The 144179-nt window shown below is 38.1% G+C and overlaps 7 protein-coding genes and 1 long non-coding RNA gene across 10 annotated transcripts; 4 read left to right on the top strand and 4 right to left on the bottom strand.

The window, feature by feature from the left end:
• The first annotated feature begins 6546 nt into the window (after positions 1–6546).
• On the top strand, positions 6547–7928 carry crygmxl2 (crystallin, gamma MX, like 2). Its single transcript, XM_067368925.1, has 3 exons — positions 6547–6555; positions 6939–7181; positions 7650–7928. Exons 1-3 carry the CDS (start codon positions 6547–6549, stop codon positions 7926–7928), a joined length of 531 nt encoding a protein of 176 aa, XP_067225026.1.
• Positions 7929–8605: 677 nt separating this feature from the next.
• On the top strand, positions 8606–10136 carry crygmx (crystallin, gamma MX). 2 transcript variants are annotated; one of them, XM_067368924.1, is made up of 3 exons: positions 8606–8614; positions 9114–9356; positions 9861–10136. In XM_067368924.1, exons 1-3 carry the CDS (start codon positions 8606–8608, stop codon positions 10134–10136), a joined length of 528 nt encoding a protein of 175 aa, XP_067225025.1. The 2 variants fall into 2 exon arrangements, with proteins under 2 accessions (XP_067225025.1, XP_067225024.1); XM_067368923.1 differs by having other exon boundaries at positions 8606–8629.
• Positions 10137–12351: 2215 nt separating this feature from the next.
• Positions 12352–24997, bottom strand: aldh18a1 (aldehyde dehydrogenase 18 family, member A1). Of its 2 annotated transcripts, none has more exons than XM_067368955.1 (18): positions 24862–24997; positions 24169–24270; positions 22217–22368; positions 21967–22116; positions 21423–21527; positions 21174–21326; positions 20592–20682; positions 18851–18975; positions 18610–18754; positions 18434–18507; positions 18170–18269; positions 17641–17861; positions 17233–17370; positions 16491–16686; positions 16249–16370; positions 14526–14712; positions 14164–14259; positions 12352–14074 (listed from the first exon to the last, which is right to left on the bottom strand). In XM_067368955.1, exons 2-18 carry the CDS (start codon positions 24257–24259, stop codon positions 13878–13880), a joined length of 2343 nt encoding a protein of 780 aa, XP_067225056.1. In that variant the 5' UTR covers positions 24260–24270; positions 24862–24997; the 3' UTR covers positions 12352–13877. The 2 variants fall into 2 exon arrangements, with proteins under 2 accessions (XP_067225056.1, XP_067225055.1); XM_067368954.1 differs by having other exon boundaries at positions 12353–14074; positions 21168–21326.
• An 11524-nt stretch (positions 24998–36521) lies between these two features.
• On the top strand, positions 36522–60301 carry entpd1 (ectonucleoside triphosphate diphosphohydrolase 1). Its single transcript, XM_067369849.1, has 10 exons — positions 36522–36965; positions 53555–53682; positions 53779–53896; positions 54441–54591; positions 57241–57400; positions 57605–57823; positions 58316–58567; positions 58658–58765; positions 58853–58990; positions 59229–60301. Exons 1-10 carry the CDS (start codon positions 36950–36952, stop codon positions 59436–59438), a joined length of 1500 nt encoding a protein of 499 aa, XP_067225950.1. The 5' UTR covers positions 36522–36949; the 3' UTR covers positions 59439–60301.
• A 687-nt stretch (positions 60302–60988) lies between these two features.
• Positions 60989–80558, bottom strand: slc35f3a (solute carrier family 35 member F3a). The gene is made up of 8 exons (XM_067369768.1): positions 80500–80558; positions 77976–78190; positions 65606–65951; positions 63350–63569; positions 63106–63231; positions 62751–62943; positions 62566–62655; positions 60989–61239 (listed from the first exon to the last, which is right to left on the bottom strand). Exons 1-8 carry the CDS (start codon positions 80556–80558, stop codon positions 60989–60991), a joined length of 1500 nt encoding a protein of 499 aa, XP_067225869.1.
• Positions 80559–85029: 4471 nt separating this feature from the next.
• Positions 85030–89889, bottom strand: kcnk1a (potassium channel, subfamily K, member 1a). Its single transcript, XM_067369492.1, has 3 exons — positions 89368–89889; positions 87666–88061; positions 85030–86665 (listed from the first exon to the last, which is right to left on the bottom strand). The coding sequence occupies exons 1-3, from the start codon at positions 89720–89722 to the stop codon at positions 86400–86402; spliced, it is 1017 nt and encodes a 338-aa protein (XP_067225593.1). The 5' UTR covers positions 89723–89889; the 3' UTR covers positions 85030–86399.
• Positions 89890–92352: 2463 nt separating this feature from the next.
• Positions 92353–106461, top strand: LOC137007583 (uncharacterized). Its single transcript, XR_010892636.1, has 4 exons — positions 92353–92492; positions 92707–92802; positions 98169–98314; positions 106368–106461. It is a non-coding gene; the product is annotated as an uncharacterized lncRNA (long non-coding RNA).
• thbs2b (thrombospondin 2b) lies at positions 99400–119565 on the bottom strand. Its single transcript, XM_067369132.1, has 21 exons — positions 119259–119565; positions 118797–118963; positions 117732–118288; positions 117348–117432; positions 114156–114367; positions 112665–112899; positions 110842–111012; positions 110579–110755; positions 109435–109608; positions 109162–109289; positions 107267–107419; positions 106895–107113; positions 105878–105985; positions 105630–105789; positions 105427–105545; positions 105112–105346; positions 103124–103351; positions 102754–103025; positions 102504–102601; positions 102119–102258; positions 99400–102022 (listed from the first exon to the last, which is right to left on the bottom strand). Exons 2-21 carry the CDS (start codon positions 118861–118863, stop codon positions 102015–102017), a joined length of 3546 nt encoding a protein of 1181 aa, XP_067225233.1. The 5' UTR covers positions 118864–118963; positions 119259–119565; the 3' UTR covers positions 99400–102014.
• Between the last annotated feature and the right edge of the window lie 24614 nt (positions 119566–144179).

Here is a 144179-nt window from a genome sequence, read left to right as displayed (position 1 = left end):
ACAACCCAATCACTGGGTTTGTCCATATTTAACCCAACTTGGGTTATTTTTAACCCAGCATTTTTAGAGTGAATAACACATTATTATATAAAAATACATATAAATGTTGAAGTAAGCTTGTTGAAAATCATAAACAAAATAATATAAATTTCAATCCTTTAGATGTTGCAAGAAATTGCCTCATGGATCAGGACAGATTTGCACTTAATATTGACAAACAGGTGTTTGGAAAAGTTCTGTGATTGTTTTTAAGTTATTTAGTGTTTTGAGTATTCTTTCTTTTTTTTTAAAGGCTTAAAAAATGTTGCCCTGCTGTTCAAAATTTGGGGATTTTTATTTTCTTTTATTTTTAATTAATACTTTTATTTAGCAAAGATGGATTAAATTGATTAAACACATTTATAATGTTACAAACCACTTCAATGATTTTTTTCCCCCACAAAATGTGTTGATCCATCAGTGTTTGATAAAAACATATATATTTTTTCTTCAATCATACACTATAGTGACAAGTAAATTTTCCTTTGGCACACCTTAAAATCTCTTTTATTGTATTTTCGATCAAATAAATGCAGCTTGGATTATTATAAGAGATTTTTTTCAAAAACACTGTAGTGTACATTATAAAAAATAACATGTTGGGTCTAAACTGGGGCTAAAGTCATTATTAAAAGAGAAAAGTTTTATGAAACACCCAAGAGAGTGTAGCGAAGGAGAGAGAGAGAGAGAAACAAAACTGCATGTAAACAAAGTATAAGCTAAATAATAACCACATCTGAATGGCTTCAGAAGCGCCCCCAATCCCTCCATTATTCAGTGTATATTCCACCACTATTTCCTCTTTTAATTATCCTCCAAAAGAAAAGATGGAGCACATCAGACACATCTCCACAAAGCCATCCCTGGCACGCTCTCAGAGTGGCCGGCAAGCGTAGGCAGCGTCTGGCGAAGCCGATAGCGAGGCTTGTGCACTGGCAGGGACAGACAGGGCCCGTCTGCAGTTCTGCACAACAACAGGAGGATGATCTCTCAGCAAAAGGGCCCTCGTCTTCCTCCCCCTCACACAGGAGGCTTTGGCTCGCCCAGCCACATCACACCGTCTCCGACAGCAGATTAAGGCCGGTTCGTAGAAACCCGCACGACTAATGAAGAGAAGCAGCAGCTGCCATTCACTAGGGCAGAGCTTTTGTCCTAGAACCATAAAGTACTTGAAATTACACATTTTCTTTATAAGAACACACACTGATGGCTTCTTTAAATACTCTGCAAAGTCCACTGCATATTGTCTTCAACTCCTGAAATAATAAAAATGAATTATGTTTACTTGGGTGCTGTGTGCTGCCTAATTCTAGATTATACAATTCCAATTTAATGCCATAATCAAGAAGCTAACAGTGTATTTGTTTGCTATTTTGTCTTATTTTTATTTGCAATAAAAGAGTCTTGGCCTTAACTGTAATGTCACTAAATTAAACTTATTTTTGTCTATAACCAAGTTTTCAGATGAACAAAAAGATTAGTCTGGTTCATAGTTACCTGGTTAGGTCCAAAAGCCCACACTCTGAATAATATATATATATATATATATATATATATATATATATATATATATATATTATTAGAAAATATTTAAGATTCTGATTTCTAAGTAAATTTGTCACACTAATTATGCAAACTTTGTACTACACAACATGCTCTTTGGATCATTTTCATGCTGGAGAACATGGTCATCAGGTTTTGCAAACTTGTGGAGTTCAGTACTGCTTCTGTTAAAGAATTAGTTCACTTCAGAATTAAAATTTCTTGATAATTTACTCACCCCCATGTCATCCAGGATGTTTATGTCTTTCTTTCTTCATTTGAAAAGAAATTAAGGTTTTTGAGGAAAACATTCCAGGATTTTTCTCCATATAGTGGACTTCACTGGGGTTCAATGGGTTGAAGGTCCAAACTGCAATTTTAATTGTAACTAGTAAATAACAAGGGATAAGAGTTTTATCTAGCAAAACAATTGGTCATTTTCTATATAAAAAAAATAAATAAATAAATATATATATATATACTTTTTAACCACAAATGCTCATCTTGCACTAGCTATGTGATACTCCACGCATTACGTAATCACGTCATCTCATTTTCTCCTCCAACTTCAAAATCTTTGTGGTATCTTTTTTTGTAAAGGGCGTTTGACTTAGTCTTTGCATGTTTGCTTTGTAGACACTGGATAGGTGCTTCCGCCTATGTCACACGTGACCTTTGCAATTCCTTAGACAAGACCCTTATTTCTCGGCTGGGATCGTGTAGAGCCCTTTGAAACTATATGAAACTATACTATTTTTCTCCACTCTATGGAGAAAAATCCTGGAATGTTTTCCTCAAAAACCTCAATTTCTTTTCGACTGAAGAAATTCTAAGAAATTTTTAAATTCATGTTCATTCAACTTTTTACCAAATTTTCATGCTGATAATAAAATTATTAACAAGAAAAAAAAACATAAAATTGAAAAATGTAAAATACAACTATTTTCTCAAGCTGGACCAAATTAATTTACTGTATTTTGCACATTTTATCACCTAGAATCTTATGTGAAAACACTGTAATGTTGATCTCTGCCTGTGTCCAGAGCAATTCTCTCCACTTCTCTCTCTCTCCCCGTCTCTCTCAACCGGAGAGGCAGCAAAAGATCTTAAGTGTTGGCTTTTTGTTCTCCAGGGGGAACCAAGAGAGAAAGCATGGGCTTATTTGAAGTATTCTGCCCCGTGTGGGGAGGAAATGTCTTGTAGTGCTTTCAAGATTACTATTTGCAAGCCTGTGATGTGAGAGAACCATTCCTGTAGTGCAGAGTACATGTGGTACAGTAATCGCTAACTAAGCCAAAAAAAAAAGGTGAAAAGAGAAGGAGACAGAGAAAAAAAAAGTTAGATTAAAAGACCATTCCTCACAAAAGATATAACACTAATGAATCATTTACACAACAGGGTCCAAAAGTCAGATTTTTTTTTATTTTTTTTATTTTACAAAATATATTTTTAGACAGTTTTATACACATTACAGTAGGCTATACTAGTATAAAAATAAGTGAAAAAATTACTTAGTATTTTGTCCACCTTTTTCTTTAATGACTACCTCTACAAGTTTGTGTAAAATAAATAAATAAACTAATTAATTAATGAGGTAAAATGATCAATGTCACAATTTTCTTATAAGTCGACTGATCTAGAAATAGCACAGAATCTTATTCATTTACTACTTTCTTTTAATCATCCACTTTGTCATAATGTGTCTTTGCTTTAATTTTTCAAAATCCTTTTTGTTTATCTCCTGGTTTAAAATAGATTTTCAATGTGGTCTCAAACTTGAATCAGTCTTTTTAAAGAGATCTGACACATTAATAATGTTTGTGACTGTCAGCTCAAGCCATTGACAGATAAAGAAACAAAGCTCTAACTACAACTTCTCTCACTCTCTGAGCTGTGTTTTAAAACAATGCCAGAGTGGCTATCAAAGAACAGTGTGGCTATTGTTTTACAAAAGCTGTCTTTCTCTGGAGTAAAACCAGCAAAAAACAATACACAAAACAGAGCGTTGCTCCTCATCTTGATGAAAGGAGAGATGAGGGGAGCTTTGAAAAGAATAGAAACACAAGGCCAACTCTCTTTGGCCTTTGCCTGTCAGCTGAGGGGTTTGCTTACATGCCAGAGTCTACTGTCCTAGAGTTGAAACAACCATCACAAAATAATACAAACACGTACACATGAAATGAATGACCCACCTCAACACAGCCTTATGAAGGCCTTGCATCAGAGTGGCTCTTCGGGCTATGGAAGCAAAAGAAGGCAACATATTGTTGGAGGTTATGTCAACACATTCCAGAACAATCAATAGTGTCAGAATCACTTAGATGAGTACGCCTGAAAATGCACACGGCAGGAAAAATAGACACCAGATGTACTATAATGTGTGCTGTGATGAAATCACTCTCAAATGCTCTGTGATGCCAGTATTTGAAAATAAATAATTCAATAAAAGTCTCCAGACCAAATGGTTGACAAAATGTCTGTCAAGCTGGTTTGCCTCAATCTAAACAGAATGTGACAGTTGTGTTTCCCTGTAATTGCATATTTGATGATGACATAAAAAACAAAGCTATAGAGAACAACTGCTACCATATAGGGATTTCAAAAACCTGTGATGAACGTTTGCTTTATCTCGACACATTTTAAAATAGGTGTGCAGATATGTACAAAAGGAAGGGAAATGCGAAGCAGGGGAAATTCAAATGTTTTCAAACTTACTGATGTCAAGAACCATTAAATATGCTAAATGTTTTAAATTATATTCTTTGCAAAACAAATAATTGGCTTTCATATTATAATAATACTAGGGCTGCAACTAATGATTATTCTATTATTTCTTTGATTAATTGGATAAAAAGACCATTTTATTTTTTTATTTTATTTTATTGACAAAACACACTATTCCACATCCTACCCAATGCTGTCCTTCAAACAAACTGAATACTATGGAAACATATATTATATATATATATATATATATATATATATATATATATATATATATATATATATATATATATATAGGCCTATGCTATATGCAAAAATAGCTATACAGAAAAAGGACTGTTTAAATCCCAACATTAAAAATGAAGATATTTATAAAAATCACAAATTAGAGGAATGATCTACAGGAACACACACATTCACTCTGGACACAGTAATCGATTAGGCTACTGTCATTTCGTTATCCTCTAGGCTAAAAGTAAGAAACATCTTACATTTATATTCAATTACACGCATTTTTCCCTTTACATTTACCACTCTTATAAAATACTTGAAAAAATTTTGATTTTTAAACCTAAATTTAACGTCCAACAACAGATATTTCAGCAAAATGATTATTTTTGCTCTGAATTTTAATTGTCTCCCTCTCGAATGCATCCCGTCTGTTCGACGCGCATGCGCGCACCAGCGCTCAATCAGAGCAAAATTTGAAGTTCAACGCAGATTGTCAGGATAAACCTTTATGCAAAATGGAAATACTCGCGTTAGTTTGTAACACTTACAGATAAGCATATAACCGTAAAATTACAGTTTTGCGCTGAGGAAACATATCACACATCTGTCAGAGTTATGTCAAACATTACGCTAATGCATTAGTTAAGCTATTCTGATGTTTTGGGCAGCTTGGATCACGTAACGTTACCTTTGCCGCAGCAGCCTATATTTAGATGCATTTTGTCCATAGAAATGCGTTATTCAGTGCTGTAATTTGACAACAATGGCGGAAGATTTCCGTGTAACTTAGCTACAGTGGGCAGACGCGATTAATCAAATGACATTCGTTGTCAACGATTTTCATCGATTATTCAATCTATTATTAACGATTTTATCAATTGTTGCAGTCCTAAATAATACAAATCGTATAAATATTAAACATATTTAATTAATATCTTAGTTGGCCTTGTTCCCAGGTGAAAAAAGTGCATTTTAATAATGTAGCCTACTTAAAGTGCTCTATTTTCGAGCATTAAGAATTTTTAGTATATTAAGTACAAAATTAAAGGGTTTTGAAATCAGCCATCACTAAATAAGTCGTTATTTTGTTTGTTTTTTTGGCGCACCAAAAATAGTCACTTTATAATATTAATATTGAACCACTGTACTCACATGAACTGATTTAAATATGTTTTTAGTACATTAATGGATCTTGAGAGAGGAAATGTCATTGCTGGCTATGGAGGCCTCACTGAGTCATTGGATTACAACCAAAATATCTTAATTTGTGTTACGAAGATCAACAAAGGTCTTACGGGTGTAAAACGGCATGAGGGTGAATAATTAATGACAGAATTTTCATTTCTGGGTGAACTAACCCTTTAAGATAATCTTAAGAACATCTAACTGTGCTATTTTGAGAAACTATGAATTATGAACTAAAATGTACTTAAGTACAAAATTAGTGTGCGAAAACAAAGCACTTTAAGTACATACATAGAAACTTTTTTTTTCACCTGGGTTCATCTTCTCAAACCCCCTTGTGGCCGCCATGTACCCTCCCTTTGAAAACGTTCCATTGAAGGGGTTACCTAAAAGTAGACTAACTTTGATTTAAATCAAATGAAACCTGTACACTCAGTTAAAATTGTTTACATGCCATTTTTACTACACATTGTGCCATATACAGAAAGGCCTGTTATGGTACCTCCTGATCCTTTTGTGGCCTGTTGTGAAAAGAGCACATCACCAGGTCATGGGTGAACAAGGCTTGGTGTGCGGGTAAGGTTCATGAGGTGAGGGGAATTTGTATAGGTAAACTCTAGCATTCGGGAATAATGGGAGTGTGGCTTTAGTTGTTTTTAGAGAAATGAATAATGGGAAAGGTCTGTGACGTTTTCAAAGGTAAACTCTAGTCTCTATGACGTGCCTCTGGCAGCAGCATCTATACATTCGTAGAAGAGTATAAAAGGTCCACCAGGAACTCTATGACAGTACGGCAGAACGGCGCGGACATCCTGATCTGCAAGCATGGGAAAGGTAGGCGCTGATAGTGGTACCTTCTAATTAGAGTGACACTGGCTGTTTAAAATTGCTATTCATATAATATAGTATTTGGTTATATATGATATAACCAAATAAAGGGACATTATTATTGACTAGAAAAGTATCTCTATCCAAAATACAATTTTAATTTATGAATGTATATATTACAAATTGGTTTTTCATGACTTGACTATAAACACAGCTTTATATGTTATTGTCACCCACAGCTAAAAATAAGATGACATATATACAATATTTAAGACTGGACAAAATGAAGCAGGATATTCACTCAAACACATAACTGCCCTATTTCTCTGATCCTTGAACACCCCCTCTACTTCCTGTGCCTGTTGAAATCACTGTCTTTCTGTCATCAGATCATCTTTTACGAAGGCCGCAACTTCCAGGGGCGCTCCTATGAGTGCTCCTCTGACTGCTATGATACCTACAGTCACTTCAACTGCTGCAACTCCATCCGGGTCATGGGGGGTCACTGGGTGGGGTACGAGAAGCCCAACTATATGGGGTATCAGTACGTCCTGGGCCGTGGGGAGTATCCTGACTTTCACCACTGGATGGGCTTCAACAATTGTATCAGATCTTGTCAGATGTTCCCCCCAGTAAGTCAATCAAACTGATGGGTTTTATTTCACACGGTTAGACACCATTTTTTTAAAAAAAGAAAGCAACGTCAATCAACGAGCCCTTTGAAGTAATTCATATATGCAGGGAAAAAAACAGGTTCACAGGTCCACCAGGAGATTTAGGTATTTGAAATGGAGCAAGACACACTCCAATGACTGCGCAGCTCATCATAATTCCATTCATCTCTGTTTTTGGCAGTGGAAGAATCATGACACTGTCACTAGAGTTTGTTCGACAAAAATGACTAAACGTCTACTTGAAAATCTTTGAAACAGCAGTACAGCAGGAAGTCATGTTCAAAGGCTCAGTCTCAACAGTGACATGAAGAATTCAGAGTTTTGCCTCCCTAAAGTTCTGACAACTGGTCTTTCAAATGTGTCTGCATTGCCCTGATTATTGATTCCTCTAAAGCCTAACTGCTGGTTTTTCTCCCTACACAACAGTACAGAGGAGCCTACCGCATGAGAATCTACAACAGACCTGATATGTACGGACACATGATGGAATTCACAGACGACTGCCCCAATGTCTACGACCGTTTCGGCCACCACGGCATCTACTCCTGTAACTGTATGGAGGGCTTCTGGATCTTTTACGAGCACCCCAACTACAGAGGCCGTCAGTACTTCCTGAGGCCCGGAGAGTACAGAGCTTGCATGGAATGGGGTTGCATGAATCCCATGATTGGCTCCTTTAGAAGAATGAGGAGCAGTTTAATGTAAAAGCGGTCCTTTTTTATTCCCATTAAAGACATTAAAACTATTTAAAACAGTTCTTGCATGCTGTCTTTTCTTCATTACATTTTGAATTATTAGCGAAGGAAACAAAGTTTGTTCAGCTTGCCATTTCTCTTTCGAATAAGGATCCACTGATCCGCTGCCCAATACACATCAAAATAAAGATGGCAATTTCAAGCCAAACTCATCTTTATAAATCTGACATGGTTGAAGAATTTATTTTAATCTCATTCCAAACCAAAAAAAACAAGCTGATAAAAAAATAAAATAAAAATCAGGAACTGAGAAGTCAACTTCAATTAAATCTGGTTAAAATCAATTCATATCCCAATTTCATATAACCATTTTATCCTCATTTATGTGTCCTGCCAGTTCATGGCATTTACATATAAAGCCCTGGAGCAACTAAAAGCAGAGTTTGCAACTTTTTTGTCAAGCACTGAAAAGTGCAGTGGTGCTGTCTTTGGAGAGGGAGAGAGAGAAAAAAAGCAAAGACACAAAGGGTGCGCATGCTGGCAGATCTACAGTCGCATTTACTCTATAGAACACATTGTGCTGACCAGACAGAGTTTTGTGAGTCACACACAAAGCCCTGATCCATGCTGGGTCTATAAAGAGGTCCTGACCTCAGAAATGGTTTGGTCCGCTCGAGAACAGTCACAATGGGCAAGGTAAGTGACAAAATTGCGTCTGTAAATTATACAGATCTAAACTAAAAGCAGGCTTTTAACTCTTCAAAATGTATACTTACAAAAATATAGAACAGCTAATATTTTTTTGTAATCAAGGTGAAGGAAATATAAGTTTATGATGAAACAACTGAAGCACTGGATCAAAAAAAGACATTTTGTTTTATAAATATTCACTTTGAGTTATATTCATACATGCTTGCACTAAGGGTATTTTATGGACAAAATAAATATGGTGATGATTTTTACTGTACCCATCATATGCAAAATAACTTGGTGCCAAGCATTCCATGATTCCTACAATGAAGTGCAAAGGAAACAAAAATCCAGACTGCTTTTAGTCCTGTTTAAGATTAAATCTGTACATTGTAGACTTTTGTCTAACATTTCTATAGCTATATCAAAATCTGATAATAATGAAACTGCAAATTTAAAGTGCACCTGTAATCCTGTATTTGTCTTTCATTATAACATCCAACAGATTACTTTCTTTGAAGACAAAAGCTTCCAGGGCCGTCACTATGAGTGCAGTGGAGACTGCGCTGACATGCAGTCCCACTTTTCTCGCTGCAACTCCATCCGAGTAGACAGTGGATGCTGGGTGGCCTACGAGAAGCCCAACTATGGTGGATATCAGTACATGCTTTCCAAGGGTGAATACCCTGATTTCCAGCACTGGGCTGGATTCAACGACTGCATTCGTTCCTGCCGCATGGTTCCTCCTGTGAGTCTTTACTGAATAATCAATATTAGTAGAAAACAGTATTAAAAAGTATCTATCATGAGAGGTTATACTTTTCTTATTGCATTAAAATGTTAGAGGTTAAGCTATGTTGAGTGAAACTAGCTCACCAAAAATAATTATTGAGTATTTTTTAATTACAATCTTTTTTTGAGATTGTTCTATAACAAACAGGTTTTCCACTAATCACCTGGTTTGCCATTGGTCTGCCAAACAGAATAGATCCAACCCTAAACTCAAGCTAATGGCTGATTAAACGTTGCCATGTCAGGCTGATCAATAAGAGCAATGCTTTTCATTTTTGGAGGGAATTAAGTTACAAATGCATAAACGGTAGAAAATGATTTCACCTTTAAACAACTGTTTTATATAACACTGGTCATTTTGTTGCATTATTTTCCTATCATCAATGTAAAGCTGCTTTGAAACAATCTGTATTGTAAAACGCTCTATATAAATAAAGGTGACTGGTTGTTCCTTCCTCAGTACACTGGAAACTACAGGATGAAGATCTTTGAGCGTTCCGACTTCGGTGGTCAGGCAATGGAGCTGAATGAAGATTGCCCTGACCTGCGTCAGCGATTCCACAATGGAGACATCTCTTCAGCCAATGTCATGGAGGGCTACTGGATCCTCCATGAGCACCCCAACTACACTGGCCGCCAGTTCTTCCTGCGTCCTGGCGAATACAGGAGGCACATCGAGTGGGGCAGTCCAAGTCCTACCATGGGCTCCCTGCGACGTGTGACTGACCTCAACTGAAGATCCAAATCACGCAACCACCTCTCCCAGTGTGTCAACAGCACTGCCTGTCCATGCAGCGACTATGTCTAACCTTCAGTCACCTCGAGGTGGTCCTGCTGAATGTATTTGTGATGCTTGCTGTAATCCGGCTCAAGTGCCGTTTAGCCTCGCTTAAGTAGGGCTATCTGTCTTCTTTAGCACTGTTGACCGAGCAAACTGTGTATTTTATCAGCACCCTTCCCTTCCCAATTACAACTGGAAATAAAGGAAAAATGTATTAAAATCAAACAAATGACATTTGTACAGTCTGAATGCAACGCAATGAATGAAAACATGTCAAAACGTTGACGTATGAGTATACGTCTATTGTCTTGATCGCGCATGACGCCATCTTGTGCCCAAGAGACAAAAGAAAATTATTAAGGAAACGGGCTTGTTCTTTGAACTTAAGTTATTAAGGAACAAAAAAAAAGGGGTATCTGAGGATGGGAGAGCAGAAGACTTTTATAGGATCACATGATGTCTAGCAGACGCTTTGGGCCCTTGAAAGATTCCCCATATTAGCAGCACATCATAGGGCAACGCAGACTCAAAAAGGAAAAGTCAAAGTGGCCTGGTCTTAGCCCCAAGCATGCAGCTCTCTCAGAACACAAAACAAATCTAAGTCCATATCTAAGCTCATGCATTTTTCATAAGGTATGGGTACCGAGGCCTTTCAGAGATAAATATCAATTATTGAAATTTTTAATTAGAAGCCCATAATTGGCAAAGATACAAATGAATAAATAACTTTGACGATTAATTATAGATTTGAAAAAATTAGGCTCTGCAGGGAGCACGTTTGAATCTCTAAAGATCAAGGAAACACAAGAAATATGAGTTTTCGCCTCAAGTAATGTTCAATTAAAGCTGTACTGACTGTGAAGGTCCGATGGCTTGCCATGAGACCAGTTCTTTTAAATTTCACTTCCATATGCCCTAAACTCTCAAGTTAGACCTTGACATGTGATATATTGTGTGCAGGTTGATGTAATACACTCTAAAAAATGTTTGGTTAAAAACAACCCAAGTTGGGTTGAAAATGGACAAACCCAGCAATTGGGTTGTTTTAACCCAGTGGTTGGATTAAATGTTTGCCCAACATGCTGGGTAGTTTTATTTAACCCAACTACTGATTAAAAATGACTATATGGCTGGCTTAAAATGAACCCAGGTGAGAAATTAAAAATCAGACACATAATTACTAGAGGCAACAATAATAATCAAAATTATTTAATTTTATTAAACATATTAATAAATGTTAATTTCCAGCATATTTTGGGTTCATTTTAAGCAAGCAATAGTTATTTTTATACAACAGTTGAGTTAAATAAAACTACCCAGCACGTTGGGCAAACATTTAACCCAACCACTGGGTTAAAACAACCCAGTCGCTGGGTTTGTCCATTTTCAACCCAACTTGGGTTGTTTTTAACCCAGCATTTTTTAGTGTACCAAATCAAGAATTATTTATCAGTCATAATTTCAACATAATAAAACTGCACTGATTAAATTCATCTGAAAGTACAATTTTAGGGTCAATGCTCATGTTACTTTACAAAAAAGTGATCTTATTTGATAATCGGCATAACAACCTTTGTTTCGCATGTTTGTAGTAATTATGCTTTCTTACGACTGCACCTGTATTTTTGTCTCCTGTTTTGGCAGTAACACTCTCCTCATTTGAGCATTTTTTAACCTCTTTCATCCAAAACAGTCATTGATCATAGATCTTACGCAGTAAAGTTGGAACACAATAACACATGAATAAGACTCTGTTTCTCTTCATCTCTGGATCTTTTTAGTTCCTGATGAAGGCTTATTGAGGCGTAAACCACATATTTTGGAGAATAAAAAGAATTCATAAGTCAAAAGGCACTGGCACTTTCATGGCAAGCCTCAGTCTTCTCGCAGTCTCTTCTTTCCTAATAGCAACATAATTAATCCTCTGTAGTATTGTTTTCACTCTTCCATGTCCCACTTAGCGCTTGGCAAGTCTCTCTCTCCCAACAGAACAGCCTCTTGATGTTTCCCACACTGAACTGCACTTAAGAAAGATTATTAATCAAGTTCAAAATGGCCCCGATACTCGTCAGCTTCCTCCCTAAATCTATTCCCAAACATCTTTCAGGTACAAATTAAACTTTCAGGTCTTTATCAGAAGCATCAAATGAACCCAGAAGCATTTTTTAAAGTACAAAAAAAAAATTTATTCTACATACAAAAATTTTTTAACATCTTCAGAACACGCTTCTCACCATAAGCATCACTATTTTGTGGAGCGTTACAGCACTTTTAAATACACGTAACAAGGCCTTCTGTAGCAATTCAGGACAAAGGCTGTCTGTCTCAGGTGATTTTTACAGCAGTAACAGATGTCTACAGATCTGCACATTATTCATTAAAAAGCAATTAACATACAAAAAAGAAAATGAGAGAAGAACAGGAAAATTATGTTTTTCCTTTGTTTTCTTTTCAATAAAAGCAACTGACACAGACAAAGCAGTGGGGAAATATATTGTTTCAATAATAATACAGTTTTTTATGTTGTATCTGAGCAGCACTATGCCATATGAAAAAGATTCTTTCCCTATTAAATGTGAAGTTATGTGTACACAATATGAATATAAATAAGCACCATTATTTTTAATGCTCTTCATGAAATTTCATTTTATGGATTTCACATATTAAATATTACATAAATATAACATTGGCAGTTCGGGAGGTCTCTTTTCATTAACTTAGTAATGGGGTGGAATTGTACGGAAGCTCGTTTCCGCCACTAAATAAAAGGTAACTGACTTTTTATCTCACAATTCTGACTTTTTTTTCCCCTCACAACTGCGAGTTTATATCTCACAATTCTGACTTCTTTTCTCATATTTGTGCGATAAAGTCACAATTGCAATTGCGGGATATAAACTAGCAAATGCTAGATATCAAGTTGCAATTGCATGTTTATACAATATCTCACAATTCTGACTTATTTTCTCAGAATTGTGAGATATAAACTCGCAAATCCGAGTTAAAAAATCCAATTCTGAGGAATTGATTGACTCAGTATTGCAAGTTTATATCTCACAGTTCTGACTTTGTAACTAGCAACTATCATATTATAAATTCAGAATTACAATATGTAAATTCATAATTCTGAGAAAAAAGTCAGAATTGCGAGTTTACATTTTGCAATTCTGACTTTATAACACACAATTGCATGTTATGAAGTCAGAATTGCGAGATAAACTCACAATTGCATGAAAAAAGTCAGAATAGAAAAAAGTCGCAATTACCTTTTTTATTTTTATTCAGTAGTGGAAACAAGCTTCCACAGAATTGCCATATTTGCCATGATTGAGTAATATGTTTCACTACTCAAAGAAACAATACAATGGTCAAATCATAACATAAATTACAACATATACAAGATGGATCAATGCAAAATCTGTCGGCATGGTATAACCTTTCATGTGTTTTCCTAGCTTTAAGTTCAACTGGTTCATTCTGAGAACAGGAAACAAGTGAAGACTCTTTGGCCCTTGAGACAGTCCAAATTAAGGGACAAACAACAAAAAAATAGCTATAAAGACTCTTAAATATATGGGATTTCTGAACAGCTCTCCATCCACAAATTATTTTCCATACATTCACACTTACTCCAAATATACTGCTTGATGGGAGTCTTTAAATGGGTTTTAAGTGGGCGAGATTTACTTAAAGACTCTAGCTGGTGGTTCTGCGTCCAGGAAGAATCTGCGCCACCGGAAGATTCTCGTGCAGATACGTCATGCTGCCCTGTTCAGAGAAGTCTGCAGCTGTGTGGCCTTCGCCCCGTAAGACCCACTTGGTAGTGAGAAGTCCTTCCAACCCCACAGGCCCACGTGCATGAATACGGGCCGTGCTGATGCCAACCTCTGCACCTACAATGCACCACAGGGTCATTATGGGATTATAAGGGAAATATTTAAATAATTAAGTGTTTGGGGGAGAAAAGGAAAGAGACACCTACCGAGACCAAAACGATATCCATCAGCAAACCGTGAACTGGCGTTCCAGAAGACACAGGCACTATCTAATTGCTGAAGGAACTGCTCTGCTGTGTCCTCTACACAGAGTATATGAAAGATAAAGAAATAATTCATTAAATACATTTTTAAAATTATATGTCAATGCATGTTTGGAAGCATCAACAACCTTTCCACCAGATGGCACTACAGCACTGCTTTTCTGTTCACAACACATCATTTAAAGCTGAAGCATGTATTTTTAACATTAACACAGCTTGTAACTTTAATATTAACTCACTAAAGTGTCTAGATTTATGATACATGATTATCCACCAATATAAGGCAGGTGTGTGTTCAGCCTTACCATTTTCCGTGACAATAACATCAGTGTGGGAACTGCCGTATTTATGGATGTGATCAACAGCCTCCTGCATACTATCCACCACCTCGATACAACACTCCAGATCCCCGTATTCGGTACGCAGAGACTTCACTTCTGACGGACTGAAGGTCAAGTAGGATGCAAACTTGGGGCCAGCGTGGATCTTCACCTACAGGGGTCAAATCAAGAGTCATTTTAAGAATTTGTAGTTATAAACGTAGACTCATCATTAAGATCTTTTTCGTAGATCATTTTTTTAATATACAAAAATATATGAAAGCCTGCTGTTTCCACAAAAAAAAAAGGTAATAGGGAGATATAATACTAAGATTTTTGAAAGAAATTAATAATTTTAAGCAAGGACATATTAAATTGATCAAAAGCGACAGTAAACGCATTTCAAATAAATGCTGTTGAAATTTCTATTAGGATGTGATTGGATAACTGGACCAACCAACGGATCCGTTTCATTGCACAGCATCTCAAATGGTGTTTCAGTTATTCTGAAATTCCTGAGCCAGTCTGTCATCAAAATGATTTTGTTTAATTTCCTCCCAGAACTCACGACTGCGTTCACAAACATCTGAATGCAAGATAGCATGACAGCGTTTATGCGCGTTCTGAATGAAAGAGCTACAGTGGCTTCCCCAATTGCAGCAACTTCCATTTTTATTACAAATGTTTTGTGCCATTTTCCCAGGAAGTGACGATTTTCTCTTGAACACATGGAATGGAAACTGGGCTTTATACGCAAATGTTTTATGCGATATTCCAATTTTGTGCATAAGTCAAGTCAAGTCAAAGTTTATTTATAAAGCACTTTTTTAAAACAACAAGTGTTTATCAAAGTGCTGTACATACAAAAAGAAAACATATTCAATAATACAAAAAAAAACAAAAACACTTAAGACACAATAAAACAGTAAAAGAAAGCAGCTCTCACATGGCATTGAAAGCCAGACTATAAAAATAAGTTTTTAGGCCAGATTTGAAGACCTCAAGTGTTTGAGCCTGTCTGATATAGAGAGGCAAGCTGTTCCAGAGCTTCGGGGCCGCCCCTGCAAAGGCTCTGTCCCCCCTGCTCTTCAGTTTTGCCCTAGGAACAGCTAAAAGCAAATGGTCAGCAGACCTTAGTGCTCGTGACGGAGAATACAGATTAATCAAATCTGATAAATAACTTGGCACCGAACCATTAAGAGATTTAAAAACGAGCACCAAAATTTTAAAATGAATCCTATAATGGACAGGTAGCCAGTGAAGAGACGCAAGAATGGGAGTGATATGCTCCCGCTTTCATGTGCCCGTCAATAGGCGAGCTGCCGCATTCTGGACCACTTGCAGTCTGGAGAGAGAGGCCTGACTAATGCCTAAATAAAGGCTGTTACAATAATCAAGGCGGCTTGAAATGAAAATATGCACAACTCTTTGAAAGTCATAAGATGACAAGAAAGGTTTCACCTTGGTGAGTTGTCTCAATTGGAAAAAACATGATTTAACTACTAAATTAATCTGTTTATCCAATTTAAAATCACAATCCATAACAACACCTAAATTTTTTCATGGGGCTTCACATATGGATTCAGCTCTCCGAGGTTTAGTCAGGTTCCCCCTGGCGTAAACAACACCACTTCAGTTTAAGTTAATAAGTTAACTTAAGTTAAATTAGCAAGTAGCAACTTTGGATGGAAACATTTGACTGTCTTACATGTTCTGTTCTAAGCATGTCGATGATTTGATCAAACACTGGGGTTCTGAGGAGATCTCGATGCACCAACAGGGTTTCCATAGCGTTACAGGCTGCGGGGTAGTCACATTTGGAGTCTCGGACTAGATAAAAGATAAAAACAACTGGTGTAATTTATACCGTTACAAACAATAAAACAAGTTTTCCCACATTGTTGGACTTTATAAACGATAAAACTAGAAAATCGTCATTGGCAGTCTTACTGATCTTGATGGCTTTGTCAACACTGGCCTCATGGTCCACATAAACATGGCAGATCCCCTCACTATGGCCAAGAACAGGGATGCCCTTTGCTGAACGCTGAATATCTCGGACTAGCTGAGAGGAGCCACGGGGAATGATCAAATCAATCATCTTCTCCAGACGGCACAGATCCTCCACCTCTTCACGCGTGCTCACCTGCCACACAATATATAATTCATGAATATACATATACATGCATAAACAAACACACTACCAATCAGAAGGTCAATAATTTTTTTTTTTTTTTTTTTAAATATGCAGCAAGTATGCATTAAATTGTACAAAAGTGACACTTTATATTGTTACAAATGATTTCTATTTAAAATAAATGCTGTTCTTTTGAACCCTCTATTTATCAACGAAACCTGAAAATAATGCATCATGGTTTCTACAAAACTATAAAGCAGCACAACTGTTTTCAGCATTAATAATAAGAAATGTGACACTGAAAACTCAGCTTTGCCATGATAGGAATCAATTATACTTTAAAATGTATTATAATAGAACAGTATTTTTAAATTGCAATAATATTTCACAAATTTGTACTTTATTTACTTTTAAATACTTTTTTTTTGATCACATAAATGCAGTCGTGTTGAGCTTTTTTTGGGGGGGTGGGTGGTCTTCTTTCAAAAACAAAAATATTTGTACTAATCCCAAACTTTTGAACAGTAGTGTGTGTGTGCAAAGTGTTTCAATTACCAGCTGGATGGCGTCTTTGACTCCATGTATGGACAGGGCCTCCTGGGCGAGCTCATGCAGGATGCGATTTGTGTTGGCTGCCTCTTTGCCACCTTTCAGCAAAAGAGCATTTCCACTTGCAATGGCTAAAGCAGAAACCTGTTGAGATAAGGAATATCTAGTAATTTAGCAGATGTTTATAAAAGTTGACTTACAGTACACATACTGGTTTGTCAATCTCAATGGAGCAACCAGGAGCAATCCAGTGAAGGATTGTCTACTGTAGGGTTTGATCCCACAACCTTTCAGTTTACAGCCCAGATCTTTAAGCACCACCCACTGAGCTAAACATAAACATGCTCACAAACACTTAAACTAAAACAATAACCAACACTATGTTTTTATAGGCATGCATTTTGTGCAGCTTACCTGAGGCAGGCAGTCTGGCCTTGACTCAAAGATGACCAGCAGTACTCCTATAGGGACGGTGATCTGCTCCAGCTCCAGGTTGTTTGCCACACGGGTCCTTCGCAGAACCCTGCCAACGCTGTCCTGAGAGGACACTGCGATCTGGCGCAGACCGATGGACAGACTGTTCAGCTTAGATGATGACAAACTGAGTCGCTTCAACAAGGCTGGAGACAGACGACCTGTAACATCACAGATTAAAATTGAGTGAACCAAAATAAAAACCTTTGTGATATGCCACTCCAATGGGGGAAATTGCATTGCACATGGTCATTGCCAAACCCTGTTCCTGGAGATCTACCTTCCTGCAGAGCTCAGTTCCAACCCTGCTCAACACACCGGTCTATAATTATCAAGTGCTCCTGAAGATCTTAATTAGCTGGTTCAGGTGTGTTTTATCGAGGTTGGAGCTAAACTTTGCAGGTAGGTAGATCTCCAGGAACAGGTTTGGGCACCCCTGATCTAGAGAGAAGCAATCACTTCCTGTTACCTATGCTGGCAGCATGCTCCATGTCCTTTTTGTTGGCAGATAAGATCTCGTCTTTCCTCTCTGTGAGAAGATCAGCCAATGCACAGATGATGTCACTTCTCTGTGGACAAACAGAATGATGTGACACAGGTGCTGTCTATAGATGTTAAGATGAAAATAATCGAGGATATTTCATTATGATGCAATGATTCAATGACTTCTGGGAAAATAGGCACATATGATCCAGACAGTCATTTAAAATAGTGGTTTAAAAGTTTAGCTAACCTGCTCTGGTTCAAGGGAAGCAAGAGTCCTGCCAGCAGAGCGAGCCATTTCTGTCTGCTGCTCAACTGTGGGGCCTGTGGATGAAGAAAAGTGGCATCTGAGGACTTTTAACAGACAATGATAAATAAATCATGTCAGATGAAAAAACTGATTCAGTAGAATGTGTGATAACATACCAGCTGGCTTGACCTCTGAGAAGAAGGTTCCCACTTTCTTGCCCTCTACAATGTCAGTGATCACATGACCTGTGACTTTGGGGTGTGTACCATTAGCAATAACAACAGAAGTCCCACCTTGGAGAGCCCAGAGGGCAGCTTTCACCTAAAGTTTAGTTAATACAGACTGTCATTTTCAGGCATTCATCCTAACAGAAGTTATATTGTGTGCCTATTTCAGATACCCTTTCTGTAATAATACCTTAGCTTCCATTCCTCCAATGCCGACTCTGGACTTTGTGCCATAGGTTATGGAATGCTGGTCCCCAGGGTAAAATGTATCCAGGAGCTTGGCATCATCTGACCCCGGTGGGCTGTCATAAAGGCCTAGAGAAGTGGCAAAAGAGGATGGAGCCAGCCATTATTTACTCAGTCTGGAAAGCTGCAGACCGCATCAATTGCAAATGCATGACAAAGAGTTTTCCTTTAATGTTAATTTTTGGCTTCATTTCTATGTTCAAAATATTATCTTAGTTGTGTTATAAAATAATATCATAAGAAATATTAATATAAAAGTAATAATTGTTATTATTATAGTTTTTGAAATATCTGTGATACATTTTTTTCAGCATTTATTTGAAACTGTGTCTTTACTGTCACTTTTGATGAATTTAATGCATCCTTGCTGAATAAAGTTTAATATAAGTGTTAGATCACCCAAAAATGAAAATTCTGTCATCATTTACTCACCCTCAAGTTGTTCCAAACCTGTATGAATTTAATTTTTTTGCTGAACACAAAAGAAGATATTTTGAAGTATGTTGGTAACCAAACAGTTGATGGACCCCACTGACTTCTATTGTATGGAAAAAATAAAAAATAAATAAAAAATACTATGGAAGTCAATGGGGCCCATCAACTTCCGCAGTAACTCAATTTGCGTAGGCCATCTGCCAGAAGCTAGTTATTTTAGTTTATAAAGTTCTAAATATGAATATGTTTCTTATAAAAAAAACATCGCTTTGCTTCAGAAGGCCTCTATTAGCCCCCAGGAGTCATATGGATTACTTTTATCATGGATGGAAGCACTTTTTTAGACTTCAAAAGCTTGGAAGAGTAAGGATATCTTTTAATATAACTCAGCTTGTGTTTGTCCGATAGTCATTTACACCTAAGATGGCTTGAGGGTGAATAATTCATGGGATAATTTTCATTTTTGGGTGAACTATCCCTTTAAGTGAGCATTTCTTGATGGCAAAGGTCATCTAAATGTAAAAAAAAAAAAAAAATAGCAGTGGACAAGTAAATATCAAATAAATACAGATAAATAAAAAAAAAATCTCTAAAATCAACCAATAACAAGTATGGTACACTGTAAACCCCAACAGTACTACTAACTTATAAAGACAACTAAAGCGAGCGATATAAAGTAACGTCATCCGTGTCACTTCATTGCCAATGTTACCGACGTAATCAAGAGTCCATTCAACATTAAACTGAAATGCAGCAGATTTGAAGTTCCCAGCATGCTTTGCATCACACTCTAAGGGAGAATAAATGTTGAAATTGAGTGTTATTTTGTGTGTTTTTGCACAAAATGAATACAGGGAAAGATGTGTTATTGTTTACTGTTCTGTTATTTTGGCATTTAAATGTGTTTCTGTGATGCTGAAGTTTTGTAGGGTTATCATTGTTGTGTTTTTTTTTGTTTAGTTAAATGTTTTGAGTAATCTATATTTATTGGGTTTTATAACCATGCATCAAATTAATTGAAAAATAAGAAACATTATATATGGTAAACAATAGTTTTAAGTACAGTGGACTTAAACATTAAATACGAAAAAATTCAGTTTGACAATTATTTATAATTATTCTTTACTTAAAAGATTTGGGTTGCTTTACTTAAATTTTTTGAGGTAATCGGTGTCTACAATCATTTTGAGTACTCTGAACTTATCGGGTATTACAGTGTACTGATCTAAAAATTAAATCTGAAACCTCACCCTCTACATCAGAGAGAGCGATGAGAAGATCTGCCCTCATCTCCACAGCAAGCCGCGCTGCAAGACTATCATTATCCTTGATACTGATAACCTGTTGAGTGAAAAAGAGAAATACAGAGTGTGAAAAGAAGAGTCCCAAATATGCAAATTAGAGAAAATTGCCTTTCTCTTTTAAAACATCACTGCTATATTTCAAGCTCTGATGAACTTTTATCACTATGACAAAAATGGGTGTGATGAACAATGACTCTGTCTAGTCTATAAAAAGGCAGAATTCCACATGAAACCACATTTGAACCCGCAGCCAGTGCATGATAGAGCAAGTGTAGATGAGCCTAGAGAGTAAGCGAAAGTACTGTGAATGAGGTAATGTTAGTTTCTTTCCAGTTTCTACAGGAATGGAAAAACCCTCAGGCTGCAACAGTGCAGAAGACAAAGATCAAGCCTCTGCATTGCTCTGACTCCCAGCATGCATCTGTAAAGGCCCCTCCCAGCATGCAGTTCCAAAAGGAAGAGGATGGGTGGCAAAGCTGCTGGGCAAACTCTCTCTCCCTATTCCTTTTGCTCTGTACCCACATTTACCCCCTGTAGGTCACTGTTGGGTTCTGGGGGAGGCACCACGGCGTCGTTGGTGTTGATAATGGGAACGATGTTCATACGCAGCAGCTCGTGTAGAGTGCTGTTCAAGTTCCGTCTTTTCTGGTCGTCGTGAAAGTCCAGGTTTGTTACCAGAATCTGAAGCAACAATATAAATACATTATAAAATATGAGGGTTTAAAATAAGAGTGTATTTTGTAGCTTCATCATGCATATGAGAGTGTGTGTATGTACCTGGGCTGTACAGGTGCTGTACTGAGTGAACATTGCCTCATACAGAGCCATAAGTCCACTTTGTCCCGCAGCGGCACACGCTCTCGCCTCTAGAACCGGCAGTGACTGATATAGGAAAAACATTCAACTTGAGCTTCTTAAATTCTTAAAGTTAAAAGGATAGCTCACCCATCTCAAACATGCCAATGAGGTTTGTTCTATTTATGTGCTTTGATCAATGTTTATATGTGAATAAATGCCTAAATTAAATCTGTTAATCATATGAAGTGACTGTGTCTCTTCAGAAGCCTCAGATTAAACCACTCATATGGATTTATTTTACGATCTTGAACGTTTTGAAGAGTCAAAGTTTTGGGTGAATGGAATTACAATTAGATTTTTCAATTTAGAAGATGAACGAAAATTCTTCTTCTTTGGAATGACATGAGAGTGAGTAATTGGAATAGAATTTAAATTTTTGGATGAACTATCCCTTTAACTTAACATTTTTGTTTAAAGCATTTTCATTTATCACCAAAAAAAATGTGTTAACAAATTTCCTTACCATATCTTTGAGCTGATTCTGGCCTGAATGCAGGGCTTGTCTGACACTCTGTGAGAGAAGAATTTCGTGCCTCAGCCGTTGTTTTCCAAATGCAACAGCGCCACTGGTCACGATCATCATCTCTCTACCCTGATTCTGAAGCACGGCCACCTTAAACAATCAAAAGTCATATTGTGTTAACACTGAAATATAGCATCACGCCTTGTTAGTAAAATGTGTTACATCACAGATTTATTTGCAAATCCTTTACCTGTTCTACTATTGAAGCGAGTCGGCCCAAAGCGAGGCCGCACTCGTCGCCGCGGGTTACGACGGCACTCCCCAACTTGACAACGATTCTTTTGGCCTGGCGCAGATCACTGCGGTGGGCAAAAGACTTACCGTGCGCCCGTGCCAGTGGCACTGTAAAAAAAGGCACATTACTCCACTGACGCACAGCACGGAGTGTGAGAAATAGGGAGGAAGAGGGATCTGCATGGGAAAGAGAGCGGGAAAAGCACCCAATGAGGAGCCATGGCATGCAGGAAAGCCGTGAATGCATAGATGGACTGTGTTATGTGTTAGTGTGCACTGATTGTATCACCAATGAATGTCAGATGGGGAAATGGTAGGAGACAAGCAACGAAAACAGAAAGTATGAAGTGCATGCCCATAATGTAACAAATGGAACTGTACACTATGAATACTGTTGGCTCTGTGACAAATTGTTCCTCTACTGTGTCTGCTAAATGCATAATTGTAAACAAATGAACACTATGCTGGTCCACATGGGATTCCAGAAAATTCAAACCAACTGATTTAAAGACTATAAAATCACTATTGACTATATTTACTTATCAAAAGGTTCCTTGTCTTCTAATACAAAATTCATCAATGCATAATTTCATAATCTATAACCTAAATTGTAATAACATTCTCTGTTTCTCTTTAGCTGGTGTAAACAAAGCCACATGAGCAGGGAAAAATAAAAATAACCAATAACATCACAGTCTAACTTTCATGATCCAGTCAACTGCCAGTGAAGTCCATTGTAATTATACATATATATTTGTAATTACATATAAATATTTAAAAGTTATGGCAATACAATTCTATATGATTTTGTCTAAATAAATTAACAATAAAATCTCTCAAAACTAAATTTAATTGTTTTAAATGCTACAAGTGTACACTAATATACAGTATGATAAATGGATTTCCATTTTGAGACTAAAAATATTAAATGTAAGTGTTATTAAATATTTTAAGTGAGTGTAACTACGACGCAAAAAGGGTCTAAATGTAATTTTTTTTTTTTTTTTTAAATGAGTTAACTTAATGTTTTGAGTCAAAACAGTGAATCTGAAATCTCACTCATCTCAGAGAGAGCAAAGCATAAATGTAATTGGATTCCTATTGGTCCCTATGGGATTCCAGAAAATTAAAGAAAATATTAAATCAATATTGACTATATTTATTTATTAAAAATCCCTGGCCTTCTAATACAAAATCCATGGAAAAATAATAACCAGTAACATCACAGCCTAACTTTCATGACCCAATCAGCTTTCAATTAATAAATTTAAGACCCGCCCAACATTAACTCCAGCTGAATATAATTTTTAACTTAAATTTCAAATTAAAGAGGTTAAATTAAATTAAAAAGGTTCTTAATAACTTCATAATCTACCCTTTACTTTATATTTTAATGATCCATACAAAGCATAACAAAAGCTGACATTAAGCTACATTAACAATAACAAGTCTCAGTGCAGTCACAAAAGTTATCTGGAATCAAAGTCAAAGCAATCAAATGAAGTGAAAAGAAATCTGGGACAAAGCCAAAAAGTACAGCACCCACCAAAGCCCCGCCACATTCCTTATGAAAGAAAATAACATAGTAAAATGTGCCACATCAGCAAAGCCAGACAGCAGAGCCAAACGCTGACAGGACAGAACTCAAAGAAGAGCACCGACCCAGTGAATGAGACAGACAGACATGCTGTAAATTAGGAGCAAGGGTCATGAATGGAAACTACGACTTGCATCTCCTTTAATTACTGACAGATTTTAATAAATAAGAAACAAGGAAGCATATACTGATATACTAAACAGTACAGTCAGTCAGTTTTGCAAAGCGTTTCTTTATATTACCCTACATATTTTTCTTTCTTTAAAGGAGGTATGGGATACAAAGTACATAAATAATACATAAGTGCTTACTTTTGCCTTGTGAAGCAGCTCTTCTGAAGGCTTGCAGATCATTTGGTCTCGCTAAAAGCCGAGAACAGGAGAACATCCTCTGGAGATACATGGTGACCTGATCTGTACAATTAAAATATAGCCTATCTCAGATATTTATAATTCAGATATCAAAACACAATTAATCTAATCAATTCACATAAATCCTAGGCAAGTTCTCCACATAAATCAATTATGTGAGATATTATGTGATCATAATTTCTTAAAGTGAATGTAAATGTAAACAAAAGCTTGATCTATAACACAAAACACCCACATGACCTACTTAGTACATTCAATTCAAAGGTAAGTGCATCAATGTGCTGACAGAAAGTACCAGGGTTTTATGTTTTCATTATATTAATACGACATTTAATACGTTTTGAGTGTAGGCCTATATATTTATTTTGTATAAGATATAATTATATGATGTCTACAACAATTTTTAACAATAATAAAAACAACGAGGTTCAGGAAAGCGTTATATCAATTATAAATATAACTAATAAACAAAACCAATACAGACATTAAAGAACAACACGTCTTATTTCTTCTGTAAACTTTCTTTAGAGACACGTTGGATGATGCAAGAAGGAAGATAAAATAGCCCAGCGTGATATTTCTAATGCAAAGTGAATGTGTGATGCCGAAATGTGTAAATATCATTTTACATACCTTAATCTGCAAAATAAATATTATTTATTCAGTTCAAGTTCACTGCCACTGCTGCTCTTCAGTGCCACATCAACTCTCAGCAGCTGCTCTCATGGATTCAGCCATGTTGACGTTCATCCACGTAGATAGTTACGCAACGAGCGTATGCGTACTAAGCTTAACGCTGAGTACAGTTACGATTCACAAACATATTTACGATAGCTTGGATACGCCGCTTACCTAACATACACAATCTTCGCAAAACTTTAGTGTTTACTAATAATATTGATATTAATATATTAATAATAATAATAATAATAAAATGTCGTTAAAAGTCAGAATATTTACCATGTAGTACTTTTTTTGTCGCTATCGCAACCACAATGGTAAACGATGTAGGTCATGAGTTTGAATCACACAGTCTCTAGCACTAGAGGGCGGCGTGTAAACATCAGGATGCACTTATCTCAGACGGGTCATCTACATTCCAAGGGCCTGACATGGACAATGGACCATTCTTAAGCTGATATTTTGTATAGTTTTCTTAGGTATTTAGTGGGTTGGTGACCCAGTTCTGCCTCCAGCACGTCTACAAGGCTATAACAGCCTCTTGCTTGAATCATTAAATGTGGCCTTTACTGTGATGTAGTCCAGACTCCAGAGGCGATATTAAAACGACAATTAATTCCATTTTACAGTGATTTATATAAAAAAGCTAACTATTCAGTCTAAATGGATGATTGGTTATGAATACCATTTCTCTAAAAGAAAGTTTTGTCTTGCTCATAAAAAATGATTAGGCCTATTTATATTTAATGTTAGACACTGTAATAAAGTAGGGGAGCGCGGGGCTAGTTGTAACACACATGGTTTACAACTATCCTCACATGCCAGCATGTGTATTTATATGGAGAAAATATTGCGCCAAGATTAAAAAATCTTTAAATCACTAAACATTTATTTAACCATAGCAATGTTTCCAAGTTTCTTACTTAAGTTAATTTTTCATTTCTATTTTTTGTGTTGACCTAAAATTAGACAAATTTGATATTATTTTAATCTTATATCTGTTATTTAACAGTTGAGATCAACAGTGAGGTCTAACCAGCAGAAGACACAAGCCAGGTTTAAATCCCAGTAGCGCAGGTGGGGCATGTTGTAACACTGCGTTACAATGTACCCCTATTAGAACTATGCTATTGTATTCTATACTTTTATGAATTCTATTGAATTTTATTGACTCTCTACTGAGATTCAATGTTCAGAAATGATTAATTATTATTATGTTTTGAACTATACTGTATAGCTGTGTTTTGCAGTGTTTGTTGTCAAACGCAAAAATTAGATTATTTTTAATTATTAAAAAATGTAATTATTTTATATGAAAAAGTGAATAATTGTATTTTATTGACAAAATATTTTAGTTTGTCTTTTATATTTTTTTTTTATTAGATCAGATAACATTTTAAGCTGTTGTATGGTCATGTTACAATATATCCCACCTATGGGGCATGTTGTCACATTTCACTTCCATCCTTTCGGAGTAAATCAAGAAAAGTATACACTGTATTAATGAAACAAAACCACATAATTGTACTGGACGTGTGAAATTAATGTGGGAAAAAATAAATACTCATAACCCCAAGTAAATTTAAACAAACTGAGTCAAGTATTTGCAGTATTTGACTGCAAGTCAAAAAGTTACTAAATTACTTTGTGCCCCGCTATCCCCTTACAACCACAATCATTCAATACATTTTCACAGAATTAATTTAATCCACTCCTAAAATTGATATTAGACTAGGATGCAAAGTGATATAGGCTATGCAACAAAGAAAAAAATGCATCAAAACAGAAAAAAAAAAAAATGCATCTAAAAATGTAACTATGAAATAATTAGCAATTAAAAAGTTTGTTTGAAACATTCCCATTAGAGAAAGAGAAACATGAAAAAATACTTTAAATATTTATAAATATTAATAGATTGGTGATCTCAAACTATTGTAATTAAATACACCTGATTTGATTTCCATATTGCATAATTGTGAGTCTGAAACATATATGATAGGGACATGAAAATGTGCATAACAGGAATGACCCATACTGTAATATGTGCTAAAAATAATCGCACGACAAAGAGTCATTCAAGAGAACAGTCTTTAATGCCAAAAACTCAGGAAACAGACAGGAGGAACTCAGGAAATGACCACTAACATCGACGAGACCGGACAAAGAACTGAAGAAAGCAGGGAGTATAAGGCTAAATGAGATAATTAATTGAAGGACAGGTGAACTGAATGATTAATCAAGGGAACAAACTGAAAATAGGTCAGCTGACTTGGAACACAGGTAAACAGGAACAGCCAAAATAGAACAGAATACAATTGTTACACATACGAGGTAAGATAAGCAGCTGAACATGACGAGACAATAATATACAGCAATATTTGCCTACTGTTTACAATTAAACGATGGATATTCATTTCCAGCGATGCACTTATGACCTTTTTGGATTTTTTATATTTTAATGCCATTTAAGTTATTCATCACACAATGCACAAGAAACATTAACGTAGCAGTTTTCAACATAAAAGTGAATGTTTGTGGTCTGTGGTCAGGATTTCTTCAGTAATTTCACAATCATTTGAAAATGATTAATAAAACTCAAAATACCATTCTCAAATTGCATTATTTTACACAACTGCCGATCAAAAGTATGAAATAAGACTTAATGTTTTAAAGAGGAAGGCAGAATTTATTTGATCGAGAATACAGTCAAATAGCTGTTTTCTATGTGGATTTATTGTAAAATGTCATTTATTCCTGTGCCAGAAGTCCAGGGCCAGTCTGCCCCAGTCCGCCCCTGCACATACGGCCTCATGTAATCTAATAATTATGTATATACTTATGACTCTGCAAACAATTTAAAAGGTTAGTTCACCCCAGAATAAAAATTATGTCATTAATTACTCATCCTCATTTCGTTCCAAACTCGTAAGACTTTCGTTCACCTTCGGAACACAAATGAAGATGTTTTTGATGGAATCTGAGAGATCTATGTCCGTCCATAGACTGCCTTTGCAAAAATCTTTGTTAATAAAGAGATCAGAAAACTAATCCATATGAATCGAGCCATTTACTTAAAATTTTTCTGTAGAGACTTGATCGTTTTTCATAATGAACAGATTTAATTTAGGCTTTTACTCGCATATAAACCTTGATCAGCGAACATAAACAGAAGCTCACCTGAACATGAATGACGCACAAGAACAAACCTCTTCTGGAAGCTCAAATGTGCTGCATCACACGAGAATGAACCTCATTGGTTACACAGCACGTCTGAGCTTCCAGAAGAGGTTTGTTCTCACAGACAGACAGACATCTCTCAGATTTCATAAAAGAGATCTTCATTTGTGTTCCAAAGATGAACAAAAGTTTTATGGGATTGGAACGACATGAGGGTGGGGAATTGAAATAGTGAAATAACCCTTTAAAGGAGCACGCCATCAACAAGGACACCTTAAAAAACACAATCCAGATGTTCAGACATGTTTTATTCATTTTCCACATTCCACAGTCTCTTAGTTAAATGCTTTGATTCCGTGACTAAATCTGAAACAAGTCCCAGAGAGAAACACCTGGCACAACTCATGTGTTTGTCTGTTTAGACAGAACCCTTCTGCTATCAAGACATCTGGGGCCAGTTAAATAAACTTAGCCACTATATGTTAAGACTGTGTCTGACTAACAAGCAGTTAACCAAGGGGTAATCCGTCTTTTCCAATTCAAATTATACAGTACCTTTTTATGTAACTGTGCTAAATCCATGCTAAATGGACTACATATGTACTAAGAAAATGTATTAATTCAGAAGAGTGTTAGGTGTTAAAGTAAAGAGAACACAAGAAAACAATAATAACAAAAGTGCTGTGATCTACAGTAACAAGTGAGACAGGAGCAACAGGAATATCTGCATTTTTTCTTCATTCTGACAGAAACGCAAATATAGTTTTGTTTGTTTTTTCTCTCAAGTTGTGTACCACAAATGTTCTTCTTAATGTGAAGCAGGAAATCTTTTTGAAGGGAAGAAAGTTTCTCCATGTGGGAAGCAGATGGCTGACATCATTGCCAGACAGCGACTGCTGGCTCTGAATCACCATTTGCAAAGTTTACAAAGTTTTAGTTTACTTTTTGAAGATTGGTTAGTGCCGTTAGTACCGTTGGGGTTCATTTAATAATACTTTGTCAATTACACTTCAAACCATGGCATGAATTGATATACAGAGATCTGTGCAGTAATGGTCGGTTACACTTTTCACCCCATGTTAAAACTCCTTATTATTCAGGCTCTTAGGGAGCCCATAACAATAGGCTGTGGAGGGAGACAATGACTGAAATGCAGAGTTTTTTTTATGGGAAGGTCACAGACAAAGTTTATTTTGTCCACCTCAGTAACACTGAATAGTTCAATCTTTAGACACCATATCCTGAGGATGCAAGGTGATTAATAGGCCCTCCCTTATTTGAACACATGTTATTTTTTCTCCAATCAGATATTTCAGCTCAATTACATTTTTCCAAATAAATCACATGGAAACAAAATGAGACTCTTGATTATGTTGTTACCATCCAAATAAAAGGCATATAAACACCCACCAGGAAACAGCTTTCTGAAGGTTTAATTGAAAGAATATGCTGTTTAGGTCTGTTTCGGGGCCCCAGGAAGTCATTCAGTAATGCAGTTTCTTTTTAGGAAAGTCATATAGAGACCGAACTTTCTAAAGTTATGTATTATGCATTTGGTATCACAGAGGTCCCTTCTGTGTTCTAAATTTAAAAGGGCAACTATTTTCCACTTAGAGTAACCACGTTCCAATGGATTTCCACTGTTGTGGAATTGCCTCAAAGACTTATTGTTCTAAACATTTAATGCTAATTTTTAACAAAAATGTAAAACTGTAGCCTATATTATGACTTTGATCTTGTGTTTAATCTCTTCATCCATCTGACGAAGATAAGCAATCCGAATATCTGCCCATTTAAAGGAACAGTTTACCCAAAATGAACATTCTCATTCATCATTTACTTGCCTTCATACTTCCAAACCTGTATAACTTTCTTTACTCCCAAAAGAAGATGACAATGATAGTCATCATTTGCTTTCATTGTTTGGGAAAAAGCAGAGAAAGTGAATGGTGACTGCAACATGGAAAAGACTAAATGTTTAGGTGAACTATCCTTTTACTTAGCAACATCTGATCTCAGGGAAGCTGTACACTGCTCTTCTGAGAATGCAGAGAGAACAGACTAGCATCTGTGTTTCTAAGCATTCAAAAGAAAAACTCTTTGGTAACACTTTACAATAAGGTCTCATTTGTTAACATTAGTTAATGTATTAACTAACAATGATGAGCAATACATTTGTTACAGTAATTATTAATCTTTGTCAATGGTAGTTGATAAAAATCCAGCTGGTCGTTGTTTGTTCATGTTACTTCACAGTGCATTATGAAAACAAATACAACATTTGATTCCTATAATGTATTAGTAAATGTTGAAATTAACATTAACTGTGACGAACTGCACAGACCCACGAAGGCAGTATTTACTACAGGGTAATCCACAATCGAAGTCCAAAAACAGGCAAAGGTCATACACAAGCAAACAATCCAAACAATAACAGAGTTCAGGGCTGAGGCAAACAGAGAAATCCAAACAAACAGGCAGAGAATTAAAATACCAAGGAAAACCAAGATACAAAGGCTCAGAAATGTAGTTAAAACACATACAAGACTTAGCAATGAGTGACCACATCCACACAAAGCCAGAGCTTTCCCCATCCAATCTTTTTTTCCCCGTCTCAATAAATATCTGCGTACACACAAAACCACTGAAACCAGTGATGTAGTATACATGCCAGATCAGTATGTGGCGCTGTAATTCTGCCACTGAGATACACTAAAAACGGAGAATAAGACTTGGAGCATGCGCATAATCCTTGCGCGCTGTATACAAACTTTAGGAAAGCTTAGAAATAAAGTTTTATTTTAGTAAAGCTAATAGGCTCGGTAGTTTCTGCCGTACAAACACAAGCATGTAGTCCGCTATTGTTGTTGTAGTCGCTGTTACGTGACGTAACGGTGCCTGACTAGGGTCGAGACGCTGGGGTGATGACATCATCGTTTCACTAAATATACGGATTAGCTGTACACACGAAAATGCAAGGGTGTCGTTTTCAGTAGTGATGGCCGATTTCGAAACACATGCTTCATGAAACTCCGAAGCTTCATGAATCATTTGTTTCGAATCAGTGATTCGGAGCGTGTATCAAACGCGTGTATCAAACGCCAAAGTCACGTGATTTTAGTAAACGAGGCTTCATTACGTCATCACTGTTTCGAAGCATTTCAAAACAGTTCGAAATTTCAGTGGTTCACCGGTAGAGGGCGATGATAAATCATGCAGATTCACTGAGAATCATTGAACAAGTGTCTATGGGTTTTACCTGATCTCTGATCAGTTTTATAAATTTGTAGATGTTTTAATTAGACATTAGAATAATTAAAATGAATAATGGTAGTTATTAATCTCTTATTTGCCTGTTTAGCTTGAGCCATGGAACAGAGAAACAAGCCTTGAAAATTTATAAAAGAACACATATACAGTCACTTTATATGTAATCTTATTAGAGAATTAGTTAATTGCATTTGATAGATTTTATTTTCAATAAAACATTTGCAATATATTTGTAAAAGGTGTTTTTACTGCATGATTAGCTTAAGTTTTGGGTGCATTTACACTGTTCTGACCACTAGGGGTCACGGTGGAGTCGGGTGTTAGATTGTTTCGAAGCCTCGAATCATCGCGACACATTTGATTCAACTGCTTCAGTGTTTCACAAAGCCTCGCTCTGCCCATCACTAGTTTTCAGATTTATCCACTCTGGGACCTGGTTTCAAAAAAATATCAGGCTCCCAAAACGCCGGATCAGTCTGGACGAATCGCCTATACAATACAACATTTTTGCATATACAGCTGAACGTGTCTCCGATAGGCTCTTATAGTTGACAAGGCTTTTATAGGGTGAGCTAATGAGGCTAATGAGACACAGCTGAAAACAATCATGAAAGATGAGTCTGGACAATGGAATATGGGAGAAGATAGTCTGGGGTGGAGTGCCCTCTAGTGGACCACCAGGGCAATCCAGCTGGTGATATTGACAATTAACTACGATTAATAAATGCTGTAGTAGTATTGTTAATTCTTCGTTCATGTTAAAGGTGCAGTGGGTGATCTGGGAAATGCTAACGTTAGCCTGCTAGCATTGAAAGCATATGATCCCACCCTCCCTGCAAATCGCCATCCAAAGCCACGCCTCCTCCAAAACACTGAACGCGCACACAGGGCTGATCTCAGCAAAGCGTCACAAGAGACACCGTTAAACTACCTCATGGCTCAAAGCACATAACATTACAATAATAATGAATGTAAACAACTTAGAGAGCTTTGAAGGGGTGGATTCTTACAATTGCAGGCGAGATGGCCCTTCTCACCACAATTAAAACACTCCTTGTCATCTTTATCCCATTGGGTAATCAAATTGAACCTTCCCTCAGTTACTTCTGGGATTTTTCCATCAGGGGTTAATGGCGCCCTGAGCATTTTAAAAATATGTGAATAAGCACAAATGGCTAAAAAGTGATTTTTTTCTGGTTCTTTCCTGTTTGTAGCCAGTCAGGTTGTTGTTTAATTTTCCAATCAGAATCAAAACCCTGACTAACCATTTTCTTAATAATCTCTGCAAATGTTTTTGAAGTGAGGGCTTCAGAGCAGAGCTGCATACAGCATTTACTCTCTTCTATCTCATTATCTGTATCAGAACTGATCAAGTTACTGATCAAGTTACTCAATTTGTCAGCCATATTTTAGTCAAAGTTAATACTCACCTGAAAGAGATGGAGGAGGCGATCTTTAAACAACACAGCTTTGGCTTCTGCTTGATGAAAATGCAAAGTATACTCCAAAATCACAGTTACATATACTGGTCTGATCCAATTAGGGTCACAAATTTTTATTTTTTTGACTTTTCTTGGAATCGTTCCAGATGCATCCCAGGCAAACAAGAAACCCTATCTCTATTTAATTTTTATTTTGTAATTAACTAATGGTTTTAGTCCCTAACTGTCTGAATCACTAAGTTCGGGGTACCCCTATCTGATGTGGAAGAGACAGAGTTAGGTTCACTGTGCCACTGGAGCTTCTCAATCCAGTGCCTTACACTCCCTGTAGGGGTACCTCTGTACACCGCGCAGTGTTTTAATCACTTTGTGTCCCTGTATTGGAGTGCGTCCGATGCGCTGCCTGCCGTCACATGGCTTCAGCGACTTCTTATACTATCAAATTCAATGATCATCAATATCATAAAGCTAGTATAATTAGTGTACCTCCCCGGCCTCCAAATCCGGTTCTACGGTACTCCTCACTCACGTCTGAGTGAAGCTGTGCCGTTCTCCTGCCCCAATCTCTTCCACTCAGACAGCCCTAACCAAATAATAAAACTACCTTGTTTGTTGTTTAGCCAGGGATATCACCGAAGAATGATTGCCCGCATTCTCCACCATAAACTGTTGGGGATAAACAGTTTAGGACCCTTGAGACCAGAATTGTTGAATAAAGACCCGGAGAGAAAGTTTAAAAAAATAATAAATTGAAGAAAAATTTAATGAAGAATAGTTTGCAGTTTCATCAGCAGAAGCCAGCTTCAAGTCTCACAAGGAGTTCGTAGGCCGCTCTGCGTACATTCACAATTCCACAACAATTATACTCTAACAGAGTCAACTAACTACGTCATTACTTCAGGTTGGATCATTCTGATTTGCTAGAAAAATAGACAAGATTAGAAATTTTCCACACGTGGTAAGATAGTAAGAAGCATATTTCCCTTCGTCACGGTGATGACGAGGGGGACCCTGGATTTAGGTACCGGATGTCCTTTTGGGGTCATGATGTGGTGTCTGCTGGTCTCAAGCAGAATGCCAGTTGTCCAGTACAAAGGGACCTGCACAGAACACTTAGCGCACATACACAGATACACATGATTCACAGCTTCTTCAAGGCTGAAGTTGATCTGAGCTCTGCTCTGAGCAGGAAACTTTCCCCAAAACATGCTGATAACATGTTCTTTTCTCTCAGTGAGAGGTACAGAGGAAAATAGATCCTTTAACATACATTGAAGAAGTCATTCAAATAATTTAACAGACATATAAATGTTGATTAATAACTTAAAAGATATATATTGAAGCGGCAGTGGATTCCAGAATCCACCCCTTCAGCTTGTACCTGACTGCTGCAGATTAATTTCAGTGTTGATATTGTTGACATTGATACGCATAATTCCGAGTCTGACTGAACTCTGGTTAGAACGTCACGGGTTGCCATCTCTTAATTACGGTAGCTATTGCGTGAAGGCAGCATACGCTCGTTGTTTTGATTCAGTAGGAACTGTAAAAGGTGGCTGCTGTTTGTTTGCGATGCTCCGTGACTGAGGTATAAACTCTGCATGGCATTAAATGCCATGAAATGCCATGATGACTTACGATGTCTACGCGAACAGGGTGCGCGAGGGCATGTAAAAACATACGTTGACAGGCAGGTAGGACATCATATTATTTAATTGGGACTGAATATTTAATGGTCCTATACCTTCCACAGACTATATATATATATATATATATATATATATATATATATATATATATATATATATATATATATATATATATATATACAGTACAGTCCAAAAGTTTGGAACCACTAAGATTTTTAATGTTTTTAAAAGAAGTTTCGTCTGCTCACCAAGGCTACATTTATTTAATTAAAAATACAGTAAAAACAGTAATATTGTGAAATATTATTACAATTTAAAATAACTGTTTTCTATTTGAATATATTTCACAAAGTAATTTATTCCTGTGATGCAAAGCTGAATTTTAAGCATCATTACTCCAGTCTTCAGTGTCACATGATCCTTCAGAAATCATTATAATATGCTGATCTGCTGCTCAAGAAACATTTAATGTGTACAATTGTACAAAATATTTGTGTACAATATTTTTTTCAGGATTATTTGATGAATAGAAAGTTCAAAAGAACAGTATTTATCGGAAATCTAATATTTTGTAACATTATAAATGTCTTTACTGTCACTTTTGATTGATTTAATGCATCCTTGCTGAATAAAAGTATTAATTTCTTTAATTTCTTTTCAAAAAAATAAAAATAAAAATTCTTACTGACCCCAAACTTTTGAACGGTAGTGTATAATGCTACAGAAGCTTTGTGTTTCAGATAAATGCTGTTCTTTTGAACTTTCTATTCATCAAGGAATCCTGAAAAAAAAAGTACACCACTGTTTTCAACATTGAAAATAATCATAAATGTTTCTTGAGCAGCAGATCAGCATATTAGAATGATTTCTGAAGGATCATGTGACAATGAAGACTGGAATAATGATGCTGAAAATTCAGCTTTGCATCACAGGAATAAATTACTTTGTCAAATATATTTAAATAGTACACAGTTATTTTAAATTGTAATAATATTTCACAATATTACTGTTTTTTTACTGTATTTTTAATTAAATAAATGTAGCCTTGGTGAGCAGACGAAACTTCTTTTAAAAACATTAATAATCTTAGTGGTTCCAAACTTTTGGACTGTACTGTGTGTGTGTGTGTGTGTGTATATATATATATATATATATGACTTTTTAACATTGTGATTGCTATCAGGATATGAGGAGACTTTCAACCAGTATAATAAAAAATGTTTTTGTAGAGAATTACCTATTGCACCTTTAACTAAAGTACTTAACTAATGAAACCTTATTGTAAAGTATCACTAATTATTTTCTCTTTACAAAATTGCAACATAATTGTTGTCTTGCTGGCATACCTTCTTGGAATTCATATGTCATTCAGTTTCACTAGTTGAGGAAGCGAAAATGCTGTACAAATGTCTCTTTCGTGTATTTTTTTTTTCTTCCAACATCCCATTTTCTTTATAACAGACTTTTTCAGGCAGCCTGAACCTGGTAAGAATACAATAGGCCTATACATTTTATATATATTATTATTGTATTACATTGTTTTTATAATAGATTTTATTCTATCATTTGTTATAGTACATTTATATTCTTATTTAGTTATTCAAAACAATACAAGCAATTTATATAAAAAAAATATTCCCTAGTTCTTTTGGGATTCAAGGCACCCTTTGCATGAGCAGATGTAAAATAAAAAACATCATTCCATATCCGCATGACTTTCTTTTTTCTGTGGAACGTATTTGTCAGCTGATCTTTTTCATACAATTAAAGTTTAATTTGACTGAACTATCCCTGCATATTACACAAGATAAACCTAAACGAGTCTCATATTTCTCACGTCCTACATTAAATATTTCATTATTCATGTCCACTAACACTTCTTCTTGTCCCCAGGGCATCACCTGTGTGAAAGACCCAGACATAAACAGAGAGAACACAAAAGGAGAGAACAAAACATGACTTTTGTTGTGTGTTGATGTTTTTTTTTTTTTTTTTTTTTTTTTATGACTTCCAAGGGTTGTGACAGAGCTAGTTGTAACCCAGAGAGAAACAAAAATGTCTTTGTTTCTGGTCAGAGCTCTTGCAAAAGTGGTACGGACATGGTTAGTGAGAGGAAAGTGTGAATAATGATACTGTAAGGTAATCTCTCTCTGTCTATCTCTCTCTCTCTCTCTCTCTCTCTCTCATGCACACACACACAGACAGACACACTCTTTGTCAGCGTCTTTGTCTCTCTCTTTCTCTCTCTCTCTCTTCACACACACAGTTGAGAAAGGAGAGGTAACAGGCAGATCGTTAACTTGGTTGGTGGCGGAGGGAGGGAGAAAGCTTGGCGGCTGGCCCGCCCACTCATGCCCCCTAGCCTTATAAAGAACCTCAAGAATGGGAAAGACCCTCTAAGAGAGCTGAGCCAAACACCCAAAACAGCACTCTGAGAGCTGGGACGAGTCAGAAAGAGAGTGAGAGAGGAAGAGAGAGAGAGGATTATAGGTCGCTGCATTCATGGATGAACAAGGAGGTGAGTCTATGACAACCACTCACATGAACGCACACTTCACCATATTGGGTTCATGCAGGGCAAGATGTAATTTGGTAAGTGGTGTACAAAGGAAGGAAAAGGAAAAAGCAGCACAGAACTTCAGGACAATGTTTGGTTTACATTATTTGGAACTGGAAATATACTCTGAATGATCTGATTTTGTTGTTTTTGCACTAAATCAAGCTTTCTAAAAAAAGTGGTTATGCATGAGTGATCATTTATTAATCTTTATTCATCTTTGTGTGTTAACTTTGGGCAGGTAGTCCAGGAATTCAGTGATTTTTAGCTTTCCATATGCTTTTTTAGTGGTTTTCTGATTAAAGATTTGTTGTTCGCTAAACTAACTAATAAACTAACCAGTAATTCAGATGACATAATTTGCATTTTGCTGCTTAAATCTGTCATGGTCTCAATAGAAATTCCCAAAGGGCATCATACGCCCCAAAACGTTCACAGTTAAGCCTAAAAGGCTTTAATGTTCTTTGAAGCATGCCGTTTTTTATTAACTGTTTGACTGCCTGTCAAATAGTTCAAAGGTTCATGCATCAAGTTTATTTAGAAGCCCCTATTGTAGATCAGGAGCTGGAAAAGTGGTTGGATAATCCACCTTTGTTCTGTGATCTTGCTCTACATTTGGCTTAGAAATGCAAACAGATTATAAGAATCAATGTAAATAAAGAAAAATGGGAATCCTCTGCCGGCTGCGTGGTCGTCTGATGCATCGGGTTTCAGCATCTGGTGTCCATCAAACAGCTTTAGTGGTAGAGCCTGTGAGAGTTTGTACAGGACTGAGAGCGTAGAGGAAGCATCAAAGAGAGAGAGATTGTTACATAACACCAGAGGATTTCTTCCTGAGAGTGGACAGGCCATCTGGTAACTGAGTAATCACAGAAACAAAACATCTCCCATTGTAACCAAGACTAAAAAGTGTTTGGTTAGTTAGTCGGAGCTGCATTATGTCTTAAGGAGTTTTGCATTCTTGCATGAGTGAATTACAGAAATGCTTTCGATAGTTCTGTTTTTTTTTCTCATGCTAAAATGAGAAAACTTGTACTCACTGTGCCATCTTCCACTTAATGCCTTGAGCAAACTAAACTTCCTGTAGCTGACACAACAAGGTCAGTGTAGATGTTCCTCATTATTCCAGTCATGTGCAATTGAGGAAGTCCCACCCCTCCCACACATGGGGCCTCTCTTGGAAGCCTAACTGAAGTAATTCCCTTTTATTTATAGGGCTAAAATCCAATGCATCTTTGGACAAGACAGGCTTTTAAAAAGTGGAAATTGTTTTATAAAGAGCAGAAATAACAACAGCAACAACAAAAGGACACATACACTTACATATTTAAATTTGAGGTGAAATATGACACATAGGAAAGTGTTGCATGCAAAATGTATTTTTCCTTTACCTCAGTGTGTGGTATATTGCGTGTCATTGTAAATGACTTGTGTGAGTATGGGCTTTATAATCACACGTTACTGAGATCTTGCATGACATATTTCAGACGAGGGATGCGTGGGTTGATTCTGACACCAATCTTTACCACCGTCCTGATCATGTGGTCTTCTTGTGACACTTTGCGTGAGAACATTTGTCATAGACAAACTGTGCACCTGGTCACATGATTGAAAATCTATTAAGAAAAAAACATTTATAAGCTTTAAATAAATGAATTAAAGCTATAAATGCATATTGAAATGACCTCTGCTTAGTGATGAATAAAAACTTTATGTTCGCAGTTAGTTGTGTTGAGATGTTGCAGTTAAGATGTTGTCCATCTGACAAGTGCACCTTTTCAAACATAAAAGTAGAAGAAGATGTGAATTATTCAGAGAATTTAAGTTTACTAATACAGTAATTTGTAATCTTTATTGAACATTAAAGTGATCACCAACCACAAACCACTCACTTAAAGCTGATTAACATCAATCATGTTTCGGTTCAAGAATCTAAGTGATGGCACATAATGAAACTTGCACTTGTATTTTAGTTTGCTGCAAAAATTTTTGAAATATGGAAAGTATCTCTGATATTAAAGTTCACCCAAAAATGAAATTTCTGTCATTAAATACTCACCCTCATGTCGTCCCAAACCTGTAAGACCTTCATCTTCGGAACACCAATTAAGATATTATTTTGATGAAATGTGAGGGTATCTGAAACACATCAGCAACATCACTGCACCTTTTGAGGTCCAGAAAGGTATTAAAGACATTGTTAAAATAAGACAATGGCCAATACTGAGCCGACGTAAACACAGAAGCCTGTACTGCGTTCACAACATCAACTGCGTATGACAACGGTTCAAATTTTTAAATTTCATTTTTTTGTGTAATTAACCCTTAAAAGGTGCCCTAGATTCAAAAATTGAATTTACCCTGGCATAGTTAAATAACAAGAGTTCAGTACATGGAAAAGACATACATTGAGTCTCAAACTCCATTGTTTCCTCCTTCTTATATAAATCTCATTTGTTTAAAAGACCTCCGAAAAACAGGCGAATCTCAACATAATACCGACTGTTGCGTAACAGTCAGGGTGTACGCCCCAATATTTGCATATGCCAGCCCATGTTCCCAACATTATGAAAGGCATTAGACAAGGGCAGGCAGCATAAACATCTGGAGCAGCACAGGTGAATCAACAGACTAGGTAAGCAAGCAAGGACAATAGTGAAAAATGGCAGATGGAGCAATAATAACTGACATGATCAATGATAACATGATATTTTTAGTGATATTTGTAAACTGTCTTTCTAAATGTTTCGTTAGCATGTTGCTAATGTACTGTTAAATGTGGTTAAAGTTACCATCGTTTCTTGCTGTATTCACGGAGAAAAGAGCCGTCGCTATTTTCATTTTTAAACACTTGCAGTCTGTATAATTCATAAACACAACTTCATTCTTTATAAATCTCTCCAACAGTGTAGCATTAGCCGTTAGCCACGGAGCATAGCCTCAAATTCATTCAGAATCAATGTTAACATCCAAAAAAAAATACTATACTTACACGATTAGACATGCTGCATGATGAACACTTTGTAAAGATCCTTTTTGAGGGTTATATTAGCTTTGTGAACTTTTTTTATGTTGTTTAAGGCAAGCGCGAGCTCTTGGGGCGTGGAGCACGAGGTTTAAAGGGCCACACACCCTGAATCGGCTCATTTCTAATGATGCCCCAAAATAGGCAGTTAAAAAAATTAATTAAAAAAAATCTATGGGGTATTTTGAGCTGAAACTTCACAGACACATTCAGGGGACACTTAGACTTACATCTTTTTAAAAAACGCTCTAGGGCACCTTTAATTCAATCTGATGTGTATTTTTAAAATGATAATGTAAATAAATTAATAGAAGTAAATGTGGCATTACAACACATCTGTAGCTGAAACACAAATGAATGACTCTGCAAAGAACAATCACAACTGACTCTTACGAAACTTTCTTGCTTAATTAAACTTTTGGCTCAAGGCCAATTTGACTGCCAGGAAAAAGTACATTTCATGCGTCCCTCAAGCGTCTCTGTAGAATGCATTGCTTTCTCATTTTGCTGAATGAATCAGTCACTGGTTCAACACAGAGGGGTTAACATGCTCAAACAGATTGCAAGTGTTACATATCTGCAATGAAGACATGCATTTGAGTGGGTGGTGCAGTGGAAATGACTGAGAAATGAAAACGTGATAATTTAAAAAAAAAAAAAATCCTGGACTATTTTCTAAAACAGGAAATGTACGCATATTTAAGCTCAGGCTTGACAGGTCAAGTCTGAACAGAGAAAGATGCCACGGTGATTGAAATATGTTTTTAGCTGTCAAAGATTAATGATAATTTTGAGGACATACAGTAATCTCTTTCACAATCAGGCTTCCTCCTGCTTGTTGGCTGAGATGTTTGCTACATAAATTATTTTGATTCATCCACCTTTGTGTGTCATTCAGACTGTAACTAATTTGTAAGCAAAAGTCTCTTTGTTTCACATTTAAAAAAAAAAAAAAAAAAAAAAAGAGGAAAAAGAAATGGCCCAATATATTGTGTTAATATGAAGGAAATTTTCACAGGCGCATTTACTGTATTTTGAATTACGCATTGCATGTTGTGTTTTAGGATTAAAGGAAATGGCCGTAAACTTAATCTATAATGTCCTGGAAGAAAATTACCAGTACTTTTTTCCCCATTTTTCTAAAATGGAAAAAACTTTTTTTTTCTTTCTTACAGTGCAGTGCCATTCTGTAGTTGAGGGGAAATATTACCAAATTCATATGCTAAATATATTTATGGAATAATGCAATATTTTTTTATAAATAAATTATCCATGCACATTATTATCATTTAAAAAAATGTTTTATTCAATTTTAAAAATTCATGTGCACTCATAAACTTTATTCAAAATAACTTCCCCTACCTTTTGCAACAACATCTTTTTTTATCTCTGATGATCTGAATATAAATATATATACATGGGCGACATTTAGATATATTTACACACACACCCCATATTTTTCCCGATGTGATCCGTCAGCTCCAGATACTCATTTGCCCCCTGAGCGCGAGGGCCTTTTAAAGATACACCTTTGCCCCCCTGAGCATGCAAGCCATTCAAAAATACTCCTTTGTCCATGAGCGCACAAGCCTTTCAAAGATGCTCCTTTGCCCATGAGCGCGCAAGCTTTTCAAAGATGCTCCTTTGCCCATGAGCGCACAAGCCTTTCAAAGATACTCCTGTGCTTTGCCTCCAGAGCACGTAAGCCTTTCGAAGATTCTCCTTAGCTTTGCCCCCAGAGCGTACGAGCCTTTCAAAGATACTCCTAGGCCCATGAGCGTGGAAAGATGTGTTCGATGGTCCATGCATGTGGATTTGGATAAAACAGTTAATCGATTTGATGCCGTGCCCAAACGCCATTTATCCCTTCACAGTGGCATACAGCGGACGGGCATGCAGGGCTATTAAATTACTGGCATGAGAGGGTGTATGTACAGACAGGTAAGGAGGTCTCCAGGGCAGGTCCAGGGACTCTAAGTGCCAAGGCGGGTCGGGAGCTTCGGGCAGCCATTGCAGTTCGGAAGCCCCACCCACAAGTTCCCCATCCACAAGTTCCCCACCCACAAGCATATGTGCCCCCCCCAAAAAAAATGTCTTGGGGGATTCAATGGTGTCTGTAGCGGGCTCGTGGGCAAAGAGTTTGGGTGGTGCCGGCAAGGCAGGGAGCTTGGATAGCACCGGCAGGGCAAGGAGCACGGGTGGCGCCGGCAGGGCAAGAAGCTCTGGTGCGGAGTCTGGAGCTGATTTGGGCTCTGGTGCGAAGTCTGGAGCTGACTCTGGCACTGGCGGACTTGAGTGTGTTGAGTGTGGCCGGCGGGCTTGTGTGCATCTCCCGTGATAATAATAAGTGAATTAAATAAATGAGTAAATAAAAAACAAGCAAACATAAACTTGTACCTGCAAAAAGAAAAAGAAAAATAATAATTCTTGCCCCCCCACCTCGAGAGTCAATTGGGTCAAGAGTCAAATGTTGCTCTTTATATATATATATATATATATATATATATATATATATATATATATATATATATATATATATATATATATATATATATATATATATATATATATATATATATATATATATATATATAAGAAAATGTAAAAAATATTAATGCCAATATTCTTTTAAAAAATATTAGTAATGCTAATATTCATTATGAAAGATTTTTAAATTTTCATTAATCATTGCACAACTTCACAACATGGAACACAGACATGCTCACTTCCTCTAACCCCAAAACAACTCAAAGCAGTTGAAATAAACATCCTTTTCTGTTAGAGCAAACCCTTGGGGGAAGCCTGTCCTGAAATATTTCTAAAGTGCTGAAATGTACACATCACACTTTACATGGTCACTTCATTTAACACACTGAGGAAATAAGAGGATGTGTGCAGTTGTGTATTACTTCACATAGCGTCTCCTAAAAACAACAAATAATGGTTGTCATAACTATGCCTTTCCTGTTTTGATGAAAGATTCTTATCTTTGTTTATTATGGAGATCAAAGATCTTAACCACTTTCCCCAAACCATAATGCTAAAGAAGATTTTGTATTAGCTTATCTCTCTTCTCAAGAAGGTTAGTGGAAGACATCTGCTGTGAATATGTCTTCCTCAGACTTGTGTTTGTGCTGACAAGCCCACGTTAACCACAAGATCACACTGGCACACGCTTCAAACATGGGTGTGACAAAAGCAATTCTCTCTTATGGAAAATCTGAGTACAAGTTCTATAAACCTCTAAACTAGACACCAATGAACCTCATAATGCGTAACCAAAGATCTAAAGAGGCTTCTTGGCTCTCACAAAAAACAAAACAAAACAAAAAAAACAGTCTGATTGCTTTCAAATGGACTTTAATCTATTAGATAGCATAGCAAAGTGGCAAGAATGGCACAGTTTATTTTATTACCTCTCTAAGAAAAGCATCATAGATGGATGAATGGGAAATGTTCACTCAATGGAAAAGCATTTGTTACCGTAAATCTTAAATGACTGCTAGCTAAAAGGCGATGAGGTCAAGAATACTTGTCATAATGAGATATTATAAGATCTCATCACCAGTGTGCTCTGGATCAGGCCATGTTATTCACACCCCTCACTTTTGGCAGGAGGTGCGGTATGAGGGATTTACGCCTGTCAGCATGAGAGTTTGTTTCCAGATAGTGTTTACTATCTGGTCTGCTTCATGAATCCTACAACTTAGCATAGTTCCCTGCTGGCAGATGCAATTTTGAGAAAGGAAAAAAACAAACAAACAAAAACCCCATCTTTCCTTTACTGACAACTATTCAAAAATAGACATGTATTTATAATTCATTTTTATAAAATAAAAAGAATTTCATATTTCATGTTGAAATCATTTAAAATAATATATTAAAATATAGCTGCGAGCAGCAATTATCGAGGGTTCAAACACTTTAAGCACATGCGCAAAAAGGTATTATGTTTTAATTAGCAAGCCTGTAACCATCTCGATCATAGATGGAAAAGACCATTTACAGTAAATACAGGCAATTTACTATAGTAAATATATATAACTTTTTAACAGTTATTGGCCAATTTCTTTTGAATTTCTCACAGGGAAAGGGCTGTGAGTCAAACAGGCCCAGCGAGTTTCATTCCGATCAGCCTCCGTTAACATTGTCTGATAGCTGCTCAAAATTCATTGGCCAATGGCAGCGATGTTTTTTGAGATACATCACTGTCCTCATAGACAGTCATGGCACATTGGAGAAAGACACTGCATGCCAATTTTCAAGTCAATTGGGTAAACGGTGAAGTAGTTATAGCCATTTTCATGTTTTTTTTGTTGTTGTTTTTTATAGCGGCACCAAGTTATAGTCATTTTAGTAAAAGAGGCTCCACCCCATCGAATGTTTTGGTGGCCCTTAGGGACCGTGAATTGAAATTTCTACTTTTTTTGATAATTATTGACAATGAGACTCCGGAGAATCTCGCTGCACTGGTTTGGTTCCGATTGGGCCAAAAACCTTAGGACTAGCTCGCAAAAGCAGTTTTTTCAAAAAAATCCAAAATACCCGAAAATTTGGCTCGAATGACGAATGAATTCAAGCCAAGGATTCCATTGATATGACACTTGAGCCTACGCCTGATGGATTCGAAGTTATGAGCCATTTCGTACTTTTCACCACACTAGCAAGCCTAGCGATCAAGGCGATCCTTGTAGTAGACGGTGTGAGTTTCAAGTCTCAACAACTTACAGTTTGGTCTGCCTGATCACTTTTATGGGAGAATGCTGATCCTTGGAAATTTTAACAATTACAATAGTTCAGTGCTACGCACTTGAAGCCCTAAATATGGCATTTAGCTATATTTACACAGACTGTTTAATGAAGCTCAGAGGTTACATCTGCAAATGAATGAAAAATGAAATTATACTCTTGATATGAAACTAAAACCACCAGTAGGTGGCGGCAAATTACTGTCTTAATGAGTGAGTCATTCAGTCATTCATTTAACCGATTCATTCAAACAGCTGATTCATTCAGGAACATATCCTCTCCCGAAGCTTCATGGGATAGTAAAGTGTCCATCATATGCACACTTCAGAATCTCGCTGGAAGAAATAAGGCATTTTTCTACTTTTTTCTTTTTTCTACTCTTTTATGAATATTGTGAACAAATACTTCTTTTACTGTTTTTCGTCTGCTATATGTAGGGAAGTATCCAATTTCGGATGCAGCCACTGACTTTGAGATGGGAAGTGAAGCACTGGATTCAGACGTGTCTAGATGCATTCACATTTTTAAGTTTTTGGGTCACTGAATCATTAGCTCATATGATTCATTAAAAACCATGGATTCATTCAGTAATGAAACACCATTGTTGCTCAGAGATGGACAACAAACCATTAAAAGCATTAATAATTTTAATGTAATTTTTCCATAATTCAATTGCACCAATTTAATTTGTTAAAGTGACAGCCCTAATATGGTCTAGTAAATGTTGTTGTGAATGCTCATGAGAAAAACTGAATATTTAGAGGCCTAATTACTACCATTTTAAGTTATCAGATAGCTTTTTCCAGAGAATCCAGATACTTTGTTTTCTGTAATCTAAACCACATTTCAATGAGAAATGGAATTTCATTCTTTTATTGTTTAAAAGAAAAGCTACTGTCCATTTGATACACGACAACACAAAACAACCCAAAGACATCACAACTTGGCACCTTTGATATCACGCTTTCCCACAAATGTTTTGCAAGAATCACTGTCAGAGTTTCCTATGTAGGGTGTGAAGTGACATGTATCATTATTAACCATGTCTCAAGAGTGTCACATTGACTTAGATTACCTTATACAAGCTTACTCAGGTACTGAATGCGTGTTAGTGCAGGTGAACCTTACAGAGAAGATAGTAACCTGATGTAACACGTTTAGTCATGGATTTGGACTACAGTGATTCTTCAGTCTGATGAGACATAATGAAAACTGTCCGTGCTGTACTATGCTTTCAAAGGATTTAGTTGATGACGACAGTGTGTCTCAATAATGGCTGGTCTACGGAGGAATTTAGAGAAACACCCGAGGTAGAAAGAAAATCTGTTTACATGAGAGCATGAGTGTGCATTGACGTCTCTCTTGTAATCGAGTCAATATAAGATTCACAGCTGAGACATGTTGCTATACAAACATCCTTTGAATTGACTGTCATGTCTCAAAGAAACCTTTTTTTGTGTGTGTGTTCCCTTTGCTCAAGAGGAAATGCAACTCTTAGTTTCATAATGAAGTTCAGTAAAATAAAGAATGCAACACACCACTGTCACTATACGGGTATATCGGTATCAGCTTACATTTGGCAGACACTCAAAGACATTTACAGTAAAAGCTCAGAGGTGATGCATTTTACCTGTCTGGAAGAATGCAATGAACACAGTGTAGAGTGTTTAAAAGACCATTGATGGAGTTGGTTAGCATAACAGCAGTCCTGTTGTTGTTCTTCGCAATAAGCTGACGTTTGGTACCGTCAAGCAATGTATTTCCAAGAGGCCTCAAAGGAAAATAGAGGATGTATTGATCAGAAGTGAAAATGTAAAGGTTTTCACTATAAAGGATTAAGTTTAAAATTTGGTTAGGAATTACTGCATAAAATAATACAAATACTGTAAAATCATGAAAAACAACAAGGCTAGCTAATGTTAATTTTAGTTTACAGAGCAATAAAATAGTTCTGTTCAGTCCTAAGGACAATTTGTACACTGAAAAAAAAAAGTTTTTTGCTGCTTGTTCAAATTTGTTAATTAAAATGAGCTAAAGCAACACAATTGCTATACATTTTGTCCTAACCTAATTTGTTTGTGTTCAATCCGCTTAAATATATGTAAAATTGAAGTTTACTTAGTCAGTTTGTGTTGGTATTACATGAATGATTTGTGATGCATTAACCCTTAAATGCATAACTGTTTCACCAATCATTCTTACATATTCGGGTCTTTATCGACCCGGATCTATATCTAACACGGAAGGATCTCTACCTGTCGCGATAATAATATAAAAGTCCTCTGATATTAGTCACAATTACAGAAGAATAAAATAAATTGAATTTTGTTACCTTTTGGAGCTTGAAAAGGGCTCAGTTTGAGCAGATGTTTTATGCCATCATCACTGTCCTCCTCAGAGCTCCTTTCCCAGTAAATTCAGCAAATAATGGGCTAGTTTTATGTCTGAGATCACGAATATGAGCCCATTCGCAATCTCAAATGTATTCTCAAAACTATTTCATTTTCAACATCTTCAAATCAATATTTCGATCGCTAACAGCTTCAACAGATCCATCCAGTAACAGTTACAGTCATATTTCATTGCGTTCAGTACTTGTTCTGCAGTAAATCGCTGAGCCATTTCATGTTTCTCTTATTATTTCATTTTCTGACTAAATGAGTCGTCACTTCAGCATTGTTTATCAGACATTGCCACCTTGAGGAATAAAAGTGAATTGCACTTATTCTGTCATCTAAGATTCAATTATTGTTGTGCAAAAAAAAAATATACGTAAACTCATACACACCTCGGGTCGTTTGTGACCCTATACAATTTTTACAAAAAATGAATACAAAAATAGGCATTCTTTTATAATTTTATGATTTTTTTCTTGTTATATTCTTTATAATGAATTGACTGAGGAATACCAAGAAGGTTGATGACTAACTTTAAAAATTTAATGAGGAGGGTAGTGAATGACGTCCCGGGTCACTAAAGACCCGAGGTATAACTGAAACTGTTAGTTCTCAGCTTGCTTTGCATATTTCTAAATCAAGAGAGAGTAAATGTTGAAATTAAGTGATATTTTATGTATTTTTGAGCAAGATGAGAAAAGGGAGAGACTTGATAGTGTGTAAAAGTGTTTAATGTTCAACTTTAAATTACAGTGGGTTACCACTGTGGAGAAGAGTGAAGCATTTGCTTAAGCTGTGGACCGATATAGCTAATATTATAACTGCTTTGCTGAAAAAGCATAAAATGTTTAGCATTTAAAACCCAGAACACACTAAGCCAACACAGACAAACTAGTGGCAACGAAAGCAGACTGCGACGTCCGTTCTGCGCCTGCGTGAGATGAAATGCCTTTCCGTACGAGCAGTAGCAGTAGCTGAACAGCCAATCGGAATAATCAGATGGCCCGACAAGCTTTAACTGCATGAATGAATATATGAAATTGAATTCCTGAATCATGTCAGGGAGCCATATAAAATTTGCTTTGTGACTACTTAAAGGTGCTAAAGAGGATCTTTTCGTCAACTGAGAAACCAAAGACTGTTACTGAGTTTTTGAAATGAGCGCATGCGTAAGAACAACCCCTTCCTTTCGAGGGAACGCCTCCCAAAACTCGTGCACGAGTATTGGAACAAGAGTGTTTACCACCGGCATTCGTTGCATCGTGTTAGTGGATTCATTATGTCGGACTCACCGCAGGTAACTCATAATCTGCAGTTGTTACTCCTGTCTCCTGACAAAAATATTGCATGCGGCGCCTGTGGAGTGTGGAAAGTTACTGGAGCACGCAGCCGCGCTCGTCTCTTACAAGGAATGTCATGGCAGTGATTGACACGCCAGAGGGCCAATCGTTTATGCGATGATCGCGTAAACGATTGGCTGATGTTTTTAAGGCCCTACCTCGTGCACAGATGATGTATATTATTATTCCTTTAAGTGCACCTAATAAATAGTCTTTTATCAGTTAGTAAAGACAGTTTCAAGTAATATTGCAAAAATGTATACAACAAAATATCCTCTTTAGCACCTTTAACTGGGTTACTTAAAATGACTTCATTCCATGATGTTGAAGTTACATGAACAAATTATGTTTGTTTTACTTAATTGATTCATGTGGGACCAATGTACAAAATTAAATCATGTGCATCCAACAAACTTTTCATCCCAGATGGTTAATTTTCCATGGGTTTACTCTGAATTTAACTACCACAAGGATGTAAATTTAAGTTCTCTGTGAATCAGACAGTTGTTGTAGTCGTTATGCAGAAATTTGTTAGCAGCTTACAACCAATGCTCTTTTGTGTTTAAAAACTCTAAACTGAACAGCTGCAAAGTACATTATCTGTATGTACTACAGCTGTTTCCTCAGACAGTATCTCGGCCTGAGCAACATGATTTATAACATATGTTTTTTTCTGCTTAGTCTGGTAAAATAAACAGACCAGTGAGGGCTGGATATTTGCATCCTTTCTAGTATACTCTATCCTGTCTTATATTGATGTGACTTTGGACAGTTTCTTTGTATTTAAGAACTTAAAAGCAGTGTTTCTTTGCTCCCTTGCAAATACCATTGTATAACATTCTACAACAGATAGCAGCAGCAGATAAAAGACTAGGCTACTAGCATTCAAAATCAATTAGTACTTCAAATTGATGCATTAAATTGTTTGTAAGTGACAGTAAAGATATTTATAATGTTACACTTCTTTTTCAAATACTATAAATGCTGTTCTTTTGAACTTATTCATAAAGGAAACTTTCAAAGAATTCATCAAAGAATTATTAAGCAGCACAGCTGTTTTCAACATTAATAAAACAAATGCAGCCTTGGTGGGCATAAGAGACTACATTTAAAAAAATCTTACTAACCCTAATCGAACAATGAATGTTTTCATTGTGTCCAAGCAACACTGCAGATTATCCAAATACAAACAGACTTTCAATTCAGGGAAGTAAACCAAGAATAAGGAGCCTGAAATAACACTTAAACAGACTGAGACCGATCACTTTCCACTAGCAGACATCTAAGGACAGTTAAAGGACCCTGATGCACCGAGCAAATATTTGGGTGGAATACGCTGTAAAGAGAACAATAGAGCAATTTGTCCTGGATAACTGCATCTTCCATCCACATGCATCAAATTAATAATATTCTGTCTTCATTTAATCACCCTCATGTTGTTCCAAACCCGTATGACCTTATGTCTTCTAGGGAACACACAAGGTGAACTCTATCCTTAAATCTGACCACTTGTCTTCATGCACTGCATTTACGGTATGCTATTTTCCAGAACAAATAAAACTGCTGTTCTTTTTAGGGAATAAACAAAATTGAATTGCCCTCATTGCATTCACTTCTGTGGAACACAAAAAGTGAATTTTTGAGGAATATTATGGGAATCTCTTTTTTTCATAAAGGGAATAGGGGAACGGGGCTGTAAAAAGCTATAAAAATTTAATAAAACTCTCATAAAGTGGTCCAATTTACTCATCTGCAGTATTCCAGGTCTTATGAGAAACAGACTGGAATTTAAGTTGAAATGTACATTTTGGTTGAGCTGTTGGTTTAAAGGTGCTACAGAGGATCTTTTCGTCGACTGAGAAACCAAAGAACAACCCCCCTCCTTCACAGCTCATTTCGAGTGAACGCCTCCCAAAACTAGTGCACGAGTATTGGAACACGAGTGTTTACCACCGGCATTCGCTGTATCATGTTAGTGGATTCATTATGTCGGACTCACCGCAGGTAACTCATAATCTGCAGTTGTTACTCCTGTCTCCTGACAAAAACATTGCATGCGGCGCATGTGGAGTGTGGAAAGTTACTGGAGTGTGCAGCCGCGCTCGTCTCTCACAAGGAACGTCATGGCAGTGATTGACAAGCCAGAGGGCCAATCGTTTATGCGATGATCGCGTAAACGATTGGCTGATGTTTTTAAGGCCCTACCTCGTGCACAGATGATGTATATTAATATTATTCCTTTCAGTGCACCTAATAAATAGTCTTTTATCAGTTTTATCAGTTAAGACAGTTTCAAGTAATATTGCAAAAATGTATAAAACAAAACATCGTCTTTAGCACCTTTAAGGGAACAACAGCTGAGCTATTTCTTTTAGAAAACAACATGTGCTGCATGCCTTAAATGCCGTGAATTAAGGAAAGTTATTTCTTATAAATATGGCTTGCATGAACTGGAGACATATTTTATCCATTGTGTCCACCTTTTAAGACAGTTCCCCTAATAAAACTTTTTAATAAAAATGCAATCCTTAGAAATAGAAAAATCCACATTAAATAGTTTGTGCATGCAACGGTTAAGAAGATGTGGTTTACAGACTTTCCCAAACACTTGGATGCCACTGACTTGCATGCCAAAGACAGAAGCTTCAGTTCTAGAGACTGATCTGAATGCAGCTCACACACAGGTTCTCTAAAGTGATTCAGTCCTGAAACGGGTGCACGCACTGCACTAGGGAATTCCGCTCACTGCCGCCCGTGACGTCACTGCTTGGCTGGCTCCACATGCACAATGGGTGTTTCCCCAAAATAACAAGCGTACGCTTGTCAAGCGAAGCTGCAGCTACGCACACAGGTGTGATGGGTCGTTACTCAAATAATGATATCCTTATACTGATACTTAATACTGAGAAAGTGGGCAGGAATCTATTAACACTCAGTTGACTGGGACTTACTACACAAACCGCGACAGTCGTTGACACGCGGTTCTCACCGGTTACAAACGCTCTGCGCGTGTCCTGATGGGTAGGTGAAAGCAGCAAGGCGTGCTGATTGACGTGCTACAATACTTTCCGCTTCACTGCATGAAATCATTAGAAACTGTCCTTTCCGCAAACCTTTTGAGATGTGGCTTTATTGGGCTTGCAAAGTAGTAGGCCTAATAGCTTAGCGGAGATCTGTTTTTTTTTAATGTGTGCCTCAGACGTTAAAGGAGTATTTCCATATGTGTCTGTTTCAAATGAAAGTAGTGTGGAAGTACTTTGGAAGAGTTTTGGAGATTTCTCGTTAAATCAGAGTCAAGTACACACAAAACTTTACCAGAGTTTGAATACAGGATCTCACAAATTAAATTAGACACATGTGAAAGCATAATTACTTTTTGTTTTTGTCATGTTGTTAATCATTTATAATTTTACATAGTGACAGCTTATGTGTGGACCTCAGGAGGGTGGTGGTCATGCATGATAGTGATTTTATTTCTACACTAAATAATAGCTGTAAAAAAACTAAACAAATTTACACAGTAAAAAACAGTAATATACTGTAAAAACAAAGCATTCTGGGTGATTTTTGTTTTTGTTTTTGAGAAAGTAATCTTGAAGCTGCATCTCATTCCAGAGGTTGTATCCTCTGGAGGTTGCATTTGTAGGCTGCATACATCAACAGGAATGTCCTATTTAAGAAAAGTAACTGTAATAAAATTTACTGTGATGTGTAAAATACTGTTATTTCTTTCTTACTTTGCAATCTAACAGTTACTTTTCTTAAACGAGACTGCCTCAATGACATATGCACCCTTCAAATGTGACCTCCGGAGGATGTAGCCTTTGAAATGAGACGCAACTGTAGGACACTTTCTCGAAAACGACATAATACTACCCAGAATGCATTGTAGTATACATAATGCATTGTAATATACAGAAGTAATATACCGTAAAAGAATGCATTCTGGCTAATATTTTTTTGTTTTTGAGAAAGTAGCCTATAGGTTTTTACTGTTTCATTGGAAAACGCCATTATGCTGTGTAAATTTGCAATTTTTACAGCTATTTTTTTAGAGTGTAATTGATTAAACGAATTATTTTATTTATTATTATTTATATATTACATTCATTACTGCAACATTCTCTGTTCTCCACGATATTAAATTAATTGATGAACAAAGTTGAGTAGCTAGTTTAAATAATTTAACCATCAAAATAATAACATCACAGATGTTTCATAAACTTACAATAATATAACATATAATTTAGCCTTTTAATCAAAAATATTTAAATAATTTATTTATTCCCTCTGAATGCAAAATTCACATTTTACTGGAAGCACTTCTACCAAGGGCGTACTTAGAACATTTAGCCAAAATATGAACTATCCATCCATCTATTCTCCACACATTTGCTCATGGAATGCTGAAGCCTATCCCAGCACTTTGGGCTAAAGGCAAGGAAACACCCTAGACAGATATCCATCACAGAAAATATGAACTGGACATTTTCTTTCATTCAAAATTCTCCTGATCTGTAAAATAGCTATATCAGACTAAAACAAAAATGAAGGGCCTTTTAGAGGGCTTTATTGTAAACACAGTGGGGAGACAGCTGTAATGCCCAGAAGAATAAACTGTGCCATCATGCTTTCAAGCCCTGTTTGTTTTTCCATTAAACTGACAGTAGGTATTACTGTTTGATTTATTTTCTTTTTACGCCTCAAAAAGCCTCACCAAAACACAAACAGTACTTGACAATTATTATTAGAATGCATTATAGATTTTGAAAAAGATAAAAAAATAAACACAAGATTTACAGATTGAGTTTAGTTTGCATTGAATGCAGAATTGAATGAGATTAACACCAGCCTGCACTGCTGTTGTTAATAATTTAAAAGGCTACTGTATGCAGTTCTGCGACACTGATATGAAATACATGGATATCTTTTTTTTTAATCAACAACATGTATGTATGTATGTATTCAGCTCACACTGTAAAAAAAGAATATGATTGTAAGTGTAAATTTCAACCTGCTCTCTTTATTTTCTCTTTTTAGAAGTAAAGGTCAAGAACCCCTGGCACAGGCCAGCAGTCATCTTTCTGACTGTTTTTATCGTCCTGGGGATCATCATCATGGTTTCCATTTCTGTTGTCCAGAACAAGCCTTTAGTCAAGAAGTACAAGGTATGACTGACACCATTAGTAAACGATTGACTGTGTGTTAATCAGATTAGATTTGTACAGACTTCACTAATGCAGTGGTTTCTGTACACTTGACAGTATGGAATAGTTCTGGACGCAGGCTCCTCGCACACTTCTGTGTATATCTATGAATGGCCAGCTGAGAAGGAGAACAACACAGGCATGGTGCAGCAGTTACACACCTGCAATGTAAAAGGTATGCAATTCCTAATTTACAGTGCAGAGGTCAAGATCTAATGTAATCTGGATTGTATTTCAACTAAAACTGAAAAAAAAAATCTGGATCCCATACCTTGGGGGGATAGTCCACCCATAAATGAAAACTATCATCCTTTACTCACCCCCCATGTCTTTGGAAACCTGTATGACTTTTTCTTTCATGGAACAAAAAAAAAAAAAAAGAGATATTTAGCAGATTGTCCAAGCTGCTCTTTTTCCATACAGTGACTGATTTTCAGTTAAGTAATGACTTGAATTTCAGCCTGTTCCTCAGACAAAGCTATGGCTTTCAGAAGAAAATATATGTAATAATTTATATATTTATGATACTTTTTTTCCTTATTTATGCAGCTTGGCAGCTCTTGGTCCCCATTTACTTTCAATATAGTACAGTTTAGACAGTCTGCTAAACTTCTCCTTTGCTATTCTGTGAAAGACAAAGTCAGGAGTATAATTTACTATCCCTTTAGTAATTTATGTCAACACACCAAATAACAACAATGCACTTTTGCATACTGTAGGCAAAGGCATCTCCAGTTACTCTGCTGATCCAGATGGGGCTGGCAAATCTCTGCATGAGTGCATGATGGAGGCCAAGAATAAAATACCTGCTAACAGACACAGCGAAACCCCTGTGTACCTGGGAGCCACTGCAGGCATGAGACTGCTCATGTAATCACTTCTCAGTATTCTCAATTCTCAAGAGTCAAGTATAAGGAGGTACAGAGAATAATTTGGAATGCAACTCTCTGTACTCAAACCAAAGACTTATTAATCAATGATCTTTATTCTGTAATTATACTACAGGTCAAATCTTTTAAATATATAATTTTTTTGAAAGAAATCTCTCAATAAAACAGTAATATTGTGAATTTTCTGTGATGGCAAAGCTGAATTTTCAGCAGCTATTATTCCAGTCTTCAGTGTCATGTGATCCTTTAGAAATTATTCTATAAATGAACACAAAATGTATATTAAAGCTGCAGTCCGTTTTTTTTTTTTTTTTTTTTTGGTTAAAAATGACCCAAAATCAGTTTTGTAGTACTGTACATAACCAGCCAGTGTTCAAAACTATCTCCTTAGCCTTAGCCCGATTCACAATGGTAAGCTTGTGATCATGTTTTATAATTCGGGTGGTACTGGTGGGTTTCCGTGGGAAATTCAAGCATGCAGCTGTTCGTCTTTGCGTCATTACGTCACGTCTGTTTACATAAAGAACGAGTCCCAGCTAGTAGGTAATCACACGTGAGGAAGGTGGATCATTTGTATAGCCTTTTCTCAGAGCAGTTGCAATAATTCAATTTATCATTTTGATGGCGGACTGTAATCCAGAAAGGTCCAAATGACAATCATCAGTAACAACTGGAGATTCACCCGTAGTCAAAAGACTTTGGACTGCGGAGTGGCTACAGAAATTGAAATATACAGGTAACGCTAATACACACTAAATACACATAGTCACGCAATGCTGATGTTGTTAACATTAACAATTTGAGAACAAATTATAACAATAATAATTTGCACGGTTTGACGTGATCCGAGATAAATGATCGTTAGATTTAATCACTTTTGTCAGCACCATGCAGTTATTGTAGGCTAATGCTTTTTTCTCAGTTGGTCAGAACAAAAGTGGCAGACATGATACTTGCTTGTTCAGTTGACATTTTCCGATAAAAATTCTCATTTTGGTCATACTTCCAAGATGCAGAATGTGTGATTCTGAAGTACAGTATCTACACCAGTGAGGTGACTGACAGTCGTTGCACAACCCACGTAAAGATGATAATTTCGCAAATAACTGCAATTGCAGGTTTCAAACAGATTTATATATATACAGTATATCAGTGTTAATTTTGACACCAAATTTTGATTTAGTCATAGTCTTTTGACTAAAATGCCATTTAGTTTTAGTCATATTTTAGTCATCGGAAATTGTTTTAGTTTTAGTCTAGTTTTAATCTACAGTTAATCTACAGTAAATTAAGTCGACTAAAATCTAATTTAGATAAATTGTAATGCATTAAGCATTTGTTAACAATACACAGATCCAATACACTGATAGATCTGATATTCCCCAAACTATTTATGTTCACCCAACTCTACTTTGCTCACCAAAGTGGACGGTTTTTCACCGTTCAAGTGCAAAAAGACAGAAAGAGCTAAAATCAGGACTTTTCAGGGATTGACACACTTTTCATTGAGGTACTATTATAGTTTTCGTTTAAAATTTTTATTAGATTTCATTTTTAGTTTTCTGCTTTCATTGTAATTTTAATTAAAAGTTTTAGTAATTTTTTGTGTTTGTCTTTTAGTTTTTGCTTTTAAATGTCTATAAGTTTTTATTTCTGTTTGTTGTTTTAATACCTCAGGTTAAGCTAAAGCTTAGAAACTAGATTAAATAAAATAAGATTACATTTTTTATATATAGGCCTATTTGTGTTTTATTTCAGTTAACGTTTATTTCAAGTAATGAAGATTTCTTTGGTTTTATATTTGTAAAATATATAGAATAATGTTTCAAATAATGTTCTTAGTCTTTCCTTCCTGTGACAGAAGATACTCTGAATTAAATAGAAATTTAAATTAAATACAGTTTATTGTGTAATAATTATAAACCATCCCGAAATACACGACTCTTATTCAGAAATGTCTGCAGTCTGCACTGTAGCAGGCTACTCATGAGGGTGATAAATATGCATTCTTACAACCGTCTGAAACATGCTACCATATAAACATCATGTAGTAAACATTGTCATAATTCATCGACATTAGTTTATAAGCAATTGCTTGGCATAAATGTGCGCTATTCATTAATTGCGCAGCAGTATGAAGTGCTGCTGCTGCTGCACGAGCCTGTAGAGCGCGCGCAACAGCGCCGCGTTTCCCGCGGTTAGAACAGCACGTCAAATGTGCGCATCTTCCACACAGGACAGCAGTCCTGACTGGATATCTTCCCAAATCGTCCTTCTTTCATTTACGTCTCGTTTTTATTCATTAACGAAAATTAGAGTAGATTTTAGTCATAGTTTTAGTCATTCAAAACGCTTTTTTATTTAGTCATTGTCTCGTTTTCGTCCGTGAAAAAATGTCGTTGACAAAAATTATGACGAAAATTATATAGGCTATATATAGATATAATAATTTACGCTACAGCGTACCCTATTGCTTACATACAGTATATATATTTGGTTTGTGTGTGTGTGTCATTTTATTTAATATTTTTTGTTCATTTATCAATAAACCTCAAGGATCCATGCCATGACCCCTTTAATTAGGCTAATTGTTTACAGATGAAGTTCAATAATATCTATTTTTCTCAAGGATGGAGAATGAAGCAGCCTCAGAAAAGGTACTGGCCTCAGTAGAAGATTCTCTGAAGACGTACCCCTTCTCCTATCAGGGAGCTCGTATCATTTCAGGCCAAGAGGAGGGAGCTTTTGGATGGATTACTGTCAATTACCTGAGCAAAAACTTAAATAAGGTATGGTGTTTTTTTTTTTTCTTTTTTTTTTTCACTTGAGTTTAGCAACTTTTCATAATTATTTCAATTTGTAATTTTGAACCCAAAGCTCTGCAGTGCTGAATATGTAGCATGAATGATGTATCTAGTATAAGAATGAACAGTGAAACAAACAATTTCAGTGTGAAAAGGAGAATGATGTAAGCTCCTGTGTTTTTCATGCAGCCCACAGGGACTCTTGGAGCTCTGGACCTAGGCGGTGCCTCTACTCAGATAACCTTTGTACCTCAACAGGAAATTGAAACAAACGACAATTCAATTGACTTTAGGCTGTACGGAAACGATTATCACTTGTACACCCACAGCTTTCTGTGTTACGGGAAGGATCAAGCTCTAAAGCTTTCTATGAGCTTGAAATTAGAGTCAACACATATTGCTGACAAGGTATGCTTGTGATTGCAATTGAAAAAGTGTGTCGGAGCCATAGCCGTGCAAGGTCCTTTCCTAGTCCAATTCTCCTCACTCCTCTCTCCTCTCCCATGATTTCCTGTTTGTGCTCTTACAAATAAAGGCAAAAATATAAATATAAATTAAAAAATGAACAGAAAAATTGTAGACCTCAGTATGGTCCCCCTATTGCAAATTGTATAAAACTGAGTGTTGCATTGAAGCAATATATACAATACCGTATTAATGCATTTACTGTACGTACTTTATAATGCCTGCATTGCAAAGCTATTAAATATTGTTTTGATTTTTTTCAGCAAACAAATGTAATGACATTTAGCTACATTTTGGCTTCTTTACTTTAGCTTTGGTTGAAGTTAACTTTTTTTTTTTTTTTTTATTGTATATTTTAGGTGTAGGTATAGACCACACTTGACTCTAATACAATTGTATCTTATATTCTTTTTTTTTTTTCTTTTCTTCCACAAGACAAAGCCCATTGAGTTAAGGGATCCTTGCTTCCACCCTGGATATAACTTCACCAAGATAGCTCAAAGTTTCTTTGATACCCCTTGTATAAATGGAGTGAATTTGCCAACTGGAATAATCTCCCATGTGGGGTTGGGGAATTGGTCTCAGTGCCAACAGTCAATTAGAAAGGTTTTTAATATCACCTATTGTGCTTACTCAAAATGCTCTTTCAATGGTGTATTCCAGCCTTCTGTTGATGGAAAATTTGGGGTAAGAAACAATGAAGATTGTTTGAATGAATATTAATGGCTTGTTGTAAAACAAAACTACTGTTAATAATCATGCCATTTGACTTTCTAGGCCTTTTCTGCTTTTTTCTTTGTGATGGACTTCTTGAATCTAACCAGTGATTCATTAGACGGTACAAAGCAGAGGCTGGCAAAATACTGCTCTACTCCATGGAAAGAGGTGAAATGTATTTTTGAAAGATGTTTTAAAACAGTTGCATCTTGTTGGGACAGGATGTCTTAATGTGAACTTTCTTGACTTTTATAGATTGTAGAACAATATCCCCAAATAAAACAGAAGTACCTTTCAGAATACTGCTTCTCAGGAACATACATACTCACTCTTCTGGAAGATGGATACAGTTTCACCTCTGACAACTGGAAAGACATCCGTTTCATTAAAAAGGTAAGCATGGTGTAAATGAATGCTCCCTTTGATGACAATGTTAAATTATTTCTCCTCACAGAATACAGTGGCCTCAAAGTATTTAGAAACTTAAAACACACCAAAAAATGCATAAAACATTTTAAAATCAATGTAATACTTTTAATACTGAATCACTACTTTTATTTTAAAGTAAAAGTAATTGCAAAAGAAAGTTTTGGGGCCACGCAATTGTGTGACAAGCGCTCTCTCTGTGCAGATAGGAGACAGCGATGCAGGCTGGACATTAGGTTACATGCTTAACCTGACCAATATGATCCCCGCTGAAGCTCAAGACACGCCTCTGATGCCTTATGGGGGATACATCACATTTATGCTCCTCTTCACACTTCTAATACTTGTTCTACTACTTATGGTCTTCATATATTTCCGTCGGTCCACTAGACAAGCCCAGAAAGACATCATTTAGACAGGGATATTTGCTCTGGTCTCTTAATATTGAATGTTTATTTCTGCAGAACGACATTTTGATAGATCCTAAATAATGTTATGACTAAAAGGTTATAGATTTAACTAAAAGGTTAAATCTAAAAGGTTTTACATTTCAAAGAATTTGGACTCGATACCTCATGTGAAGGATAAACAGGTTTTGAGAAAGAGAAGAGTTCCACAAGTTCCACTGGAACTGAAGGGACATCAGACTCTATTACCTTTTTTTTTTTTTTTTTTTGTGACCACTTAGTTTTTTTTAAATATCAGGTCATAAGTCCAGGTTTTAGCTTTTGGGGAGCTGGATGAAAGAGGTTTGCTGGGCTTCCTCAAAAGGAAAAGTGCACTGACATTCAATATATCGTGTGCCTTAATTCTGTATGAAAGTTCTCCCAATTTATGTATAGAAAAGCACACATCTTCTTGATGCCAGTATCTTTTACTTTTTTACTTATAAAGAATATCTGTGAGGTCAAACGTCTCTAGATGTAGACTTTTTTTTGCATTATGGTCATATGAATATCACTGGATATCACTGTTTAAACATTGCTTTCAGCATAGCACACTTTTTTTTTAACGTCTGTCATCGCATGTTTTTTTGTTTTTTGCTCTTCCTGTGCTTGCCATTTGTTTTTTATTGCAATTATTGTTTTTTAATACTATAATGTAACAGGAGAGATAAAAATAATTTGTGCTAAAAACATTTGTTCATGTCTGCTTCTGTAAGGCACATTTTTTATATGATTTTTCTGTGTATGGCTCTGAAGTGGTATGTAAAATTACATGAATTGTTTTTTATATATATTTAAACAATACCTGTAGCAAATTTCTATTAAATTTACAAATGACTGGTTGTGTATATTTTATTTATAATCACGTATAAAAAAATATTTATATATAATATATAAGTTTATATAAAAAAAAATTCTCCCCAAGATATATATGCTACAATATACATAGGATATACATTCATTCTTTATTATTGCTATTGAGAAGTAACAAAAATCATCCTTACAAAGGTTTACATTAAGCCTTAATTCCACAGGAATATTTGAACAAATATTGCCACTGATAGGGATATAATGTAAGATAATAATCTGAAGAATCAGTGGGTATAGCCTTTCTTACAGATTTTATAAGAGGCCATAACACTGCCAAATACATATGCAGAGTATATAGAACCAGTGTGATATTACAGCTCATATCAGGAGTACTATGTTATGCTGAAGTGTGTGTGATGTGTCAGCAGTGGAGATACTGGCAATATACAAACATGCTTCATTAAACATATGAAGCAACAATGAAATATTCAAATCTGGACTCACAGTGGTGCTTAAAAATGAAAAATTGCTCATCCTTAACTGTGTAACAGGTGAACCAATCAAATCCTAAAGCTTTGCATAGAATTGTTCAATATCTTCTATATCTATAACACCCTCCTTTATCAGTGATTGCCATTCAATTTGATGTGCAATACATCTAAATTGCATCACAAATGTGTTGCCCATACGGAATGAATAAAATGCAGAGTCATTGGACATTGGGAGTAGTTTTGGTGTTGCAGTTCTTGGCCTCTCTTGGCCTGATGTGAAGCGTCTCTGAGTGTTTGTCTCTGGCGCACTCTTGTGGCTCTTCTCGGTTGTACAGCATTGATCGTAACTGTGGCAGGCACTGGTCCCAGTCCTCAGGCAGCAAGAGCAAAAGGAAGCCCAAACAAATGATGGACACCGCAATGACGCGTATACTGTTGAGCTGGATCTCACACATGTAGCGATCTATGACTGGAGTGCAAAAGATTTACGGTGGTTACTTTAATACATTTGAATAACTTGATCTTCAAAACACGAATATGCTAATGTAATCAGGACTATTTGGAAAACCTGTAAACCATATGCAATTTCTGACAGTTTCACTACAATTCAAAAGCTTGGGGTCAGTAAGATTTCTTTTTGGGGAAAAAATAATACATTTATTTTGCAAGGATGCATTTAATTGGTCAAAAGTGACAGAAACAATATTTATAATGTTACAAAATATTTGTTTCAAATAAATGCTGTTATTTAGAATTTTCCATTCATCAAAGAATCATGAAAAAAAACAGGTATCATGGTTTCCACAAAAATATTAAGCAGCACAACTCTTTTCAACACTGATAATAATAAGAAATATTTCTTGATGAAATCCGAGAGGTTTTTTATCTCCCATAGAAAGCAAAGAAATGAACAAATTCAAGGTCCAGAGAAGTTATAAAGAATGTTAAGACCAGAAAGAAAACAAAAATTCTGCAATGTGTCTGCAACGTAAACTGCATAGGAGAATGACAGGGTAAAATTGTTGAAAACTGCTGAATAAAGTCATTATTATTTTTGCACACAAAAAGTATTCTCAACACTTGATAACATTAAGGTTCAGCCACTGTAGTCACATTGACTATTTTAACAATGTCTTTACTACTTCTCTGGACCTTGAATGTGGTAATTTTGTTGCTTTCTATGGGAGATAAAAAAAAAAAAAAAAAAAAACTCTTGGATTTCATCAAAAATATCTTAATTTGTGTTCTGAAGATGAATGAAGGTCTTACGACATGAGGGTGAGTAATTAAGGACAGAAACTAACCCCATAAGTACCAAATCAGCATATTAGAATGATTTCTAAAAGATCATGTGACACAGAAGACTGGAGTAATGATGCTGAATAATCAGCTTTGCCATCACAGGAATAAATTACATTTTAAAATATATCAAAATAGAAAACAGTTCTTTTAAATTGGAATATATTTTCACAATATTACTGTTTTACTGTATTTTGTTCAATTAAATGCAGCTTTGATGAGCATAAAATACATAAAATTACTGACACCAACCTTTTGGTGTATGTTATGAGGTTGAAGGAGTAAAATAAACATCAGTCACATTCCACTAAAATCCTCATACAGGTCTGAAATGAGTGAGTAAATGATGACAAAATTTGAATATGTACATTTTCAAAATGAGATTTTATAGATTTTCAGGAAAACTGAATAAATTAAATTTCAATATATATTTAGTCAATTTTATTCTGTGTTTTTAAAGGTTATGATGTCATTTTAAAAACAACAAGTGACTCACCAGCATTGACAGGAACACTGAGGACAACGCCCAGAGAAATCAGAGTAGGAAGTGTTATAAGAACACCAAAATTCAAGAGGAAGTTGAACACTAAGGGGGCAACCAAAGGAAAATCAACATTGCTGATAATTTTAAGGGAAGATGGCACATAAGAGAAGCTTGTGTATTTGTGTCCATCAACTTACCCAGAAGAAGAGCGGACATGCCACAGATGCTTGGCCATGGCAAATCTCTAGGTGAAACAAAGTCCTCGGCCCCCGTGAGAAGCAGGATTAGAGGTACAGCGCTAATGAAGACCAAATTAGCTCCGCCGAGGACTGTAAGATACACAGCTGCTTCACCCAGCTTTGCACTACCCAGAACAAGCTTGAACAGAACCTGAAAAATCATTATGAATACATCTTTACAGCTAAAAGACAATGAGATAATTATAATTGTTAATAATTATAATGTTCATTTGAAACACAGGTGAAATTTGAAATTTGTGTATGACAAATCTAAGATGTGTTTGTTGTGCTACAGTATATAATCCTCTCTTACTTTGTATATAGCTGCTGTTGATGCAGATGCAACCACAAGGGAGATGCCAATAACAGAATGGCTGTGGAAACCATCGGCATATGTCATCATAACAATGCCCCCAATGGCTAAAATGGCCGCTACAATCTGTAATCAAACAGAATACAGAAAAACTGTTTAGGAAAATCCAGAGTAGACTCTAAATTACAACAGTATAGTCACTATAAAATAATTTTATATAACAATTTATACATAATAGACTCACCCGCACTCCCATGAAGCGATCCCGCAGGACAATCCAGGATATTAGGAAGACAAAGGCACGACTACAGCAGAAAAGGGCACAGGCATCAGTGGCAGGGATTCTGCGAAGGCCTTGCAGGTAAAGGTAGCTGGTGAGAGTATACAGCACTCCAAAAGGGGCCACGCGAGAAAGTAGCATTCTCAGAGACAGCCCGTCATCTCCCAAGAACTGACAACACTCTCTAATGAGAAACCAAAATAATGTATCATACCATCATTTATCATTCTACCATTTACAATATACTTTTTTGTAACATAGATAGACAATTGTTTGTGCACACCTGACTGAACATACATTCTTGATCTTAAATATGTTTGAACTAAAATCTTTTGCTTAATTGCTTAAAAAAAGATGCTTAGATTGTGCCTTTGTACAAATTTCTTAACAAATTACACAAAATAACACATGCACATACATTATATATATATACAGTGGGTACGGAAAGTATTCAGACCCCCTTAAATTTGTCACACTGTTATATTGCAGCCATTTGCTAAAATCATTTAAGTTCATTTTTTTCCTCATTAATGTACACACAGCACCCCATATTGACAGAAAAACACAGAATTGTTGACATTTTTGCAGATTTATTAAAAAAGAAAAACTTAAATATCACATGATCCTAAGTATTCAGACCCTTTGCTGTGACACTCATATATTTAACTCAGGTGCTGTCCATTTCTTCTGATCATCCTTGAGATGGTTCTACACCTTCATTTGAGTCCAGCTGTGTTTGATTATACTGATTGGACTTGATTAGGAAAGCCACACACCTGTCTATATAAGACCTTACAGCTCACAGTGCATGTCAGAGCAAATGAGAATCATGAGGTCAAAGGAACTGCCTAATGATTTTAGCAAATGGCTGCAATATAACAAAGAGTGAAAAATTTAAGGGGGTCTGAATACTTTCCGTACCCACTGTAAAAAAAATAAAATAATAAAAAAATAAAAATAAATAAATAAATAAATAAATAAATAAATAAATAATAATAATAATAATAATAATAATAATAATATATATATATATATATATATATATATATATATATATATATATATATGTGTATTTTTTTTCTTTTTTTGACTTTTGACTTTAAAGTGGAAAAGCAGCCAACAAGTGCCCAACATATGCCATCATTCAAAAGTTTGAACATTGAACTTTCTATCCATCAAATAATCCTGAATAAAATGTATCATGGTTTCCACAAAAATATTAAGCAATACAACTGTTTTCAACATTAATAATAATACAAAATGTTTATTTGGCACCAAATTAGCATATTAGAATGTTTTTTTGAAGGATCATGTGATACGGAAGACTAGAGTAATAGCTGTTGAAAATGTACATTTTGAAATATATCAAAATGACAACAGCTATTTTAAATTATAATACTATTTTCTGTATTCAATTTAATCCCAGCTATTTTAAATTGTAATAAATGCAATACTATATTACCATTTGTACTGTATTTTTGATCAAATAAATGCAGCATTGGTAAGCATAAGAGACTTTCAAAAACATTTAAAAAAATCTTACTGACTCTGGTAAGTGAACTTTTGAAGCTTTTATTGCTAATACTGCCATAACCATCATTAAATAATCGCAATAAACTGCCAAAATTTTGGGGGGAAATAATAATACAATAGTATTATAGTATAGTAAACTAAAAAGACAAGGAAAGTCATTTTGGAGGTGGAGCAGGCAATTATATTTTTAAGATTACAAAGACAAATGCTTTTTCTTTCTTTGAAATAAAATACACTGATGAGCGCAATAAGATGTGCACATTGATAACGTATCAATAAATATATTTTGATTTCATGAAAACCAACAACCCAATTTAGAAATAATTAGATTATATAATGTTAAATTACACCTACTTCCAAAAGTGCTGCTCAGTACAAAAGATTAAACCTTTAAAAAATTCTGTTGTGCTGAACTCATGAAAAGGACAAAAATGTCATGGGACATTGTTAAGAAAATGAGAATGAGGTTAAGGTCAAGTCCTCTATCTGAGCAGCCCGGCCCAACAGAACTGCGAAGTCAACAGTCGCTCTGGTTCTGCAAGCCAAATTGAGGTGTCTGCATAAATTCAAAATATTACACAGTGCAGCACTTTTGCAAACACTTCTCATTTTGAAACTCAGTGAAGTTTTATAAGTCACAGAATCAGAAAGATCTCCTTGCATGAAAGGAAACACAACCTGTCTCACCTGAAGCGCTGTCTGGGGGTCTGTCTGTCCTTGCTACAGCACAGGTGACCCAGGTAGTAAAGCGGGAAGATGGCACAGTTCCAGGAGGTGGAGAACCAAGTGAGGGTGAACGGGACATTCAAGCGCCTGACGGTTATTTTGGCCAACTGAGTGCAGCCTGACCAAGATGCGCAGATGCAGATCACCATTGTAACACCCCACAGTGCTCTGCGCAGGTGGACTGCAGTCATACGCAAACAACAGCGGAGCCTCTGCAGCCTGTTCACACAATCTGATTTGACTGTTCCTGTAGCAGACTGGCCATCTACCTTCACTTCCACCTTCTCACTGCTGGATCGGTCCTCCCCTGCGGATACAGACAACATAATTGCATAATACAAAGTTATAAGAATAGCCACAGGCATTTAACTGTACTGTACTGCCAGTTCTTTTCTTTCAGCAATAAACTTTCATGCTGTACTATGGGAGAAATTTGCATAACAAAGCTGATGCTTACAAAGCTGAAATGCAGTACATAAAATATATATCATTATTTCTGAACTGTAACTTTAACTCAAATCAGGTAATATTTCAACAAAAACCTGGAACTTGACAGCAGGAATCAAGCAAAGTTTGAGGTTGGTAAGAATTTTTATGTTTTTTAAAAGAAGCTTCTAATGGTCTCCAAGGCTGCATTCATTTGATAAAAAAAAAATAAAAAAAAATGGAAAAACAGTAATACAGTGAAATTTATTATAAATTAAAATAAATGTTTCCTCTTTTAATATATTTTAAAATGTAATTTATTCCTGTGATGGCAAAGCTGAATTTTCAGCATCATTACTCCAGTCTTCAGTGTCACATGATCCTTCTGATATGCTGATTTGGTGCTCAAAAAACATGACTTATTATCAATGTTGAAAACATTTGCGCTGCTTAAGGATTATTTGATGAATAGAAAGATCAAAAGAACAGCATTTATATGAAATATAAATCTTTTGTAACATTATAAATGCATTTACTGTCACTTTTGATCAATTTAATGCATCTTTGCAGAATATACAAGTATTATTTTAAAGAAAACACATTTTACTTAGCTTAAACTTTTAAATGGTACTGTATAAGGGAGATATACTGGTTCTCTACAATTTGGAGATATAGAGTTGCAGCTATAAGAAATACTGTAAAGTCACAACTGTGAGATAAAAAATATAGTAAGAAAAAGTCCATTTCTTTTTACTCTGGGATTGAAACCTCTATATTTGTGGCATGATGTAATTTACAGTACCACATAAATTATTTTTGACCTGTCCTTAGGCCGTGTGTCCACCAGAGCGTTTTAGCCAGCTGAAAACGCTAGGCGCTCTGCTTAAAACGCCCGTCTTTGAGCGCTTGAGAGCGCTTCTGCAGCGTAGCGTTTTTTTCCGTTGAGACCATGATACGGAATATCCGCGTCACTGTTACTTATAACTGATTTTGCAGGTAATTTGTTTCAGGCTAAAAATGTTTACACAATGCGAAATTACTTGCTATGTATGTTCGGAGACCAGCAATATTAATTTGTCATCCATTTTGTTTCTGTTTGTTGATGTCGCTGTACAGCAAGAATGTGACAGTTGGTCGGAGTTGTATTTGTCCCGCCCCTCCTCCACTCTGATTGGACGGCTGGCTAAAAAGTGACAGTGATGAGCGCAGCGTTTTACTCAAAGTTGAACATTCTTCAACTCGAAGCGACCAGTAAAAAACGCCCAGCTCTCAGCGCTTGAGCGTAAAAAAGAAGCTCTGCGCCTTACTCTCGGCGTTTAAAAAACGCGGCGCTCCCATTCAGTGCCGGCCCTAGCCTCTTTGGCGCCCTAGGCAAGATTTTTTTTTGGCGCCCCCTTATATTGTGATTTATCCAAAGGGGCGAATCTAGAAAATTATTTATAGGGTGGCAAAGGGATGGCATGAGGTCTATGAGGGGTGGCAACACCAAAGCAAGCGCTCATGCATAGTTTTTGGAGATAGCCTTACATACACAATTGTGTTCACAAACATTGCATTACCAGAAATTATCTATATACTGTTTTTAAATTGTTTTTTAAATTAATAAATAAAAAAATACACTATATGAAAAACTTCTAAATGAGTCTGAGCTTGTATCACTAAAGGAGATGAGTAGTTTTATTAAAATTACACAGGCTACTTCAATGGTTTAAATCACATTTTAGTGCAAGTTAAAGAGCAACAAAACAATTTTTGAGTTTCTGTTATTAACAGAGGTGGGAATGTGTGTGTTCACCCAGAACACCCTATCAACCACATACTCTAGCAACACATCAGCAACTGCATAGCAAGAGCCTAGCAACCACCCAGAATCTCCTAGCAACCACCTAGCAACACTTTAGCAATCACCCAGAACATCTATAGTATTCTGGACTAACTGACCAAAGTTTTTACATTTTTTAAACAAGACTTGAAGTTGGGTTTATGACAAGCCAACATAAATTTGTCCTTCAAACTTTTCAGTCTCTATTGTTTTTCTTGATTGCTAATGCACAATTCATGAAACAATTCAACATTTTCTCACAACTAAACACAATATCAAAACTATACACCAACTTGCACAAACCTCAAACATCCAGGTCAAAATAAAATGTTTAAGTCAAAAACTTATTCTTGTCTGACAAAATCAAACTTTGGCATCAGATGACACACAAAACATAACAAATACACAGACTACTGCACTGCCTACTAGTGAGATCAAGTCATATAACATGGTAACAAAAATACCTCTTTTTCATTTTACTATTATAAATTGATCTTGCAGTAGATGAAAAGCATGAGAAAAATAAGTATGAACTTGGTATGCACCAAAATACAATATAGCTACTGTCAATTACAGTAAAAGTAAATTCAGCATCCTCTGCACATTTGGCTAAATTTCATTACAGTACAGTACTATAGCAGTGTATTGGTCTTCTGACACAAGACTATCCCTAGGCAATCATTTCTCTACGCTGCAACAAATACAGTATAGGCTACATATAACAAATGGCTACAAAGTGTGCTGTGTAAGTTTAAAACCCCTGTAAATTATTCATTCAGCTCTCTCAGATTTTGAATGGTGTGTCATCAGTTTTGCTACCTAATGTTGTCATTGTTAAACGTTTTGAGAAATGTGTCTGTTTTGACAACTGAATCACTTATAATGTGTTAGCAATCGAGAAAAGCTAAAATACGTTTAGATATTACCCCAACTCTGCTATTAGTTTCTGTGATCGGGATCTCCGTATTGATTTCATGTTATTGGTTCGTCGGATGGCAAAAATACCTTTATCCATGATGAAAGTGGAGCGGGCGGTTGCTGAATCAGCTCGCCAAAAAAAATACGAAAATCTCAGACATATTCGGATGGGACTACATTTCTCACAGGATTTCTAGCCGGGAAGCAGTAATTTTCCGATTCACGTACAAATATGGGAAAAAAATCGTAAGTGAACTTGGCTGCGCTGTGTTTTTGACTCTCAAAGAATCGGTTCATAAGAGTCATTTGTTAATGAAGCACACTGGGCGCGCTGCGTGCGCGTGAAACCATCATGCACAGTTTATTGAAAGACGTGTTTTCTTGCCATTACTTTGCGTTACTCAATTTTTTTTAGTTATCATATTGAAGCGCCGCTCCAGTGCTTGAAACACTGCTTACATATTATATTCTATGATAATTTGGGGGTGGCAAAGCTTTTTCTTAGGGGGGCAGATGTCACCCCGCCCCTGTCCACGCATCCGGCCTCTTTGGCGCCCCTAGCGAGATTGCGCCCTTAGCATTTGCCTATACTGCCTATATAACGGGCCGGCTCTGCTCCCATTGAAAACAATTGAAAAAGTACGCTCGAAGCTGGAAAAAACGCTTAGGTGGACACACGGCCTTAGGCTTTTTTAAAGTATAAGACATGATTATAAAACATTATAAAACAAGATACAAGAACAGATAGCAAGATGCAATACACAAGATCATCAAATGTATTGCTGTCCAGGGTACTGAAGCTGTAACATTGTTTCTAGAAAACCATTAATTGTATTACAAGGCATTTAATTTCTGCTTTATATACCATCCTTTTGTCCTCATGGCCTTTAGGAAGACATTTAGTACACTGTCCAGGACCAGCCAGGTCTGAAGGACAGAACTGTCAGTGCAAGGAGGATAAGGAGGCAGACAGACTGTCCTCAAGAAGCAGTCGGTCAACAGAACAAATGTGACCTTATTGGTGAATCTTTGTTGATCCTGGAACAACATCCACAATTGACCAGATTTGAGGGGCAAGTTTACAGTTTATGTAAAGTTTAGGCCTACAACCAGGGTTAGGTGCTTCTACATCAGTGTAATTCACTCATCATTTCCCTCTGATTATAGGAATAAGTGATAGATAGGGTTAGGTTTAGGGGTAATTTTCAGACAGAAATGCTGTTATAATTGTTATAACTTAGCAAAATCATGGGGACCCTCATTATAATAGCCACACCATGGACCAAAGTCTGGGATAGATAATGTCATACGAGTGCCAGCTCAGTGCAGCACACATTGACCCTGGTATTACAAGGTGATGCTAGAGTGGTTAATGATTGGGCCTTTAAATGATAACCCAATGATTCAAAAACCCAATATATTGGCAATCTATTAACTAAAAATAGTTGCTAGAGGTGTGAATGGTTGGGGTGGGGGTGTCAAGATTTTCTTTCCATCCACTGCAGTATGATCAGAAAAATCAATGCCACCACTAGGGCTGTTCAATGATAATCGCGATTATCGTGTACGAGTATTATGCATATATAAAGACACACACACACATGTATATATTTAAGAAAAATATGCATGTATGTATAAATATTGTGACGCGTGTCCTGAGCTCTCATCAGCGTCGCCCTGGAAACTGAGCAGGCACACCTGCACCTGCTCATCACGGGCTGAGTGGCCACACCTGCGTCCCATCAAGCACTGCTCATTTAAACCCTGCAAGCAAACACAGAGGTGAGAGATGTCTCCGCAAGACTCGGCTAACCCTTTCTTTCATTGTGCCTACAGAGAGCAGCGTGTGACCGCCAGCCCCAACGCCCACAGGAGAGCACGGACCCACACTGCACCAGCGCACCCAAAACAAGGAAGCTGAGCACCGAGCACCAAACCACCCTTTACTTGAATAAAAACCACCCTTCGGGGAACTTACCCTCCATCCTCGACTCGTGTCCTACTTCACCCCGTCACACTGGTGGAGAATGCGGGCAGTACAGTGAAGAGGACATAGACGACCCCACCTCACACGGCGTTCTATTATTGAACTCGTTTGCTTTGGTTGTTTTTTTTGTTTGTTTTTTCCACTCTCTTTGCCTCACGTATTTTCTCTGGTTCCTCAGGTGGCGCTCCTCCTCCAACGATGGAAGAGCTGTTGAAGCACCTCACTGAGGTGAGCATCCGCCAGCAGCAAATTATGGAACACATGGCCTCCCGGCAGGGGGTAACCGACCGTGAGCTGGCCGCGCTCCGTCTCGCCACAGCCCCGCGAACTCCGCCCCCTGACCCCCGTGTCCAGGCAACACAGCTATTACCCAGGATGACGGCACATGATGACGTAACAATGTATCTCCAGATGTTCGAGACCGTTGCCATGCGGGAGGCGTGGCCCGAGGAGGAATGGGCACGCATCGTGGCCCCACTGCTCACGGGAGAGGCTCAGCGTGCGTACTTCGCGCTTCCCCCGGAACAAAGTACCTCCTACGAGGTCTTACGGAAGGAGATCCTGGGCCGAATGGGGCTGTCTCCGATCAGCGCTGCCCAGCTATTCAACGAGTGGACCTTTGACCCGCGGCAGCCGGCCCGGGTTCAAGCCGCTAGCCTCTCCCGACTGGCCCAACACTGGTTGCTGGCCGGGGGTCCCACCGTACACCAGGTAGCGGAGCGCGTTGTGGTCGACCGCCTCCTGCGTGCCCTTCCCCGTCCGCTACGGCAGGCAGCCGGTATGCGGAACCCAGCCAACGTGGATGAACTGGTCGAGGCCATAGAGCTGGCGGAGGCCACCCAACACCGGGATGTAGGGGAGAGAGCGCCACCGTTTCCCCGAAGGGTGGTCCAGGAGCGGCGCGCGCCGGAGGGCACACAGCGACCGGTGAGCAGGCCGGCGGTTCCCGGCCCACAGGATGAGCCCATGCCCACAGAAGCACCCCGCTCCCCAGGACGACCTTGGCTGGCAGGCTGCGCCGTTCACACAGAAAACGCGCCGCGGGCGGAGGTGAAAGTAAACGGCCGCCCATTCCTCGCCCTTCTGGACTCTGGCAGCGCGGTCAGCCTGGTCAAAACATCGATCCTACCCCCACGGGCCGAAGCCAAGACTAAGCTCCCCATTACCTGTGTGCACGGCGACACCAGAGAAGTGCCGGCGCGGTGGGTTACCATCGCTGCGTCAATCGGTGCCTGGCCAGTAGACGTCGGGCTCGTCAGGGATCTACCAGTGCCGGTCCTTCTCGGAAGAGACTGGCCAGGGTTCGACCGCCTACTCGCCGCCGTCACTCAGCCTGCCAGCCTTGCTGGGAACCGCCCAACCCGGAAGCCCGGCAGGAAAGCCCGACGACGTCCCGTGCTGCTGGCCTCCGACAGCCCCAGAGGCGGTGAGTCACCCCGTCCACCTCATAACCTCTATTTTGATTTGTTCCAGCAGGTGACTGGAGCCGGGGGTTTCTCCAAGGAGCAGCACGAGGACGATCGCCTTAAGCACTGTTGGGGGCAGGTGAGGGTTGCGGAAGGAAAGGAGCTTCAGCCAGCACCCCACCCAACGCCACATTTTGTCGTGGACAATGGCCTGCTTTACTGTGTCGCCCAGCGGAGGGGGGAGGAGAAAACCCTGCTGGTGGTCCCGCGCAGCAAAACGGAGGCAGTGATCGAGATTGCCCATGCCCATCCGATGGCAGGCCACCTGGGGGCCCAAAACACGATCCAGCGTCTCCGCGACCGGTTCCACTGGCCGGGCCTAGAGGCAGAAGTTCGACGATTCTGCCAGGCCTGCCCAACGTGCCAACGGACGTCACCTCGGACACCTCCCCCCAGCCCGCTGATACCGCTGCCCATCATAGAGGTGCCCTTCGAACGGATTGGGATGGATTTGGTGGGGCCGCTGCCGAAGTCCGCCCGGGGGCATGAACACATCCTCGTCATCGTGGATTATGCCACCCGTTACCCTGAGGCCGTTCCCCTCCGTAAAGCCACCACGAAGGCGATATCCCAGGAGCTGTTCCTCCTCTTCAGCCGGGTTGGCATCCCCTCCCAGATCCTGACTGACCAGGGCACCCCGTTCATGTCCCGGATGATGGCGGATGTCTGTAAACTCCTGAAAGTCCAACAGCTCCGCACCACGGTGCACCACCCCCAGACCGACGGGCTCGTCGAACGCTTTAACCAGACCCTCAAACAGATGTTGCGCCGGGTGGCGGCCGAAGATAAGCGGGACTGGGACCAAATGCTCCCCTACGTACTCTTCGGGGTTCGAGAGATCCCTCAGGCCTCCACCGGCTTTACTCCGTTCGAGCTGCTCTTCGGCCGACAACCCCGCGGTCTGCTGGACGTTGCCCGAGAGGCCTGGGAACAATAACCGGCGGTACACCGGACCACCATCGAACATGTGCGCGAGATGAGGGAGCGAATCGACCGAGTTATGCCCATTGTCCGGGAACACCTCGTCAAGGCGCAACAGGCGCAGCAACGATATTACAACCGGGCGGCCCAACCACGGGAGTTCCAGCGAGGAGACCACGTCCTGGTGCTGGTTCCCACGGCCGCCTGCAAGTTCTTGGCCACCTGGCAAGGTCCCTACACCGTCACAGAAAAGGTCGGTCCCGTCACGTACCGTGTGCGGCAACCAGGTAAAAGGAAGAAGGATCAGCTCTACCACGTCAACCTTATGAAGCGCTGGGTCGGGACCGGGCCCCAGCTCTCGGCCTACACCAGCTCGACTCCCGTGGTTGTTGATATGGATCCCCAACTCTCCGCCGCCCAGAAGTCGGAGCTGCAACACCTGGTCAGTCAGTTTTCGGATGTGTTCTCCCCCAGCCTGGGCGGACCCACGTCTTGGAGCATGACATCCGCACACCACCGGGGACCATCGTCCGGCAGCGGCCCTACCGTGTCCCGGAGGCTCGGCGACACGCCATCGAGGACGAGGTACAGGAGATGCTGAGGTTAGGGGTAATTGAACCATCGCGCAGTCCCTGGTCCAGCCCCATCGTCATGGTTCCAAAGCCCGACGGCACCCTCCGCTTCTGTAACGACTTCCGTCGCCTAAACGAAGTTTCAGAATTTGACTGTTACCCAATGCCCCGCGTAGACGAGTTGTTGGACCGTCTGGGAAGGGCCCGGTTCATCTCCACTCTCGACCTTACCAAGGGCTACTGGCAGGTCCCCTTGACGGAACAGGTCAAACCAAAGACGGCCTTCTCTACCCCAAGTGGCCACTGGCAGTACCGGGTCCTTCCCTTCGGCCTACACGGGGCCCCGGCCACCTTCCAACGGTTAATGGACATCCTCCTCCGGCCGCATCAAGCATATGCGGCGGCCTATCTCGACGACGTCATCATTCATTCGGAGACTTGGGAGGACCATCTGGAGCGGCTGCGGAGGGTGCTAACGGAACTACGCGGGGCTGGCCTGACCGCCAACCCCCGGAAGTGTCATCTGGCCCTCGCCGAGGCGAAGTACTTGGGGTATCAGGTGGGTCGCGGCCTCATTAAACCACAAGAGAAGAAGGTGGCAGCTATCCTCTCCGCGGCGCGGCCCACCTCCAAGACACAGGTACGGGCCTTTTTGGGGTTGGCGGGGTATTACCGCTGCTTTATCCCTAACTTCTCCTCCTTAGCTTCTCCCCTGACAGACCTGACCAGGAAGGGGCAGCCGGAGAAGGTCCCGTGGACCCCTGAGACGGAAACGGCATTCCACCGGATAAAGGCAGCCCTCACGACGGAACCAGTCCTCCGAGCCCCCGACTTCAACTGCCCCTTCCTGCTGCAGACGGACGCCTCAGACACCGGGTTGGGAGCCGTCCTATCGCAGGACCATGACGGTGAGGAACACCCGGTGATGTTCATAAGCCGAAAGCTGACCCCTGCGGAACAACGATACGCCACGGTAGAAAGGGAAGCGTTGGCCGTCAAGTGGGCAGTCCTGGAGCTCAGGTATTACCTCCTCGGCCGCCACTTCACCCTCGTAACCGATCACGCTCCCCTACAGTGGATGGCCCGAGCCAAGGAGACGAACGCCAGGGTGACGCGGTGGTTTCTTGCGCTCCAGGACTTCAACTTCACCGTGCAACACCGAGCGGGGACGGCCAACGCAAACGCCGACGGACTCTCCCGGCTGTGGTCGGCTTTCGCAGGTCTGTCAGGTTCCACTCCCCACCCTCCCCCGATCTCCCCGCTTCTCCATAGGAACAGGACGACGCTTGGGGGGGGGAGTGTGACGCGTGTCCCGAGCTCTCATCAGCGTCGCCCTGGAAACTGAGCAGGCACACCTGCACCTGCTCATCACGGGCTGAGTGGCCACACCTGCGTCCCATCAAGCACTGCTCATTTAAACCCTGCAAGCAAACACAGAGGTGAGAGATGTCTCCGCAAGACTCGGCTAACCCTTTCTTTCATTGTGCCTACAGAGAGCAGCGTGTGACCGCCAGCCCCAACGCCCACAGGAGAGCACGGACCCACACTGCACCAGCGCACCCAAAACAAGGAAGCTGAGCACCGAGCACCAAACCACCCTTTACTTGAATAAAAACCACCCTTCGGGGAACTTACCCTCCATCCTCGACTCGTGTCCTACTTCACCCCGTCACAATATATGCATATATTTATATTTGTATACATTTATATAATATATAAAATGTAAATATTTTTATAGAAATGTAAGATATTTTTCTTAAATATATACATGAATGTATGTTTATTAATATATACATAATAATTAAACACAAAACAAACACACATATATTACATAAAGACAGACTCTTATTTTGTACACAATAATCGCGATTATCGTTGAACAGCCCTAGCCACCACATCTACCAAACATGAGCTTGAGGAAACATTCTCACTCTATTAGGTTTTAAAGATGCTCCGCTGCATCACTTCGATTAAGTTAGATCTGCTCACTTCAAATGCTCTAAACGGTGGGATCGCAGCTTATGTTTTCAGGGGTTAGAGGTCTCATCAGCTTTAGGGTTAATTAAAGGAGCTGCTGTGGTAAGCTTCAATGACTACATGCAGGAGAGGGTAGAGATAACTGCACAACAAAGACATGACAGTGCATGGGTTATTAGTGAACTAGAACTACTAAAAACTTATTTCAGTTAATTTGCCAAGACAACATTTCACATTTCATTTAGTTTAAATTGATGTACTAAAATAACTAAAACTAAAATTAATAAAAACTAGACATTAAAAACAAAAAAATACAAAAACACACAACAAAGTTACTAAAATTTTAACTAAAATCAAAATGTACATGATATGATGCAGTGAGTGGAGGAATGGAAATGAGAATTGAGAGAGCTCTCGTCTGGCCCTGATGACTCAGCAAATCTGGGCTCTGACTCAGTTACCTTCTTATGCATAGAAGAATCACTGCCAGAGCGGCACATCATAACTCAGGCTATGATGACCTAAAAATTGCATTTTGTTTTTTTATTGAGTACAGAAAGTAACAGAAAGTTGTCTTCAAATGATTCAGCTGTTTTTTTTTTTTAAATAGGTGATAGATTTTTTTGCTTGTGCCTGTGTCAACACTATTCTTAAGAAATGATGAAATGTTTGTGCGTGGGGTTGCAGAGGAGCTCAGATAGATGTAGGGGTGTGAATCTGGACTCTGACTGATGTGTTTGTTTACACCATAGAGCATAGATGTTCACCTATCATGTAAAAAAACATCTATCAAACTCACAGACTGGACAAACAGCTGAAAAGCAAGAAGAAACAGTCCTCGCTTTAACCTTTAAGCCACCTTTAAACTTTTAACAAGGAGTTACTACATAATGCATGTATAATGCAATATAATGAAATGCATATAATACTATTTTGATTCTCTACATAGGATATAAGATAAGGGTAAAGAGCTATAACTGTAACTATATGAATTAGAGTTCTACAAACTGAAGTTGTGAAAGTCTTTTCTTCTCTATTGTGATGTATATCCGAGTGAAACGGCTTCTCAAACAAGTAGATGTAAGTTTAAAGTATCCTTATAATACTGTTTACATCTAGCATTTGAAATTGTACATTGTAATTGTTTTGATATTTCTTTAATAATAATAATAATAATAAGTTAAATGTAAGGCATGGCTTGATTTTGTCCATCAGGAATAGAGTGGTTCAGGTACGACATCCCTTTATAGGCCAAAACGCAGAAACGAGTTAGCATTTTAGCACTTCCTGTTCCATCATACCAAAGTCAATGTTTTTTTTTGTTTTTTTTTTATGGGAAATAAGGTCTGTGGTGAACACAAGCTCACATTTTATTCTATGACATAAAATAGGCCTACTTTACCCCACTCAAGATTTTTTAAAAGCTGTTACATGTCTTGAAAAAGGCGGTTGCTAACAAGTGGCTAAACAGGACTACAGAGGCTGTCAGCGACATTAAACGTCATCACACCGAACAGGTAAGCTCAGTCTGCTTTTACAACCTTGTTATGCTTATAATTGTGCACTTATAAACTAGTCTAACTCAAACGTTCTGGGAAAATATCTTTATATAAAAACTGAAAGAGTTGTCGGAAGCTAGTGGCGATGACGTCAAACTCGTGCGACCGTGGTGTAGTTCACTACCTTTAGCTTTTTACTTCTGGCAACTGCATTTAAGCTTCAAAATTCATAAAAGTTGTGTTTATCTGTGAAAATTATCATTATGGACAACACATGCAAGTATAAAAAACTTTTGTTGATCACAGAGCTTGTTTATTGCGATAATCCACTTGGGTTTTTGTTGAGAGAACCAGTGTGATGCTAACTGCCAATTAGCCTACCAAGTGAAGTTAGCATTTTAGCACTTCTGGTTCCATCATACCAAAGTCAATGGGTTTTTTTATGGGAACCTGCACCACTCTATTGACTGAGTGACAGGTTGTCCCGCCCTCGCGCCAGTAAACACGTCATCAGAGAAAATATGTCATTGCAAGTGGGAGGAGAAGTTATTTTGATTAAAGATGTCCATGAATTAAATAATAATAATAATAATTTGCAGGGATAAATCATTTATAACATAAATACTGCAATATTCCATTAAAAAACATTTTTGGCTATTTTGAGTTCAAGGTGACTTTAACTCATATAATATTCCTTTAAGTCTTTACCTAACTCAAACACAAGTATGAATCAAGTGTACTACCTCTGACAGATTCGTTCCAGGGCTCATAGCCATAATAACCAGTGATCCTCAGAATCCGCTCTTCTATGGATGCGTTGTTGATGTACTCGACCGATCTCGATGACTTCAATGCTTCATTTAGTTCTTCATCAATGACGAGGGATTTCAGCTGTCTGATCTCAGGACTGATGTCTGACAATCGGCGCGGACTCATGTCTGAAGGCTTTATCATTCCCCTGAAGTTAAAGAAGAGACATCAGAACACAGTGGATCTCAGCGGAATGTAGTGCTTAGAAGAACCAACCTGCATGTAAACACACCGTCAACACTCCAAATTAGAGGCACGACACAACGCAATACGACAAAATGCTGCCAATCAATGAAACTGTACAAAACTGCGAGCGCGCGCGTTCGCGACAGACAGAACTTGCCGTTGCGCTGAATAGTGTAAACTTGTTTATGGTACATATCATTGCAAGCTAGACGAATGCATTGATGAATGCATGGATGAAGAATGTATTTAAATTCAATGAGCACTTCGTGCGCACGCGCTCGTTTTGAAGCCTCTCATATTTATTCGCCAAGAAATGTATAACTCACTCTGAGACTGAGACAGAGAAGTACTGTTTCATACGGCACTCTGATGAGCCCATTTTAAGAATCAATTAAAGAATCAAGCATTTAGAAATCGTGATTGTCCAAGGTAAATAGTCAAAAGGAGATCCATGGCGTTAAGGGGGAGCTTCAGTGCTGTATGAAGACACGACCACCTGTGAGCGCAGTGCGCCTGCGCAAATCCAAAATTCTTATAAATTATGAGCTTCCAATCCACCCATATGGATGTTTTTCATCTTCTTTGGATGAGTTTACCCCTGTGGACCACCGATAAACTCTCTTAAAACACACTTTTCAGACTCTCACTAATTTATTTAATTTGGTTTCTAACAATGTCTAATAGTGCATGTGCATACATAAAGGAATTGTGTAATTTTTAAGTCATAAGCATTCAGTGGTGGAAAGATATTTTTTGGAATAAAATGGCAGACTGAATGCTAATTTCATAGCTAGTATATATTAAATACACGCAAATAGGCTATATTTTGTATTATTTGCAAAAAAAAAAAAAAAAAAACCTTTATAACTGCTGACTGACTGTAGTGTCAGTGTATTTTCCTTTGGGTGAACAGCTACACTGCAGCAAACACAGCAGCCCAGCAAAGCCCATCTGTCTGGCACATCAGAGATGCCATTGCATGGCAGGGGAAAAAGAAGGAAACTGGCCAAGAGTAGAAGGAAGTGGCTCTTGGAGGGTGGTAAGCTACCCAGGAAGACAACATTGCAGGCAAAGACCGATCCTGTTACCCATATGTATCTCATACATATTCATAATATGCATAATTATTACATTTCAGAAGGTTTGTGAGTACAAAACTCAATGCCACAATTCTAGGATGTTGTGGGGGGGGGGTTACCAGGGTGTTGCTATGGGGTTGCTAAGGCATTCTGACTGGGTATTAGCATATGTTTTGTGTGTTACTAACACTCTGGTCCCAACATACAGCTGGAGTCAATATTATCTCCGTTTAATCCTTCGGTGTAAAGATTTTTTTACCTACAAAAGGTAAAGATTTTTTACCTTCATTTTATTGTCCACCAGAACATTTTAAAAAAAAAATCTGATTGCTAAGAAAGTGCATAGCAGCTATAATTTATCATCAAACCAGACGATTTGAGAACTCATTCATGTCTGTAACCCAAACGTTGCATAACATGCGTTGGCAGTTACATGCCAAAGTTTAATGCAACATCCAATCTTTCACATCTATTAAATATGAGCAATTATAATATTGATGCCGATCTTAGCAAGCACCATGAAACATGTTAATTTTCACATACAGCAGGCTAGATGTAGACTATGTTAGTTCATAAAAACATAAAGGTTACACATTTTTTCACTATAGTTTATGCCATTTTTCATTGCTGTTGTTTAAAAACATTAAGTTATTTTGTTGCACATTACCATAAAGTCTCATTAGTTAATGCATTATCTAACTAACCATGCATAATGCTTAAACTAACAGTCAGCAATATAATTTTTAAATCATTTATGAATCTTTTTTTAACATAGTAAACATCTAATTGTTTGTTCAGAGTTCAGAGTGCATAACTAATACAACTTTTGATTTTAAAAATACATTAGAAAATGTTGAATTGAATTAATGTTAGCAATTGAAACCTTATTGTAAAGTGTTACCAGTTATTTTAGCAAATTTAACAAAGACATATAACCAGTTTTATATTTCACATGAACAAAATTGCAACCTGTAAAATGGCTGCCTGTTATAAAAATGTTTTTAAAGCCAGATTTCTAAATTAAATTGCAGAAAGAATAGCAAGACTTTAAGACATTAAGTTGAGGATTAAAAGATCTATGCTGGTAATCAAAGCTGTCTTAATAAAACACCTTAAAAGCATCATGCAATTTTATCATTAAATTGTCACTCAGATTAGATTTTCAGCACTTATGAAATGTAAAAGTTTTTACCTGTCTTTCTGAGGACACGGTTGTACACAGGGTGTTGAAGTTTCTTCCTCTTTCTGCATTGCGTTGGCACATCATGTGTGGGGATCTTTTCCCTGCAGTGTGGCAGCTTCACGGTCCACAGCCAGGTTTTGAAAGATGGCTAACCGTGAGGGTGTGAGCCTCGGTGTGTGCGTGTGTGTGTGTCTTTATGTGAAGAGGAGTTCATTGTAACTGGTTGGCACCTATCGATCGGAAGAGCCGTCTCCACCCCACACAAGCCACAGTCAGAAGACCTGTGCTTAGCTAAGCAAAAACATCTGACAGCGCCGTCAATACCCTCCCGACACCTTCCGATGGAGAACGCCGTGGGGAGAAGCTATGAGGTCTGCATACGCTTAACTCAAAATTGAGCTTGGCACACACTGTAGCGAGACCTGACATCTAATAAGGCAGACTGGCTTGGATAAATACAGACCATGGGATAGAGAGTTTAATTGAAAAATCTTGGGTGAGAACTATCGAAGCGCTCTGGCGGAGATCGTTCACATATCAAGGACAAACCAAAGGCAAAGTTAAAAGGAGACATTTATAAATAACAACTGCAGTATTCAATAGTTTGTTCTCTTCAAGGAGAACAGAAGGGTATGATGGGGTAAGATGCCAGTTGGGGCAAGATGTGTTTTTTTTGTTTGTTTTTTTTTTAAGTGAAAAGATAAAATTAGACCCTTGGGGTAAGATGGCTCCCCCATGATTTGGCTCAGAAGGCCCAGAGTTGCATGCAGTTGTAATATTTATTGTAATTCATGGGGTTATATTCAATAATTCCATTAGTTAAATTTAGACATCTTTGTTTCAGACATCTAACTTAAAGGGTTAGTTCACCCAAAAATGAAAATTATGTCATTAATGACTAACCCTTATGTCGATCCAAACCCGTGAGACCTCCGTTCATCTTCGGAACACAGTTTAAGCTATTTTAGATTTAGTCTGAGACCTTTATGTCCAAAGAATAACACAAGACATGTCACTCGTATTGTTTTGAATGGGAGAAAGTGCAACGCGCAATATGGGAATAAGTCCCGCCTTCTAAATAAGAGCCAATCGCCGACTGGTAAAGTCATCGCGTCACTGCAGCGGCAGAAGCACCGATGCAACACAATGCAACACGATTGTGACGTCACCGCATATCGCGTTTAATTTACCCCACCACAAACAACTCTATGATATATTAATTATTTTTTAAACATTTAAAACACACACATATACATATAGAATGCTGTATTAAACAATTTTGTAAGGGGAAAAAATAAATAATAAATCAGCTCCATTGCGGATTCCAAGTGATCAAGGGCTTATGATGTTCCAGTTCAGCCCATACAAAGGTTCCGCCAGAAGTGGGCACTCGTGCAACGTAAGCAATGACGTACATCCGAGTCAACGAGACCGAGTGAAGTTAGCGAGGGAAAGGCATTCAAAAACCGAACTGGAACGCATCCCTGAAGTGTACATATGAAGTAGACTCGCTCCCTCGGTCAAAATCGAGGGAGCGAGGGTCTGTCCATATAAACTTCCCTCGGCCCCTTCACGAAGTGGAATGCACTTCAAAATGGCGGCAGGGATTCCCCCGAGGGGAAGTGTTTAGGGAAGTTCGCGAGTGCGTGTCTAAAACCGAACTGGAACGCAGCCCCGGTTTCTACAGCAGACGCGCGCCTCCGAAGTCCGAAATGAGGCACAAGACACACGCATTTAGGTCTGCGCATGCGCATTTGCTTGATCCAGCATAAAAATAGTTTTTTTTTTTTTGTCATGATTCGAGCGTTTGGAAAAAAAAAAATGAGACAGTTGTCAGATTTCATTGGTGATTTCAAATATGAAATTTAATCAAAAGCTTGGCAAACTGCTTTAGAGCTGCATGATGCCCAGGATCATAGACAGTAAAATGCCCGAGAGGCGTTTCAAAGATGGCCGCCGAGTGAAATGACTTGTCTTAAAGGGACTTTGTTTCTGCCCTCCATTGAAAGTGTTTGTATGGTAGACTGTCCATGTCCAGAAAGGTAATAAAAACATCATCAAAGTAGTCCATGTGACATCAGTGGGTTAGAAGTTTTTGAAGCATTGAAAATACATTTTGGTCTAAAAATAACAAAAACTATGACTTTATTCAGCATTGTCTTCTATGTCTTCAATGGAATCAATTCAATTGAAAGGATTCTGGAAGAGAATACAATGCTGAATAAAGTCGTAGTTTTTGTTATTTTTGGACCTAAATGTATTTTCGATGCTTCAAAAACTTATAACTGACCCTCTGATGTCACATGGACTACTTTGATGATGTTTTTATTACCTTTCTGGACATGGACAGTCTACCGTACATACACTTTCAATGGAGGGACAGAAAGCTCTCGGACTAAATCTAAAATATCTTAAACTGTGTTCCGAAGATGAACAGAGGTCTTACGGGTTTGGAACGACATGAGGGTGAGTCATTAATGACATCATTTTCAATTTTGGGTGAACTAACCCTTTAAAAGAGTGAAATCATTCAAATTTAATTCATAGTGTTGCTGTTATGGCATATATTCAATTAAAAGTTCACTCAAAAATGAAAATGATCCCATAATTTACTTATCCTCAAGCCATCCAGTGTGTATATGACTTTCTTCTTTAAGCCAAACACAATTAGAGTTATATTTAAAAGATACCCTGGCTCTTCCAAGCTTTATAATGGGAGTGAATGGTATCTTAGATTTTGAAGCCCAAAAAAGCACATCCATCCATCATAAAAGTAATCCATACGGCTCCAGGGGGTTAATAAAGGCCTTCTGAAGCAAAGCGATGCATTTTTGTAAAAAAAATATCCGATATTTTTATCAATATCCAATGACAGTCATCCGCGTATTCACAAGAGAATCGAGTTCCGGCAAAAGGGTGACCTCTGACCCGATGTATGACGTAGCTCCTCTTTTCTTATATTGAAATCCTCTGACATTTTCTTTAAAAGTTCTCGTTTTAGACTTCCAATTCCTGACCATCATTTTGTTTTGCTCTATGCTCTGTGCTTCCGCATTTGTTAATACCTTCGTCATATGTCGGGTCAGAGGTCCCTTCTGCCGGACTCAATGCAGACGACTGGAGATTTTTGATCTCATATTCCTTCTGAGAAAAAGATCCTTGTAATCTGAAAATGTCTAAAAATGTGTCTCCCCTGTCACAGATTGTTGATACAGTCCAAGATCTCAATATATATCAAATATTATTAATATTATTTATTTACTTTTATATTATTTAAATGTATTTAAGTATTTGCTATAATATATCCATATTCACATTAATATTGAGGTGTGTACTTTTACAGTTTGTCAACAAATGTTTCAATTGTGCATATTTTCTCCTTAGGAATTTAAGGAGAAACATCTCATACTATTGTCAATACCTACAGTAAATGAAGCATTACTGAGACCTCCATCAGTTTTCCTGAGGTATGGAAAAAAAAATCTTAAATTGTCCTTTGAATGTTAATAGTGCATCAAAAACAATAAATCATTCTGAATACCAAATATACTCAAAAACAACATTTTCCCATGATATGAGGGAACTATTTACCTTTGGAGAAACCCCTGAAATATAACCTCATATATCAACCAGAAGCAAAATACATTGTCTATTAACAAACTCACTGTTCTCAACAATATCTTATGCTGTGATGATAATGAGTATGACATTCAGATGAATGTCTAGGGGAACTCAAGAAGGTCATTTATAGTTTCACATGCTCTTAGCAGAGGACAACTTATTGAAATATGTCCTGTTCAAGTTTAACAAGGTGAGCACAGCTGCGGGGCCCTGTTAACATAACCTCGGCTCAATTTCAGCACCACTGTTACAGGATGGCATCAAATTCACTTTCAAACAACAAAGTAAATATCTCTTTTAACAGCACTGAGCAGGCATCCTGATAGACTGTTAACAGACCGTACAGCTGCTCGGGTCCACAAAGCCCCCACTGATATAGCCTAGCAAAATAACCTAGGTAACCTCTGAGAGGTGGAGGAGATGAGTTTGGATTAATTTTAGTATGTGTGCTGCAAGTATGTTGTGTATGTACAGCATCTTGCTATTGGCTGAAGAATGGACACAATACATTCATTATCTACAACCAGTTTATTCTGTTTTGTTAAAGTGCGTTTGAAACATACAATAAATGCACAACTTTCAGCATTATTAGGCATGTGCAATAAAATCTGAAATATAAAACTGAAAACCATAAATTAATGATAAAAAAAAATTATTTCCTTCAGCAATATACCCAGTCGCACATAAGAGCATACTGATGCACTGATGTGACTTCTGTTCTTTGCTTACAATACAACAGTAACGGCACTCAGTGCACTACAGCACCCTTAGGTGGTGGACAGTGCCTACTGCAACAAAAAGAATGGCTTCAGAAGAGCCAACATGACTAAAAGTTAAAAAAAAAAAGAAAAAAAAATCCCTTCATTAGAGAAATTAATTATACAGCTTTTTGATTGTCCCTTTATGAGTTATGGAATGTAAAAAAAAAAAAAAAAAAAAAACTTAACCAGGGACCTGCCCATGTCTAAAAAAAAAAAAAAAGAAGCAAAAAAGCACTAGGCATCGTACACTTGCAGACTTTGAATAGGGTTCAGGCTGGAATACACTACACAACCTTTACAGTAAACGATTGAGGATCAAACACTACAAGACTTTCAAGTTATGAACACAGAATTAGGCACAATTGTGCGCCTTGTTGCTGACAAATGAAAACAATAGTTTGATAACATGTTTGATATCCTCTGACTGAATGGAACCATAGTCTGAAGCTAAAAAAATCTGCGCCTGTTATACACTATGGGATTTTCTGCTTAATCTCTCTACTGACTGCCTAAAATTGGTAGACTGGCTCAGACTTTTAAAATAAATGTTCTAAAAGGGTCACAGCAATGCCATAGAAAACAATTTTAATAGATAGTTCATAAAAAACCTGTTTTTTCTTTTCTTAATAACATTTTAAAAATCTAAAAAAACCTTTTCCCACTATAAAGAAACTTTTGTGCAATGGAAAGTTTCCATGGATGTTACAGGTTCTTTATGGAACCATCAATGCCAATAAAGAACCTTTATTTTTAAGAGTGTAGCGTTTACTTGTCCAGACTGCAAATCGGGGGAAAATATGTACAAAAGATGAGTAGTATATTCCAGGCTTAAGCAATTCTTCAAATTAGTATAACCAGAAAACATAATTTACATTATTATATCTGTAAAACTATAATACAGGACATGGTTTTCCTTTTAAGTCTCCTAATAAGAAGAGTACATGGAATATGTATAGCTAGTCTATGACCACTTACCAGTTAACTATTTATTTTCAGAATTCACGGATGGATTTATCTGTTACATACACACACACACACACGCACACGGGTTTACTATCCTTGTGGGGACTCTCCATTGACATAATGGTTTTTATACTGAACAAACTGTATATTCTATCCCCTTACACTAACCCTACCCTTAAACCTAAACATTTTCAAAAAAACTCATTCTATAAACTTGTTTCCCCATGACATAAGTCTCCATGAGTCAATGTGCATTCAGGTTGAAGTCCCCAACAGGACAGAAAAACGTGTACACACACACACACACTGGTAACAAAACGTTTTTCAGTTCAGTAGCTGAATGAAGAATGATGTCATCTGATATTATGTATTATCCTACAAACTCATACAATCCTTTTCCACAGTACTGTAACTTACCTTCAGCCGGTGTTTCAAGTATTCATATCTATGGTAGGTTTCAGCTAACTTGACAGCAGAGTACACTAACAATACATTTACACTCTTAGTGGAGATGCTACGCAAACATTAACGTGTCGGGTTCCAAAAACAGAATTTCAAAATGCCTCAGTGGTCCATTGGTCCATTAGAGGTAGCAGTAGGTGAGGTGGAGACTATGTCATCAGGAAACAGATCAGTCTTATCCTCTCTAAATGAGGCTGCTTGGTCAGACACAGAAGCAAAGGAGAGGTGATCATGATCCACAATGTTAAGCTGGTCCTCCGTTTTTTGTTTCTTTAGGTAGAAGATTTTCCTGAGCTTCTTCAGGTGCTGAAGTTCACAGAAGGTTTCCAGAACCACCAACATCGCGATCAAGCCCAATATCAGATAGACTGTATAAGAGAAAGACAGGTAGGGTTAAAGAGAGATTGAGAAGCTCTTTGTGTTTAGCAAACTAAGCTAAAGTTCAAGTTTAAAGTTAAGCTAATTGTTTTATTGTCTCTAGCACATACATTACCGTTCTAATTTCTTGGAAATAAATTACTTTTATTCAGCAAGAATGTATTACATTTATCAAAAGTGACAGTAAAGACTTCTACATTGTTACAGAAAAATATTCTATTGTTTTTAACATTAATAATAAGAAATGTTTCTTGAGCAACACATCGTCATAGTAGAATAATTTCTGAAGGATCATGTGACACAGAAGACTGGAGTAATGGCTGCTGAAAATTCAGCTTTGCCATCCCAGGAATAAATTGCATTTTAAAATATATTAAAATAGAAAATAAATATATAATAATATTTCACAATATTACAGTTTTATTGTATTTTTGATCAAATAATACAGCCTTGGTGAACAACAGGCTTCTTTCAAAAAACATTAAAGCGGAACTCAGTAAGATTTGCGAAGCTCCCACTACTGGTTCCTTCGGTGAATCAGCGCAGCTCTGGACTACAACGACTACAACGCTCACCAGCACAGTAGTTTTGCAAATAGGAGGTGGGTAATTTTCGAAATTGTCTTATAAAGTCATAATATATACATTGTTTTCGAATTACCGTAAAGCATTTTGTCACTCTCGCGTGAACGTGAACATGAGGCGAGATTTTGTTTCAGGTCGGTGCAGCTCAACTTGCAAGTGCTGTTTTTTGGCGTAGACGTGCCAGAGGGGGTTAGTGCACGCCTCAAACACACCACTACAAGTCAATTAACCATCATAAGGACTTAGAAAACTATTTATGAAGGTAAAAAAAGTTACTTAGTTCTGCGTTAAACAAACATTCGCGATCCCAAACTTTTGAACAGTAGTGCATGTGTGAATGTAGGAAAGTAAAATTAAAATGAAATGTACAGTATATAACTCTGTATATCAATAATGATTCACTTACAGGTAATGCCCAATTTATAGAGTTCTCTGAACCTCTGGTGGTAGCCCTCTCCTGGTACATAGTCACCCAAGCCAATAGTACTAAGAGAGATGAAGCAGAAATAGAAGGACTCTAGGAAATTCCACTCCTCTTCCAGTACTGAGAAGATGATGGCAGGTATAAGGAAGAAGCAGGAGATGGTAATAATGGCCAGCAGGGAAGCGTGCAGGGCGCCCAGCAGAGGTTTGGACATGCCCCAGCGCCGGTGCAGGTACTCCACGGGCCTGCGGGTACTGAACTCCATGATCCTCTGGACCACCGCAGTCAGGAACAGCAGGGTGAACGGGATTCCCACCACTGAGTAAATGATGCAGAAGGCCTTACCACCATCCGACAGAGGAACGCTGTGGCCATACCCTGGAAAGAAAACACATAAAGCTCTTTGAAGAGATCTTTTTTACATTCTGAGACAATCACATCAAGCATTTTACTCAGACAAACCAGTTAATTTGTGTTTTAAACACCATCTTAATGACATAATGAAAGTCACCAGGAATGTCAAGGGTGCCACCTGTTGTAGTACATAATAAATCCTGCTGGATTAAGTAACATAATCCTTGGAAACACTACACACACTGCATGCTTATCCTTCAGACACCCTTCAAATCGCCCACAGATCATCCTCAATGAATTAAAAAACAATTAGAGCTCAACGGGGACTGTAAACATGAATATGCACTTGTTTTGTTGTATTTGTAAGAGTATCCTAATACCAAAATACCAAATACTCTAAAAATGGACTTGTGAGGATGGTCTTCCTCATTACTACAAAAAATGGTCCCAAAGAACTTCTTCTACTATTGTATTTCTTGTTTTATTTGTTGCTACTTTTATACTAATGTTTAATAAAGCATATTGAGCACTGACTGAAATTTTAAGGTTACTATCAGTAGTAATAATTCAGCCAATTAGCAACTGCATGACACAGCTGGTCATTTTAAAAATGATGAAGCCCGTAAGAAGTTTTTTCTAGAACACTTATATGTTTTAATCTCATGTGATTGTACCTAATTACATTTTGCAAAGTGTTGTTTATTTCTGTGTAAAACTAGCTTAATTAGCAAAAAAATATTAAAGAATATGCTAAATAAAGTGTGTTTGTGAAAGATGAAAGTGTGTAAACTCCCACTGTATCCTATTTTATTGTTGTTATTTTTCACCAGAAAATATTGTATTTGCCTCCTTTTTTATCGTCTTGTTATATATTAGTACAAGTATTTAATATATTGCAAATGTTAACAATCAGGCCTATAAAGCTTTGTTGACTTTTGACTATTTATGGAGGGAGGAAACCCATTATACATAGGCAGGTCTCTTTTCAAGAGTTATTTGCTTGTTTTAAGCATATTTTAGTACTTGGACAAATATAAAAAGACTAGGCTGGGCTGTTTAACAAGAGCATCCAAGCTTGTCAGACACCACAGGCGTCAGCTATGATGCTTATATCATCACAGATCAGAGAGGACTGGTCGACCTTACAAAAAATGACATCACTGTCCTGGCCTCTCTTCTGCCATTGAGCCTCTTAGGTAACAAATTGTGAAGAATGACAACATATGGTAAATTATATATATATAAATCAGCTGGGTAAGAATACAAAAAAAAAAAAAAAATCCTATCAAGCATAGGCTATTAGTGTTGTCAAGAGAATGTTTGTGCTCACCTGTCGTGGAAAGCACAGTGCTGGCGAAGAAAAGTGCAGATGTGAAATCCCAGTTCCAGTTAGTCGTGGCATTATTGAGAACCGACACACCGTAATTACTCGCCTCTAACGCTCTGGCCAGAAACTCCTCCAGTCTTTCATCGGACAGACATTCATTTTCCTCTAGAAACTGCTGCTTCACGGTCCGAAGCTCTCGTCGAAGCTCTTCTTCATACGGCAGTTCCACCGCGGAAAACACTAAAGCCCCGAATATCAGATACACCACATACGCCAGCACCAGGACCAAGAAATACCACGTAGACTTGTAACCTTCTATGACACGCACACACGAACTTCCCGATAGACACTGAAGCATTGTCTTGTCGGCAAAATAGGTGAAGTAATTAATACAGGTAGTCCAATAACAGGAATACACTCGTTTCTTACAAATAAATAAACTCTTACAGCTGTCTTTTAGTTATAATTTCCCGTTTGCCTCCTGTCGGTATTGCGGAGCTGATGAGACGGACGACCAGGAGCGGCGTTTACTAATCGTACTATGAGAAAGGTTTTGGTTAATATTCATGAATCTAACATTCGCATGTAGAAGGTAACAAGCAACGTCAGCGCTACCTAATTAATATTTATTTATAAGCCTGTCGCCATTGGAAGGTTGTCAACGGGCGTCAGAGTTACCTGGTTAATATTCATAAGATAGCCTTCGCTGTAGTAGATTCATATTTTGCGTCAAGCTCATGGCGTCTCACCGCGCCTCACCTTACGCAGGTCAACTCTATTCATCACTTTTATCACGGTAGGGCGCACCCAGTAAGGTAAACTTAAGGAATTTGCTTCTAGAAGACAGAGACAAGTTAAGCAGCTGTCTCAAAGAGACCATATTATAAGAGAAAGCCCCATTAGAGTCCGCATCTGCTGGCTAGTGGGACAGTTTCTGTTACCTGGTATAACAGGTTTGACCAGGTGGTGGTTGGATGGTCTTATCATTGAAAAGTGACCTCAAAACAAAACAGTGTTGCTGGACCGTCCTCCTCCTGTTGTATCAAAACTCTTTGCTTGTATAGCCAAAACTCTTGTCTGGTTTCTGTGGAGGGCAGTTGTGAGATGGTCTGTCTGCATTTCAGTTATATTTTAGTGACCTTTTCAGTCTTCCATCTGATCAATAAATGTAAATGAAGTCGGAGTATCATATGATAGTATCAAAAAACATGTTTCATGTCTCTTGAAGCCATTAGCTGTACGGCAAATAAAATACAGCCTAAAAGTCATTATAGTAATTTTAACTCAAGAACAACATCCATTTCATTTACAAATGAACCCTTCAGTCCAGTTTTGTTATTCGGTCATCTGATTCATTGAAAATATCTGACACAAAAGAACAATTCAATCACAAAACATGAATAGAGCTAGGATGAATGTAAAGATTGTCATTGAATAATGAATTAATTTAGGTCTTTTTTATCACAAAAAGCTATTTTATGGCATATAGGACACATAGAATATAGCACAGAATTTGTATGCACCACTTTAGCAACAATTTTATATTGCTTTTTTTGTCTTGTTGGAGCTCGACAGCCCCTGTCCTCATTCACTGTGTTTGTTCCAGAAGAATTAAAGTCATGCAAGGTTGGAATGACATCATGATAGAATTTTTCATTTTTTGGTGAACGCATTAACTCATCACATCCTTTGAGATTTGAAACATTTCTTCATTTTCAAAACATCACTCCACCCTGTGTGCCAGCATTACACATCAGGAGATGCATATCTCAATAAACCGGTCTGTGCACATTCTAAAGCTGCTGAAATAGCAGCATCTAATACATCTGAGGTCATCAGACTGCTTAGTGCTTACGTTGACAAGTTCCTTGTATGACACTGACGGCTCGTTGTACTTTTACCTTATTTAATTGTTTTACAATCACAAGCAATGCTCTTGCCATCTTTGTAGTGCCTGCTTTAATGCCAGATTTTGTGAGTGGCCGGACAGCTTGATGTGTCTGCTGTACTTCCTTTACATCTCTGCAGTATTGCTGCATCATTTGATGACTGTACACTTCATTCTTGGTATTGAACAGAAGTCAAACTGTGAGCACTTCCTTTTTATATTCTGTTCTGCTCCTTTGGGTTATTTCTGGATGATCGAGTGAAATGTGAGCCCTCTGGCCAGACCAGAGAGCCAGTAGTCAAGGTTGTTGCTTTGGCACAAAGGCTTAGAAAACTGCTCTCAGAGCCAATGTTATTGTTATACTGTAAGTGATATGTTAAAACTAATCTACTATAACAATTACTGACATAAATGTCACTAACAATAAGATTAACCCCTTAGCATTCCTAAGGTCTCTTTTGAAATGTATTTATGGTGGTTACAGTGGAACGCTAACAGGTTAATATCAAACTATGTTATTCTTGAGGAAATAATCACCAGATATTCTCTGAGGATGTTTATTCTACTTCCAAACATAAGGAGTGATTCATACTATTTTAACCGTTTACACTTAAATGAGAACGACGTGTCATGCACCAAAAGCTGCGAAAGACGCGCGCGCAACGTGCATGTTTACATTACATGTAGGCCTACATTTATGCTTTTGGCAGACGCCTTATGCGACTTACAAAAGATGAACTAAAGCAATTCGTCAAAGAGCCTACAATATTCGTAATATTCAATGCCAGTAAAGTAGGCCTACATAAGAAGCAGCCACAATCACCATACACCTTGAGAAGGCCATATTCAGTTTACTGGATGACCAATATGGGTCTCTCAAAGATTGTACTTTGTAAGTTATTGCATGATTGCTCCTTTTAATGACCACTAGAGGGTGCTGTGACGCCAAAAACTGGGGAAAATTTGCCTGAAATGTGTCTAAGCCCTGGTCTGGTTATTCTCCAGACCATGTTTTTGAAAGCATAGCAAACTCTGTCGGTCACCTTAGCACGTGTATTTCCATTCCTCTACTGTGAGTGGAAAAAATATAAGTTTACCATGCCACATCTGTAGAGTTATAGTCCTTTAAAGTGTGTCTAGAACATTGTCAACCTTACACCTGGGTATAATTTATCGTTCCTGTTTCACGGCCCGCAGACCTTTGATGTTCCTCTTTCTACTGTACTTCTCCGCCTGCTGTGTAAGTGTTATATTTTAAAAGGTTGTGATTTCCTTGTTTAGCCACTTTAAATACAGAGGAAGTTGTTTGTTATGTGTGATTGTTGGGTTGTGTACTTTGTTTTATGAGGCTACCATTAGGTTATCGCCTACTGTTCGAAACCATTTTCACATGCTTATTCCATTATTTAAATGTTATTTCCATTACTCACTTGTGCCTTAATCATATTTTTCAGTTCTCGTAAAGACCTGCGATATTTCCTGAAGTCAAAGGAGGACGCAGAATGAAGATTAATAGGTGGCTTTGTCGACACTTCTGTTGATCTACACCTGTGCGTATAAAGGAACAGCAGAGAAACATAAATGCTTCAAAGCATTCCAACTTCGTTTTAGTGCTTCACAGAAGGCCTTTTTCTTCCAGTTTCTGGCTGAGAAGAAAGACAGATGAAATGTCAGTGCGCACATAGAGATTAAATGTCCTGTTTGTTGAAAACAATAACTTCCCGAAAATCCTACATGAGGTTACTTCATAAATCAAAGGAGATCATGTTGTGAGTCTCCACCTAACCTTGTCTTTAATCTATCATTTGTCTCTTTCGTGGCACAGCCTGCTCATATTATTCACTGTATCCATGGCATATAGCCTCTCAGACAGGAAGTGAACATGTGCAGAGCTCTCCCAGCCAAAGTCAACATTCTGTCTCAATGGTTGGCATTTGTGTTTGTGCCTTCTGCTAGGGTTGTTTTTGACCATCCCAGGGCTGTTGACCAGTTCCCAGGCTTATGTTGCAATAGTGCTGAAATTAAGATCAGGACAAATCTGACAGCTGGCCTCAGTTTGTCATTCTTTTGTGACGCACAAGCACCCTGACGCCATGTGCCCGCCAGGCAGGGCGCTCGTTAGCCTGGTTGCGTGCTTTGGCAAGAGCTGCCATTCAGCGTGTATGTTTTCAGCTGTACTTTTTGGGACACGTCATTGATTGGGGCCACATGCTACATATACATGCATATGTTTCAGGTTGAGCGCAGGAGAAACTTCCTGGCTCAACAACTTTTGCGGTTCACTTTGGACATGTAGGTTGTAGTCCGGACACAGAAAAGACATCCTTGCCCGCATCTGGAAAAGACATCCCAGCCGGCAGGTCCACCCCACAGGGGCTCTTACTCTAGGTCTAGTTCATGAATAGCTGGGGTGAGCACACTGCATTTTGTAGACTCCTTTGAGAATAAGGCCTGCATTACCTCCTCTGATTTATATCGCCCTTTTTTAAGGCCACTGCCAGAAAACTCACTGCCATTCTTATATGCACTTCTGCAGTTAATGTTAGAAAGACTAAATAACGAATTACCAAAATCGAGAAAGTACCATTTCTTGTCACCGCTTTACCTCTCATGATCTGTAATTGTGTTTTAGACCCAAAAGTCTTTTGATTTCCATTTCATTTATACACTGCTCAAAAAAATTAAACGAACACTTTGAAAACACATCAGATCTCAGTGGGGAAAAATATCACGCTGGATATCTATACTGATATGGACTGGGTAATGTGTTAGGAACTAAAAGATGGCACATCAATGGAAATGATGGAAATGAAAATTGATGGAAATGATAATTATCAACCTACAGAGGACTGAATTCAAAGACACCCTGAAAATCAAAGTCAAAAAATGATGCAGCAGGCCAGTCCATTTTGCTGAAATTTCATTGCAGCAACTCAAAATGGTACTCAGTAGTTTGTATGGCCCCCACATGCTTGTATGCATGCCTGACAATGTCAGGGGATGCTCCTAATGAGATGACGGATGGTGACCTGAGGTATTTCATCCCAGATCTGGACCAGGACATCACTGAGCTTCTGGACAGTCTGAGGTGCAACCTGGTGGTGTTGGATGGACCGAAACATAATATCCCAGAGGTGTTCTATTGTATTTAGGTCAGGCGAGTGTGGGGGCCATTTATTGGTATCAATTCCTTCATCCTCCAGGAAGTGCCTGCATACTTTCGCCACATGAGGCTGGGCTTTGTCGTGCACCAGGAGAAACCCAGGACCCACTATACCAGCGTAGGGTCTGACAATGGGTCCAAGGATTTCATCCCGATACCTAATGGCAGTCAGGGTGCAATTGTCTATCCTGTAGAGGTCTGTGCATCCCTCCATAGATATGCCTCCCCAAATCATCACTGACCCACCACCAAATCGGTCATGCTGAACGATGTTACAGGCAGCATAATGTTCTCCACGGCTTCTCCAGACCCTTTCACATCTCTCACATGTGCTCAGGGTGAACCTGCTCTCATCTGTGAAAAGCACCAGTGGCAGACGTACCAATTCTGGTGTTCAATGGCAAATGCCAGTCGAGCTCCACGGTGCCGGGCAGTGAGCACAGGGCCCTCAGGCCACCCTCATGAAGTCTGTTTTTGATAGTTTGGTCAGAGACATTCACACCAGTGGCCTGCTGGAGGTCATTTTGTAGGGCTCTGGCAGTGCTCATCCTGTTCCTCCTTGCACAAAGGAGCAGATACCGGTCCTGCTGATGGGTTAAGGACCTTCTACAGCCCTGTCCAGCTCTCCTAGAGTAACTGCCAGTCTCCTGTAATCTCCTTCATGCTTCTTGAGACTATGCTGGGAGACACAGTAAACCTTCTGGCAATGGCACATATTGATGTGCCATCCTGGAGGAGTTGGACTGCCTGTGCAACCTCTGCAGGTATCGCCTCATGCTACCAGTAGTGACACTTGCTCTAGCCAAAACTTGTGCAAAACTTGTGAAAAACTGTCATGAGTAGGGAAAAAAATGTCAGTGAACTCCACCTGTAAAACCATGCCTGTTCATCTATCTATCTATCTATCTATCTATCTATCTATCTATCTATCTATCTATCTATCTATCTATCTATCTATCTATCTATCTATCTATCTATCTATCTATCTATCTATCTATCTATCTATCTATCTATCTATCTATCTATCTATCTATCTATCTATCTATCTATAAAAAAACACATTAGTTTTGAATGTTTCATTCAATGGATTGGCTAAAGAATCATTTGAATATGAATCGGGTTACACTGTATGATTCACTAAAAAGAATCAGTTCATCAGAGTCATTGATCATGTATTGCTCTACATAGGTCACAAAGTATGTTATCATGTGCAGTCTGCGAGGATGAAATAAGTGTTTTCTTGTCATTTTTTCCTGAAAAATGGCCGTATTAATCTTAAATTCAGTTCAGATGACAAACTTTGGTAAAATATGACTTGTTTTGTCATGTAGTTGTAGAGTCAATAGTATTGCTGTAGAATTAGTTTGCACAGTGTTTATTTGATAGTTCAAATGAAGATCACAATTAATCTGGAAATTAATTTTATCCTATCAATAATATCTGACTACAGGGTTTTAAATATGTCAGAATAACATATAAATAAAAAAACGAATAGGCTGGAGTTACTTTTTTAAATGGTAGTATCCCACAGAGATTTGCCCATGAACTTAATAACTTTTTAACATTTTGAGAGTCTGCTTTTTTAAAGCGGTTCTAATTTAATTTGCCACCTTCCTTCATGACCTCAACACCATTTTGATGGCATTTTGAGTGCAGAGCTAATCAGCTTCTCTTCTCAGACAGATGACTGGCTTGGTACACAGAAATGTGAAAGTGGCTGGTGTTTGAAATGTGCTGAACTTCCTCTATGAGCTCATTTTATGGCCAGAATGTGGCAAAGTTAATATCCTCTTAATCTACCCTGAATCATACATCATTAGTTTGCCATGCTTCTGTACGACAACTGAAAAGATGCATCTGTAATATGCTCTGAAATGAATACTTTGTCTTGTGGTCCCTCTATTTTCAAAACATTGAAACTGGCATTAATTCATCTTTATTTGCCTGCCAATAGTGAAGTCAGACTGGTGTCTTTGATTAAGTTGTTTGCACTGACATCAAACGCGTGTAAAATGAGCGTTACCTTTGCAGATGACTTACACCTTCATGCGAATGAATGAAACAGACGGGTTTTTCCATGTGGTTTCCTAATGAGCTGAGGAGGTCTTTGGAACAAGCTCTTTTAAATCGTAATCAAACTCCCTTGGTCCTAAAAAAAAGGGAACGGCATGTATTTTGACATAGAATCTTGATTGTTTACATGTAAACATAAGAAAGCAATTTTGCCGACCTTTGGATTAAAGTAAAACAACAATTTTGAACTTGTGAACTTTGGTTATATCTTGCTCAAAAATTGCTCAATAAAGTATGATTAATGAAGGTAATTAATGATAGCGTTTTTTTGTTTCTCATGCTTTTTGTGAAGATGTTTAGATAACATTAATTAGTTTAGACGTTTCTGGGTCAGGGGATTTGTTTAATCGACAAAACTGTTGTGATATGTCCAAAATTTTGCTTGAAAATTACCCCAGACCTGTAAGACATATCAGTAATATGAGTAAGCCAATGTAATTAAGCGTGTAATAACCAATGAGTGTGATTAGTGAGAGCTTATCCACTGTTGTGACAGTTCAGTTCCCTTAGCTCTACGGGTGTCTACAAAACAAGCTGTTGTTTTTGGCCACAACATGAGTATTTGTTAGATGAACCTATACAGTCACATAGCAGAACATGTGTGAAAGACATTTAGTCTGCTAACTGGTCACTAATATCTGCCAATTTTAAGTCAACCATTTATTATTTGAATAAATGCTCACCATAGATGAACTCATGGGATAGTTCACCCAAAAAATGAAAAAAGATATTTTGAAAATCGTCTACAGTGAAAGTCATTGGGGTCCAAAACACACAAAAAAGTTAAAAACATTATTCAAAATATCTTATTTTATGTTCCACAGAAGAAAGTCACACCGTTTGGAACAACGTAAGGGTGAACAAATGATGATGGAATTTTAATTTTTGAGCGAAGGAATTGTTTGTCTCTTTTGGAAAACTTGTTAACATTTTTGCATTGCGTGTTAATTAGTTTGTTCAGTGCCCAAATATTGAGGTCATCTTAAAACAACTGGGTGGTCCACATTACATCACTGTATTGTCTTTTGTCTTATGTAATCACTGCATCTTTTATGTGGTCACAGCAGATGATATAGTAGTTCATAAACCCTAATCTTTGCCCCCGATTTCCACTAAAGATCTTTTACTACAAAACAGGCCCATCTTGCCGCATATGGCAGGCTCATGTTTCTGAAAGATTATAAAAACATGAAAAGGAAAATGTTTTCTTATCTGCTTGCTTGGCCTCTGATATTCTCCCAAAACAGGATGAAAGTATAGTATTTTAAAAGATAATTATAATAACGAACTGCAAGTAGTCATTTTGGGTCTTGAGAGGAAATGCACCTCTCAGATGTTCAAAAACTGCACTGGACCGCTCTATTCATCATGACCCATTAGTCTTCCGCACTTTAGCCCTGCTGGAACAAGAACGACAACAGCAGACAGAATAATCTCAGAAACATACTGATGTGATGAAAGAGCTCTCATCGTTCTTTCTGTGCACTTATGACCTGCAACAATATTTCTAGGCCACTTTCCCAGTTTTGTAGGCCTATGTGGATTTTAGGAAATTGTTGCGCTGCAGTAGTTTGGCCTTGTGCTCACTTGCACAATCAAACAATGCACAGAGATAAAGGTGATAGTGTGAAACTATCCATTACTGAACTTCTAAACTATCAATTCTCTCTCCGAATTCAGGACCATCAGGATGCATTTACCATCTGGATTGGCCTTTGGAAAAATGGATGGGCCTTGAGCACCAAATCAAATCCATTTCTAAAGGATCATGTGACATTGAAGACTGGAGAAATGGATCATTTATGTCAGTTACACTTTATTTTATGGTGAGTTACATTTTACTTCCTCAAATAAGTACTGAGTTCTACTAATTACCTACATGTTGCTATTGACGATTGACGGCTTTTGTTAGCTTTACTTCAAAAAAATCTCTTCCGATACAAAAGTTATGAGAACATCTCATACTGTAATTTGTCTCCTTGTGCGTTTTATGTCTTATTATGGAATGATTTATACAAAGAGAAAAGGTAAATGGACCTTGACACAGTGTTGTTGCTCAAAACAGTGAAGAACACTGTGGTCCTGCAATATCTCAAGTGTTTAATTTTATTACTTAAATGTTTCAGTCATGCAAAATATTACAAAAGCTTTCATTTTTAATGGTGCTTTCCAGAAACAGAGACTAAATAACTTCTTAGAATCTTCCTTTGAGATCTCTCTCTTCCTCTCTCTCAGTTTTGTGCCTTTCCCTGGAACAAGAACTAGGTCTGATATCTCCTCAGGAGACACGCTGCTCAGCTTCCTCCACATAAAAGTTACGGCAGAAGCATTAGCTTCATAATGCTGTCTGTGTGATTGGGTTTGCAGTGTAGCGTGAGCACAGCTGGATCTGTTTATGGGCCTACTAAATAACGGTAACACAACATCCAAGCGTTAGAGAGAGAGCATCATTCATGGGCATTAAGTACAAGGATGACATATTTCATGATGTTCTCCATGTCTAAAGTCCTCTGCTTTCAAGAACCACAGACTCCCCACTTAAAAGATATGAGGATCAGCTTAAAATCCTCCACATGCGTGTCTCCATGTCTGTTAGCAAAAATGTCTGTTTTCCTGTTGCTATGTGGCCTGATCATTAGATTTAACACAGCACTTCCCCTTAATTATGCCCTAATTGCACAGTTGTGTCAGCTTGCATGCACACGAAAACACACTCAGGCCCGTGTATCTTTACCACATCGGCCTCCAAATACTTTGCAGAATACTCTGCAGCATCTGAAAGCAGTGAAATGTGGGCACTATTTCAGAGACAAGAATTACTGAAGGACAGCATGCCGCCTTAATTCGACCAAGAACTGTTTTCCCCTAAATGCTCCAAAGAAAGCCTAGAGGATCACCAGATGGAAGAGAGAAAAACACTTCCAAAATTGGACAAGGTTAGAACATTTGGAACAATTTCTAGCAGTCCATGCCTTTATTTACAAGAATGAATTAAACCACAAATTTATTTTTTTAATTATAAAAAATAGATTCATTAAAGATGCATTCAGGATTTTTTCTGTTTATGTTGCAGTGGCAACTTACTCTTAGCAGCATGGAAAAATACAGCTTTTGGTTCCCAATGCCACTGAAGAAATGTACTAAACACAGTCAGCCATGATTCTGTGAGCAAAAAAGTGTCTGATAAAATACACGTTAAAACAAGTTATACTTTGGCCTATATGTAAGATTTATGTATTTGAAATGCATATAAAATTTCTATCCATTTGGATTATACCATTTTAACATAAACTAATAAACTTAATGTGATACATATTGTCAGTCATACATAAATGAAGCATGTAAGAAACAGGTAAAAATTACTGCACTGCTAATAAACAATAAAACAATAACTATAGGTTTGCATATTTATCATCAGTCAATCCAGTTTGTTTCAATCTCATACATATTAAATAATCATTCAGTAACACTTTAGTATAGGTAACACATATTCACTATTAACTACAACTTTTCCCTCAATAAACTCCTAATTTACTGCTTATTAATAGTTAGTAAGGTAATTGTTAAGTTTAGGTATTGGGTAGGATTAAGAATGTAGAATAAGGTTATGCAGGCATTAATATGTGCTTAATATGTACTAATAAACTGCCAATATTCTAGTAACATGCATGCTAATAAGCAACTCAAAAGACGCTAAGTGTTACCAATAATTGAAAACTGCTTGTTCCACAACTATATATTTTAATATCTTTTAATGGAATAAAAGAAACTGTTTTCAAAATTAACAGACTTATGCTGATTCTAAGCCATTTGAATACATGCATTTTGAAAATATGATTGCAAACTATGTGCAGATGTAAATTATGCCATGATTTTTTTTTTTTTTCACATTAAGTTTATTAGTTTCTTTATGTAATCCAAATGGATGGAAATTTTATATGCAATTCAAATACATAAATCATAATTTTAGGCATGTACAATCTAAAAAATGCTGGGTTAAATGTTTGCCCAACCTGCTGAGTAGTTTTATTTAACTCAACTATCATTTAAAAATTAATGTATGTGTCTGATTTTTAATTTCCAGCCTATTTTGGGTTTATTTTAAGCCAGCCATATAGTAATTTTTACAATAGTTGGGTTAAATAAAACTGCCCAGCACGTTGGGCAAACTTTTAACCCAACCGCTGGATTAAAACAACCCAGTGGCTGGGTTTGTCCATTTTCAACCCAACTTGCATTTTTTTAGAGTGTTGTATAAAACAGATTTTTATTAAACTATACTGATATGACTAAAGTCTTGTAGTCTGTGTATATAATTTTATTGACAAAAGTGATTTCATCAAATATTTGCCATGAAAACATATGAGTGAGAAAATATTTAAAAAAACAACAACTGTTTGTTAGTTAATACAAACATGTATGATAAAAATGTGATTAGCAGCAAGCCTGTAGATGAATCTTGAATCTAACATCTAATGAAGTGCTTCATGTTGCGTAGTGAATTGATTTAAAGCATGTACATAAGAGGCATAATATATATTCCCTTATCAGCTCATTTTAAAGAAAACTTACTTTTTTTATTAAATCTCTTACTGCCATTTCCTGAATGGTGCTTATGTCCTTATTGAATATAAAGGCATACAAAAGAGAGTGCTGGTAGAGGAAATACCTTGAATATTGCCAAGTTAGGGTGACCTAGAAACTGGAAAGTTACTGAGATCACAATCCTGGTTTGTCACCATTGTGTTCACTGCGGACATGTGTTAAGCGATAGTTACTTTCATGCAGCCTCTGTAGTTTAATCAAAGAAATGTGAAATACCTTGATACTTCTGAAATGTTCAGGAATATTACATTAGAGTTCCTCTTGTCACATTCACTTTATGTAGACAGTAATGGCTAATGACGGAGCCTTTCTGACATGAATGCAATTTGATAACATCTTTTTAAACCTCATTTGTAAAAAGTTGTCAATGTAAACAAATAAATAAGTATTTACAATCTGTCAGCAAGGGATACAATACAAAAGGAACGTTAACTAATAACCAGAAAAAAGACAAATAATTTACAGTAGATAATAGAAATGTCTGAATATAATACATCTCCCCTAAACGCTGGCAACAAACACAAAAAGCACAAAAATGTTCTCCATAAGAATGACTAGAAAGACATATAAAAGAATAAATGATATGAAATGAAAAACTATAAACCCTCAGCACTCAGAGCCTTGGGTTTATATTCAAGATGGCAGGACTCATTGTAGCATTACAAAGATTATTTGTGCAACAATTAACTGAGAATCTAAAGCAATGCTAACCAAATATTTGTTTCCTTTCATACTTGTCCAACGGAACGTATATTCATCTCTTGAAGGCACCTTTGGTCTGTCGATTTGAGTATTTCCCTCATGCAGGCCCTTATTGCAAAATGTCTCATTTGCTTCTTTTACGAAGGCACTACATTGATCCGATTTTGCTTTGATCAAAAAAGTCCATGACAGGAGATACAATATGTATTCCAATCACACTCAATTATCTGCAAAAAGAAAGAAAATTCTCAATAATAGCATAGAAAAAAAGAAAGATCACAGAAAGATTTTTTTTATCTGTAAAGGAAGACCTATTTATTCACCTCTGCATTCATATTTGAGGTCAGAGAAGAAGACGGCCTCCTGGGAGAAAACGAATAACCCGAGTCTTCCACCTGCAAACGTCTTGTCATAAATGGGACCCGAGTCTGCCATGATCTGCTTGCCTTCATACACAACAACCCTGAGGGAAATTTTACAGTATCAAAATTACATATTTTTATAAATATACATTTTTATACAATATTTTTTATATAATATAATACAATATTTGTATATAATATAACAAACATGTTATAATAATATTGATAAAAGTGTATACATTATTATATTACATTAAATCATATTATTATTTTACAAAACGTGTGTCTTGTAATACAAAAATGTAGTGTCTTGCTGACTAAAACAAGATGGAGTGTGAGTTTATACCTAATGAAGCCAGTCTTTGGTCTGTGGATGAGATGCCAGCGGTAGGCAGTATAATCTTTCCAGCCGATATTCTTCGGATCATGCCAAAGAGTGCGCACCTAAACGATGTATTGTCAAGCCATTCATCATTTTAAGCACCAATACAGACAGCACTGCTTTGAATCATGGGAATTTATTGGACATTTTATTGTTAGTAATGGCACGAAAAGAGAAATCTGTCAGGTCTAATAAAAGTGAAGAAAGAGTTCACCTGTTGCTTGGTGTTGCCTGTGTGCCATAATGCATTGCGGAGATTTTCCCCAGTGCCTGTGGTGGAGTTGACCACCTTGAGAGAGACGCCAGAGATGCCAAACGCCTTTGACGGCTTGTCTTCCCAGTACGTCTGCGTGATCTGTTTCCACATTACTACGTAAAAACGTCGGCTAGACTGGTATCCAAACACAAAACCTGCATAGTCATCATCTCTGTCGGTGTTCACATAGAAGGTCCCGCTGAAATCCACAGCGCTGAACTCATCAAAGCCTGTTGTTGTTGTTGTGCAGAAACATCAGGATCCAAAATCAATATTGGAACGTTTTGCCTTTTTATGTATGAAAATGTTTGTATTACAGCTCGCTTACCCACTGCAATGCCTGGGTCGGAGTTGGCAGTCTGCACAAGCTCTTTGCCCTGGTTTCGGACCACCCAGTTGGGATCAATCTGCGTGGTTCCCTTGGGGTCGAGGTGAACCATTTGAAACTTCCGGAAGTCTGTGATGCTAATGTCGCTGTTTTCCGGGCACGCGTCAAAGATATCCGGGACATTGTCATTATCAAAGTCATTCTCGCAGGCGTCACCACGACCATCACCTGGGAGAAAATATAAGAACGGTAAACCAACCGCTAAGCTGATATGCCTGTCCTGCATCTTCAAAGTAGGTTAAAATAGACAAATAATTAATTCATTATGTGCTTATGAGACCATATGAGTCCGTATACACTCATCATGCTAAGATTATGAGTACAACCACTTCATAAAATACTCCAAAAGCCACTGACCTAGAAAATTCGAATCTAAGCTTCAAAACATTCAATCATTTGATCTGAAAACTACTGGCATCACAGTGTAATCCTAGCCAAGAGGTACTTTTCCTTTTGGAAAACTGGAAAACAATGGCTTTTCCTAAAGCTTTGGGATTGTCTCTCTAAGCCAACAAAACCTCAAAGATCTCCAATCTCCCCATAGACCGTGACAGCTTCAGCTAGCACTTGGAGTTCAGAGGGCCGCTGAAATGAACACCCTTTGGAATGCCAAGGCAAATTTCATCCCACTTACATTTCAAATCCACTTTATAAAAGAAAACCCAAGCAGTAAGCATGGCTTGACAACAGAGAACTGATTTCACCATTATACCATTTAGGTTTAATGTCAAGCTGCGTATATGTGTGTCTAAAATACCTCATAAAACACAAAGAGACGAGGACTACTGCAACTCTTCGGCATTTCTGATGCCAGCAAATAATTTATGCATTTCTTATCTGCCTGCTTTTTATGCCTTGTCTTTGATTTTCTTTTTTATGGGACAGATTCTTGGACGACCCTCATAGGAAATATGAACAACGTCCAAAACAACAGACTCTCGCATGACACAAAAATTAAATGCAGGATTGTGTATTGAGACAAACAGGTGTGAGGAGCCCAGAGGAAAATTCTGGATGTTGTTTATCGGTTATCTTCATTCTCTGATAATCTGCAGAACAAATGTTCACATGATGCTTCAGCGCCAATCCCATATATCAATAATTAGACACATCATTATTTCCACACATTCCTTACTCTGAAGTGAAATGGTAAAAAGCAGAAGCGAGATGTAAGTGTACAGTAAGACGTGTTAGTGCAGCGGTGCAAAATCCAAAGTAATATTATATTTTTATGCAACTATATATATATATTGGGTTGTTTTAACCCTGCGGTAGGGTTAAATGTTTGCCCAACCTGCTGGGTGGTTTTATTTAACTCAACTATTGTTTAAAAATGACTGTATTGCTTAATTAAAATTAACTCAAAGTATGTTGGAAATGAACATTTATTAATGTTCAATTAATAATTATTAAACAATAAACACTTATTAAATTGCTTATTAATAAATTTATATAAACTATTAAATTTATATTAATAAAATATTAAAGCTTATTAATTAACATTCACCTTTTGTCTATTATTGTTGCCTCTAATTGCATCTGGTTTTTAATTTCCCAACTATTTTGGGTTCTTTTTAAGCTAGCCATATAGCAATTTTTAAACAATAGTTGGTTTAAATAAAACTACCCAGCAGGTTGGGCAAACATTTAACCCAACCGCTGGGTTAAAACAACCCAATTGCTGGGTTTGTCCATTTTCAACCCAACTTGGGTTGTTTTTAACCCAGCATTTTTTTTTTTTTTTTTTTTTTTTTTTTTCAGTGCAACTATCAAAGATAAAAATACTTTTATTGCCCAATAACCGATATGGTATTAATGTATCATGCATCCCTAAAAAAAATATTATTTTTTTGCTTATATCAGTACTATAATCAGAGATCAAAATAAGAAAAGTCTATTTTAATGTAGTATTTTTAACAGTGTTTTACCATCAGAGTCCAGTTGGTCCTTGTTGGGAACTAGTCTACAGTTATCACGGTCATCAGGAATGCCATCATTATCATCGTCATAATCACAAGCATCTCCTTTCCCGTCTCCGTCGTGGTCGGCTTGGTTAGCATTGGCTATGTATGGGCAGTTATCCATGTTATTCTGATGGCCATCTTCATCTATGTCCTGGTTGTCATCACACTGGTCTCCAATTAAATCATTATCTGCATCCGTCTGCAAACACAAAATGGTAACATTCTTTAATAAATGAATTAAGATGTTTGGAAGCAACCAGTTTCCGTGTTTTTCCAGACCTGTTGTGGGTTGTGGACTAAGGGGCAGTTATCACACTGGTCTCCGACACCATCTAAATCTGTGTCTTTCTGGTCTGTGTTGTAAATGAGAGGGCAGTTGTCTCGCTCATTTAGAATCTCTAAATAAGAAAAGGACATGTGATTCACACATCATTTGCAATCTAAAATGAGGATTATAAAAGGACAAACAAAGCTTTTTGTACCATCTCCATCCATATCAATAGAACAGGCGTCTCCTTCTCCATTGTTGTCGGTGTCGGTCTGAGCAGGGTTGTGTTCATATGGGCAGTTGTCACAACGGTCTCCGACATCATCCTTGTCATAGTCATACTGCCTGGGGTTATACATAAGGGGGCAGTTGTCCTGGAAGAAATATATCATTTAGGCCTACATGTGTCAATATGAGTAGTACACAACTCCATAAACATCACATGTACTAAATCTGCCTCACCCTTTCATCCACAATTTCATCGTTATCATCATCTTTATCACAAGCATCTCCTTGCCCATCATTGTCATAGTCCTCCTGACCAGAGTTAGGTAGAGTCGGGCAATTGTCCTGCAGAAATTGCAAAATAAAGTTTAAAGTTAATTGCAGAAAGAAATCACAGTGCAAGCATAAGCAGTTGATACTGATCTGGAATTCTGGAGGTAAATTTATCAGTATTTATTTGTTAATTTGTAGCATTAGCTATCACATACTGCTTCGGTTATGTGTGCGACATGAACAGGTTTTACTCCAGAAACCATCTGACACTAGTAGTTACTCATATCAAATGAACCACAACAAATCAACCACATAGAGTATGAAGAATTTCAAGGTTCTTCTTCTACAAGTTCTCAATTCTTCATTCTGTACATTACCAATATTTTCCTTTATTTGTTATGTGCACATATTTTATCCTTTATTACTTTCTCGCTTGGCTCTTTTTGCTTCCCAGGCTTCAGATCTATGATGTCTTGCAGATTCTTGTCCTGGTTTTTCTCCACGGTGTATCATGACATAATCAAGCAATTATCCATCACAGGAGGAGAATGATGTAATTATTACTTTTGCACTCCCTCCCTTTGGCTAAACATTTCACCACAAAGACATTTAAGGGATATAAAATATACGATTCCAAAAGGCACAATACACAGTAAACACTGGGCCAAATCAAAACATTCCTCTAGTTCATGGTCACTGGGCCCCCTGCCTGACTTGATGCCATTGTCCTATGGGGTTTATTAAGGTGAAACGATATTTCTTTGCATTTTATATTCCTTAGAAACCATCTCATAGCAGTCACCAGCTAAACCTTAGGGTCTGGCTTGCATTAAATTAAACAAAAAAAAACAGTCTGCTTTACTCTTAGCACTGAACTCATCAGAAAAAAATATATTTGAATGTTCTATATATTTTTTGCTATTAAATTGACATCTGGTCCCAAATGGAGGGCATGACTTTGGTTAACCAGTTATGTAGTACCTTTTTGCAATGGTAGGTGGCATTTGCTCCACACACAAGATCCTGGTTTGGCCATCCATCCAGATCAAAGTCCTCTCCACAAATGATGCCATCTCCAGCATAACCAATACGGCACTCACACTTGTACATCGGGTCACTGAAGTGAGTCAGGAAGATGCATTCAGCATACTTGTGGCAACTGTGGCTGTTGTCTTTACAGGGGTTGTAGGGTTCACACACCTGTTAATTAGGGTAAAAAAAACAGATACTGAAACTTTGTCTATTTAAACACACATGAAGCACACTCTTGAGACTTTTTAGGGAATCAGCTGGGAGGCTGGACATAAATTAGCTGCCTGGTAAGTGGTATGTGAGGTGATCTGTGTGACTGACCTGTTTGTTGGTTTTAGCTGACTCCACTCCCATGCCATAGGGCTGAGTTCCTTTGTAACGTGGGGGGCAGGGGAGACAGTGGAATCCAGGGTCTGTGTTCACACATTGCTGTTGGCCACCCACCTTATGACATAGATCTGAAACCATATCACACTGCACACCGCAGAACACAGAGGATATAAAAAGAGAGAGAAAAAAACGTTACAAGGATCAGGATTGTCAGATTATATAAACCTACTGCATGTATATACACACTGCGGGTTCTTGCCCGTGCAAAACTCATTGCTATGGTCCAAGGTTGTGAGTAATTTTAAATGCACTGCTTTGCGGTCACATAACATTACACATCACTTCAGTTGGTTATGTTAAAGGGATAGTTCACCCAAAAATGAAAATTTGATGTTTATCTGCTTACCCCCAGTGCATCCAAGATGTACGTGACTTTTTTTCTTCAGTCGAACGCAAATTATAATTTTTATCTGCAACCGCTCAAATAATAGCAGTGATTGGGAACTTCAACTATAACAGTAAATAAAACTTGCTTAGACAAATCAAAATTAAACCCTGCGGCTCGTGACGGCACATTGATGTCCTAAGACACGAAACGATCGGTTTGTGCGAGAAACCGAACGGTACTTATATAATTTTTTACCTCTAATACACCACTATGTCCAACTTCCTGTTAGTGAGGTCAAAAAACGCGTTGTGATGACGGAAGTGATGTCTCGCCCATATACTTCAATGAGCGCGAGACATCACTTCCGTTGTCAGAGCGCGATCAGACCTCACTAACAGGAAGCTGAACGAAGTTGGACATAGTGGTGTATTAGAGGTAAAAAATTATATAAATACTGTTCAGTTTCTCGCACAAACCGATCGTTTCGTGTCTTAGGACATTAATGTGCTGTCACGAACTGCAGGGTTTAATTTGGATTTGTCTATGGAAGTTTTTTCGACTCATATTGTTCAAGTTCCCAATCACTGCTGTTATTTGACTGACAGACGGCAACGGTTGCAGTTAAAAATCATAATTTGCGTTCGACTGAAGAAAAAAAAGTCCTCTACATCTCGGATGCACTGGGGGTAAGCAGATAAACATCAAATTTTCATTTTTGGGTGAACTATCCCTTTAATTTGTCCCATTGACCAACAGACAGCTGTTTGGTTTGAAAGTGACTTTTGTGTGAGCTGAGTCTCTATGATGTTCTGGTCTCTAGATATGGCTTTGGTTCTGTCCCGCATGTAAATATACGGGATTTTTCATCAGTTTTATCTTCCACCAATTGAAAACTTTAGAAAAACCAATGCACACCTCTCTTCCACAAGGGTGAACGTGATTTCACCAAGTGCAACATGTTCCTGGATCAACGTTTTTGTTGATCCAGGAACAACATTCCAATCAACCAATCAGATTTGAGGAAGTTTACAGCGTATGTCAAGTTTAGGCTTACAACCAGGGTTAGGTGCTTCTACATCAGTTTTAGGGATTTTAGGAATAACTTATGGGTAGGCTTAGGTTTAGGGGTAGGAATATGGTAAGGACTACATTTTTGGGCAGGAATGTTGTTTCAGGACCAACAAAATACGTTGGAACACGTCTTACTTGGCAAAATCATGGTGACCCTTCAACAAGCTCCATGATTTGGAGTTGGTTTAGATGGTTTTGCCACGTTGACCAACAAACAGCAATTTGGTTTGTAAGCGACTTCTATGTACGCTGTGATTCCTACATAACTACACTATTGACAATAGATGATAGACCTTTTTTGCCACAAAATTTCACTGAATTTTCGCTTATTTGACTGAACTTTAACATCTACTTTTAATACTTAGGGTTACAGGTTTGTTCAAAAGTCAGAATTTTGATCTAATTGGTCTGTTGTCATTTTGTTTACCTCATTGACATCTTCACAAGAAGTTCCATTGCCACGATAACCATTCGGGCAGGGCCCACATTCCCAGGATCCATCAGAAGCTGTGCTACACTCGACCCCAGAGAAGCAAGGGTTCGAAAGACAGCCATCTGTGAAATCAACACAGCACTCTTTTTAGGTCTAGAACATCATTCATTATATTCTTTCTTACTTTATTTAAGTCTCTAATGCTAAGGAGTAAGATTTTAGGAGTTTAGGATATAGGCAATATGTTCCTAAGCTTGTTTTCCTTACCAATTGGACACTCCTGTCGGTTGCATACTTCATTTTCAATGGAGTCTCCAAGACACTTCCTTCCTCCATGCTGTGGTTCGGGGCTGTTACACTCTCTAACACGACTCTTCAGACCCCCTCCACATGTAGCTGAACACAATGCCCAGGGAGACCATGGACCCCAGCCACCATCAACTAAATGGAGAAACAGGCGCAACATGGAGTGACATTTCCGTCTATTAGATATCCAACCCCAAAAGTTTGGGGGTTAAAAAAATCTGTCTGCTGTGATTCAGTGACCTCGGAGGGCATCTTAAGCATCTGTTTTGTGACCTCATGAAATTCATTTTTATATTATTGCATAATGTAAAGCACTAGGCTGTTTTTAATGTGCTTAATCTGCTTTTAATCTGCTTGTTATTCAGTTTTGTTTTGAATTAAACTGGTTATTTAGATTTATTGTGCCATTTATCAGCTCATGCAATATTAAGAGAACACGCAGACTTCAAAGACTGATACTGAAGTAATGAAACAAACTAATAAATACCATTTTTAGATATTAAGTATTTTGTTCTCCGTGTTATGTAACACCTCCAAAATAAAGCAATCTGTGTGCTTGCACATTCCCCTTTAATGTGGAAATAACACATAAATGCCCAGAATAAGCAGGCACAACACACATAATGTTTCTGATGTTCACTGAAACTAAAAGTTAGCCAAGATCCTAAACGTTCGATGGCCCTGATCGAAGAAATCTCAGGGTGTTCCCAGACATCTGCTGTGTCTCTGAGGTGAATCTTATTCATTGGCCATGTCATAAGTATCTTTGCCATAATCCTCTGATGAACAAATTGCTCAAATCTGTGTAGAATCCCTGCTCTAATGATAATATAAGCCATGGAAAAACTGACATCATCCTCTCAATGTTTTCCAGTTAAGATCTGAACAGCAGGGTGGATGAGATGGTTTCTATATGAGCATGTGCTCATGTTGGCCTCAATTCAGGGTTGAGCTTTAAATTTTGTAGGGCTGTCAAAGTAAATGTTCAACAGCATTGCATTTTTGAGATGCTGCTAACACATTTATTTAAATTGACATTAACTTTAATGATGGTCGATTAAATATGTAAACCCTATTTGTTTCATTACTGGGATGCAACACTCACTCGGACAGGGGTCTGCGTGGCAGCTCTGAGTCTCTCGTCCATCACCTTCACAGTCTTTGCCACCTCTTTGTGGAACAGGTGCATTGCAGTGACGGATACGTGTGATCAGTCCCTCTCCGCATGTCACTGAGCAGGACGACCAGGGAGACCATAAGCTCCAGCCACCATTCTGACGAACTGTGAGTGCAAAGCAATGTTATTATAAGAGTGCTACAATGACCCACTACAAGAATCTATCACACATACAGTGCTTGTATTCATACCTCTTCGGTCACATTTTCCCAAACTGCACTTGCGAGTCTGAATCGAGGGTCCAGAACATGTATTGCTTGTGTCATCACAAGAGCGCCCCCTCTGTTGAGTGCCGCTCCCACACGTGACTGTGCACTGAGTCCACTCTGACCATGGAGACCAGCCGTCCTCACTGTCCATTGCTAGACGTATGCAACATTATTAGAATGCAATATACATTTATAAGACTGTAAAAACTTCCATTTAAATGTTAAACGTTTCAAAATGTTTTTGAAAGAAGTCTCTTATATGCGCACCAAGGCTACATTTATTTGATCAAAAATACAGTAAAAGGAGTAATATTGTGAAAGATTATTACAGTTTAAAATAAGTGTTTCTCTTTTAATATATTTTCTGTAATTTATTTATGTAAAAGCTAAAAAAAAAAAAAAATGATTTGCCGCTCAAGAAACATTTCTTGTTATTATCAGTGTTGAAAACAGTTCAAAAGAACAGCATTTATATGAAATATACATTTTTATAGATGTATTTACTATCATTTTTGATCAATTTAATGCATCCTTGTTGAATAAAAGTATAAAAAAATTTCATTTTTAATTATTTTATATTGTTTTTTTATTTTATTCTTATTTTGTATTGTTTTATATTCCTTTTATATTTACACCGATCAGGCATGACATTATGACCACTGACAGTTTAAAGGGTTAAGTGAATATCACGGCACAGGTGGGATATATTAGGCAGCAAGTGAACATTTTGTCCTCAAAGTTGATGTGTTAGAAGCATGAAAAATGGGCAAGCGTAAGGATTTGAGTGAGTTTGACAAGGGCCAAATTGTGATGGATGGATAGATGAGTGGCTCGGAGCAACTCCAAAACTGCAGCTCTTGTGGGTTGTTCCCGGTCTGCAGTGGTCAGTATCTATCAAAAGTGGTCCAAGGAAGGAACAGTGGTGAACCAGCGACAGGGTCATGGGCGGCCAAGGCTCACTGATGCACGTGGGGAGCGAAGGCTGGCCCGTGTGGTCTGATCCAACAGACGAGCTACTGTAACTCAAATTGCTCAAGAAGTTAATGCTGGTTCTGATAGAAAGGTGTCAGAATACACAGTGCATCGCAGTTTGTTGCGTATGACGCTGCATAGCCGCAGACCAGTCAAGGTGACCATGCTGACCCCTGTCCACCGCTGAAAACGCCAACAGTGGGCATGTGCGTTGCTTACCTGGGGAACACATGGCACCAGGATGCACTATGGGAAGAAGGTAAGCCGGTGAAGGCAGTGTGATGCCTTTGAGGCAATGTTCTGCTGGGAAACCTTGGATCCTGCCATCCATGTGGATGTTACTTTGACACGTACCACCTACCTAAGCATTGAAAAGGTATTCCCTGGTGGCGGTGACCTCTTTCAGCAGGATAATGCACCCTGCCACAAAGCAAAAATGCTTCAGGAAAGGTTTTAGGGAGCACAGCTACAAGTTTGAGGTGTTGACTTGGCCTCCAAATTCCCAAGATCTCAATCCAGTCGAGCATCTCTGGGATGTGCTGAACAAACAAGTCCGATCCATGGAGGCTCCACCTCACAACTTACAGGACTTAAAGGATCTGCTGCTAACATCTTGGTGCCAGATACCACAGCACACCTTCAGGGGTCTAGAAGAGTCCATGCCTTGACGGGTCAGGGCTGTTTTGACAGCAAAAGGGGGACCAACACAATATTAGGAAGGTGGTCATAATGTTATGCCTGATCGGTGTATACAGCCAAAAACATATAAATAAAGACTAGAAACAACTAGTACTGGTTGTACTGTATGTCTCGTTATTTGTGTCTGCACTTACGAAGGCAAACTGGACAGCATTCGCCATCGATGAAGGATGGATTGGCACATGCCACTGGAGGACATGTAATCTGACGACAAACAACTTTTCCTTCTTGGCAGGTACATTTAGTGCAACTATCCACAATCCAGTCCTCTTTGTCCTCAAACATACGGCCATCTTGCCAACACATACTCTGCTCCGAAAGATTCTGCATCTTATTCAGTGCCTCCTTCATCGCTGTGTTTTCTTCTGTCTATACAAAACAGTTTGAAATGAATTGAATCAGACAACTGTCCATCTTCATACTGCAATGAGATGTAATTCAGGCTTTCCACACATTCAAACATAACAAGCAGGCAAAAAACTATACATTTTTATAAATCTTTTCCAACAGAAACCGTCTAACACAGAGTTATTTACTGAGCTCACATTCCTGCCACAGTTATGTGATGAGATACTAAATTATGGTTCAACTATCACGTTCATATACCCACAAACATAACTGCCCTTGCTGCAGTGAGCTCAGATTTTTTTTAAACATCTGACAAAATCAGTTAACGTCAACAATATGATATGTTATATCTGGATGTGAGATCTTAAAGGAACACTCCACTTTTTTTGAAAATAGGCTCATTTTCCAACTCCCCTAGAGTTAAACAGTTGAGTTTTACCGTTTTCGAATCCATTCAGCCGATCTCTGGCTCTGGCGGTACCACTTTTAGCATAGCTTAGCATAGTTCATTGAATCTGATTAGACCGTTAGCATCTCGCTTAAAAATGACCAAAGAGTTTTGATATTTTTCCTATTTTAAACTTGACTCTTCTGTAGTTAAATTGTGTACTAAGACCGACGGAAAATGAAAAGTTGTGATTTTCTAGGCTGATATGGCTAGGAACTATACTCTCATTCCGGCGTAATAATCAAGGAACTTTGCTGCCGTACCATGGCTGCAGCAGTGCAATGAAATTACGCAGCGCCTGTGAGCCCCTGCTTGCACAGGGAACGTGCCTTGCAACCATGGAGACATTTGTGAGAGACGCTGCGTAATATTATTGCACTGCTGCAGCCATGATACGGCAGCAAAGTTCCTTGATTATTACGCCTGAATGAGAGTATAGTTCCTAGCCATATCAGCCTAGAAAATCACAACTTTTCATTTTCTGTCGGTCTTAGTACACAATTTAACTACAGAAGAGTCAAGTTTTAAATAGGAAAAATATCAAAACTCTTTGGTCATTTTTAAGCGCGATGCTAACGGTCTAATCAGATTCAATGAACTATGCTAAGCTATGCTAAAAGTGGTACCGCCAGAACCAGAGATCGGCTGAATGGATTTGAAAACGGTAAAACTCAACTTTTTAACTCTAGGGGAGTTGGAAAATGAGCCTATTTTCAAAAAAAAAGTGGAGTGATCCTTTAACTTTTCTTTTCTAAATGATTGCAGTTATAGGTGTCTAATTTTGTTTAGGCCTAATAAGGTGTAGCATAAAATTTCCAACAGGACTCACCACTTTCTGCAGACCATCTATGAGGTTGCTAACAACAACTCTGAGACCCTTGAGCTCCTGGAAGAGGTTGGCCAGTTCTTCACAGGAACGTTCACACATCATTTCTGAGGAGCTGGTTGCTGGAACATCTGTATTCTGGCCAATCACATTGGAAGCAATTGAAGATGGAACCTCCAACTCCTCTATGCTCTCACTGACTACATTCGCCTCCACTGGGAAAAGAAATGCTAATTAGATGTAGAATTAGCATTAATTCTGATGTGCTGTTTCAAAAGACATGGAATAACAATTAGATAGTGACCACAGGCTGTTTATACACTATAGAAACACTATTATCACTATATTCAAAGTCTTCTAAAGTCACACCAGAACTTTGCATGATATTGTAGCCTCTAGCCTAACATTCAAAAATATGGGATAAGTACGATTTTTTTCTTTTTTTCTGAAAGAAATTAATAATATTTATTCAGCAAGGATGCATTACATTGATCAAAAGTGACAGTAAAGACAAAGTTAGATTTCTATTTCTTTTATATTCATCAAAGTGATCCTGAAAATAATGTATCACGCTTTCCACAAAAATATTAAGCAGTTCAACATCTGTCAACATTGACGATAATTAAAAAAAAAAGTTTTTTGAGCACCAAATCAACATATTAGAATGATTCCTAAAGGATCATGTGACACTGAAGACTGGAGTAATGGCTGCTTTGCCATCACAGGAATAAATTACATTTAAAAATACATTCAAATAGAAAACAGTTATTTTAAATTGTTATAATATTTCATAATATTTGATCAAATAAATGCAGTCTTGGTGAGTATAAAAGACTTTGTACCAACCTTAAACCTTTAAATGGCAGTGTATAAACTAAAAGAAAATTGCATTTGTCGATGGTCAGCTAAAACTGCCAAACTGGTAGCTCTACCCTTAAATCACAGAACTGGTTAAGCCAATGTTGTGTCGAGTTGGTAGAGACACTCAAACAAACACAGCTATGTTTTGATAGAGCCACAGAGCCACAGTAATTTACACTTCTCAAAGTAATCTAATGGCTTATTTCTAGTTGCTTTAGCAAGGCGAGATTAGAGAAAGCTTTTTAATGTTGAAAAATTACAGACTTCACCTTTTAAGGACGGAGAATGCAGACATTGGGTATCTCACAGCGTGACGACTAAACCTGTTTGCAATAAAGCCTCTTTATACACGACACTCAGGCGCTTGAAGATTGTAATAGGAAGCCAAATTAAAAGATTTCATGGGCTCCTGTGATGTAACACACATGTAACCGCAAGCAAACTATTTCTAGGTACACAGACCTATCTCAGCAATTCTTGTTTGCCGTTTTTGGAAGCAAAGTTTTTGAAGTTATTTTTAAGTAGTTCCAAAGGAACATAGTATAATATTAAAGTCTGGGTGGAGCAGAAGTGCAAGTTACCCCAATGAACTATTATAAAAAAGTCTAACATGAAACAATCTCTAGATTAGACTGCTGTGCATATCTTTAGTTGATCCTTTTGATGTTGCCAGATAACAAAGAAACGAAGATTAATACAATAGCATCAAAGATAACTGCATACTTTTTGTATATATGACATGTATTTGATCAGACTGTGTATTTGATGAACATTCTTTAGACACTCAAAACTTTTGAACTACCTCATGCGAAGCCAGGACTGTTTTTCTATATCTGTAGAACTCATTTAATCCTCAAGTGGCTATATGTGTGTTTCTCTCTCTCGCTGTCTCTCTCTCTCTCTCTCTCTGTGAGTGTGTGTGGTTGCATTCATTTTTAACTTTAACTGTTCTTCTTTCTTGGTCTTATGACCTACTGACCCATCTATCTGACCCAACACATTGCTGCTTTGTATCTAACAAGGTAAATTCATTTAGCTAACATTTACAAAAACATACCAAACTTTAAACTAAATCATGAAGGCGCTATGAAAACACAGATAAAGTCAGACCTGATTGATGGATGACCTATTTAGACAAATACAGGCTTGTAATACATGCACATTTTGACAATTCCAAGCTAATAATTCCTTCAGTCAGGCTGGTTGCTCCTAATCTGAGTGAGTGTGCACAGGTCTCCACAGGTGTGAGCCCCGCTAAGCATGTTTATTTGTAAAGCTAACTGTCAAGAACCGAAAACCTTCCCCTGAGCGAGCGATGTCAAAAGCTTGTAGCTTAAAAGGTTAGTTCACCCAAAAATGAAAATTCTGTCATTTATTACTCACCCTCATGCCGTTCCACACCCGTAAGACCTTCGTTCATCTTCGGAACACAAATTAAGATATTTTAGTTGAAATCGATGGCTCCGTGAGGCTTCCATAGGGAGCAATGACACTTCCTCTCTCAAGATCCATAAAGGTACTAAAAACATATTTAAATCGGTTCATGTGAGTACAGTGGTTCAATATTAATATTATAAAGCGACGAGAATATTTTTGGTGCGCCAAAAAAAACAAAATAACGACTTATTTAGTGATGGCTGATTTCAAAACACTGCTTCAGGAAGCTCAAACTGCTTCGGAGCACAAATGCTGCTGTTCGGAGCGCCAAAGTCATGTGATTTCAGCCATTGGCAGTTTGACACGCGATCCCAATCATGATTCGATACACTGATTAATTTGTGCTCCGAAGCTTCCTGAAGCAGTGTTTTGAAATCGGTCATCACTAAATAAGTCGTTATTTAGTTTTTTTGTCGCACCAAAAGTATTCTCGTCGCTTTATAATATTAATATTGAACCACTGTACTCACGTGAACTGATTTAGATATGTTTTTAGTACCTTTATGGATCTTTAGAGAGGAAGTGTCATTGCTCCCTATGGAGGCCTCACTGAGCCATCGGATTTCAACTAAAATATCTTAATTTGTGTTCTGAAGATGAAAGAAGGTCTTACGGGTGTGGAACGACATGACGGTGAGTAATAAATGACAGAATTTTCATTTTTGGGTGAACTAACCCTTTAAGAACCCATTCTTTCCACAGTCACCATTTGAAAAATTAAATACAAAATATTCCATCAAAACCGGACATCATTACTGAACAAATCCCTTCCTGTCTGTGATTTATATATTCAGTACAGCAGTTCCCATTAAACAGGAACTTCATCTTGATCCCACAAATCTTTTTTGGCTGGCTAAAAGTGTTAAAAGAATGTTAAGGCTCACAAGCCCCTCCTACCTGGGTTTCCAAGATCACATCCCCTGCTCTCCAGAATGTCCTCAAGTGGGGTGTCAAAGATGAAACGTACATTCTGCAGCAAGCCCTGAAAGAAACAACAGCTGCTGTCAGGCTTACTTTGCCAGTTTTCAACCGTTCACATATATCTCCCAGGACTGGGAAGTTGGGTTGGATTTACAGAACACTGGAGGATCAGCTGTAATTTATTACTCACTTTCCAGCCACTTGCTTGGCTTGCTCTGCAACTACTAAAGCTGACTAAATTGCCTTACAATGAGCAATAATAATGTATTAGTTACTATTCTTGATATCCTGTAGATAACATCCTAATGTATTCTACTTGCATGCACTTTACTTTTCTCAATAATGTGACATCAAACATACCCTAAAATGGCTTTCTCGGGTGGACCCTTTGGCCACAAACATACGGCCACCAGTGGCGCTCAGGTGTTCATAGAAAGGTTCATCGAGAATGAAGCTATCAATGAGTCCACAACCAATATACAAAGTTGCCGTCTCTCCATGCACATAGAGTGTTACATTCTTCCATTGCGAATCCGAGAGGTCTACATCCTCAAAAGAGATCACGTTGCGTGAGCCATCGGCCCACCAGTACACCAAATCTAGAGTGTTGGTTCGGCCATCCGAAACGACCTCAAACTGCCTGCGCTCTCCGGGGCCTTCCAGTGCAAGGATGGTGCCACGGGATGTGCGGTCCTGACGTAGAGTGGCTGTCAGAATAAAGCCTTCATTGTTTTGTATTTGCAAAAGAAGTTGTTGCAGCGCTGAGGAGCTGACGGCAGGGAGCTGGTCAAATCGGATGAAGCGGTATGCAGGAGCATCGCTGTCCAGACCCTTGAAAAGCTTCACACCGATAGTCTTGCGTGAGATCCCACTGGTTTCAAACAAGTCAAAAACTGTCTCGTCTTCCAGTTGCGCATCTAAAAAGTACATGTACATGTTTTGCTATTATTTTACATTCGGTTATTCTGTTAGTTGACATGAAATCTGTGTTCATATTGAGCTACATGGAATATTTTTACTATTAAACATGAAAGGGCCATTTAAAATGATGGCAAAAAGGTGTTTAAGATGTTGTAGGAATTGAAATGACACATTTTCCCATGTAAATTTTAACCTAGTGTCTTTAATATGACTAAAAGCTCATGGAAAGATCATTTTAAGTCTTATAGAGGACATCCTGGTCCATTCTGTGATACCAAAAAAATGGGGCTGTAGCAAATATTGCACTATTGTACATAATAATAATAATAATATAATTGTTATAGTAAAATGAAAACTGCAAAATAAATAAATAAAACAAAATGAAAAACAAATGTAATGTAACGAAATATTTTGGGTCTGTGGGTGATACAAAAATTCATTACATACAAAAAGCAATACAGTTTATTCAGATACAGAATATATAGAAAAATCCTCCAGCATTACCTTGAGATTTTACAGAGGTGAACAGAAGCAAAAGGGCCAATATTCTGAGACATCTTCGGAGAATCATTCTTCTATGGATCCCAGTGGTAACAAATATCAATTGTTCACGTTAATAAAATTACCTGCCTCACAGTGGCTCTGCTCAGCGGAAAATCAGGATACCTCACCTACAATTAAAAACACATTATTAGACATGCCCAAATCCAATGACATACGCAAGTGAGAAACAAGCGTCTATTTGGCGCATTCTGATTAAGATGTAATATATATATATATATATATATATATATATATATATATATATATATATATATATATATATATATATATATATATATATATATATATATATATCGTATATAAAAGCCTATGTTAAAAGAACACATGCTTCTAAGAACCCCACATTTGTTTTGACTTCCCATAAATCAGCAACAGTAGAGTAGTGACGGGCACCTCACTTACCCGAACCAAAGGCGAACTCCGTAAATTTTTAGCAAAACCTAACAAACAAAAACGTTGACTTTTATGCACAAGACGAAAATAGCTATCCGTCCTACTTCTCAGTCAGTTCCACAATGGTAAACCCGAGATAATGATCAAAAATTCATTGCGTAAAAACCTGGAGATGCCACTGGTCCCCAAGCGCAAAGTTTAAAATTCGCGCACGAAGCGGGTTACACGCTTTACGCAGTCAATCATGAGGTGTTACTGAACAAAGTCTTGTTCCAAAGCTGATGCGTGATAAATCCAGATGATGCCGGACTTACGGGCTCCCTCCTCATAACTGATCTTGAATTTTATCATGAGGGGCGCGCATATTTGGTTTCAAAGGGGAGGGTTTGGGGTGGCTGGAGGCGGGTTGCTCTGGGCTGAAGAGGTTTGAGTTGTTGCTGTGACAGCACGTCATGACAGTTTTCATTAGCTAATGCGGTTCTGAATCGCGCCTGGGGCTACTGGGGAAGGGGTGAAGACCTAAATGTGAGCATAGGTATGTGAGAAGGCTAAGATTGAGGTCAGGTTTATATAAAAGAGGGGGGAAAAAGAAGTGTCCTTGGAGAAATGCCAGATACTTGACACCAAAAAAAAAAAAAAAAAAAAAAAAAAAAAAATATATATATATATATATATATATATATATATATATATATATATATATATATATATATATATATATATATTTTTTTTTTTTTTGTAATTTATATTCAATTTAAAAGTTTGCTATGTGAATATAAACTGTAATTTAATCCAGCCATTAATCCAGTCTTCAGTGTCACGTGATCCTTCAGAAATCTGATTTGCTGCTCAATTAACATTTCTTATTATTATTCATCCTGTAACTGTAGATAGATAGATAGACTGATTAATTATTGATAGATTGGAAGCTGGTCTTTATCAGTTCTTGTTTGTTACATAGTTACAATGAAAACAGGCATTTACAATTTAAGATGTATGACTTTAATTTGACCTGTTTTATCAAGAGCATTACATTCCTTTGAAAATATGCTCCATCCTTTTCTGAAAACATCAAGGTACATTCCATCAATTTTTGTTGAGTGGGAACATCTTACAAAAGCACATGAAGTGGAGATATACTACAGCAGATGAGACAGATGATGTACATGTTTACAATTGCCCTAGGTGAAAAAAGAGAGGGCTCTCGTAAAACTGGCTTCAGCAGAGGGCTGAAAGACTGACATCATTGTATATTTCATTATATGCTGGAAATTACATTATATCCTGTATACGTCTGAAATGAGAAAGTATCCCCATGAGTTCTGCCCTCTATAAAGTATGTGATTAGAGTGAGTAAAATAATAATTCTTCCTTCCTTGTGTTCATGGAGTCTAAATTACAGTTCCAGGTTTTTCAAACAGTTTCTGATGCTGTTTTGCCAAGATGTGCTTTATAATCAGCTCTTGAGAAAGGTTCTTTGTTAATTACATAACGCACACAGAACAAGGATTCCTGCCAAAGCACATACATCATATGATCATGAGCTTACCTTTTTATGTGTAGCTATAAGTTAAACAGGCAGTTTTGCTCTTAAAGGCCAAATGCAACATTAAAAACATTCATAAAATTGTTTAAAATGCATTATAGAACTATGACTTTGATGCAGAGGAAAGGGCACGTCTTTGCAAATACATTTTCTGAACTGCTCAATAAACAAATGCTGGCGACTGTGGGAGGTACTTCATACCTAGCAATCATAACTTGGACGGAAAGGACATTCTGACCACTAGCCTGTCTCGATGGGGTAAATGAGAAGCTTACTGGATTGATTTTGGTCCAATATGTTTCTATGTTCAAAGGAAAACTTCAGGAGAATCATCAATCTTTATCATCAAGCACTTTTTGTTGCCTTCTTGTACAGATAATAAATGATGGGATTCTTAGAAACACTTTCTGGGAAACTACTTTCAAACCTATAAGTGAAATAAAGCAAGCATATAGTTAACTGATGCAAATAACAGATACATCGTATAAGGATGGACAGGAGTTCTGAAATTCTGAGTTTTGAAAAACTTATCTCATGTTTTCTGTATTGATGTGTCATGTTAATACAATTAGGAGAGTCTGGTAATATTAAAATGGCTTTGCATGTACCACTTTTGCTTAATATTCCAAAATAAACAATGTCTTAAACCGAATTGCCCTTTATCTATGCAAAGTTATCATGCACACTTAGGTAACTCCAGTTTAGTGATCCCAGTATAACCTAGTCAAAATTTATAGCAAAGCCTCTGATCCTCCTATCGTCACAGAACCTAATGCCCACATTACCACATTACATAATAAGCAGTTAGCCTTCCCCTCTCTTCACCTCTCAAAGTATTCATATATCTGTCATTAAAACGGAACATTTAGCTAATGACTTCCAGACTGACATTGCACTCTATGAGCTAACAATGAGAGAATGCAAGACAAAGTCTAGAATTCCCATTTTTTTCTCAGCCATTTTACATCTTAGACCCTGGGGAAATCTTTTTTATTGTTATAATATATATATACACATATTTTTGTTTCTCTCACTTTGTTACCAATTTATTTTTTATGTTCCTTTCTGCTTGGGCAATTTACACAGTTTCCAATCTCGTAAAAGTCATAAATAGGTATGCATGTGTGATTTAATTTTTTTGAGTAATGCAAAGTGAAAGAAGCACCAAATGTCATTGGCTATATGTGAGACAATAACAGTTCACAAATTCTTCTGAAACGTCATTTGGGCATTGACTCATTCTTCGCTCTGAATGATTAAACTTAAAGGTGCCCTCGAATAAAAAATGAATTTATCTTGGCATAGTTAAATAACAAGAGTTCAGTACATGGAAATGACATACAGTGAGTCTCAAACTCCATTGTTTCCTCCTTATATAGATCTCATTTATTTAAAAGACCTCAGAAGAACAGGCGAATCTCAACATAACACCGACTGTTACGTAACAATCGGGGTGTACGCCCCCAATATTTGCATATGCCAGCCCATGATCCCAACATTATGAAAGGCATTAGACAAGGGCAGAACGTCTGGAGCAGCACAGCCGAATCATCAGGTAAGCAATCAAGAACAACAGCGAAAAATGGCAGATGGAGCGATAATAACTGACATGATCCATGATATCATGATATATTTAGTGATATTTGTAAATTGTCTTTCTAAATGTTTCATTAGCATGTTGCTAATGTACTGTTAAATGTGGTTAAAGTTACCATCGTTTATTACTGTATTCAAGGAGACAAGAGCCGTCGCTATTTTCATTATTAAACACTTGCAGTCTGTATAATTAATAAACACAACTTCATTCTTTATAAATCTCTCCAACAGTGTAGCATTAGCTGTTAGCCACGGAGCACAGCCTCAGATTCATACAGAATCAATGTAAACAATATAACAATATACAATACTCACATAATCCGACGCATGCATGACGAACACTTTGTAAAGATCCGTTTTGAGGGTTATATTAGCTGTGTGAACTTTGTTTATGCACCGTTTAAGGCAAGCGCGAGCTCCGTGGGCGGGGAGCGTCAGCATTTAAAGGGGTCGCACAGCATAAATCGGCTCATATTTAATGATGCCCCAAAATAGGCAGATAAAAAAATGAATAAAAAAAAAATCTATGGGGTATTTTGAGCTGAAACTTCACAGACACATTCAGGGGACACCTTAGACTTATATTTCATCTTGTTAAAAAAACGTTCGATGGCACCTTTAATGTTTTTGTTGCTTCTGAAGAAAAAAAAGCTAGTCTCAAGGCATTGCCCATAAAGTGCACTAAAGACTAATTATAAGCATTTAATTATTTTTAGTCTCCACTTTCACAGTCGGATTCCCTTGTTCAAAATGTGTGACAGGCAACATAAATCAGGCTTGTGGGTAATATTTCTTCATCAGGAAAAGAAAATGATGTCATTGGATCAGTCAGTAAGATAAATCTGGTTTCCCTGCTGAAGCGGAAAAGTGTGGCCTGGTGGTTCATTTATATTTAGACTTTTCTAAATTCTGCAGATTTGATGCTTAAAAACACTGCCACTGTGATTAAAATGTAATTGTGCAATCATTTGCCACAAAGGGACACATCTATCTGACCTAATCTTTAAAAGTGACTATTTTATTCACTATTACTAAGCACATTTAGAGTTTTTACAGTTTTTTTGTGCTATGCATCTTGGTGTTTGTGGTTTCCCACATTGTGAAATAGAGGAGGAGGTGGGGAGGAGGGAAGAATTTTCGCTGGGATGACGCATGCTGCTTATATATGCTTGTAATGATGATTGACAGGACTGAATGTTTAGGCTCCTCCCAAACTTACGTTTGGAACTACATTTTGTAATAATCAGCAATTACAAAAGAATTCTTTTTTTTTTTTTTTTTTAGTTAAATCTGTTTTCACTGTAAACCCTAACACTCAATATACTTAATTGGTTTGAGTATGATAAACTTAAATTAAAAAACAAGTTCAATTAAATTAACTGTAATGTGTATTTAGAACTTTCTTTTTCTTTTGACTTCACAGCATTGACATATTTGAAGTAAAATTGTTTCTGAATTGTTTCATTGTTTTGAGTTGTCTGAACTCATTTCTTTTCATTTAGACAAACTTAAGTTTAACTGAAGCTGGGCTGGGATATTTTTTTTTATTTCCCAGCAAGCTTTGCCCATGGCACTCAAAAGGGAGAGTACACTGTAGAGAGATTGCTGTAAATTTTACGGCAGCTGGATGCCAGTAATTTACTGTAAAATGGTTTACAGTATTATTACTGTATTTTCACTTACAGTATACTGTTCAGTTTACTGTACTTAAATTGACAGTATCATTACTATTGACATTTACAGTAAAATAAAAATCATTTAAAGTAATTTAAAGTTAAAAAAAATTAAATGAATAAAAAAAACAACAAGAACAAAAAAAAAAAAAAAAAACATAACTCATGACCTTTTGTCCCTGTTTTCTCTAGGTTTCTCTCGAAGAAATTTAAACAACATACAGTGGGTTCCAAAAGTCATAGACTAGTGACATTTTAAAAATGGTCTTATCTTACCATCATAATTTGAGTGAAAATTAAAAAAAATATAATTATACAAGAATCCATATTTCTCATTCATTTTGTCATGTTTCTTTGTTTTAAAATGTTCATATTTACAGTTTTTAAATGTTTGTTTCAAGGTTTACATAGGATTTTGAAACATTTTTATGTGGTCTCAGACTTTTATGTGGTCTCAGACCAATGCATGACCACTGAGACAGCAGGGGAAATGGATGAACAGTGGGAGGGGCATTTGTTTCATTTTTCAAAGGTACTCTGAACAAAAATGAGACTGACAGGCGAACTGCTGCATTGTATCATTCCTTGTTTTGCTTATATTACCTCCTTACTGTGCATGCATTCCTGGCCTTGGCCTTGGCCTTGCCCTTGGGCTCCTAAAATAGTTTTGCAAAAGTGGTTCACTGGTTCAAGGTTCAGCTGGTTTAAAACAATTGCCCTTGGCTGCGTACTCAGCTTTTGTCTCTAATTTGAGGCTTCAGTAATGGGTAAATGTATTTATTGATTTTGTTTAAAAATATCTCCCTGCTTGGTCATACAATACACATTTTATGCACACTCCAAAAAATGCTGGGTTGTTTCAACCCATGTTTGGGTTGAATATGGACAAACCCAAATGTTGGGTTTAAAAAAGTTACTTTAAAAAATGTAAACCAATGGTTGTTTTTGTCCATATTTGACCCAAACATGGATCAAAACAAACCCAGCATTTTTAGAGTGTATGAACTCACTTCAGATCAACACATCTGACAACCTTTGATGAAGTCAGATGTGTTTTTCTATGCCAGTAATGTAGCCAGACATTTTTTCATGATGATAAGATCAGATTTCTGATGGTAAATGGGGTCACTAGTCATTCCGTTATATATCCCAGGGTTTCATTTGTCAAAAACCTCATGGAGGAATTTGAACCTGATGACCTTCAGCCAAACATTTGATCTCTCCAGATACACTTGAACTTACTTCAGATGATTGATTTAATTCGGATGAAATAAAACATGAATTACACAATATTCAACTTTTCTTCCATCCGCCCAGCCCTAGATCAAAGAGTAAACCAATGGAACAAGACGCTGTTTAGAGTTTCTTAAGCATTATGGCCGTGCTGAGGCTTTATTCCTCTTGTCGGACATGAAATATGTCCCTAACCTCCCTCAGAGTGTGGGATGGGGATCCTTCACAAAACAATAACACAAGTTCAAAAGAGCATTTCCCCAAGAATTGTTCCCTCCTCTCTGTGGGGACTGTTTGAATTGGGTTAATTGGAACTAACCAAACCCAGATGCTACTTTTTCAAATTAGTAGTGGAGCTCACATATGAACCAGGCAGAAGACTCTCAAGGTCCCTTGTCTTCGAGATCCACTGGTTTCTCTGTGGAGAATTTTGGACAGCATGGAGGATATAAATCTGAGCTGCTCACGTGTACTTGAACTTGCTCATTTCACATGCATAGTGACTGAACCATTAAAGGGATAGTTCACTCAAAAATGAAAATTCTGTCTTTATTTATTCACTCTCATGGAATTCCAAACCTGTATGACTTTCTTCTGTGGAACACAAAACCTGATGCTTCAACTGTTTTTGTCCATACAAGGAAAGTCAAATGTGTACAAAACAACACTGGAACAATGACTTATTGTACGGACAAAAAAATAAATCTTTTATGTTCCTCAGGAGAAAAAAAAAAAGAATTTCTCTTGTTTATAAAGACTACCTGTTCTATTGGCATTTTCATAAGCTCTTCAGTTTGTTCTTCTGGCCCCAGTCTGCAAAAACATATTGGATTAGGCACTTAGGAGGCTTCCATGTGTGACTGTGATGGGAAAAAACACACCTATCCACTTAATCATGACTGTAGCACATTAACACTCCATTTCTTGAGGTCTTTGAAACCGATAAAAGAGGAAAACAGGTGAGATGTTGGTTTACCAGGCTTTAGCAGCTGATGTCTCACACAGAAAATGGTTCCAGTGCTGAGATTCAGGGAATTAAGCTCCATCTCCATATCCAGATGTGAATTCAGCCTCACACAGAGGTAGAGGAACATTCCTGTGGAGAGGCACTGGAGATGGTGAGTCACGGCTCTTGCAGCCTGACGCACCCAAATGACTAGCTGCGATATAGGCAGGTTCAGAGAGTGGAAAACGGCTGAGAGAGAAATTATTTTCAATATGTTTTTGATCCTCCTGTCAGAGGTTATTGGTACAACAGATCATACATTTAAACTTACGTCAGGTGATTGATAGCATCAAGCCTAACATGTAGTTCCAGGGGTAGACACAAGCAATGAAGCTTTAATATTCCATTCATGTCTTAGTGGCTTGTTGTTCTGCCCTCTTCTTTAAGTACATGTCTGCTCAGGCCAAACATGAGATCAGTCTCCATTTCTCATAATCAGCACCAGCTTCCTGTGGTGATACCCACATCTCTGCAGACCGGCATATTTTGAGTGACAGCTCTCCCTCCAGGGCTCCACCACAAATAAAGGAAATCAGAGGCCCTGCTCCACGGTTTGTTCCACAAATGTGTCCCAGTGAAACTTTTTAACACACTTACCCAGCAAGCTGTGAAAGTTTGCATGAACACAATGGTGACAGACAAGTCTAAATCCATACCAGGATTCTTATAATCGCATATTAGAATGTTATGTTTTCTCCAGCAAGTCATTCTGTTTCATCCAGACAAAACGTTCTGTGACAAAAACAAGTAGAAAAGCTTCTAGGCTCTGCCGAATTCTGTGGAAGGGACTTCAACATGATAATGTGTTAAATAGGGCTGAAAATGCTACTTGCTATTGGTAGCTGAAAGCAGAATCAAATTAGACTGAGTTAAGTTGTACATTATTTTCCTATAACCCAAACCAGAGTGCAAAACGTAATGCAATCCGTCAGTGCTCAACTAAGGCCAAAACTTTCCCCAATATCAATATTTTGCCTCCGCAATATGAAAAGAATGTGAAAAATTTAATATTAGTAAATAAAGAAAAATAATTAGAATATATATAAATAATAATGACAATACAATATTAAAAAACATTATGCTCAAATACATCAATGAAGACACTTTATGTTGTGTTAAGCTGTTGAATGCTCGAATATGATTGGTTGACCAACGTTCTAACGTGTGCAATTATTTTCAGGGAAACGCACAGCTCAAGTAGTTCTGGGCAGGTCTTCTTGACCGCATTGCAGTTCCATATCACTTCACCGTATGATTTCAGTTATTTCAATAGTGCTACAGCCTACAACTGCAAATTAAAGAAACCCACAATGACACCGACATATATAATAAATATAGTAATCAATAAGACTAAAACGACAAAATATCGTAATGGTTTTTGCCACAAAATAAGTTTTATTGTGTCCTGAAAGCACATACTCTCTCTCTTTCAAACGTACACATGTACTGTACAGTACGGACACACAGTCGCACAGAAACGTTTTGTCAGCGCTGCTCTGACGAATTAATCAGTAAAATAGCAACTTAAAAGATACATGACATTTCTCACCAGCGAGGTAATAACTGTGGTTCTTGAGGTAGATAAACTTATTTCGCTAAATAGAGACACTGCTGCCTTGAGAGACGTACAGACGATAGCACACGTACATCTCGGAGACGTCTATTTGATGTGCGTGTTTACGTCTGGAAGACGTATTATTTAGGGTGTTTGCTCATCTGGAATACGTCTATAGGACGTATCCTGTCAGATGTCAAATAGACGTTTAGAAGACGTCTTTAAGATGTTTATGATTTAGAATGTATGTAAAACTGACATCTTAAAGACGTCTATTAGATGTTTGTAAACAGCAGATGCTTTCCAGATGAAGTGATCTTTAACAGACGTCTTGCAGACGTACGTGTGCTATCTAAGTTAGGCTAATTCACATTTTTATTCTCTCTCTCTCTCTCTCTCTCTCTCTCTCTCTCTCTCTCTCAACTGCGATATTAACTGTATCAATTGTATTCTGCTATCAAGGCTCAATTACTAGTTCAGAAATGACGTTTTGGAATTAGCACCGGAGGCTTGGGATGAAATGCGTAAGAAATTAGTCCCACACAAGGACAAAAACCTGACAAATGTCTTGAAACTCAACTCTGGAACAGTACCGCGAGTTTGATTGACAACCAATCTAACGAATCCACCATTTTGTCCGACAAAGCAGTCAGGAGTTAGAAGATTAAAGCTGCGTTCACGTCACCTCGTAGCCTATTTACCGGTATCTTGAAATGACAACACGTGACGTTATATTCGGAGCTCTTCACGTCCTTTTGGTCCTTGGACTGGGAATTATGCGTTTCCATGGCACCACTATCAACACCTAAATTAATCTACAGCGGTCAGGTGGTACAGCGGCCACGTGGTACATCTGGGAGCTTTCAGAAAACTCCCAGCTTTCAAGCTGTAATTACGAGCTCTAGGACGTGAACGCTTTTTACAAGCTAGAATCTCGTAACTACAGTAATTTCGAGGCCGAGTGAACGCACCTTTACCTTGGGGGACTTTAACTTGAAAAATGGTGTATACTGACATCTTTCCGTGTTTGAAACAACATTCTTTCTCTTTCATTCATGTTTATTTGATACTATAAATTAACTCGTAGGAAGAGATGATCGGTTCACGAGCTTGAGCTGAGGCGCTACAGCAATCTGTCAGGACACATTAAAGAGCCACAAAAATTTTTATTGTTCGAATTTCTTAAAAAAATACACAATTTGAAAGCTGGGACTTTGTTTATTATTATAAGTAACCTGCTCTGTCTTGTCTGTCGACGTGTTGTCAGTGTTGTAATGAATTAGTGTCCTCTTTGCTCCGCAATGTATTTTACACTCTGTGTGGCGTGACAGCGCCATGGCTTGTCGGAACAAACAACAGTAACTAAGGGGGGCAGGTCTTTGCGAAGGGTCAGTTGACTCTGGGCCATTGAATTCAGAAAATAACACCTCGGGTGTGCATTATTTTCTAAGAATTCAACGGCCCGTCATCAATTATTCCTTACATATGCAATGTGGACCATTAAGCGATTCAGCAGTTACCACTTGTAGTGTTTGTACACTTAAAGGAATAGTTCACTTCACAATTAAAATTTCCTGATAATTTACTCACCCCATGTCATCTTGTTACATTCACGCCTTCCCGGACTCCAGTTCCCAGCATCCTCCTGTTCTCCACACTTGTCTGCACTTCCCTCATCAGTCTTCCCGCCATCTCCCTGGATTCCCAGCACCTGTTGTCCTCGTCAGCACTCCCTTAGTTGGACTCACTCCCTGCACTCCCTGTCTGTTCTTATTGTTAGTTATTGTGTTGATGTTGTCTACCTGCTCCTGGATTATTTTGTTTCTAAATTGTTCTGATTTTGTCATTGAGGAGGTTCTAGAAAGATTATGTAATCCTCGTCCGGTCCCCACAGAAACACAGGCGGCCTGGCCAGTTCGTCAATCGCCGCTTTCCTCTGTCTGCCCCTCCAGTGAGCATTCCCCTGGTGTCCTGCCGGACCCAAAACCCTGTATGGCCAGAGAAAAATCCTCCGCTGGGCTCAGACGGCCGAAGAGGAAAGAGAAAGAGAAAGGCCGTGCAGCCCCAGTCTCCTGAGTTTTCTGCCCCCATGCAGCCCCAGTCTCCTGAGCTTTCTGCCTCCATGCAGTCCCAGTCTCCTGAGCTTTCTGCTGCGGAGCAGCCCATGATGCCAGTCATAAAAAAGAAGGACTGGTTGATAGACTTTTGGGCTGAACCAGCTCCCAGTCCCCTCGACCTTGCTCCCAGGCTTCAACGAGCCCGCTCCAGGCTTCAACGAGCCCGCTCCAGGCTTCAACGAGCCCGCTCTATGCCTTGCCGAACCCGCTCCAGCCCCGTCTGCCGGCTGCCCACGAGTCCGCCCCGGCTGCCCACAAGTCTGTGCCAAGTGTTCACAAGTCAGCTTCAGCAGTCCTCGAGCCAGCTCCCGCAGCCAACCAGCCAGCTCAAGCAACCCACGAGCCCACCCAAGTGGTCCACGAACCCACTCCAACCCACAGAACGCCACCATACCACGAGCCCTTCCAGCCCCCCGTGAGACTCTCGAAAATTTTTTGGGGGGGGGGCAGTGTACCCGTGGGTGGGCAACATGTGGGTGGGACTCGAGACCTGCCATGGCTACCTGCGGCTCCTGACCCACCATGGCCGCCTACGGCTCCTGACCCACCATGGCCGCCTACGGCTCCTGACCCGCCATGACTGCTCATAACCCCTGAACCGTCACGGCTGCCCAAGACTCATGACCCGCCGTGATGGCCTGAGATCCTAGGACCGCCCTGGAGACCTCCGCACCCATCTGCACCCCCCACACCTGCCTGTAGGTCTCCAGGGCCTTCTAGGTCTTCTAGGTCTCCAGAAGTACGGCGGTAGGGCAAAAAACTAAATTTTCTCATTTTCTCCTACAACTTCAAAATTGTCCGACATCGTTGTTTTACCTTTTATTGTAAAGGTCGTTTGACTTAGTCTTTGCATGTTCACTTTAACACTTGCTCGGTACTTCCGCCTACACCATGCATGAACTTTCCAAAGTGATTACGCAATGCATGGCACATCACATAGCTTGTATGATCATTCAGCACACACTCTCAGAAATCTACACAACCTACATAACATTATACCCTATTATCTGTAAATCCAGGCCCGTCATGTGACATGCAGTCTCTGCATTTTTTTATTCTCAATGATGATTTTGCATTATTTTGCAATAAATAGGCATTCATATTCATTTGTGACCTTTGTCTCTGATAAACTGTGAAATCAAATGAAAATCATATCAGTGATCCAATGCGCTTGTTAAATTATGAAAATTCAAATTCAACAATGCTTTTGGGAAACGTGTCATAGAAATTACATGCTACTAACGCAGTGCCTTGTCCGAAATATCTAATAAATGAACACCCAAGGGCCTGTGTAGAACTTTGTGAGCATCACACATTCCAATTCTTGAGAAATTTGCAGAGCATATGGGCCTAGTTGTGTCTTAGTGAGTTGATGCAGCTCAGGGGATGCATCTGTGGATGTCTAGACCGTCTCCTTTGCGTTCCTAATTGGAACATGGCTAGGACCTGCTGTTCTGTCTTGTGGATGGTTTAAGAGCCTACATAAAACCATCAACACTCGAACACATCGAAGCCAGCTGAAACATTTTCGAAAGTTTAAAGAATTTGGTCATTATTTCTCTTTATAAAACTTGGCTGTTTTTGAAAATCATAAGCACAAAGCACCTAAATTTATGAAGTGATTTAATATAAAAGCATACTTGCCAAACTTTTCAAATTGTTCTGCTAGAGATCTTTTGGGTATTGTTAGCTTGCACAAACAGTTACAAACAGATTTACAAGCCTAGAAATACTCTAAGCTCACATATTCACAAATAATCAGGGCCCTGCAGGTCACAGGCTTATTAGACTATGAAAGGTCCAAATATCTAAAAACAGACATTGCCAATACTTGATGACGTCTACTACCTGCATGAAGAGTTCAGTCTTTGGGTCAAGCTCTACATGTAATACTGGTTAAAACTAGCTCATGGAGCTCATCATAAATTATAATCTTATTTTATGAGTGGTAGACAGAGCGTTTGTACATAAGAGTGGGAAGCCAAATCTCACTCTACAATTCCAGTTATAAAATCTCAGACATTCTTAGACAATGCAGGTCTGAGGCATGAAGTATGAAAAATTTACGACCAACTGGCTTTTCCTTTTATCTCTGCTGTATATGTCCAAGGGGAGAATCCTGGAAGAAGCAAGGGGTGTTTAGCGGAATGGTGTGCACCTGTCAAACTAAAAAAAAATGTCTTCTTGAAACGTGAGAATTATAAAGGAGAAAGTGTTGCATGTGACTGTCTAGATCGTGATTTACCGTAGGTCATTGTCTGTTTGTTCTCAATCTTTTTTTCACATAATAATTCAGATGTCTGTTCAGAAGGAAAACCTGGCAAAGAAATTTCACTGTAGCTTTATCAAAATGAACATTTTGATCTGCTTTGACTTTTTAATCATCTCTTCATTTATTTTGGCTTTAGTTCTATATCTTTTCAACATCATCTTGACCGGTAAATCAATTTTGTTTCTCTAGTAATCAAACACTGTGACCTCAACATATTTCTCCCAAAAACTTTACATCATCCAGTTATAATAGTGTTGTTGAGTGTGTTTTTGAGCATGATGTACAATGTCTTTCATTTATATATAAATAAAATGCAACACTGAAATCATTTTTAAATGCTACAAGTGAATTTAGCCATCATATTTGAATGTATTGATATTGAATTGATATTTTTTTGAGTTTTGTAAAAAGAATTCTATTATTTTATTTGTATTTTTAAAGACTATACCTTTAGGTGAACATTAGAGGAAATCAAAATGTAAAAAATGGAAATGACCCTTTTATTTGAAAAAGAAGAAAAAAAAGTTAGGGATTTAGTGCAAAGAAATTCATGGACCATAGAAGGCAGCCCTGTAAAAGTTGGCACTGACATCCATTTGGATTCTAGGAAGAGTTTATGCTGGATAAACATTTATTTGGCTTGGCTTGCTTTTAAATTGAGCTTCCACACCAAGGGGGACGACAGCTGTGTCGGCACGTTCACACACTGCACGCAGTCCCTTTATGATTAGAAAATCTCATGCTCTCAGGGGCAAAATCCTCAACGTTTTTGCGTGGTATTTCAGTATAAAAGCCTGCGTCTTATTCACAAAATTCCCTTCTTAATGTCATGACATACTGAAAAGACCTCTTGGTTTTCAAGAATGTGCCCTCAAATCAAACATAGCTTAATTCATTCAAAAATGATGCAAGCTGTGTGTGGTTGTAGGAAGAAGATTCAAGTCTCTAATCATGCTGTCTTAAGTACAGAATACTCTACAGCAGGACACAAGGATGGATTTTTCCCAGCTGTCTGACAAGCGGACAGGTTTAAGAGGCGAGATGGAGATGCACGCCTGCTACTTTGCCCCAGATCCAGTGACTCAGGAAAAGCCCTGGAGAGAACTCCCAAGGCTGTGGTGAAGTCCACCAGTAGAATATGATTACTTTAACATGCTGGGAGTCCCAACCCCCTCTTGAAAAGCACTTTGTCCAGTACAGGAGAGGAAACAAGACAGCAAAACCCTGTCAGGCATTGGTGACTCAGGAGAAACAACTTTTTCTTCTGCTTTGCTCAATGTGTTTTTTGTTTTCTAAGGCTCTTCTTTACTAACTCACCTAGTTCAAAACTTGATTCCTAGTACGAAGCATTTTCCATCTCCTACTGTTTATTTTAGCATAATTATTCTGGCATGATGTATTTCTGCAAGTTTTCTCTTTTCCAGTCCTTGTTATTTTCGTTTGTGAATATGGGTGTCTATGCAACATTATTAAAAGTTCATACCTGTTTTTTAAATTTACCTCAGCACGAAATTAGCAGATATTCCACCTTAGATTATTTGAGTGATATCAGATTATCACTTCGAAACACTTTATTTTGATGGTCCCTTTAACACATTCTGTTGACTATAAGTAATATTGCACCTATACATGTAACTATCATTAGAGTGTTAGAAAAGTTTTAGTAGATTGGTAGGGTTAGAAGAAGTTGACATGTACTTGCAAAGTTAGTAGAAAAAAATAATTTGTCAAATCAACTTAGACAATTAATGTGGTTCAGATAACATCATATTTTGAGATTCTTTTGATTAAACCAATCGCCTTCATTGTATTAACTCAAATTTTTAATTTCAATGAACTCAAAATTTTAAAGCAACCATGGGTAACTTACTTTTTTAAGTTAAACCAACAATTCTTTTTTACAGTGTTGGGGAAACATCACAATAAAGAGTTAGAAGATTTTTAGGAAACATTTACTAATACTTTAATGAAAGTTAATTGACATGTAGTTGCAAAGTTACTTATAGTCAACAGAATGTTCAAAAGGTACCATCAAAATAAAGTGTTACTGAAATATGGAAATAGGAAGCTATATTATCCCTTATTATTTCAATGTTCTTAATTTATTCTAGGTTCTTAGCCTTCAATTATCCCAAAAATGATAGTGTCCAAAGAGTTATGCAACTGAGCAGCATATTTATTTGCTCTCGGAAAAGGACTGGAAAAGATTTACAAAAATTACAAAACCCTTCGAGAATGGACAACATGACTGGACAAGCTAAAATAAACAGTCAAAGATGGACAGATCTTTATTCTAGGAAGTTTTGAACCTGAAGCATTAATAAAGTAGCAAAAAAACTGCTTTCACCTATAGATTTTAAATGAATGGCATACACATCTGTAAGACATTATTGTCTGCGGATATAAACACTAGGAAATGTTGTCTTTATAGTGATGGTCTTTGTGTGTGGGAGCTTAACACAATAACTAAAAAAACCATTAGAGGTCCTTTCCGTTCTCCAGGACCTTTGGGTCAGATCATTGCAAAGTATTGCTACTTATTCTGAACCTGTGAGGTCATCACACAGGACTTTGTTCATCATGCCAAGCTCCATCCAAATAGCACAGGAGACATGCCTTGAGATATCATTAAAATCTAAGCTCTCGGTGGAAGCTGAGCGTTCCAGAAGCAGCCTTGGAAAGTTCCAACATTCCCTTTAAAGTCTAGCTTGCTTTTCTTCAATCATAAGGTGATTAGTTGTCAAAGAGAAGTGCCAGACTGTTGAAAGAAATCAAAATGGAGCATCAATAACAATGAAGGGGTGGGCTACCTTCATTTTTGGGTGAAATGGAAGAAATGTTGACAGACAACCTAAAGCTCCATAGATGTTCCTGAATGGTTGTGTCTCAAATGTGTTCTTTCTAGGGAAGGATAAATCTTGACGACTGGATGATTTGAATTTTAGGAAGCTGTTGGAAAAATACAAGATGTCCCCATCCTGTTCTGCACCTGTGGAAGTAAAAACTGTGCGTCATGTTTTCCAGACAGAAATAAATTCATTTCTCTTTAGCCGACTTCAGATGATACATGCCAGAGAAACACACATGCACATAATCACTCACACACTGTTCTGAAACATTTAGATGGTACAAACCAAATAAACTCCCGGCCATGTTTAGACTAGGCAGTCACTTGCATGAATCTGAAGGAGAAATAAATAAATAAAACACTGTTATGATGACCCAAACATATGTTAAATAAACTATATCAATATATGTAAGCATTTTGGTATGCTAAACTGGAAGGTAACTATGGCTGTTACTTAAAGAGAAATCAATCTGTTTATGGGAGATGAATGAAATCACCTTTTACTGGCATCAGCACTTTGCGTCTGATTCTGCTGGGCCCCTGAAATCATCCAAAGCTGCCATTAACGTTGTTGCTGCCATAAAGTTTTCACTCCGCTCTTCCCTGCTTTCTCCCGGGCCACTGTCTCACTGTTTGCACATGGGAAGATTTAGAGCTATTTGTTTTGTCCAACATTTTAAGATGAAAACAGCTACATCTCTATCAATCACCACTGCTGCTGTGGAAGAATCCAGATGAGTACTTTTTTTCTGGCCTTACTTTGGGGAGAAGAGAAATTTTCCATATGATATTTGAATAAAGAAAGAAGGGGGGGGGGGGGGGTGAAGGAATGAGGGATACTGGAGTGTGAGAGAAAGGGACGAGGAATCATCCGCAGTCTTCAGAGTTCAGACTAAACCAGATGTTGAGACGTTTTTCAAAGCATCACCAGGATCACCACAGGTGTTTTCCATTTTGGCTCCCTTGAATACAGCATCATCCTGGAGTTGACACTAGGATAACATATCACAAACAAGGACATCCATCTGTCAATGCAAGCTGCTGAAGAAGTGAATGTTACTAGCAAGGCTAATACTCTGAGAGAACTATTGAGGGGATTATTTGCAGTGGCTGTAAATACACCTTCTTTCTTTTCTCTTTCCATCAACTCTGTCTACACGGTTTGCTTTTGTCTTGTCAAATACAGTCCAATGGCCATCTCAGACATTGTCCAACCATCCAGAGCAGCGGTAGCTGTGAACATCTGTGGTCAGGAAACCAGGGTCTCCACAACAGCTATTTTAAAAGCCCTGATATGGAAACAGTGAGCATTAATGATTTTCCTCTAGAGCAATTGTGTTGTGAAATATGAAGACAAACTGAAAAAGAATTGGGCCAATAAGAGCTCCCTTGATAACTTCGAATTAGCCTGTCAGTGTCTTGTGGAACTCTCTAGCCTCTCTGTGGAAATCATGGAGATCATATTTCTTGGTTTGGCAGTTTGCACGAACAGTAAGATCTAGCCATACACATATATAAATGTCAAAGTTCTCAGAAAGAAAATTCTGATTTTATTTTATTCTTCATTTTCCATTTTTTAAGATGGAAGATTGGTGTAACACAGTCCGTAGAAAAGGAAGAAGGAGGCGGGAACCGGCGAACGTTCAACACAACTTTAATTCCAAAATAAACAAAGAACAAAACAAAAGTTATGCCGGCAGACCCTTGCGGACGTCTGCCGGCCACACAAACATAATAAAACATAAAATAAAGTCCAGGCCTGGTCCTCTCTCGTCCTTCACTGTCATCGCTCTTCCTTTTATGCTCCCAGAGCTCCTCCGTGAGAGACTCAAGGTGGAGCTCGTTAACTCTCGCTTCACTGGCCTCGCGCCATTCCAAAAATTCTTGGTCCGGTTCCCGGACATACTGCGGACACACTGCCGCTTGGTCCTCAGCCAGCCGAGAGGCTCTTCCTCCTGGTGCCATGCGATGGCACTGGACGCTCGGTGGACGGCCCGATCCTCGACCACCTCCTGGCGGCCGGCGTCTCGTCCGGCTGAGGGCAGCCGGCAGCGAGTCCGCCGTCCCCTACTCCTCCCCTTCATGGCGGACAGACCCTTGCGGACGTCTGCCGGCCACACAAACATAATAAAACGTAAAATAAAGTCCAGGCCTGGTCCTCATCTTTCACTGTCGTCGCTCCTCCTTTTATGCTCCCGGAGCTCCTCCGTGAGACACTCAAGGCCGGTGCGCCTCACAGGTGGAGCTCGTTAACTCTCGCGTCGCCCTGCTCGCCACAATTGGATAGTGAGAGAACAGTGGATCTCATTAACTAATAATAACTGCATATAATTTGTGAATTTTGTGTGCAGAGAAAGTTCTCAAACACAATTTCTTGGTGTATAGACACATATAAGTGTGTTCATTTATAACGCTCATTATTAGATTGCCGATTAGTGTGATGCAGTGTGATATGTTTGAGCCAAAGCCACTGGAAGGCAAGCCTGCAACCTTTAGCCAAAAAAAGCGCAACGGCTAAAGCTAATGCTCCGCCCCCCACGGTACGCAGTTTTTTGAATGGAAGTCAATGGATGAGAGGCTTCACTATGCTGATTAAACAGCTTTTGTGGGGAAATAGCAAATCATTTAATTAATGGACAGCCTGTTTGCCAATCTTCAGCATGTTTTACACTAAACAATACTTTCGTTGGGAACTATATGTAGATTTTAGCTTGATAAATTTTTTTTTTTTTTTAAGAGAAGGCAGACTAGGGAACGTTGCAACTGACGTCACTGCCATTACACGATAGGCTGAGAGGTGCCACACGTGATTAAGTTAGCCGTTACGCTTTCTCCAATGGCAAGAGATACAGACCCTCTTATCTCCCCATTATATAGAATCTCTGTTTGAGCATCCACCATGCTGTAAAGGTCAAGGCACGAAAGTGCATTGACCAATGCAGTCTGCAAGATGTTATCATACACACCAGATAATTGTACAAATTATATAAAATAAAAACAATTAAAAAAAATAGGTTGGATACTTAGTGTTGAAGGTCAAAGTAAAATCCAACAATTCAAAAAACATTCATAATTTTTTTGTACATTCAAATGATATATTTGTTAAACATAACAGAGTCTACAACATTTGCACAGTCATTTGATTTAACATAGGGTAGGTTGGGGTAAGATGCCCCCTAGGACAGGATGGAATGGAACGTAGCCAATGTCCTCTATGTCGACCACTTTCAAGATGGCAGCAACATTGATATGTGTTTTTGTATACACCCAAAAAAGATGATGTTACAGTGCATAAGGAACAGATATTTTAAAAGATGTGAATCCCATTTTAAAAGACTTTTTAAGTCAAGAATTAATTAACAGGGTAAATGAAAAAGACCTACATACGCAACAGGATTTTAAAACCTGTATATCAAAGAATTTGGCTTGGCTCACCAACTCTCAGAAGGGGATCACATCAGTCCAGAATCTGGCTTTGTAATTATTGTCGTACCATGCATGGCTAAGGTGCTGGCATTCCAGCCTGAGGACAAACTCTCTCGGTATCATTAATGAATAAAACAGACACCACATTTCATTGAGGAGAATGAAGAATCATTACAGCTGAACTGAGTCGAATTCACAGAAATACAAATCCCCTGACTGATAGAATGCATGGAAATGCATTGCATGACATATGCCTATATACTCATGCCTTTGTCACACTGCATATTTTTATTCTGCTTCAGGAGAGCATTTGCAATTCAAATTAGTGAATTGTCATGTGAAGCACTGTAAAACAATCCATTCAGCAGGTTTTGCACATCTGTATTTGGGATATTTTCTATTTTCTATTCCATGATTCTCTGTCAGTCTTCCATATCTCACTCAGTTAGTCTACATGAAATTGCCTGATCTATCCAGTCACACTGGTTATCTGGAAATAATCAGACAGGAAAACAGTCTCATATAGAACATCAAACCATCCTTGAATGGCTACAGGCAAAAAGGGCAAAAAAGGAAATATCATGATTTGAGACTTCTTAGATCATATTTCTTGTTTGAGTAATGCAACGTGGGTAGTCTTGCAGTAACATAGCTGGCTCGTCTTGCCAATTTATGGTATGCAGTCCTTGGGGAAAAAATGAGGGAGCTGTCAAAACACTTGAAAGCTTGTACAGGGTCAAAGGCCATTAGTGTTTTCATCCAATCAGAAAAACCTTAAGATTTAAACATATGGTTAAGGCTATAAAAGTAGTGAATTGTCTGTAATAATTTACAGTTTCTGCATGCAGTACTTCTAGCTTTATTGTTTTTTTTTTTTCTTTTAGCTTACCAGACCATGCAAATGATCATGGTTGAGTTATTTAAAAGCATCATGAGGCAAGCTAAGCTGATCGTATAGAGACCATTGGTGATCTGCTTAGGCTTACAATGCTTTTGAGAAATGCAGCCCTGAACCTACCATTTAAAATGAGCTAAATATATGCTTTAGAGATAAACATATGTCTGTGTTTAAAGAAGAACTCCTCAGAATAACCCCTTATTGAAAGCGAGGGTGAGCTGGCTAATTGGCATTTTGAAGTTGTGTGTAATAGCAGGGTGAGTTTGGGGCATTGACCACAGCTCTGTTTCAGAGGTACTAATCATAAACTAAGAGTGAAAGGAAAAAGTAGAAAACTTTTATTAGCTGTAATAAAATATTTTTCAAACAAATAGCCAAGAGACACTTTTGTGCCAGAGGTGTATCATTTTCATGAGCAAATGTACGTCAAAAACAATTTTGTCCTTTTAGATGAACAGATAATGGGAAGAAATCATTTTCATGATGCAAACACATGCAGGATACCCATAGTGTGACATGGCTGATATCCCATCTACAACAAAAATATGTTCTAAGAACGTTTTGCTAACGTTCCCATTAAGTTAGGGAAATTTAATTTCTGAATGTTCTCTGAACATTCAAAACATCCAGTTTTTAAATGTTTTAAAGACTTTTTTCTTGGTTATGCAAACTTTAAGGGAACATTCAATTTTATCATTCTGCAAACAATATGGGAATACTTCTCAGAACATTCTGAAACAAATTGTAACATTTGAAAAATGTCAGACAAATGTCCAACTAAAACATTTCAGGAAAAAAAAAAAACATTCCATGAACAATGTATCAATAACATTCGTGTGCTAACGTTTTGAGAACATTATTAAAGATAATCTTGCCAGATCAAAGTTCTGTTAATGAAAAGTATTTAAACAAATATACAGTGTTCTTCCATTAAAAACAACACTTTAGAGAACTTGTTAACATTGTGTGCTTGATATTAAATCTTGTTGTCGCTTAAAAGCAGTCCAAATATGAGCATGTTTTGGAGCCTCTTTAAAAAGCACTTGAATTTATCAAAGACATATGAGAAACACTGTGAGGTATAAAAGGTTAGAGATGACTGAATTGATGCAGGGTGTATAAAGTCCTGCTATCAGGCAATGTGGGTTTAGCTAAGGACGCTGTATTCAGTCATCTGACAGAGGCTATAACGTCCAAGGTGATTCTGCCGAGGAAACATGCAAATTAGCGTGATGTTTCAAACATACTGCCAGTTGCTAAAGAATGTGCTGACACTGCAGTCCAAACCTAAAATCATTTTCCAGTACCATCTGTTGACAGAGGCCTTCTTCTCAGTAAAAGTTTTCCTTTTCATCTCCTCTGTCTCCAGAGCTTATCCCAGGGTTGGGAGCATTAGCACCCAAATAGTCATACGTTGTGGTTTACATTCATTTATGCGGCTATCTGCTGTGCTTTTGGCAATTTTCCTGTTCCAGTCGGAATAATTTGCGATGTTTTATTTAGCATGCATTTTAAACTCTTTTGTTTTGTTCACAATTACGGTAAATATGGAAACATCATTCTATCTTGCAGAGGGAAAACATTTTCCAGTTTAGATAAATTTGTCCAGGAAAATAGATGACTTCTACAGATGGAATTCTGAATTGCTCCCAAAATAAACCTTAAACTTTGTGTTAGAACAAAAGTAAACCGTTCACATGTCTGAAACACACAAAATAGCGGTTTTATGGACTAAACATGTGCGTATTGTGCAAATGTAGCACCATTTCCAGATAAGGTTTTCTGCTTAAATCATCTGGTTAGATGAGTTCATATTCCATGTAATATATTTGTGAGCTAATAACTGGCATATAATTTTAATAAGGATGCAAATTATGGCCAGTTTTTACCCACAAACTCTAAGAATTTACAGCAGAGGTCTGTTTTACTAGACTGTGAGGAGATTGTAAAAGCTAGCCATTTAACAAAAGATATGTCAAAAGCTCACAAGCAAAACAAAATAAATAATAATAACAATAATAATAATAAAAATACTGGTTCTGAAATTGCCTGGTTAATTTTCTGATCATTAAACAAAGACTCTTCTCAATTACATCAGCTGGAAACATTACATTGATTACTCTACATTCACAAAATATGATTTTTTGGATGCATTTTAGTCAAAATAATCTACAAGCCAAGATCACATTAGCTTAAGCTTAGGTAAATTGCATAATACTTATAATAATTACATTATACTTTCTGAATGTAAATATCTACTATTACATGGCTCTCTGAAACACTCAATTCTTATTGGTAAGTCACACCATCCAGCAGCCTGATATTTCATATTAAGATGCAGTCACATTTAGGTGAATTGTCAATATTACAGTGATATATGAAGCACAGCTCACAAAGAAGTCACTTAATTAGCCAAGCAAGATTCTGTTGGTCAACATGGCAAATATGCATGACCAACTCGCGAAGTCTGCTTGTGGACATCTTTTGCCCTCACACGAAATTCCCGATTGCTAATTCTAGTGAAACAATAGGATTATCTCTGGTTTGTAAATTGGTTTTCAAACCAAAATTCCCCTCAGCATAGAATTTAAGTAGTTTTACTGTAATATTTTTGCAGTTTGTCTTATTTCTAGTCTGATTGTTTTGTACATTGTAGTGAATTTCTTTTTTCTTAACGGAGGCTTTATGTTACATGAGGCTTAGCGGTGGGTTCCATCTGTCTTCAGAAGTGGGAGATTCCTTGTTCCCAGTAGAAACTTTTAACTGGAACTCCCCCTCAATTTGGAGCAGTGACTGGGAAACTTGGGGGAAGCGCGATAACCCCAACTTCAGAATCCAATATGGCTGACCATAGTGAACCAGTATGTAACACAGTTCGTATATACCATAGACAGTAAAAGAAATGGACACAGCGACCCCATTGGAACTCAATTGAGACAAGTGAAGCCCATTTTTAGCGATTTTTAGCACTTCCGTTTCTTAAGCGCAGACTCAAACTAAGCTTGATGACGTCAGCAACCTATCTGACAGATGTAAATCTTCTAGTAGCTGTGCGTGCAGAGACGGCGAGCTTGAGCGGGGAGTTCTTTGGCGTGAGTGAGCAGGAGTAAGTATTCTGATTAATTATTTTGTATAGTATTTTAAAATATAACGCCAGTACGCCATATTAAGATAATCTCCCCGATTGTCTGCGAGTTTCTCCTCCTGTCTGTACAGTAATTTCTCTACTATGCGACAGAGAGTCGAGTGGTTATGACGCAATCGTTAACTTATTTTTACAAAAACTGTTTCTACGGGGCCATAATGTAACATAGAAGGTAATGGAGCCCTTTATACATTGTTGTGTATCTTTAGAAATAAATAATGGACCAATGGAGTCTTTAAACGCCTCAGATGTAAAGTTATTCGCTGTCAAAGTGACGCCAAAATGAATGGGAGTCAATGGGATACTAACGCAAGTGAAGTTCTGCTACAAGATGGCGGCACGCGGCCGACTTCAACTTCCGGTCGACTTCCTTGGGCACTGGTACATACGGGAAGAAGGAGGCGGAACCGGCGAACATTCAACAAAACGTCTCGGGTTACGAGTGTAACCCTTGTTCCCTGAGTAAGGGAACGAGACGCTACGTCGGATGACGTGATGGGAACCCTCTGTATTTTTGTGTTCGTGAAGCACCTCTGTATCCAACCAATGAAAAGACGCGACGTCAGAGGCGGGTGACGTCACGGATCAGGAAGCTATAAAGCACACCTGAACACAAAGCACGCCAGCTTCTGTAGGTTGTCTGAAGCAAGCGCACCAGGTATGCAGGAGATACGGCCACGTGACGTAGCGTCTCGTTCCCTTACTCAGGGAACAAGGGTTACACTCGTAACCCGAGACGTTCCCTTTCGTGGGAACTATCGACGCTACGTCGGATGACGTGATGGGAACGCAATCCCAACTACGCCGTCTCTCCAAGTGTCTGGCTGCTATCTTGTAGCACCCTGGCCCCCGGAGTGATATTAAGGTGAAGATTGTAAAATCTGATAAAGGTGTGCTGGGATGACCATCCAGCCGCACCACAAATGTCGTCCATAGAGACACCAGATAGAAGAGCTCTGGACGCGGCCATACCTCTCGTGGAGTGAGCCCGCACCATCAAAGGACACGGGCGCCCCACCGTCTCATATGCAAGTGAGATGGCCTCGACCACCCACTTGCTCATCCGCTGTTTAGATGCTGGGCCCCCCTTCTTAGGGGACCCATAACACACAAACAATTGTTCTGTTTTTCTCCACAGGGCAGCTCTGTGGACATACGCATCTAATGCTCTTACAGGGCAAAGCAGATTCTTCCTTTCCTGATCCAAGTTTGCAAAAGGAGGCGGGCAGAAAGCCTCAAGTACAATGGGGCCTGGGACCCTCGTCGGAACCTTTGGAACATAGCCCGGCCTGGTATGCAAAAAGGCTTTCACCATACCAGGCGCAAACTCAAGACAAGATGGAGCTATTGACAGCGCTTGTAAATCACCAATTCTCTTCAAAGAAGAGATGGCCAAGAGAAAGATAGTTTTAAGTGTCAGGAATTTGTCTGACACCTCCTCTATTGGCTCGAAGGGAGCCTCAGCCAGCCCTTGGAGCACAATAGTGAGGTCCCAGGTCGGGGTCTTTGTGCGCACCACAGGCCTCAACCTGAGTGCACCACGGAGGAAGCGTACTACTAGAGGGTCTCGACCCAGCGAGGAGCCCCCTACAGGAATATGATGAGCCGAAATAGC

This window comes from Chanodichthys erythropterus, chromosome 19 (assembly GCF_024489055.1).
Source record: "Chanodichthys erythropterus isolate Z2021 chromosome 19, ASM2448905v1, whole genome shotgun sequence".
In the NCBI taxonomy this organism is placed as follows: domain Eukaryota; kingdom Metazoa; phylum Chordata; class Actinopteri; order Cypriniformes; family Xenocyprididae; genus Chanodichthys; species Chanodichthys erythropterus.
Note: the sequence above shows the minus strand (reverse complement) of the source record. Positions and strands in the feature narration are given on the sequence as shown.

Bases quoted from the DNA above. Each gene is read 5' to 3' on its own strand.
- aldh18a1 (XM_067368954.1), bottom strand. From the start codon at position 24,259: ATGTATCTCCAGAGGATGTTCTCCTGTTCTCGGCTTTTAGCGAGACCA. The intron at 16,687-17,232 runs GTAATTGAAACA...ATTGTGTGGCAG, and splicing joins TCAAAGACGCCATCCAGCTG to GTGAGCACGCGTGAAGAGGT. The intron at 16,371-16,490 runs GTAAGACTGCCA...TCTTTTATCTAG, and splicing joins TGACAAAGCCATCAAGATCA to TCCGAGACTCCAAATGTGAC.
- crygmx (XM_067368923.1), top strand. From the start codon at position 8,606: ATGGGCAAGGTAAGTGACAAAATT. The intron at 8,630-9,113 runs GCGTCTGTAAAT...AACATCCAACAG, and splicing joins GCAAGGTAAGTGACAAAATT to ATTACTTTCTTTGAAGACAA. The intron at 9,357-9,860 runs GTGAGTCTTTAC...TTCCTTCCTCAG, and splicing joins CCTGCCGCATGGTTCCTCCT to TACACTGGAAACTACAGGAT.
- entpd1 (XM_067369849.1), top strand. The intron at 58,568-58,657 runs GTAAGAAACAAT...TTGACTTTCTAG, and splicing joins CTGTTGATGGAAAATTTGGG to GCCTTTTCTGCTTTTTTCTT. The intron at 58,991-59,228 runs GTAAGCATGGTG...CTCTCTGTGCAG, and splicing joins ACATCCGTTTCATTAAAAAG to ATAGGAGACAGCGATGCAGG.
- thbs2b (XM_067369132.1), bottom strand. From the start codon at position 118,863: ATGATTCTCCGAAGATGTCTCAGAATATTGGCCCTTTTGCTTCTGTTC. The intron at 114,368-117,347 runs GTAGGAGGGGCT...TTCTTTTCCCAG, and splicing joins ATGTGATCTTGGAAACCCAG to TGGAGGCGAATGTAGTCAGT. The intron at 112,900-114,155 runs GTGAGTCCTGTT...TGTTTTGTATAG, and splicing joins TAGATGGTCTGCAGAAAGTG to ACAGAAGAAAACACAGCGAT.
- slc35f3a (XM_067369768.1), bottom strand. From the start codon at position 80,558: ATGCAGAAAGAGGAAGAAACTTCAACACCCTGTGTACAACCGTGTCCT. The intron at 63,570-65,605 runs GTGAGACAGGTT...GTTTCTCATTAG, and splicing joins ACCCCCAGACAGCGCTTCAG to AGAGTGTTGTCAGTTCTTGG. The intron at 62,944-63,105 runs GTAAGAGAGGAT...ATGATTTTTCAG, and splicing joins CAACAGCAGCTATATACAAA to GTTCTGTTCAAGCTTGTTCT.
- kcnk1a (XM_067369492.1), bottom strand. From the start codon at position 89,722: ATGCTTCAGTGTCTATCGGGAAGTTCGTGTGTGCGTGTCATAGAAGGT. The intron at 88,062-89,367 runs GTGAGCACAAAC...TTTTCTTTCCAG, and splicing joins CACTGTGCTTTCCACGACAG to GGTATGGCCACAGCGTTCCT. The intron at 86,666-87,665 runs GTAAGTGAATCA...TCTCTTATACAG, and splicing joins CTATAAATTGGGCATTACCT to TCTATCTGATATTGGGCTTG.
- crygmxl2 (XM_067368925.1), top strand. The intron at 7,182-7,649 runs GTAAGTCAATCA...CCTACACAACAG, and splicing joins CTTGTCAGATGTTCCCCCCA to TACAGAGGAGCCTACCGCAT.